Here is a 119,589-nt window from a genome sequence, read left to right on the forward strand (position 1 = left end):
TTTATCATGGTGTGGATGGAAAGAGAAATGGTGTAGGGGTGATTCTGAAGGAAGAGTACAGTAAGAGTGTAGTGGAGGTGAAGAGAGTTTCTGATAGGGTGATGATCGTGAAGGTGGAGGTTGAAGGGATGATGATAAATGTCATCAGTGCCTATGCTCCACAAGTTGGCTGTGAGATGGAGGAGAAGGAAAGATTCTGGAGTGAATTAGATGAAGTGGTAGATGGTGTACCTAGGAAAGAACGATTGGCGATTGGGGCAGACTTTAATGGGCATGTAGGTGAAGGGAACAGAGGTGATGAGGAGGTGATGGGTAGGTATGGTTTTAAGGAGAGGAATGTGGAAGGGCAGATGGTGGTAGATTTTGCAAAAAGGATGGAAATGGCAGTGGTGAACACGTATTTTAAGAAGAAGGAGGATCATAGGGTGACGTATAAGAGTGGAGGAAGGTGCACACAGGTGGATTATGTTCTGTGTAGGAGATGCAACCTGAAGGAGATTGGAGACTGTAAGGTGTTGGCGGGGGACAGTGTAGCTAGACAGCATCGGATGGTGGTCTGTAGGATGGTTTTGGAGGCGAAGAAGAAGAGGAGGAAAGTTAGGTTTGAAAGAAGAATAAGATGGTGGAAACTGAAGGAGGAAGAGTGTAGTGTGAGGTTCAGGGAAGAGGTCAGACAGGGGCTTGGTGGTGGTGAAGAGGTGCCGGATGATTGGGCAACTACTGCAGGAGTGATGAGGAAGGCAGCTAGAAAAGTACTTGGTGTGACATCTGGAAATAGAAAGCAAGACAAGGAGACGTGGTGGTGGAATGAGGAAGTGCAGGAGAGCATTAAGGGAAAGAGGTTGGCAAAACAGAAGTGGGATCGACAGAGTGATGAGAAAAGTAGGCAGGAGTACAAGGAGATGCGGCAGCAGGTGAAGAGGGATGTGGCGAAAGCCAAGGAAAAGGCATATGAGGAGCTGTATAAGAGGTTGGACACTAAGGAAGGAGAAAAGGATTTATACCGATTGGCCAGGCAGAGGGACCGAGCTGGGAAGGATGTACTGCAAGTTAGAGCAATAAAGGATGGAGAGGGAAATGTGTTGACTAGTGAGGAGAGTGTGTTGAGAAGATGGAGGGAGTATTTTGAGCAGCTGATGAATGAGGAAAATCAGAGAGAGAGAAGATTGGAGGATGTGGAGTTGGTGAAGCAGGATGTAGATAGGATTAGTAAGGAGGAAGTGAGAGCAGCGATTAAGAGGATGAAGAATGGAAAGTCGGTTGGACCAGATGACATACCGGTAGAAGCGTGGAGATGTTTAGGAGAGATGGCAGTGGAGTTTTTAACCAGATTGTTTAACAGAATTCTGGAAGGGGAGAGGATGCCTGAGGAATGGAGAAGGAGTGTGCTGGTACCGATCTTTAAGCATAAGGGAGATGTGCAGACCTGCAGTAACTACAGGGGAATTAAGTTGATCAGTCACACCATGAAGTTATGGGAAAGAGTAGTGGAAGCCAGGCTGAGAGAAGAGGTGACCATCTGTGAGCAACAGTATGGTTTCATGCCGAGGAAGAGCACCACAGATGCCTTATTTGCTTTGAGGATGTTGATGGAGAAGTATAGAGAAGGACAGAAGGAGCTGCATTGTGTATTTGTGGATTTAGAGAAAGCGTACGACAGGGTACAGAGAGAGGAGTTGTGGTATTGTATGAGGAAGTCAGGTGTGCCAGAGAAGTATGTGAGGGTGGTGCAGGACATGTATGAGGACAGTGTGACGGCAGTGAAGTGTGCAGTAGGTACGACAGACTGGTTCAGGGTGAAGGTTGGACTGCATCAAGGATCGGCCCTGAGCCCTTTCCTGTTTGCAGTGGTGATGGACAGGTTGACGGACGAGGTCAGACAGGAGTCTCCCTGGACTATGATGTTTGCAGATGATATTGTGATTTGTGGTGAGAGTAGAGAGCAGGTTGAGAAGAGCCTGGAGAGGTGGAGATATGCGCTTGAGAGAAGGGGAATGAAAGTCAGTAGGAGTAAGACAGAGTACATGTGTGTGAATGAGCGGGAGGGCAGTGGAGTGATGCGGTTGCAGGGAGAAGAGGTGGAGAAGGTGGAGGAGTTCAGGTACCTGGGGTCAACAGTGCAAAGTAATGGAGAGTGTGTTAGAGAAGTAAAGAAAAGAGTGCAGGCAGGGTGGAGTGGGTGGAGAAGAGTGACAGGAGTGATTTGTGATAGTAGGGTATCTGCAAGAATGAAAGGGAAAGTTTATAGGACTGTGGTGAGACCTGCGATGTTGTATGGATTAGAGACAGTGGCATTGAGTAAAAGACAGGAGGTGGAGCTGGAGGTAGCAGAGCTGAAAATGTTAAGGTTTTCGTTGGGAGTGACGAGGATGGACAAGATTAGAAATGAGTTTATTAGAGGGACAGCACATGTAGGATGTTTTGGTGACAAGGTGAGGGAGGCGAGATTGAGATGGTTTGGACATGTGCAGAGAAGGGACATGAATTATATTGGTAGAAAAATGCTGAAGATGGAGCCACCAGGTAGGAGGAAAAGAGGAAGGCCAAGGAGGAGGTTCATGGATGTGGTGAGGGAAGACATGCAGGTAGTTGGTGTGAAAGAGGCAGATGTAGAGGACAGGGTGGTATGGAGACGGATGATCCGCTGTGGCGACCCCTAATGGGAGCAGCCGAAAGAAGAAGAAGAAGAAGAAGAAAGGGAAATGCTCTCATATACTAAAGTATACTTTAGTATACTTTATCTATTTATTATATACATGATTAAACGTTTAATATTTTAACTTTATTTTATTTAACTTATATATATTTATCTTTTTTTCTTGATTTCCTGACTAATGATTGGTCTATTAAAAACTTTTGCTTTACTTTTATTTATTTAATTGATTTCAATTCATTTTTATTTGTATAGCGCTGTTAACAATAAACATTGTCTCAAAGCAGCTTTACACAGATAATGTGGTGATAAAAATGAATAAAACTTTATAAGTTTTATTTTTTATTTATTTTTACCAGGAGCAAACTGAACTGAACTACTAAACTGACAGGTTCAGGAGCACAAACATTATTTTATAATGCACTATTGTAAAACTTTTGTATGAGCAACTGTCATTTCTATATACAATGAATAAAAAATGTAACCAGACATTAAAATTGTCTATTTCCTGTGCCTGTTAGACGGCAAAGCAAAAAAAAAAAAGAAGACTAAAAATGAGAAAATCCCTCAGACTGTGCCATGTTGTGATATGACCAACGAAAGGAAAGTTGTGACTCATTACTAAAAAGCCCCACGCGACCTCCTATTTTCACGAGAAAAGTCTAAAATAGAGGTTTCTATAAATAATTTGATGTTTTGATCTGAAGGATACTGAGTAATATGGAAAATTCTCCTTAATTATCTCATTAATGTAGAATAACTTAAAAGAATAAAGTGTATATAGATGCTCATATTTAAAACAGAAATGTAAAAAAAAAAGTAAGAAAAAGTAAATAAATAAATAAATAAATAAATAAATAAATAAATAAATAAATAAATAAATAAATAAATAAATAAATAATGTCTTTGTTGGAGGGATTCTAATAAGTTAGATCTATCTATAATATGGTACAGTTGATATCTCCAAGTCATCTGTTTACTAGGTGCCTCTGATTTGCTTGTCCTCCCATGTGTAGTCAAGAACAGGAAAACGTTGTTGTCTAATCTTCTCTCACTTGTGAGAGGCAGCAGTTCAAAGATGTATGACAACTGGATCACATGCATTGTTGTGCTCCTCTTCTTTTTGGCAACATTGGCATGCTCGCACAACAAAACTGGAGGGATAAAAAACCTATACATCAAAGGTTTGTTTATTTTGTTCCGTATACATATGGACAGCTGTTTAGCTTGCGGAGGAAATAACAAAGTTACTAGCGTAAAGCCATTGTGAAGAAAAATTTATTTGCATGATAATGGGGTTTGTACGTTTTAAGTGAGACAACGGTGTTAAGAAAAAATTGCATCAAGAAGGAAGGAAGGAAGGAAGAAAGAAAGAAAGAAAGAAAGAAAGAAAGAAAGAAAGAAAGAAAGAAAGAAAGAAAGAAAGAAAGAAAGAAAGAAAGAAAGAAAGAAAATTAACAAAGAAACACAGTAAATGTAAATACGATACCTTGTAAATAATGTAGTACAAAACATATTTGGTGTATAATAAGTACATAATATCAGTACTAAGAGCCTTTCTAATACCCTTATCTCAATTGTTGTTGTTGTTGTTGTTGTTTTTTTATTATTATTATTAATTTAGATTTCCAAAGTAAAAAAGCGAAAGTAAAAACCATATATAAAAAAAAGAGAAAAGAGGAGGAGGGTTGTGAGAAAACCACATCCTTTACACCTCTCTTATTTTTCACCCTGAACTTTTTAAGCATACAACAACATGTGTTATTGTGTTTACAGATAGGAACCTGGTAATACACACAGTGATGTCAGATGCTGACAATGCTTCTATCAACTGCCCAGGTCTGGAGGTTAATAAGGAGAATGTTTATATTACTCTATACAAGGAGACAGTGCTGCACTTTACAGATCTCCAAAAGAGTCAAGTAGCAAACACCTCAATGGAAAAGCAAAAGTTTAGTGTCCATGTTAGGAATAACACTGTAGATTATGTGATAAACATGCTTCAAGTCAATGACACAGGCTTGTACAACTGCACAGTTGCACATGGAGATACTGCCAAAACAATCCGCACTTTTCTTCTTGTTACAGGTACTGCATTTTCAGTTACAAGCAAAATCCATTAGCAACATTAGCATATGTATAAATGCATTTAGCCTTTAAATTTTTATCTTGTTATTCTTTAGAGCCAGGGCTTCAATCCGGTCCTCATGAGGGACGGCCAGTGTTTTGGCTATTGTTTTTTGCAGGCTGTGGATTACTAGCTTTGTATAACTTTATCACCACAATTGTCAGCTGCTCCTTTGCAGTAAGTATCTATATGATCAAATTTATTATACAAAACAAATCCAAAGGTTTTCAGTTTATATGTTTCAGTTTAGATCTACAAGAGAGCACTGAGAAAAGCAAATAGCAAATGAAACATCTTGAACATAGGCAACTAATGTAATATTTCATATTATTAGATCTTATATTCAATTAGACAAATATTGTTTTTGCAGTAGAATCAAACAAATTCCAAATTTCCGATTTTTTTATTTTGCTGGAAGATCATTTTGCTTAAGAATTATATAAAAAAAAAATCTCCTAATATACAAAATAATGTTTCAAGCTTGATATTAGTTAAAAAAAAAGATTTAGATGGATTTAATAATTGTGGATTTGTTTTATTGTCACCCAATAATAAGAAAAACTGCATGCATGTAACTATTTTGTAACTATTTTTATTTGCTACATTATCATTTTTGCAGTGAGGTGGTCAATCTTGAACATCATATGGCAATGTTACAAAAAAAACTAATAACATGTCTGTTTCTTAACCAGTGGAAACTCAAGCATCAAGATACGTTCCAGAATGATTACGTCAACACAAGGTCAAGAGAATTCTCAAGAATCAAATAAGTTCAGCATCAGCTCCAGTTGCCACCTTTCCACTGACCATAACAATTCACCTACAACTGACCAAGTGACTACATTCAGTCACCATCATAAAGAATTGTCCTGATCATCTAAGTATAATGTCGAATCCATGCTTAAGTTATTAAAATACTTTGTGAATAGGAACAATAAAATAATGATTTCAATAAAATAAAAAAAATGTTCAATAAAGCAAAGGGTGTGAATTTGCATGATTGTGTTTATTAAATATTATTGAAACCATTATTTTCATTCTATCATAAGTAGAACTTTTATCCAATCAATACTACAATACTACAAATTATGCATGCTGTATAGGCATTTGTTTTCTGGCAGATGTTTCCAAGCAAAAACATATCTCTCTGCTAGTGTTGTGAGTTATATCCATTACTATGTCAAAGTCAGAAAAATATTTATTTTGGTGGCAAACAATATTGAGGGGACAATATAGTACATGATGACCCTTTTTCTGTTAAACACAGTTTCCCATCATTATTGCTATTGTTCACAAATCACACAAAAGAAAAGAGTTAAACATTATGACATCTGTCCAATTTATAGGTATAATTATTTGACTTTATTGTTGAACTGCATAAATATGAAGTTCATGGCTGTTTGACTAAAATGCAATTGATGTTCTGTAGATTTTTTAACCATTATTTTTTGCTAAATAGTAGATTTTTTTTTACAAATTACTCTAATTACATTGCTAATTTATTTAAATAAGCAAAACTGCACATAATAGGCTTTGTAATGCACTAATAATAATCATGACCCTTATCATTATCTTATTAAAATTAGTATTATTAGAATAGAAATATAGACATTTTCACTTGCTATGACTTCAGTACTTCTAATAATATAATACAAATACACGTCAGATGGATCGGATGTAAATTTATTCCATCAAAATAATGTTCTGAAAAACAGCGGGTAAACCTTTTTTGCAACTCAGCATAAGTTCTCATCAAATATGAACTGAATTTTTTTTGAGTGCCTATCACATGTGAATTTGAAATTTCATGATTTAGCACAACTATTTCACAGAAATACCACATTACCGTTTCCATTCTTGCCTATCAGAGTTTCATTTTGAGGTCAGCTCAAAATGGTTCGTTAAAACTCTGGTTCGGATTGTTCATTTTGCTGATTTGTTGCTTTTTTGCAATTGCACGTTCAACGATTTTCCGTCAGTTTCCCTGCAAGCTTGCATCATGCATATGTAAAAATTAGTACTAACAACGGGCAGTTACCGTCAGCTTGAGGTTTTCCTGCCATAGCTGTGATGTCACCAGGGTTTCCATAATAGTTTGAAGATTTCACATAAAAAGAGAACGAGAAATGCCCCCAGTGTTACACAATGTTTGTCTGCGTTATTATACTGATCGTGGGTTTCCCACTGGGACATGGTGAGTACCCTGCATTTTAACTCACTATGGTATTTTATTTGAAATATTAAACAGTTTACTAATACTTTTTTCTTCCTCTGTCCCACCAGCTTTTAGTGTGTCTCAGCCATACTATGCACTGGGAGAAGAGGGGCAAGTGTCTATATATTGCACAGTTAAAGCAAAATTACAGCCAGAAGAAATGCAAGTGACTGTATATAAGGGAATGCATGGAGAAAAAAGGATCTGCAGTGCCTATGTCAACACCTCAAACCCTCACATAGAAACAAATGGTAGAATCTACTGCAGAGGTATTGTAAACAAAGAAAGAGTGGACCTGACCATCTTTGGCTTGAGAGGGGAGGATACTGACCTCTATCGATGCCAAATAGATGTCATCTTCCCACCACCATACATCAGCAGGTATGGGAATGGCACGCTGATCTACATACCAGGTAAGAGATGTTCCAGAATTTAGAATTCGCGTTCTCTTAATTAATTCCACTGTATATTTATGTTTGCCCTCCCATTTACCTGCTTACATGCCTTAGATGTATGTAATTGCAAAATTTATTTATACCTGGACCTTTACCATATTTTATAAACATAATGTGTGAAGACCACCTGCAATTAGATTCTGAATTATATTGCATTTTTGGAGAAAAAAAAAATTATAGATATTACAGATATTTAAATCAGTGAAACATCATATGGACAGAAGAGTGGAGCTTGATTTACAATAGTCTTTAATACTGAATGTCAGTACACACTTACTGTATACTTACCTTATATTTACCCTCACTGTAAACCCACCTTTACTGCACAAGTGTTAGCACTGTCTAGCAGCTAGACATGAAAGTGACAATGTTTGAGTAGTAATTTACTACTGAACATTTTTAACTGACACAGATTATTCAAAATGTTCATAGATATATTTTTTACAATTATTTTTAAATATGTTTATTAAAAGCAAACACAACTGACCCACTGGTCAGAGTAAGTGTTCTACACAACACAACAACATCGGAGTAAATGTACTGTTAAGTCTTTAAAAAGAGAAAGAAAGACACCTTGTCAGAAAACTAGAGGGAGCCAGAGTTCTTAGACCATTCATAATGTCTCTACTTAATGTTGTGGTTTATTCAGTGGAAACGGGGCCTCCCCAACCCACATTTGGATTCAAAACACCACAAAAATAATGTTTCTCGTTGACGTCAGTAACTCCGTGGATGCTTTGATAGGAACTTTGATCTATGAATTGAAGTATTTTGCTTTGAAACTTTTTCCATTTGTAAAAGAACAATAAAACCATCTTCAAATGTCTTTACTGAATTCAAATGCATTTGTTATACTGAATAATGTTATATTTTTCCTCTTCAGACAGACCAGACTGCCCCCCTGAACACACTCAAGCTAGGATTATGGAAACCCCCGAGATCACATATAACCAAACCCTCGCATTTCCCAACATTCTGCTCTTTGCTATTCTCATAACCACCACCATCACCCTCATTCTACAGGTACAGACTATAAAGTACAGTCTACAATCTGTAGACTACTAAGATTACTACTACTACTACAACACTACTACTACTACTACTACTACTACTAATAATAATAATAATAATAATAATAATAATATATTAATACAAACTGCTGTAAGTGTTTGAGATTTTCTACATGAAAAGGAAAGAAATTTGGAAAGCATTACAGTTTGTTTAATTTAGGTTTCCAGTATAACTTTTGCATTTTAACAAATGCCAATCAAATGTTGTTTTTTTTCATGCCCAGGTGATGAAAATGATCCTGACACGACGGAAACCCAATCACATGACACAAACACTTTCACAGAAAGGCGATTACAGGAACTTTTGGTGATATGTACAAAACTTATCAGTGATATTCATCTGAGTTTGCATTACCAAAGATTTATAATATTATATTATTATAGTAATAAATGACAAATATATCTTGTTTTATCTGAAGGTAGATAAAAAAGTCAGCTTTTTGCAAAGCTTCCTGTGCAATTTCTTTCTAATTTTCACTGGAAAAGAAACATTACATGTTTCCTATGGAAGTGTACCCAATGTTGAATTACTGCCTCTCAGTGAATTAAACTCTGTACAAAAAATAAAAATGTCTCAGTTTCCTGTAAGAATTAACCACCATAAGTATTTATTACATCAGAAATGACTTTCGAATACAGGATGGGTGTATTTGAAGAAGAATTGACTCAGACTAGTAGCACCAATCTATTTTTCTATGTGGTTATTGCATTCAGTTGAGTGCAGTGTCTCTGTAACGGTAAGGAGAATTTCACCTTAGTAATGCGTGTCAGATCATGTCAGCAAAGGAAAATAGTAGTTACCTCAAACATTTATGTGACACATACCTAATCATTTTCATTATGTATGATTCACAATAAGCACTATGAATGTTTAATTTACATGTAGTAACAACACATTAGGGACACCTACAGCGTAAATCATCTAACAAAGCAACATAATGAATACTAATACGAGCAGTAGCAGCAGTATGGGTAATCAAGGATGTTTTAAATTTAAAGCAAGTTTCAGAGACCAGATACCTATTAATGAATTAATCTGATGTCTAATCATGATTTAAAAAAAAAAAAAAAAAACTAAGCTTAATTTAAAAAGAAACTGCAAATAATATACATTAAAACTGAACTATACACTGATAAAATATAGCATTACCCATTACAACAGGATTTTGGTCAAAAGTCTAACATCACTTTGTTACTAATTAACCTTCTTATTACTAGCGATTGTTTACCCCTTTACATTCCAGCTTTATAGATATTAATTAAGGGTTTTTTTTTTTTTTAGCTACTTGGACACATTTTGTAGTATATTTAACAGCATATAAAATGTATATTCACAGCAAATATTTAGTATGCTAAGTTGTGATTTAAATGTTTTTGTCAATCAAAAGCCTCAGAATGTATTTTATATATATATATATATATAAACAGCTTTTTATGTCAGCATAAGTCCTTATCCACAACTTTAAAATATCTCCTTTGAGTGACTGGTTTCTTTGTTATTTCACAGCTCACACAATCTGCCAGTGAGTTATCACACCTAGCGGTCAAAACTTGAAACTGCAACAAGCGTCCATTGGGGTGGAATCACATTACCTTGGGAAGGGGCAGTGGACACGAAAGGAAATGTCAGGATTGGCAGATTGGGCACATTTTAAAATACTTTTTACTCTGTAAAGTGGAGTATGGATCATGAGGATGTGAACAATTTTAATACATAAAAATTGATGTGCACCATGGTGACCTTGATCCCTTTTAAAGACTGAGAACAATAAGAAAATATTACTTTTCCAAGGCCTGTCATTTGTTGGCTAGTTTTTGGTTCTATTGTGCAATTTATAAAATGTATTTAAGCTTTATAGCCCAAATCCAGCAAACCTGGTTAATAGGGTTGAGTTTTCTGCCTATTATGGGAGTTAGTTTATTGAATGATATTTAATTAGATACAGGTGAAGTCAAAATTAAAGTCAATATTGATAAGCATTTCTTTTTTAGATTGTGAATGTCATAATTTCCCACAAAATCTATGATATGTGATGAACTGCTGCTCATATTGATGGAAAATCAAAATTATTTAGCAAGAAGGTGAACAGAACATGCAGCTGGTGAGACTGGTTTGGAACATGAGACTTCTTTGTTAAGCTATTGTTGCAATTTTTGCACTGACTATTTTTTCATCATCCCATAAAAGTTACACATGGGGTTCTGTATTATCCTTATCTACGAAATTAATTTCTGACTTTTTGCTTAATATCGGTTTGCTCAAAAGCTACCAAGACATATAAGGGGGAATTTTGTATTTGAAGCCCCCCCTAAAAGTCTTTCCAATTTTAAATAATTATTTCTGGATTGCTAACATTTCACAGTTAAAGGTCAGATTATTTTATATATTTTATATATAGAGATATAGATATAGCCCCCTTGTGGTGTGAAAGGCTGTCTTCCACTCGTCCCCCGCCTTTATTCGGGTTAGGTTGTATGCACTGTAGAGGTCGAACTTAGTATAATAGCATGCCTTCTGGAGTTGCTCAAGAGCAGAGGGTACCAGTGGGAGTGGGTATGAATACCATACTGTGACCATATTCAATCCACGGTAGTCTATACACAGTCTCAGTCTTTCATCCATTTTGGGGACGTGGAGGGGCGAATAAACCCTGCAGCTAATGCCTCCTCAATGTAATCCTCCATAGCTTTGGTTTCCGGTGCCGATAACGGGCCGATGCGGCATTGTGGAGGAATCATATTGGGTAGTAATTAAATTTACAGTCCCATGGCCTATGAGGGGGTAGAGACATGTTTTTGTTAAATAAATCCTTGAGGTCATGATATTCTTGTGAATTGGTGACAGTCCTGGAGGACTCAGGACTATCAATAGAGGTTGTGTGGCAATGGAGGTTTGGGTAACCCTCCAAGCATTGTTAATGCACCTTGGGGTCCATCGTAGCACTTTGAAACATTCCCATGAGATCATCGGGTAATGGGCTTGTATTTCAGCTGTAATTTTCAGTGGGCTTACACAGTGGACTGTGGGGAGATGGATATCTTTGCAACTTGGTGGTGGATGAGATTAACGGCTGATCCTTAGACTATGAGTGCCGAGAACATAAAATCCATTGTCACAATGCACTTGTATGGGTAATAAAACACTCTTAGCGCAAGGGGTCAGGTTTATCGTAGTGGGGGTGGGCTGGCGTTCCTCATGGGATAATTGTGTCTTTCCGAGAGCATGGGTACCAAAGCACCAGGAGGAAGAGGTTGATGATGGTTCTGGGTAGGTTGGAAGTGAGCAGTTGTTGATTCCGGATAAGATTATCCAGGTGAATCTTTAGCATGATATACTGCGACAATGGGACGTCTTGCTACTTAAAGGCCATTTCAGCTTGCAGCGTGGGGTTCAATCCCGCTCGAAAAACCGCTTGGAGGGTGGCCAAAAAGCTACTTGACGACTTTGCCCAGCATAAAAGTCCTAAGAACAGAAAGTGACCCCTGACTCCAGGAATGTTCAGAACTCCGATAAGGGCTCCCTCTGGCGAGGAGGAGGGGGAACTACAGAGGAAGTTACATTTACATTTACATTTGCGGCATTTAGCAGACGCCCTTATCCAGAGTGACGTACAAAAGTGCTTTGATTCTCTACTAATTAATAAATCTACACTGGTACGCAAGATTACAAACTTAATATAAATATAACCCTTGAATTCTACAAGCTTGGAAGTGCTAATTTAAGTATTTCAGGAAGAGGTAGGTCTTCAGTCGTCGCTTTAAGATAGTCAGGGACTCTGCTGTACTGACATCTAGGGGAAGTTCATTCCACCACCTCAGTGCCAGAACAGAAAAGAGCCTTGAAGTGTACCTACCTCTCATTCTGAGAGAAGGAGGTACCAGTCAAGCAGTGCTGGAGGATCTCAGACAGCGTGGTGCAGTGCGAGATGTGATGAGGTCACTGAGGTAAGATGGTGCTGGTCTATTTTTGGCCTTGTAGGCAAGCATCAGTGTTTTAAATCTGATACGTGCAGCTACTTGAAGCCAGTGAAGGAAGCGCAGCAGTGGGGTGGTGTGGGAGAACTTGGGCTGATTGAACACAAGTCGTGCAGCTGTGTTTTGGATCATTTGCAGTGGACGAATAGCTTTCAGGGGAAGATCTGCCAGCAGAGAGTTGCAGTAGTCAAGTCTTGAAATGACAAGAGACTGAACAAGCACCTGGGCAGCCTGTGTGGATAGAAATGGTCAAATCCTTCGGATGTTATAGAGAAGAAATCGACAAGAATGAGCAACATTAGCAACATGTGGGAAGAAGGACAGTTCATTGTCCATAGTTATCTCAAGGTTACGAGCAGTGGCTGAAGGGGAGAGCAGAGAGCTATCATGCTATCATGTCTCTCCTGCTCTAGATCTGTTTTTGAAAATTACCTGCTTGAGTGCATTGATGTCAGATGATGTGGGAGTAACACACAGAAATGTTCCTATTTAAAGAATGCAGCAGCAAACTTGGTGGTTTGGGGACAGTGTTTTTGCAACAAAAAAAAAGTGCCCAAAGACACATGGAGTGTAGAGATGCTAGCATTTATTATTTATTATGCAATAAATGAGATACAGTTTTCCTAACCATTTGCAAACATACTACATGTTCGCATATTAAAAACATCACCATTACTGCACTTTTGCAAAATTTGTCTTAATTTTTGTTAATAGAGGACTTCAAAAGGACTAAAAATGTTTCTTGTTCTTTTACTTCAGAAATGGCTCTTTTTGTATCTGGCCTTCCTTTGTACTTAAGTTCTGTTGCATGTTGGGACATTGTCAGGAATAAATCTTTGAGTCACCATGAGTTAAGTACGAGATGGTATCAAACATTTTTGAGACTAGTTTGTAACACATCAACAGATGGCAGCACAAGGCTGCATGCACAGTCACAAGTAGTACTGACCTTCATAAGTCAAGGTCGGCAAAAGATATCGTCCACATATGACCAAATGCGTTAAGACATCTGCGATTTCATCATGGACAGCGAGTGAGACAAAAAGCAAACATGAAATTCTGCATGAAACTGGGCAAATCTGGCACAGAGACGTTTGATATAATGCGTTTACGGCAATGCTTCAATGAGTTTTTCGAGTTGTTTAGAGTGGCACGCGAGCAGAAGAACCTCATTGGAAGACAAGCAAACAGGAAGACCTTCAATCAGCTCACCCCCAAAACCATTCAGCAACTTGTGCATGATGATCGTCGGAGAACAATCTTCAACATTGCTGGCATTATCGATGTGTCGTACGGTCCCCAGGCTGCTAACCCAGGAGCAGAAGGAACACCATGTCAAAGTCTGCCAAGAACTCTGTCAGCATGCTGTTGATTAGCCGTCCTTAATGTCGAGGATCATTACCAGTTAAGAAACTTAGATGTACAGGTATGGCCCTAAGATGAACAACAATATTTAAAGTGGAATAGCCCATCATCTCTACAACAAAAATGTGAGCCAGGTCCGCAGCTGGACCAAGTGCATGGTCATCATCTTTTTCAACATCTGCAGCACTGTGCATCAAACATTTATAGCTGAGGGCCAGTCCATCAATAGCAGTTCTACTGCCAGGTAAATCCTGTGTGGAGATAGTGTGTGAGGACAAGGTTTCAAAGGACAACAATCCTTTGTGGCAGAGTGGAGTTTCCTAACAGGCAGACACCTGAAGGACTTTCAGAATATGTGGACCAAAATTATCTGGTCTGATGAAACCAATATTGAACTGTTTGACCTCAATTCTAAAAGTTATGTCTGGAGGAAATCAGGCACCGAGGTACAGAGATATCCTCAACAAAAACCTGTTCCACAGTGCTCAGGACCTCAGTATGGGCTAAAGGTACACCTTCCTACATGACAACAACCCTAAGCACACAGCCAGGACAACACAGGAATGGCTTAGGGACAACCCTGTGTATGTCCAAGAGTGGCCAAGCCAGATGAATGACTTAAACCCTATTGAAAATCTCTGGAGAGACCTGACCCTGTTGTTCCACCAACAGTCCCCAACCAATTTGAGATTAATTGTTTAAGTGAATCTGGCATGAAGAATGGCAGAAAATTCCCCAATCCAGTTGTGCAAAGCTTGTTGCATTATACCCAAAAAGACTCGAGGCTGTATTTGTTGCTGTAAGTGTTTCAACTAAGTACTGATTAAAGGGTCTGTATGGTATGTGTTGATTTATATATAATATATATATATATATATATATATATATATATATATATATATATATATATATATATATATATGTATAATACGTATAATATATATATATATATATATATATATATATATATATATATATATATATATATATATATATATATATATATTATATTATATTTTATATAATGTCAGTTTTTGGATTTGTGAGAGAATCTGTGCCTCGGAGCAGAATCTCAGCAATCTGAGCACCATCTAAAAGTCAAGTAAGCAGAAGAAGCTTACTGTTGGAGGAGGAAATGAAAAGTAGATCAGGTTTTAGAAGATAAGATGATGTTTTTCCCCTAACAAATTATTCTCATAATCTTGGTAAAACTGTCATAATGGTGTAAATATGATGTTATAAACATGACAAAATCTTTTGAAACTATAGACATTTTACAGTCTGGAATGTCAAATTACAGTTTACATGGTTATAATATTTTATACATTTCGTCATCCCCTCCATTAATTTAACTGTGACTGCCCAATTTACTTGGTACTTAATACACGAACAAATAGATGCATCATTAAGAAACACTGAGTGTTAAAAAAAAGACTGCGGTCATCCTGGTGCAGATTTCACACAGCTGATCAAACATTGGCATGAATTTATATATATGTGAATTTATTGGCATGACCTATTAAGTTGCATTTTCAATACAATGCATACATTTATACAATATATGTGCCCCTATGAATGCTTTGCTTTTCAGCAAAATATGACTGATACAATACTATTTCTTTACACATAATCAAATTTTTTTTTTTGTCATTTTCTTAATTTCTCAATTTTATCTTAGCGTCTGTAGACTACACAAACAATGTCTCAGCTCATCACTGTTAAACATTATCTTTCAGTTCATACAGACATCACATTGATCAAAATCACACACATTTGTGCTTTTCTGTCTGCCTCATCTTTTTTTTTTACTTTTCATATGAAAAACAGGATGTACAAGCATGAACAGGGCCTCAGATTATGGCAAGCCTCTGCACTTTAAAACAAAATATGTTGTGGACATTTCAATGGTATTAACACTAGTTTGAATTGCATCATAAACATCCTGGCCACAATTGGGTCATCACAGAGAAAACTCAAATGTGAGTAACCAAGTATCACTTTTTAAAAAGGAAAAGTATTTGTTAACTGCAAACTACACAGTCACCGGTAAAATACGAACTAAACTAAGAGGACAAATTTGTATTTACTAAAAGAAAGAACAATTCATCCCATTTAGAATATTATGGAGCATTGTGAAATGAAACAATAAACAAGTACATGGGCACTGCACTGCTGTAATTGTTTATTGTTTTATTTCACAATGCTCTATAATTTAAATGGGATAAACGTATATAGGAGTGGAAACTGCATTTATTTTTTTGCAAACTCCCCTGCAGGTATTCCACGTGCTGAATGGTTACAGGAATGACCGCTGCTGGCTGGGAACCACCATGACCAAGATCGTCATAAACTGATAGTTGGCCATTTTTGAAACTTTTACATCACTCAAATGTCTTACGGCGTCTTAACACTGTACTGTGCTTGAAGTCTTCTGTAGACATTTGCAGGTACACGGCCATTCACAAAAATTCTTATCACCACACACTCTTTCATGCACACACTGTTGCCTGCCATCTTGATTTCCGGTCTCTGGACTGGCCCAACACAAGTGCACTTACTACTGCATGTAGTACCGCTATGCTAGCATCCATTTTTATACCTGTTAAATGATGTCCCTGTTTGACTAGAATGCCCCTTGTGTGTGTATAGGCAGGTAGTCCCAGAGTTGCGACAGTTTACATTACGATTTTTTTGTTACAATGATGATAGTAATACAAAATCTTTGTAAAACATGTTTACATTTTCGCATGGCATTTTCATTTTTGTACGATATGTTGAGACGCTGCCGGTATATGCGCATCTCCTGCCTGGTGAGATGGCATATTCTCGCCAGCGGTCGACAGAGTTTAGTTGTCTCGGTTTTAGAGCACTTGTCTTTTAAGTGTTTCAAAGCCTAGTTTTGGTTCTTGACTTGGCATGTCCAGCTTCGCCGTCCACTCACTAACTGGAGCTTGCGCAAGGTTTATACATTACGGTACTATAAATTGCATTGTTTTGCTAAATATTAACTGTAATTTGTTAAATTACTACTTACTACTTAAATTACTAAAAAATACTACCCCATACTGATCACTGTTCTTGAAGGCTCCTGGGTAGGTTAGGCCAAGTCTTGATTTATGGTATTTAAATGTTACAATGGGGTCATTAGAACACATCTCCGCCTGATGGTTAAAACCAAAAATTTAAGAACAGAAATTTGGACTTATCAGACCAAACTGTGATGAGCCTGTTTCATCACAGTGTTTGATGGTTTTGGAGACTGTACTTGGAGATACAGTTTAAGATAGAGAGATAAAGATTTTACTGATTGATTAACTTTCATTTTTTAAAGAAATATTGGACTGTTTATTCTCTTTATTTAAGTGATTGTTTCCAGCCATAAAATGGATTTGTACAGTATTTGTAATAGCACTAATATGGTTATTGATTCCCTTCTCATCAAGACAACTGATGGTTTAAAGCACATTAAAAAGTCACAAATAATCAATGTCACAAATGAACTCTTGACCAGACACACCTGTGAATTGAAAACTATTCTAGGTGACTACCTTATGAATCTCATAAGAGAATCCCATGAGTGTGACAAGCTGTCATTAAAGCTAAATATAGCTAAATAAGAAAATATAAAACATATTCTGGGTTGGCTTTTGTTTACTCCATAATTACATACTTGTTCATTCATAGCTTGTATGTCTTTAGTAATAATGTACAATGTTGAAAAGAATATAAAAATAAAGAAAGAACACTTAATTAGAAGGTCTTTCCAAACTTTTGTCTAATATTATATATATATATATATATATATATATATATATATATATATATATATATATATATATATATATATATATATATATATATATATATATATATATATATATATATAAAATACCACCTATAATATTATGGCATTATAACATTATTACCGTGGCATCTGTTAGTGGGTGGGGTATATTTGGCAGCAAGTGAACATTTTGTCCTCAAGTTTGATGTGTGGGAAGCAGAAAAAAGGGGCAAGTGTAAGAATTTGAAGGAGTTTGACATGGTTTGACATTGTGAAGGCTAGACAACTGGATCAGAGCATCTCCAAAACTGCAGCTCTTGTGGGCTGTTTTGTTCTGCAGTAATCAGTATCTATCAAAAGTGGTCCAAGGAAGGAACAGTGGTGAACCGGCAACAGGGTCATGGGTGGCCAAGGTGTATTGATGCATGTGGGGAGCGAAGGCTGGTCCATGTGGTCCGATCCAACAGACGGGCTGCTGTAGCTCAAACTGCTGAAGAAGTGCTGTAATGCAGTAATGCTGTTAATGCTCGACAGGTCAGGAAAAAGGGGACCAAAACAATATTAGGCAGATGATCATGATGTTGTGCCTTGTGTGTGTGTGTATATATATATATATATATATATATATATATATATATATATATATATATATATATATATATATATATATATATATATATATACAATGCAACATCGATACTCACAGGGGTTACGTTCTATGACCCTCTCTCCTTTTGATGGTTCTTTTTTTAAGGGGAATTGTACATGTACTGTACTGTAAACTAAACAAAAATTGTGAATTACTTGTCATAATTGTTTAATTTACTAGTATAAATGAATAATACAATAATAAAAAATTTTTTTTAAACATTTGTATTTAATTTATTAGTGAAAGTGCAATATAATAAATTCATTAAATACAATGGAACATGCCTGAAATTGTGAAAATGAATTGTTTGTTTTTTTCGAAAAAAAATCTGCTCCTACCACATACAGCTCATGATTTGCTGATTAACGTATTGTTGAACTGGAAGAGTTGTGTGAGAGGAGCTTGAAACTATGCAGGTCAGTTTTGTTTTACTAATCTCAATAACAAACTAAGAAACTCTTTCAGTAGGCTTTTAGTTGAAACCTATTTCAAGAAACACCTACACCTATCTGATAAGCTTCTGGTCAAAATCAAGAAAAAAAGGAAATGGAAAACTGATTTAAATGCCAGAAAATGCTATACTGTATGTGTTTTGGTAATAATAATCCATGTGGACTAACTTTTGCCATTTGTAAACTGTCTACCGGCATTACCCTACCTTGTTTCACGAATATGCGTGTCATTTCCTGTTTTTTTTCCACTTCATAAATATACACAGTGAGGGTTGAAAGCTGTAAAAGCGTACTCATCACGCTGTAGGTTGACATGTCTGACAGACTCTTTACTATTTTTCTTAGCCTTTTTTTGACACTTGAACATGGTAAGTGGCTGTAAAGCAAATCGTACATTCCTTTTATTCTCTAACATAAATCTATTTGGTTATGTTAATAGAAAACAAATAAACTGGGTTAAAAAATGTACCTGTAACTATTTAGTGTATCCTTTTCTAATGTAATTTTTCATTATGTCTTACAAATGTTTTCTTCAGAGTTGAGTGGAACATTAACCTTTTCTTTTATTATACAGTACATAAAATAATTGTAATGGCTTTATTGAATTTTTTTTTTTTTACATTATCTATATTTGTAGCCATTCGTCATGTTTAAAAGTTGTTTAAAAGAGAGTTTGTCATTCATTTAAAATATAGAATAGAGTTGTCCATAGTCCATAGGTATCCAAAACCTAATTACATTTTCATCCATATTTCCATTTCAACAAATAGTTTGTTAAATTTTTCTAGTACCACTGATTGAGACTCATGATAAACCTTATTTATCGTTATTTTTCTAATTTATATGTTGATTTTTTTTCAGTATGCAGTGAATTCCAGGTTTGGACATTGCTGCAGTACAACTCCAAAGATAACAACTCAGTAAATGTCATATGCCAACATGATGCACCATTAAACTGGACTATGGGTGCTTATGTGTACATTAATGACCAGAACATGTGCAACACAAACAAAAGCAATATAGAATGTCCCAGAAGAGCATCAGGAAACCAGTTTAATTTTACACTGAAAATTACTGATGAGCAAAAAAAACTTTTTTGTTTTGTATATAAAAGTTCTCCACTCCCCATCCTAGTGAGAACGGGAGAAGAAATTATGTTCCCAGGTGAGAAATATCAGCATGTTTGGAAAAGAAATGGTTGTATTACAGCACAGAAAATTTAAAGAAAGAAAGACATTCATAGACTTTTCTTATAGCCAAGCATCTTGTCATCTATTATTTCTCAAATATTATATTTATGAAGCAATTCATGTATAATTTTGACCGTAGAAGCACAAAATCTTCTTCGTATTATTTTGAAGGAAGTTTTACTTCAGCTCCAATACCTACAAACTCATGCAGCAGCTTGCCTGTGGCCAATAATTCCTTATACGGTTTACTCAAATGGATTCTGCTTGGAACGGTGCTTCTGCTGTGTCTCTACAGTTTGATTATTACATCTGTGTTTATTCATCTAAGGGTAAGATAATAATCTGGTTATCCCCATTGATTCATTAACAAAACAAACTGACCAACTGCAGAATTTTTTTCCTTTTCTGTAGAAAAAGATTTCCGAAGAGCTTTCAATAACCTATGTTCCAATGCAGGTAAGAAAATTGTGCATACTTCAGAGAAATTGCAAGAACTCTTCAAAATGCCTATGTTTTGTTAAACAAGAGAATGCATCCACCCCATACTCAGGCTTTGTGTCAGTTTGATGGTGTGTGCAGTGATTTATATCGCACTGATATGGACTGTTAAACTCTAGAATTCTGATTTCTCAAAAATGTTGATTCATTTTGTATGACAGGTTTAAATTCTAAAATATTTATATTTTGCATTTTCTATAGTAACAAGGATAATAATACATTTACAAAAGAAAAAAACTATACTTATTAATAGTATAGTAATAATGTGGCTCTCTAAAACATTATACATTTATTCACCATTCATAAAACAAGTTACCAGTCTCCTGAAAACTCCTTTCATGAATTTGCATCTTTAATGAAAGAAATATGCATCTTTAATATATGAGACCTCTATTTATGAGAAATCATATTGCAACTACCATAATCTATATTTTGTTCATCAGGCTATCCTTTTCAAATATACATACAAACACTTACTAAACAGTATATACACGACATAGACAAAGGTTTGTGGACATCTGACCATAAGATTTGTATGTGCTGTTTGAACATCCCATTCCACATTCAGTCTGCATTTGCTGTTATAATAACCTGATTTGTGCATATTCGGCCACACGGGCATTAATAAGGTGAGGGACTGATGTAGGGTGAGAAGGCCTGGGGTGCAGTCAACATTTCAATCCATCCCAAAGGTGTTCAGTAGAGTTGAGGTCAGAGCTCTATAGCAGGCCACTCCTGACCTTAACTCCGTGGAGCTTGTTTTGTGCACAGGGGCATAGTCATGCTGGAACAGGTTTGGGTCTTCTAATTGAAGTAAAGTGAAAAATTAATGCTATCCATTTTTGTGGTTACAGTTTGCAGAAGAACAGGTGTCCCAAAATCTTTTTTTGCCCATATAGCAGATTTTATAGAATTTTTACAGTATTCAAACTTTAGATATTTAATGACTTTACAGATATGTGTGATTTAATATATTTTTATTTAGCTCTGGAATTGCTAATATTACATTTGTGCTATTAAGCCATAATATCAAGCATTATCTTGATAGAAACAGGTTGTAAGAATTCCGGCACACTATAACGAAATACAAAAAGTATTTTTGTATTTACTTCTGTTTTGTGTCTTCATCTGCAGCAAAACCGGCTCAGACCAAAGGTAATAGACACACTTTCTTGCACTGATCATCTTTCTTTCTGACTACATTTCTAAGAAAAATAAACAGTCCTCTTCCTCAAGCACCTAAGAACAAACTTTAAATGTGAGAATTTACTGATCCAACACACTGGTGTAAACAAGTTAGCACTAAAATGTGTGTTACCTTTGTGTGTAATATCTGAAGTAAATGCAAATGCCTTAACATGTGCACAGATGTTGTTTACTACTCCTAACCTAGTAACCCATTTCAGAAGAAAGGAGCAGACAAGAATGCAGAATACATGGACATGCGAGAGGTGCAGCACCAAGTACAACCCTTCAGAGACATGAACCACAACTCTCACCTGAATCGTATGGATGCTAGTATTTGATCCTCCTGTAAAAAAAAACAACAACAACAGAGTGTAACCCATGTATTCAGGACTTTACTATACCATACCTTTAAATGCATAAGATAAATCCATTAAACAACAAGCAGCTCAAAAATTATATAAAAATGACTGTATTTCTTTATATCTACTCGTAAAAGCACATTTTATAAACATGTTGCTATACCTTATGACTGAATCTTTGTTATCTTACTCATAGGTTGATACTGTTTAATATGTATGTTTTTTATATATAAAATTATGTGTGTGTGTGTGTGTGTGTGTGTGTGTGTGTGTGTGTTTATATATATATATATATATATATATATATATATATATATATATATATATATATATATATATATATATATATATACAGTATATGTTAGAGCTATATGATTTAGATGGTTTTCAAAAATAAATAAAAACCATTGTTTGCATTGTATTGACAGCATTGCTCTTTAGTTCAATTCAATTATATTTTATAGCACGTTTAACAATAGACACTCTCACAAAGCAGCTTTATAGAAATCCAGAGGCAGATTTAAATCCCTAATGAGCTTGAGGCAGTAGTGGCAGACATGCCATGCTTAGAGTGGAAGAACATAAATGGTCTAAGCCGTGACCTTAAACTCAATGTTGGTATGGTGCAGATGGTGCACCCTAAGTCTCTTCACACATCATCAGTGTCTGAACTCATTAAAGCTCCAGGGGCAAAATAAGCATACATCATTGTTGAAACATTTTGGACTTTTGGAAGGTTTGCTTTAAAAGCAAACTGAGGATAAGTATGGAAGGTGACTACTTTAGGTGTCTTTCAAAATTGTAATCATAGTTATGTACACTATTGGTAATGTTAAAGATTTTATCACCCAAATTGTATAGAGAATCTATTGTTTAGCCAAATGTCTTTCTATATAGAAAAAGGGGTCTGGTACCCCTTCATTCAGAGATGCTCCTTAAATATCCTGTTGCCACTTTTATGCTTAAATTGATTAAATGTCATTCAGGTGGTATTTTACACATGTAACTGAACTGCCTCTATGGTAATTGAATTATTTTTTGAGTATGAGCTTGTTTAAACATATAACTTGGAGTGGAATGTGGCTCACTTCAGTCTGTATTTACTTACAGTGTATTATTTCCCATCTGTAATAGCATATGGGAAATGGGACAACATGGTATAAAAAATGAAATGCATTTCTGAAGCTGGCATTTTACTGTATTCAGTAATTGGCTCTATTGTAACAATCACTTGTGAGCAAACCTGATTCACTATATTCATAAAAATCCTCTTTCAATGCCTGTCTTCAACGATAGACGCCCCTCGGTTCAATGCGAACAATTGGGTTTAGTGGTCAGATAAATCACAGCATAAGTAGACTATAAATTACTAGTGTAGGGATATTTTTTCTGCACAATGCTTGCTTGGTAGCTCCTGATGTAAGCAGAAAATGGTGACTAATTGAGTGAGCATGTGTGTCAACCACATCCGCTCCTTTTCAGTAATCGTCGTTGTCTCCTCACATAAATCTGTATACATCAGCACCTTAGATAATGCTTGCTGTAATCATAATATGATAACAGTCCCAGCACTGTTTATTCCTTTAGCCAGCATTTTTATATTATGCAATGACGAAAAGGAGCTGCGCATAAAGAAAACTGTAACTCAGCTACAGTATATGTATATATATAAAAGTATTTATAAAACTCCGACACAGATATCTTCCTTGTCAAAGTGAGTATAACTGTACCCAGTTCAAACTTTTATATTCTTTGTAATATTTATTCCTACAGTGTTTATACATTAAATCAAGCATAGAAAAAAAAGAAAATGTTTTGCAATAGGGTGCTGGAATTTTAAGCAGCATACGTGGTAATGATAACCCAATAGATTAAACATAAAATAAAAATAGAGTTTATTACTGTATATACAAATGATCTTTCAGAATTTAATTGGTCCCAAACCATCTCCCAAACCATCTAAAGACAATTTAAAGAAGACAAGAAACATATTTACAGAGGATGTAGGGGAAAACCGATATATATTGTAGCTGCAGTTTTCTGAAAATTCTAATTAACCACAGAACAGATATTGTGATTACATGCATGCGAGGCATTACAATTCGATATAAAGGTTGTTGGAGATGCCCAAGCTGACACTATTTTGCAGCTGCATACATTTATCAGATGTGCTCAAGAGACACCTCACATCCAGAAAGACAATATGAATGAAATGACTGCTCTACAGCAACTTCTGCCTACAGTGCAAATATTGCACAATATATGTTCAGTAATATAAATATTTCAGTATATATTACAGATAGATTTATCAATGATCCTGTTGACTGCTGGATAATTTGACCTCTGCTTAGTTAATGTACTGAATAACTTCAATGATTATAGACACAGTAAAAAGTCAAGGACAATTACATTATTATTCAAATCACCAACAAAAATTTCTTTTCATTTCAGTAGTACTGACTGATACAAATTAGAATGTATCTATTTAACAGAAGCCAAGCAGTACAATACATTTACAATGTGTTTAGTGAGGGATTTAACGATTGTAAATGTCTTGCTGCCATCTGCTGGCTTTTATAGGTATGACTGCTCAAGAGCAACGTGGAAGCCGATAAATTAGATCAAAATCATCATTTAGACATTGTTGAAAATAATTTATTCTATATTTTATCAGACATTGTGATATGTAACTTTTGTAAGGTTGGAAGCAGGTAGATCCAAGATTACTAAAAAAAAATGAATAGAGGACTAAAACATTTAGGAATTTCTTACGGGATGGAATTACAATTATAAATCTTAAATGTATAAATCAGTCTGCATATTGTAATATTATACCCAATGAGCAAGGAAATGGAGAAAGAGCCAAGAGAAATGAACAAAACCCAACAAATTTGCTTAGACCTTCTCATATTGTACAGTAGCCAAAAACATCGAAGCGGAATCTTTATCCTGCCTGCACCCAACTTCCCCAACATCAAGAAAAAGGATGTGCAAATTGCTTACACTTTGATGGCAACCCTTGCTCTCCAAAACCATGCCAAGACTTTGCCATTGTTTCTACAATACAAACTGAAATAAATCTTAGTATTGGTGGCCTGGTGGTAGGATTCTTGCTTGCCAAGCAGGAGGCCAATATTTGAATCCCAATCAATTCACAGCTGCACAAATGCCTCTTTATTTATTCGGGGGGGGGGGGGGAGGAGGAGGAAATCACAAGTCATTGTCATAAGCAACTTACAGTAAGTGAGTGTAAAACTGTAAAGTTTTTTGTTGTTTTCCCGTCATTAGTTCATATATGATTCCTTGAATCCTTATTTAATGATTTGAAAATGGGTCCTGTTCTGGCAGGATGGTTCAAGTTGTTGATGCTCTGACCAAAGCACTAACTATTAGAATGGAAACTTTGGCGATGTTTTAAAGCTGCCGTTTCAAGATTATATATTCACCATTAGAACCGGATGCAGTTTTAATTGTTGAACAAACCCAGACACTGATTTATACAGACTGAATGAGTTCTAGATTAACCCATGTTTGAAGAGGGGACCTCTTGCTAATGCCAGTATTACACATACGGCCTGTAGATGGCAGTAAACGATTTTTGCGGTTAATATATTAATACTAGAGTAAGAAAATCAACGGAAGTCTACGTCTCGTATACTCGAGTTTCAATTGGTTTTATAGACCCTATATAGGGGCACTTAATAGGATATGAAATAGTGGCTTTTACGCGCGAGGCAGTGAACTGTATATTCAACACGGCTTGGTTTGGGATTCGGCCCTAGTTAGTTGTAAACCACTGTTTTGTTAAGATGTTAGACAACAATGGAGTGGGGCTTCAGGTAGCAGTTATAGTTGTGAAGTTTAGTAAAGTTAAATGTAAATGTAAATATATGTATAGTATGTGTTTTAATTAAATTAAACATTACATGGAAAGCTTAGAGGCGCTTTTTCCGCACCCCGGATAAACAGCAGCGAGCTAAGGTTGCTAACTATCCGTTACGGTGAGCTAACTCGCAGACAGCAGTTCTTCAACTGGATTGTTCGCCCCGGTTAGGCTCTAAGGATAAAGTAAAACCGAACATCAGCGGCTCCTAATCAGAACGTGTTCAGAATGGACGTGAATTTGACTATTTCTCTGATGAGAGGTCAGATGGGGGTGGTGATTGAAAAGGCCGTGAACGCGGCGGTGGAGACGGTGTTGGGGGAGATGATCCGGGTGATGAGCCTCAAATTTGAACAACTGCGAAGAGAATTAACGACCAAAGAGAAGGAGAACGAGGACATCAGGAAGATGTTAGAATCCACTCGGTGTCAGATGAAGGTCCTGCGGCAGAAATATGTTAATGCACTGAACACTAAGGATGATAGACATGCGCCACACAGACACACACTTGGTCAGATTAACGCAGCCAGACAGGCAGCCGGTCATCTGGACGCAAGCAGACAGGCAGCCGGTCATCTGGACGCAAGCAGACAGGCAGCCGGTCATCTGGACGCAAGCAGACAGGCAGCCGGTCATCTGGACGCAAGCAGACAGGCAGCCGGTCATCTGGACGCAAACAGACATGCAGCCGGTCATCTGGACGCAAACAGGCAAGCAGCCGGTCATCTGGACGCAAGCAGACAGGCAGCCGGTCATCTGGACGCAAACAGGCAAGCAGCCGGTCATCTGGACGCAAGCAGACAGGCAGCCGGTCATCTGGACGCAAACAGACAGGCAGCCGGTCAGTTGGATACAACCAGAGCTCACCAGGTCACGCCTGATCATGGACTACCACTGAGAAGACGTTCTTCAAACACAGGATCACCCAGTGCTGAACCTCTCACACTTTCTCTCAAACCCCGGAACCCTGATCCAGCTCATACAGCACTACCCGTCCCTAAAACTCATAAAGTGACCCATGAACCTGTCCCAACTGAGAGTTGCCAAAATGCTGAAATACACAATGAGGAGGTGCCAGAATTAAAACTACATCTGGGATTGAAAGGTATCAGTTATGAATACATGCTATTAATGATGTCATTAGGGATCCAGTAGTATTTTCTGACATCTGTTATTAATTACAGATTAAAAAAGCACCTAAATAACTTACTAAAGTTTGCTGTGTATTAGCTTATGCAAAAGTCTTAAAAGCATGATGATGGCATCAATGGCACATGGCAGTGAATGCAACTGGAAAATTCAGATCAGATATCATTATATTTCAGTCAGATTATAATTCAGTACGTGCGTTTCAGATCAATTGTATAGTAATCAATAGTGTTAAAATATATGAAAACGGAAGAATAGCTGAGCAGTGTGTATACATAACCTAATTACTAGGGTTTTATAAAACCTGATAACTTTTTTTTTTATTATTCCATAGTGGAGAACACGTGCAGCCTCGCACAAGAGAGCAGCGATCCTCTATGGGGTCAAACACCTCAAAAGACCACAGAAGCTGAACACACTGAGGTCACAGACCCAAACCTTCTCCCTGTTGCTCATACAAACGAGGCACTGAACCCGGCTATAACAGACACCAGCCAACCTGTTTTAAAGATCAAACAGGAGGAAGCCGAGGTCGAGATCGTCGAGGTGAAGGAGGAGCAAGCTGAGCCGTCCACTTCAGAGCTTTCTAAGATTGAACTTCACCAGCATTTGGCTGGAGCAGGAATAGCCATAGAGCTGCCAGTGCCTCAACAGTGTGCCCAGATACCTTCAGGGACTGAACCTGCTTTCATGGGTGTGGACCCAAGTGCATGTGAGTTGAAGCTGATCATTCTTTCATTTTTCATCTAATCAGTAGCTATAGTAATAATCTATTGTGGTTTGGTGCCATATGCTGCTCAGAGCCCATAACTCACTAAAAAAAAGTAAATGCAATTAGAGAAACAGATTTTATAAATAAATAATACGTGTGTAATTTATCTTAAATCACACTGAATGTTTTTTTTTCTTCTTCTATGTATTATTTATCACAGTTATGGATTTCTTTTTGTTATGTGATAAATGTCTACATTTAACCAAGGGATATAGCATTGAAATATTTTCTTTAATCTCACAGGTTTAGACAGACTGAACTTTTTCCTCTCTCTGAAATTTTTCCCCTCTCTCTCTCAAACTTTTCAAGTAAAATAAAACATTACTCAAACAGGCAGTGATTTATTAACACAGTGACCACAGTGTGTCAAGAAATCATTACTCCACCTCCACACCATTACACCAACTGCACAAGCCTGGAGTTTACACAGGGCAGATTAGATCCATGGATTCATGATGTTGGCACCACTGCAGCCTCGGCTGTCTGTTCCTGCCTGAAAGAAGTTGAACATGAAGTGGGCTCTTGCAGCATGTCAACCTCAAGGTTTGATGTGCATGTTGAGATTCTTCTGTGTTCGACACAATTGTACAGAGTGACTATCTGAGTTACTGATACTGGCCATTCTTTATTGATGTATTACATCATCATTGTTTTTTGCAGACCCTACACTCACACTAATTTTTTTTTAAAAACCATTCTGTTTAAACACTGTGATAATCCCAGGAGCTCAATACTTTCTGAAGTACTCAAATCAGCCCTTCTGGTACAGTCATCATATGTGTTCCCTATTCTGATGTTTGATGTGAACATTGCCCTGAAGCTAATAGCCTGTATCTGCATGATTTTCTGCATTGCAATGCTGCCACATGAGTGGCTGGTGATAGTTATTCACATGAATGAGCAGGTGTACAAGTTTCCCTAATAAAGAGTTTGGCAACAGGCTACAGGATGATTCCGTGACCCTATTTATTGACGAAGTCCTAGTCTTTAGCAAAAGTGTAAAGTTTGGCATGAGACCTTTTCTTCATAACCTATAAATGTAATGTAAATCCTTCATCTATAAATGGGTACTGACGTGAAGACTCTTGCTGGTTTGAGGTCTCCATGTAAACCAGACGTATATGGAGCTCAGGCTCGAAAGAACAGGTGAGTGATTGCGAGCATATTTAATAAAATATAAATTTATTTAGCAATATTTAAAAAGCAAACACAAAAGATTTTTAAGGCTTTTTTTAATAAACACTATTTAAAATCTTCACGCATACATAGTAAGAGTTGTTAATAATTTCTTTACCTGCTTATTTGTAGAAAAACCAAGACGCAAGGAGAGCTCCAGGAAATACAGAAAGCAAATAAATGCTGATCCTGTCAAAAAGATGGCCATGCTGGAGGCGAGACGTCAAAGGTTCGCTATTCCTTCAGTGTTTTTTTTTTTTTTTTTTTAAGAGCATGTTGTGGATTACCTTTTTTCACCAATTTTTTTAATTTTAAAATAAACATTTTTCCCCACCAGGTATCAGGAAAGAAAAGCCAAAGGAGAGATCATGTCCAGCATACAACTCCCTATAGAAAAGAGAATAAAGCTGCAGCAGAGATGGGTGGCATCAAAGCAGCGACAAAGAAGAAAAGCAAAAATCCAAAACTGCCCAATGTTTAGCCTTTAAAACGCTTTTTAAGTTAGCGATTAGTTAATGGTAATGATTTGTATATTGTCATCACGCATATTTTACATGATCGGTCAGTAATTACATTTTCTGTCATGTACACTGTTTACTTAAAATAAAATAAAGTTATAAAATAACTTTTGGTCCTGGTGAAAATAAATGTATCATCTCTGTACATTTAGTGCATCTATCCTGTTTTTTCCTCCAATTATATAGAAATGTATAAAAAGGTTTTCTAAGTGTTACCTCCTATAGCATTCAAACAAAATATAGTTGAAATAGGGTGAAAACTTTGAGTCTGTAATGTTTAAAAAAAAAAACCCATGCTTACACACTCATCCGTGTCTTTTAGATACTGAGTCTCAGCTGACTGTGGCAGATACACAGAGGCAGATGCATCCTTTCTGCAAAGACCTGATGCTGTATGAGGATTACAAGCGAAAACGTATAGAAGTGCGTAAACGCAGCGAGACCCGACGGCGCGAGCTGGAGCGGACGCTGCCACAGGCTCTACTGGCCGACCTGGTGAAGGAACGCAGGGAAAAGACCCGTCTCAGAGTGGCCCGCTGGAGAGCCAAACGCAAGTTGCAGGCCTGCCTGATGGCACAGGCAGCACAGTTTAACAGCACACAGGCTTTCTACACTCAGCGCAACGGCAGGGGGAGGGGAGGTGCCGGCCCACAACAGGGGAGCATCGGTCTCGGTACAGCTCAGTCTGAGTCTGGTGTGTACAACATGCCACTGCAGATGGGCACCAATCCCTTACTGGCAGCACAAAGACTCGGCATGGCCGAAGGTCAAATGCAGCCTGGAGCCTCTGTGTTTGTACAGCAGAGAACTTCAGCAGCCGGAACTGAGAACTACCAGTAAAATTTGAAAAAACAAGTATTGTAATAGGACTTTCTTTACTTTGAAATAGTAACAAGTTGAATCCAATACTGGCTTTAGATTAAGTTGCAAACAAAACACATGCATTGGATGAAAATCTGACTGAATTGTTGACTGAATTCTGACTGGAAGGACAAATATGTGAGGAAAAAAATTCTGAGATCCTGAGGATTTAAAAAATACATTTATTAACCAGTAGCAATGAACAGGACCTTAATTGTAATTCTTACTCTTGAAGTCCATATGTGTGGTTTTATGTACCTATTCATATCTCATATTGTAAATTATCTCACCTTTTTTTATCTCTCCAGCCTTCCTTTATCACTTACAATTAAACAGTTTTTTGTTTTTTTTTATCAGTGCGTCTTTAGGACTAATATTTTCAAATCTTGTCTGTCCTGATTGGTTAACCACATATCCTAAATTATAATACACTGTGATGAATAATAGTCTAATGAATGTATCCTTGAAGATTCACATTATGTAGGACAGGTTTTTTTACAGCTGAATTCCTCTTCACCATCCACATGTTGCAAGAAAATGCTTGAAAATCCAATTTATATGTCCGTAAAGTGCCAATAATAAAATGATTGTAATACAATAAATATTTATCATTATGGAAAGATTGCATGTGGGTATAACATTAAGAAGTGACATTAAAACTACCCCCTTGCACATTATCCTGCTGAAAACGGCCACTATCATTAAGGTAAACCGTAGCTGTGATGGAGTGTTGGTCTCAACACTGTTTAGGAATGTAGAATGTAGCATCCACATGAATGCTAGGACCCAAGGCTCCCCAGCAGAATGTTGCCCAGAACATACACTGTGTGTTCATTACAATTTGTACTACAGTAGCTTTACTGTGGGATCTAGCCATTGCTCCCCATGTGATCATAATTTGGCCCTAGTCAAAATTGCTTAATACACTGCCTGGCCAAAAAAAGTTACACACAAACATGTTGCTGCACAACGTTTCATGGCACATATTTGTCATAGAATAGTTTCAGTTTTGACTAAGATCTTGCATTCAGCAGAGGTGAGGTGGAAAATAAATGACATTACTCACATTAATGTAATTGTGTACATTTAAGTACATTTATTGTTTGAAGTATTATATTTTACTAAATTTCACAAATCTAATCCATTACTGAATAAAACTGTAAATAAAATAAAAAAAACTGCAAGGAAAAAAATCACATCTCAGATATGACTACTAAAATACCAAGAGAAATAAAGACAGGCCAATCAGACAGCAGTGGTGCAAAAACCTCTTCAAAGCCAAACCCTATTCATTTCTGGTGACATTGAGGTGAATCCCTGACAATATTATATACTTCAGTTTTAAGTGTGCAGTTAATTATGCAGTGTAACCTGTGTTTGCACAGAGATCGGACTAGCAGCTTATATAAACGTGCGCAAGCATGTAGTGGTCAATTATATAATACCAGTACTATTGCATCGGTAGGCTTTGCTTTAAATAGTCCAAAATAAATTACCACCAATCTGAAAATAAATAGGGATATAACTACATATATATATATATATATTTGCATCAAGATGAAAAACTGAGTGAATGTAAAATTGATCAAACAGTTCAGCTGTTTTGTTGTGGGGTTGTATGAGGTACTTATGACTAGTTAGTGTATTACCTGTAGAAAACAGAAGACAGAACCAGAGAGATACACTTGTGAGCACAGGAGCAGCTCAGGAACAACGCAGCAACAAATAAGAAATACTTTTCAGAGAATAATTATTTTACTTTTTTGTATAACCGTTGTTGGTGTTGGTTGATAAAAAAAAGTAGGATCATTAAAGCTTTTACTAATATTGGACAATTCTTAACCTAATTCCAATGATTTACTTAGTTGTTTTCTCTGAATGACCAGACCATTAATCTTCAGCATGGCTACTAGATACATCTTTAAAAACTATTGTGTAGGAAATGCGAAGCTACCCAATGCAATATGTAGGATTAAAAGAATTGTTGGCAGCTGAACATTTTAATCAATACAATTATGCTCTCTCTCTCTCTCTCTCTCTCTCTCTCTCTCTCTCTCTCTCTCTCTCTCTCTCTCTCTCTCTCTCTCTCTTTTCGCCCTTTGCTTCGCGTTTAAGGCTTTACTGAAACGCTGCTATCGATCGCCGCTGCTTTCATCTGAACCACGTTAAAGATGGATTGATCGTTCTGAACGCTTCTTGTGCACAGTGAAACCCCCTGTCCTGAGTCCACAGCCACCTCATAAGTGCGGTGTTCATTTAGCACCAACGCAGGCTGCAACGAAGCAATCTAAACCTGAGCCGTGATTTACAGTGGAACATGAGCGGCATATCTCTGCTTTATATTTTACAAAGTACAACCTTTTTTTCTGGAATTCATAGTTTTACATAAAATGCAAATGCCCTTTACTGAGTAAACACTTGCAGTCTCACCTCTCAGAGTTTTGCATCAAGATAGTGTTTGCGGTTTAGTTTAATCTGAGATTACTGAGTTAATTACTTATATGCAAAAAGTTTAATTTAGTTACCACTTCCAAAAAATGTCGATTGTTTTTTAAACGTGTTTGATTCCTTTTTTCCTTTTCTTTTTGTGTCTCTGAGTTCTCCTATAGGCCACATAGGCTATACCGATTTTATTCAAAAATAAGCACTTTATATATAAACATAATTGATGCACATTAGTGTTTGATCTAACACATATAAAAGAAGGTTGTCTACACCAAAAGTTGAGTGTAATATAGCTGAAACAGGCGATTAAACAACACATTCACTATTATCATACATACCCTATTTGCTTAAACGCTTTCATATTGGCTATTAATGTGTTTATTATTGAAATTTTATGTAGTATATCAGTGTAGATTGGTCACAGGCAGGAAGGTAACAAGTGTTATTATCATTAAAGCTTTTACTAATATTGGACAATTCTTAACCTAATTCCAATGATTTACTTAGTTGTTTTCTCTGAATGACCAGACCATTAATCTTCAGCATGGCTACTAGATACATCTTTAAAAACTATTGTGTAGGAAATGCGAAGCTACCCAATGCAATATGTAGGATTAAAAGAATTGTTGGCAGCTGAACATTTTAATCAATACAATAATGCTCTCTCTCTCTCTCTCTCTCTCTCTCTCTCTCTCTCTCTCTCTCTCTCTCTCTCTCTCTCTATATATATATATATATATATATATATATATATATATATATATATATATATATATATATATATATATATATATATATAATATATAAATTTTAATCCAAACAGAAACCTTATATTTTGGGTGTCACTGTAATGATATATTCAATGTTATTCACTTTACCTGTCTGTGGTTTTACATGTGTATACATGTATATGAGAGTAAGGATGGAGACTTGATTTGTTATTATAGTTGTTAATGTGTTTCTGATAGAAAGCATCACCATAGTGTCATTTTTACCAAATGTTTTATTGTGTTAGTTCTTACATATTGTTATGAAAAAATGGATGTAAAATTACTTGATAAACAAAAACATTTCTTGGACATTTTTCTAGTGAAAACACGTATGGAGCCATATAAAAAAACAATTGTGTTGCAAAAACTGTGAGCTTATATACTATCATTAGCAAATTCGTAAAGCACAATTATACAAGCAGAAATGTAATAACAATCTTATACTGTATCTCAACATTTTGAGTTACCTTTTATAAATTAATTTGTTTTTACATCAACCCCCAAAATTAGATTCCGGCATTTGACTGACCTAATAAATATCTCTAAAAATGACACAGTTAATGGCAATTGTCATTTGCTATCATCTCATTATAGTCACCGCTCGATAATAGTTTAGATTTCTTTCTAGGTTTGTAAATAGGAGAGACTATCGATATAAATGCTAATATTAAACAGTGCAATAATCAAATGAGCCCAACGACTCGTTACCAAGAGAGATCGATCATCCACTGACAATCCTGTTGCTGATCGCCCCTGGCAGCGTGTAAAAAAGCAAGGCAAGAAACAGTGCCAGGATTAGCAGCACCAGAGCAGCTATGATGTACTTCTTATAGTTCTTCCAGATGAGATGAAAGAAACACTTAAAGGGGTTCACAAACCAAGAGAAGGTTGTATCTGGTCGACTAGAAAGAAAACAACAAACAGTTCGATATAATGCTCGACTTTAAAAAATTTGCAGACACGCACATCAGATATATGAAAAGGGGAAACAGTTCTGATAGAGGTTTTACAATTTCTCTTTTCTCTCTGGTTAAGTAAATAGGCTTTACATTCATCTTACTTGGGTTTTTCCAGTGGTTCTGGCTCCTTGCGTGCACGACCTACAGGGTTCTTCTCTGCTTCTTCAACTGTCACCAAGTGGAATTCAGCTTCCACTTTTCCCTACATTAAACCAGTTATATTTATATGAATTTCAGTAATGTACAGAATAAGCTGCATGTTATTTATGTACTGTAGATTGTTGAGACTTTAGGGTTTTTGCTAATTATGAATTAATCTGAACAAAATAAAAGATGATTTACATACTGTAAGATCTTCAGCCTTCACAAGCGGCCACCAGCCCTTGGCACGTTTCTGCTGGAAGATGGATATATTGTCACTAGGGTTAATTAACATCTCCATCTTACAGTCTTTTGCTGTTTTGGCACCACGAGGAAACCCATGCAGGTCTAATTCTACTGAGCCTGAAAATGTAAAACAAAGACATATCATAAACTTTGGAATAAAAAAATAAATAAAAAAATCTATGGTTGTAAATTTTGTTACAGAAAGTAGCAAAATCTTAAATGCAGACGACTTTGTCAGATTAAAGTGTAGTATACTGTCTTACCGAGGAAGTCATCTGAAGACAATCTTTCAAAGTCCCACACCTGTAGCACTAAGACTGCAGGCAGCTTCTGCTCTGTCTTGTCCAGAGAAAAGATGTTCTCACGCTTGCTTACCACCACCACTTTCTCAGCTGGCAGGTAGTTGAAGGGGAACACAAAGCGCCAGTTGAAGTTGCCCTCACCAGTAAGAGAGTTGTAATGGACATCTGTTTCCTGGGCATCGTCCTCAAGCCCCTTCATCCATCTGAGGATGTGTGGATGGAAAATAACTGGTAAGAAACCACATTCTTGGCAGATGTACAGTAATTCCTTTATCAGTCTTTTCACTGTGTAAGCACACCGCACAGATTTACCCTTTAATGTAGATATCACTGGACTGTTGACCTGTTATAAAATTGGTGTCTTCCAAAATGACATCTTCTGTGTTCCAGATTATGATTCTCAATTCATATCTTTGAAATAAAGAATATAGTTCATCAGAAACTGCAATGAATAAAGATGGTAATGTTTAAATAGCTATATTGTGTTACCCTTTGGGTTTGCGTGGTGAAATGTCCACAGGCGGTCCAGGATGAGGCAGGTCCATTGGAAAGATATCTACCCACATCTGAAGCTGGCCCTAAAGAATACACAGATATATTTCTGTAAAGTTTCGGGCAATGTCAAAAAAGCATGTTAAAAGAACCACAGAATTAAGACCCACAAATTATCACACAAACATGATTAATTTTAATTGCTTAAACCAGCCATCATATGGCAATTTACCTCAGTGAGAGTAATGTATTTTTTAATCACTGACAAATTCAGACCTTCTTTTACCATTCTCCTAACTCAGGTTTCATGTTTTGTTGAGGGTTTAATGTTCAGGGTTAAAAATCTAACCAAATTGTATGTACTTTGCATGCTCTTATTTACATTCTCTACTCTGTGCAGACCGCCTGGCTGTGTTATAATGGACTAAATGAAATAAATTAAATGGAATAAATGAACTTGCAGGTATTACTGTTGAGCCTTACAAAATAAAATACTACGGATAATGGCACAATGCAATGCAGTTAAGCTGTAAAAGGTTTAATGCAACCGAGAATTACCTGGTCCATGCCTGGCTTGTCCTTTATGTAGAGTGTGCGAGTCTCAATATGCTCTGGTACCAGTTTGCAGCCCACACCTGACATTTCTTCCCATCTGTGCAGTACCTTTAGTGCCAAATGTTCATGGGACTCAATTACCTGATCTAAAATGTAAAAGCATGGCACTCAACATTGAGAACATTTATTTTCAGAAATGTATTCAGTGTATTATGTATTATTGTAATCACCCTCATCAACAAAGACTGTTTTTCCGGTGTAAACCTTTTCTCCAATGGTGATTCTACCATGAGTGAAGCGAGGGCAGTCAAGTTTGTTTTCATTGCACAGCTTAATCAGCAACTCAGTCGGTTTAATGGCATCTCTCCAGGCGTTGTAGCCCTCACTAGCAGTTAAATAAAAAAAACAATTATATTATATAAGGTGTAAGGGTAAAGCATAAAAAACAGTAAAATTGATCTATATACTTACATGGCATATTCATTTGGGAGCCCACAGGTTGCTCTGTGCCTGCTATAAAATCGGTTTTCCAGATCAATATGTGTCTCTCCAATCAGATCATCTCCACCAACAACATCAAAATCATAGATGAGAATTTTTAGCAAGGATTCCTTGGGGAATGTTGCTTGAAATTCAAACGATCTAAGGAAGAAACATGACTTTCTGAGTCAAAACAGACAACCAGCCACTATACAGTATTCTCACATTTTGATTAAATGTCTATAATTCTTACCTTCCAAACACTGGATTGAGTTGTTTTGGGATGTAATTGTCTCTGTCTTTGATTTCAGTTTTTCCTAGTTTCAGCACAATATAAGGATCTGCCTTTCCATCAGGGTCGGCTGGATGGAGGTTTGAGGCCTAATAAAAATGTACACACCGTTTGTACAGTTGTTGCATGGAAATCATTAAAATTGTAATTATATACTCTATATCCTGTTTTAGGTATATGTGAGGAACATCAGATCTGTTAGAATGTTTATAGAACAAATTAGTCTAGAACAGCAATGCTTAGGTTACATGCAATGATTATTAAGTAATGCTGATTGTGCTCAGTTATTGAATGTTATTGAAATGAATGTTAATTTTATGTGAAAGAAAAAGTACAAATGATTTCTTATGCAGGAAACTGGATACAATGAAATACATAAGCTTGAATTGTGGATGCAGAGAGTATAGTGGATTAGTGTTTCTAAAAACAATTTGAAAACTTACTGCAACAATGTAGACACGGATCAGGACTTTTACAGCTGAGTTAGGGGGAATACCCTGGCTTATTTTATACTCTCCTGAGTCCAAACCCTCTTCCTGATCACCACCAGGCACTTTATACAGACAAAACCCAGCCTGGGAGAATGACATTTAACAGACTTTTTTTTTTTCGTATATCAATTAGAAATATCTTTTTTATATATATATTCAATTCAAAGAAGAAGAAAAAACTCTTATGCAGTAATACCTCACCTTGAAATTCCCAACAAACCTCTCCGCACCAGAGCCCTCTTCTTCATTTGCCTTACCACGAAGCAGTTTAAATGTTTTGACCCAGTCATCAAAAGGGCCAAACTCTGATTCCAGCTCTTTGTCATATATCTACATGAAAAACCAAATAAAGAAAAGTAGAACACTTTATATAAGGTCGTCTACAAAACAAACACAATAGGACTAATTGCAGACATCAAATTAAACACTAATATAACAATGGAGTTACCGTTAAGGTTGCAATTCTGGTATTCTCAAGCACACTCTTCAACTTATTTTCCATTTTCTTCTCTTTCAATGTCTTAGCTTTAAGTTAAAATACAACATTTATTATGTGGTTTTGCATTTTGGTTAGAAATTACATGAGTTTAGCAAAAAAAAAAAAATACTGTACATAAAATAGTCATCATTCATACATTATATAATGCTCTATGTTTTTAAGCCCCATTTAAGATAGTTATAGACAATGTCTCTGATTTGATAAAGTTGTTTTCTTTTTAGTTTTTGACTGATAAGTAGCTTTGGCCATTAACAGAACATCTGCATGCAATGGACTGGATTTTCTCCAGCTAATCTTACCCATATTGGATATTCCATCTGTGAGCAAGTTCTGAAGAGGAGGTACTGCAATACATCACAACATGTGTGTGTATCTCTGAACGGGGCTGAGATTGGCATGATATGTTTCACTTCTGCTAAACTGATGTCTAGTGTAATGGGCAAATACAATCAAATTCTGTTACTTACCAGCATCATAGATGTTTAACAATGGGTTGCCATCTTTTTGTTTTAACTATGGATGAAAATATTAGGTGATTATCAAAATTACCAAGGAAAATCAAAATAGACAAGAATTAGGGTTGGGTTGCACTTGTGAAAAGAGTATAATCTGACCATTTGAATTTTCTCTATTGAAGTGTAATATTTAGACCACCAGTCAATGACGTTGTCAGCAGACTCATCAGCAGCAGTGCGTTTCTTTCGTTTGGTAGATCGTGCCTTGCTCTTCCTAGAGACTTTGTCCTGTGTAAAAGGATAATAACAGGGAGGATTCAGCAGCACTAATATTTTATTGTGTATTTATATCTGAGTGTTTGACTCACCTTCTTGTCTTGAGGCACTGGCTCAGTTATAGTAGCAGGTTTGCTGACCTCCTCCTGCTCTATAGTTATGTGTATGTCCTCACTGGTTTGTGCTTCAGTGCCCTTTTGTCTAGGAAGTGAAGCAGCTAGAAATGAATAGACATTTAGATTAGCAGACATCAGGATTTTTGGTAGGTGTGAAGGCTATATACAGTACTATAAGAACAATGTAATAAAAAAAAAAAAGTTGGCCAACATAAAAAGCTCATTACGCTCTATAATGGCTGACTCAGGTGGATGAGGTCTGGGAGGGGGTAAAGATGGAGGCTTGTATTTGAACAAGCTCAGGTTGTTTATGACATGGCTGCCCACAAGAGTGCTCCTGCCAAAAGCTCTCCAGTCCACAACAGTAATTGTGAGAGGAGGGTGGAGGTACTCATTCTCAGGCAGCTCCTGCATAGAGGAACAGGAAACTATATTTAGACGGGCAATTTAGATCCATTTCTAGATTTCACAAAATGCAAATCAATTTGCACAAAAAATTGCACACACCTGTTAATTTCCACACGATTTCCATACATCAACCTGCACATGCAGCTATTTAAATTTTTTTGTAGGGTTTTGTTTTAGACTTTGCAACTATTTATTTACAACTTGTTTAAAAGATTGATAAATACGGGCCAAATAGCTTATATAAAACATACTTTTTGACCTCAAGATACAGTTAATATACTGAGATCATTATCGGTTTAAGCAGAATGGCAATGTACTACAAAATACTTTAGTAATAATCAACATCACACAAAACAATGCAATACTTTTTGTGAAATTAGGACATTACAATTACAAATTAGAACAATGTCAGCATTACCACATCAAAGGAGTCAACAAGAACAGTGAAGTTTGGGTTGTTCTTGTAGCTCTGTATCACAGAGGAGTTAACGCCTTTTCCTGCACACTCAATGAAAACCTGGGGTCGATCCACAGGAAGAAGCTGCACCTTTTTCAATTCTCGCAACCCCCAGAACAGAACCTAAAGCACAAGACATTAATACACTGCACAACATTAAGAGATATCTGGACAGTAAAAAGTACAGTACTATTAAACTGACTTCAATTGTATACTTGCAGAGCACAGGTCGGATGTATGAGGGCACAGGGTAGATCTGGCCCTCTGGTTTCTCTATCTCAGGTAAAGGATTCTCTCCTGTCTTTGCATTTAAATGAGCAAATTAGTGGTGATTTTATTACATTTGAGCATAATGTCATTTATGTAATACAAAATGAAATAAAACAAGATAACGCAGAGAAATCAGGGTTTTCAAAGATAAATGTGATAAATTACCCCCAAAATATTTATATGTTTCATGCGTTTCATAATGTTGCTCTGTACCTGGATAAGTTCAAAAGCTCCAAGTATGTCGCCACCAGATATGCTACCATAAAAAATTGGACTGTACTGCAGTTGAGGTGGTGTGTATGGTTCATTATTGAGCTTGACCACTGGTACAGCTGAGGTCGAGCCCAGGTACTCTGGTTTACCCTATAAATTGACAAATTAATTTGAACACAAAAATCCACCATGAATAAATAATTTATAACTAGCGTGTCATCTAACAACAGTGGCATCATATATTCACATTCTAATACATTTCTAAGTTGGCTTGACTGTAAACTTCATCATGTTTTATCATTTTTTTGTTCTTCTATTGACACCAGAGATGCAGACAATGTTTACACAGGAACTATGGAAATGTAGCACCATTAGCAAAGTATTCCATATTAACACATTTAATGTATTAATTGTGTTCATTGAGTTGTGTCTTCCTTTAATGATTAATTTTTAAATAAGCAAAGGTATATAAAACATGATTTTCTTCTCCATTAATTGTTAACTACTTATCAGGTTAGCTAAAAAAATACTAAAATGTAAGAAATGTAAATGCTCTGAAAATTAAAATGATTGAAACTCTTACTACTGCATCTTCATCATAGACCTCAATAACAACAAGTGGTGGCTCTTTTACTATATCACTGATATCTCCGTACAGAGACATCTTATGTACCAACAACATCTGGTTCCAAGTTGGAGTAAGAGTCTGGTTAATTATCTGAGGGAAGAAGAAGATAAAGATAAGATTTCAGGGTTAAAAAGTTTTAAATACACCAAGAAAAAAATATGCATAGTGTCCTCATTCTTATGAAACATATTGCCCCGTGTTTCCTCCAAAGTTTGTTACAAAAAGCATAAAAAAAATGTGGCCAGATGTCCTTCAATTTGCAGATACAGTATCAGCATATCAAAAGCTACAAACTATAGCTCCTTGACAGAAGGAGTGTTTCTGAAAACTGTGTGTATCTCAAAGAATGTTCAACAGATTTTGATATTATCATCACATCTCTATTTAGATGGGCTTACTGCAGTGCACTGAGTGTTGGAGAGGAAGGATACTCTGGCAAAGGGGTCTGACAGGCCTGTGTTGTCTGCTGCAATGAGCCCACGAGCCTGGTACATATGAGCTCTCATCTGAAACTTATGATGTTCTGAAAGAAAGACAGAATTGTATCATTTACAATATGTCTCACTGCCTCATAACTCTGCACTGATCAAGTCCCAAGTATTAGCACTTACTTAAGCAATGTAAGTGCAAGAGTATATTAACATTTAGTTGCATTATTCTTTAGTTTTACAGTTTACATGTTTCTGGTAAGCATAAAATCAAGCACTTCTACTGCACTGTGAAAATACTGTATGTCTTGAAAAAAAATGCTCTTTTGTGTAATTCCACTGTTCTTAGACACTGATAAATCAACTGTTCAAGAGCATTGTGATAAAACAAAAAACATACCATATAAAACCTCATTTAAAACCTGTTACCTTTATAGAATAAACTCTCTGGAACAGATTCCCTCCCCTCCTCTGATGACAACCCATGTGGCTCAAATCCCGCTGGGAGATTCTCCAGCATATGAGACATCTCTCTGCTGTTGCCCAGCCACAAGTACACATCCAATTTAGCTTGCACTATCCAGCCAATTGCACCACGTTTGGATGGGGGCTTAGAAAAAAAGTGTCAGACATTTGGCAAAATATTGAATAAAAGCTTTTTCTTTTCTGAGAACAATCTTTCAGATTAATAGGGAAATAGGGATCTAATATTATATACTGCATAAGAATGTTATTTAGCAGTGTAGTACCTTAAGGAACAGGGTTTTGATCACGCCACAGTCTCTTCCTCTTTCCTCAAAGTTATCAGAGTAAAGCAGGTGGCGTGCAGGGATGCGGGCATATGCTATGCGTTTATTATTGCTAAGCATCCACACAAATATATCTGGCAGTGTGTGCTGTGGCTGAGTACGAAATGAAATGGAGCAGTATTAATAAAAATGGTAAAGGCATTAAACACACACACACACACACACACACACACACACACACACACACACACACACACACACACACACAGGAAAACAAGAATATAGACCTCTTCCACCAAAAATCTGATTCTACGAGCGAGCTTCTCTGCCTCTCGCAACATCTCCTTGACAGTTAGAGGTTTTCTCTTAGGTTCAGTGATGGTTCCAGTTACACCTATTATGCTCACCTAATAAAGAGATAGTAACAGAACCAAAATAGTCAACAGATTTGGAGATTTCACAAAGAGAAATGGACACAATAAGGCTGCCTGCTGTGTTGCTTGTTATCCCTCACCAGTTCCTGTTTGCACAGCATGAGCCTCTTCTTATCCAACATTGTTAAATTAGCTCCTTTTGCCTTCTTTTCAGCAAAACTGATAAACTCTCTAGAGAAGCAAAAGAATAAATAATCATCAAAAATTGAGTATTTGTTAAATATGAGGAGATATATAATAATATATAATCAAATAAATATAGTCAAGGCTATTATATATATATATATATATATATATATATATATATATATATATATATATATATATATATATATATATATATATATATATATATATATATATATATATATTTATTATACATTTATATAAAATTTAAATGTAAAATATATTTTTATGACGGCTGATTAGGGATAATATGGGATTTAAAAACAGAATTGAAAGGGGAGGGGCAGGGAATTTTCGAAAATTTGTTAAGTTGTAAGTAGAAAAATATCAAATATAAAACTAACAAATTGATAAGAAATAAACTTGAAAGTAAATTTTTTTTTATCTAAAATTTGTGTGGGTTTTATCTATTAAGAAAGAAAACCACATATACACTTTGCATGGTTGGGCAGACATCACTTATCTTGCATTATGCCTGGAGCAGAAGATCTAATCAAACTTTACTTTTCCCTTGGATTTAGCAACAAGGAAATACTTTTTATTTTAGCCCAGAGTCACCAGATCATCATACTAGAAATTTCTGAGTTTCTTCTCGCAAATTTGTGAATTTTCGTAATCTTTTATCTTGACCTTGAGTTTAAACTCGGAAACTCCCTGCCTCTCCCCTTCCAATTTTTTTTTATCCTATATTGTCCCTAATACACCGTTGTATATATATTCTACCTTAAGTACATAATAAAAAGTGCATTGTGGACAGATAATGACCTAGTGCAAATATATTTTCTGGGTCATATCATGCATGAATTTTTTTATACCTGGCATCCTTACAAAAGTCTTGTAAAACAGCACGCATAAAGGGCTCTGCACATGGATCCACCACCTTGTCCAGTTCTGCCACCTTGGCTACTCCCTCTTCCTGGTTTAGACATGGCATGGTCATAAGCAGAAACTTATCAGCAGGTCACCTGGTGTAATTCTTAACAACTGTATGTTGACTTACAAACATAATTGCTATCCTGTCCAGCATGTTTGAATGGTGAAGGCGGTATGCCCAGTCTTCCCATGAGCTCCACACATGGGCACATGGTTTTTTGTTTGAAATGGGTAAGTAGAAGTAGTTCCTTTATAGAGGAATCACACAGATTATAACATGTGTAGTGAAATGCTTCAAAACGATTAACCTAAAATTGAAGAACGGTGAATTTACCTGAATCCATCTCCAATAAGTGGCTTTTCTGCAGGTGTGGTGGATTTGCAGTGCTTTGATGGTTGAACTTCTAGGAGAGGAGTAGTCATGGCAGGTTCTTGATTTAAATCTACTTTTTTCTTGGTGGTTGGTAAAGCAGCACCATCAATAGAATTACCAAAGTTTCCTGGAAAATACAAGTATACATAACAATTTGAATATTATAATGACCAAGGTGAAATGTAAGTCAACATTACCAGTATTATTAGCATTAGTATTTATTTTACCAATAGTGAATTCAAAGCAGATATGTTTGTCACCAATCCTCCTGTCAATCATAGACGCCTCAAACACAGCACCAAACAGCAGGAAGTGCCCCTTATCCTCTTCACTGATCTACACAATGAAACAAAAAAAAACAAAAAACACAAATTCCTGCTTCTACTGTTGACATAAGAGAGGTGAGATGTGACAATAATTACTAGAAAATGGTACAATAAGCTCTTTACCATTTCAGGTGGATCCACAGGCAGTACCATGGCTCCCATAGCCTTGCTTTTGTCTTCATCTCCTCCACCTGCCCCTCCTGCGGCAGCTTTGGTGTCTTTAGTGGCTGCTTTTCCACCCTTGGAATCTTTAAAAGGCAGCTTCAAAGAAAGAGATTTAGTCTCTGCCCCTCCTGACAGGATTTCTACAGTAAGCTGGATGTAAATTCTTCCTCGAAAGGACACCCCTTCCCCTATTCCCTCATTCATCTCCTGACTGTCGTCAACAAGTGTGGAATTGCGGGCTGAACCGTAGATGTTGACCCAGGCTGGACCAAATGTAGGAAGGAAACCTAAATAAACAAAGAAAAATACCAGTGAAAGACCAATGCAAAGCATCACACAAACAAACACACACACACACAAATTAATGGAAATCTAATATATACCATTATCTCCATCCTGGTCATTAGAGATTCTGCGCAGATCAATGTAATGAGTCCCGATAGCTACATCATTCATGCTACCCTCATCCAGTACCTGGATTTTTAGCCTCTGACACAAAGGTGGAAACATCTCTTTAAATACCACCTGCTCATTCCATACAGGGTCTGCTGTGCTCTTCTGTGTGGAGGTCCGGCCCTGTTAGAAGGATTTTGAGAATAGGTGAGCCAAAAATAAACTGAATATTTCAGGCACATTAATTGTTTGTGCTACATTAATGACACTGTTGCTTCTCTTGTAATTACAAAAGTGTAAGAAGATTATTTTGTTTGTCCATCATTGTTTATTTATGCTTGTCAAATAGACTTACCATCTGTCCAAAGAATGATACTACCACATATGGGTCTATAAGTGCTGTGTTGTCGCTAACAAATGCCTTGGTCACATTAGCCATGATGCTAGAATTCATTCTGGGAAGACCTTCTGCTCTGTAAACTTTCACATAATAGCGAGCCCATGGACGCATAGATGGGAAACCTTCAGGTAGCAGTGGGTTTCTAGATCAAAACAGGATGGGTTTTTTTTATTGTAGAGGGTTATCTCCTCAAAACCGATTGCATTAAAGTTAATACTGTGCATGTGGTTAATCGTAAACAGTCTCAATTTTGAAAGGGAAATATTGACAGAGTTGTAAGCTAACTGAACATTACAGTTTATGAAGTGATACAGATAATTACTGTATAGAGATAATCTATTCCACTTTTTACTCTTTCTTTGAACAAATAATATGACAAGATATTACTTTTCTATTTGTTCTTCAGCATCACTAAACTTCTGAGAGCGGGGCAACACATCTCCTTTCCCGGTCACACAGATGTCACACTTTAAGTGACCTTTGACCCCCGTGTTGACGTCTGCAGGATCTATAAGAGCTGCCCATTTATTGGTAAACTGATGACCTGCAACAGACAATACAGGGCTTATGATCTGGAGAACAAAGTGGATCGCAACAAATGTGTCATTTAAATACTTGAGCACCTACCAGGTTGATTATAGACAGTTCCAACATCAATCTTAAACAACCCCACACAAAAGCTTTTCATGATCTTTGAATGCATTACCTTATGGGGGGAAAAAACATATAAAAGGTATATATATCATATCGGATTTTTATCATTTCTTTTATACTAATATACTTACTGATAGTTTAATGACTTTGTCAAAAAAGATCTCTTGATGTGCAAAAAAGTCAAACACAAAATACTGTTGGGAGAAAAAAAGAGTATGTTTTATATGATAGAAAAAACACAAATTCCGACTTAAAAACATTTAATGATAATGTAAGGTGAAGTCACCTCATTGTAAAAAGGTGCATTTGTGCCTTCTTTTACTGATGTTTGCTTCTTTTCATCTCCAATTTCAATTACCACACTGGGGTCAATGTTCTCACCCACCAGCTGTCTAGCCTCTGTGATGGTGATGGATATCTAAGGGGATTGTTAATTGTTCATTCAATGTCTAAATTTAGATAATTAGATAAGTAATATATAAACAGATAAGTCATTTCTACCTGAAATGTTTGTGGCTTGCTTTCACTTTCCAAAATCTTGGTCACAAGTTTGGATCTAATAAGACACAAAATAGCATAAAAATATGCACACACTTTGTGAACCACATATTAGCTTAGGCAAATGTGTTGAATAAAATTATTTTTTAAAAAGCACCTCTTTTTATTAGTAACTTTTCGAAAAGACGTGTAGGCAGGGAGGACAGGCTCACTGCTGGGTTCAGAAATTTTAATTTCTGCACCTGATGGTTCTTCAACAGCACTTTTAATCTCTGAATCGTCTAAAAAAATAAGATACAGTTAATTTCTGTTAATCCCCATAATTAGTCCTGCATCACTTCATAATACTTTATTTCTTAGGAGGCCATACCCAGAGCACCTCTGTTTGCAAAAACCAAAGCTTTGCCGGCTTTCTTCTTTTTCTTCTTCACTTTTAATCCAAAGACATTTTTGCTGAAACCAATAAATGATATATTATAAAAAAGATATTTATTTAAATGTATAATATCAAAATCATTATTGCCATTTCTTCTCCCTTTTTCAAATATGCCATCAAAAATATAAAGCAGACACCTTTTTCTCTTTCTTTATCTGTATCTCTATACATATATAAACAGAAATTGTTACAATATTCAAGATTAATGTCCGTTTCATTTAAATAATGAGTAAAAATCATACAAATCCTTACCTTTGGGGTTCAGGGATGTCTTTGTCTTTATCCATATTTCCTTTTTTTTCCTAAATGAACGCTGGTCAAGACAGTTGTATACTTGATGATGTACAGAGTACTTTCCTGAAGTTATTGCTTACACAATGCAGAGGAATCAACATTCCCTCCCTCTCAAGTCTATTTGACTTTCTGTGGCAAAAGTATAAACAGGGCTGGACTTGAGTGCCAAACTATATTTTTGTACTCCTGAAACATGATGCAGCAATTAACATAACTGTTAAAGAAAAAACTAAAACAATATCACCAATTTATTTCTATTGCATTTACATAAGGAATTATTTAAAAGGTGGCAAAACTATAATGTTAAAGATTAAAAAAAAAACAACAGCTGCCATTTATAATCAAATGCATCACAGTGCACCATAGTAATAGTATTATTGACCACTTTTTGTTTAAATCCCACATGGTATATATTTTCATGCAGCGATTAAAAAAAATTGTCATTGCGTGTAAGAAGCAAAAAACCTTTTTAATTTTCAATATCTTTATTACATAATAAAACATGGATGCTGACACCATAAATGTATTTGACATATGGCACTTGAGTCATAATGTTTACACTAGAATAATAGCATCAAATATCTACAGAACATTCCAGTATTAAAATTTTATATATAAAAAAAAAAGTTAGGCCATTATAACACATCAATCACCAATCAATCAAAAAAGTTCTGTCATAGATTGAAAAAGTAGTCAAGTCCTTATCTGTTAAATTACAGTTTTATCGATAGTTAGTAACTAATCGACAGCGTAAAGAAAACATGACAGTAGAATATACTGTTTAGCTGAGGACATTGTTTGCTGAATAAGTCCAGGATGTAAGAAACTGGTACGTGAGCAAATACACCCCTGGTAAATATGAAGATCAGAGCACCTGATGCACTGAACTTTGTATCTGGGGTTTAATTCTGGGTGACTACAAACCACACAGACTCACGAGATCATTATGGTATTGTTAGTATTAATGATTATTATTAGCCACATACAAACCCATTTTATGCCATAACAAAAATCCATATATGGTAAATTTACTAAACATCAAGTAAGAAACTGAATTCCAAACTCCAAATTTTATTCACAGTAAGAAAAATATACAAATGCTCTCTTTACCATAATAATAATAAAAAGAAAAAAGATTGCTTGGGGTTTTTATTGCTACGTCCCCTTCGGCAGCTGTCAAAACCTCCGCTTTCCCTGAAGCCCCCGGCTTCAACAATGCACACCTTGGGCTCATTATTCACTCATCCCCAGCTCCTATATAAACCCCTCATTCACCCATACTCGGTTACCGATAAGCGGGTTACCACTGTCTGTGTGTGTGTGTGTGTGTGTGTGTGTGTGCGTGCGTGCATGTGTGTGTATAAAAAGAAAGGCAAAATTGTTATAGGAAATTTGGTTTATTCATTAAAATTTTGTTTACTGTAGTGGCTTAAAAAGATTAACATAAACATGATTGGTCATAAATTAAATACAAAACACTTAGTCTTATTAAGTAAAAAAGCAAATGGAGTCATCTAAGTTTGTAAATATGTAATTAGTCACAGTGCATTCAATCTGACACAGTATACATATGAAGAAAGCAAAATAATTATGCAAGTGGTGAGTTCATATCATTACACAAATTCATAACAGTATTATATATTTCTCTAAACTTTCCATAAAATACATTATTTTTCAAAACATTTCTCACAATAATACACACTCAAATTTGCGTTTCATTGTTTGATACATACACATACAACATGATGTAGACACACTCACACACACAAGTAATTTCAGTCTAAGAACAACAGAAAATAGCCCTGTCTTACTTGTGATTAGTTTTTGTTGCTATGTATGAACATAAACAATGCTTCTGTTGATGCCATGGCATTGCTTATATAAAAGCAAAATATATAATACAATATTGCAGTAAATTCTTGGAATCATCACTTAGGCAATGTACATTTGTACTTATCTCACTATCATTTGTGCTTATCGCAAAACTGCGTTTTTAGATTTATTGACTTTCTGGAATTTGAGCTCATTGTGTTCAGCGTGAATCAAAAGGGAAATCATTTTATCCTGGTCAGAGTTGCAGTGAAAAAACTCCTCTAAATATACATAAATATACACTGAATGGGATGCCAGTCCATCACACTGCTGCATTCCTATACACTCACACTCTTACTGTATTTATGCTTAGCAGTTGATTTTAGCCAATGGCTGGATGAACATTTAAATTAGATTTCAAAGACATTTTATTCACTGTCCTCTTCTAAGACCTGCTTGTACAGAATATGACAAAAATGAATATGACAAATCATAGATACATATTCAGAAACTGTGTTTGTGAGTGATCAGGTTCCTTAATCACAACATTTCCCTGGTTTACAAAAAATAGAATATCTTGGAGGAGCACTTATACTCTGACATACTTTATTGGCACAGAGCAGCCTTGCACAGCAAAGTGGTCTCTGATACATCCTACAATCTGCAGAACCTGCAGAATAATCAAACAGCTACAATCTGCCTTACGTTTCCTAGAGCAATATTTACAAGAACAGCAGACAAGAAGCACCAGAGTTCACAGAATAATACAGGGAGAAGTGCAAGGTCCTACATAAGGCATAAAGCAAATGTATTAGAGAGAAAATCCTCTACAGTTGCTAAGAGAAAAGAGCATTAATACCTGCAGGTGTTAAGACCAACGCCTGCAGCAGATCAGATAGTGAGATGATTCCCCTCACTGTATCTTGTTCATCCACCAGAACTAGACGATGAACCTAGAGGACAGTAGATATTTCATCATGAGATCAAATTAGTAAAATGGACACCTGCGTAGAAGTTTACAATTTTGTAAAAGTAGGTAGGAACCAACAGCGGTGCTGCTTTCAGTTTTGCTTTCTAGAGTCATATTAATGATCAAACACAAGTTAAATATAATTCTAAACCCAACCAGAATGTTCACTGTGATGAACACAGACATTTTACATTTCTACAGCTGTGTTTTAGATGTGTGCAGGAAATCCTATATTATTGTATTTATGTATGATGATTATTGCATTTATTTTGCTTACCTCTGCTCCAGCTATGCGATCAATGATAGTCTCCAGAGTTTCATATGGGTAACACTTAAGCACTCCCTCAACGCAGCATGAGCGCCTCTTAATCGCTTCTCTCATTGTCATGTTCAGATTATTGTAACTTTTCTGTGCAGCCAGGTTCTATAACCAACAAAACACAGTATATATACATTTGCTTTGACGTCATGTGATGTCATTTGTTATGATATGTGACTTTATGAACATAATGTAACTTTCCTGTAGATTTGATTTAATTTAAAATACTAGGGTGTTGCACCCTATGAGGTGCATAATTACTTTCCATCATTGTCCATTTTATAGCTGTAAAGTTCAAGAACAGGAAAGATTGCTTTTTTTTTTTTTTTTTTTTTTTACTTACAATGACATCAAAACGAGAGTAAAGAGCCACCACCTTCCCTAAACACAAAACAGACCCATTTCAATATACAATTTACAACAATATATATCCATCTGATTTTATAAGGTAAAATAATATACAGTCACTTATTGCTCATAACAGTCATATTGCTTATACAGTCATATTGCTTCATTGCTAGAGACTCAAAGCACTTTTGTACGTCGCTCTGGATAAGGGCGTCTGCTTAATGCCGCAAATGTAAATGTAAATGTAAATAAAAAATAAAAAATAAAAAAACCTTGTTCATTCACAACAGGCAGGGCTGATACTCTGCGTTCAACAAATACTGAGAGTGCCTCATAAACCGTAGCAGTCTCCTGCACTGTGGCGATCCTCTTAAAGGTTCCAATTTTAACATCCTGAATACGATTCTGTAAGAATCGAGGCTTTGGGATCATGGAACCCTAAGAAACCAAAATAAAAGTGTTACAAATATTCTTAAGAATTTGGTCTATTTAACCACAGTTAACTCTATTAAACAACTAATAGCAATTTTCTTCAATGTGTTTGAAAAAACTCTTACAAAGATGTGCAGAAATTTCAGGATGCGTTTGTGAGTCAGTATGTGCAGAACATTTCCTGATTCTGGATCGATAACAGGGAGCCTGTGAATCTTGTTCTTTAGTAAGGAGTATATAGCATCAAAGAGGCTGATGATGAAGAAACACAACTCTGTCACTTTTGGGATACTGGAAAAGGAAAAAAGGACAGTCGTGGAGCTCATAGCTGTACCTGGATTCAGGGGTGATGCTGATCAGAGAGTTGACAGAGTACTGAAGGTAGACCTCTAAAACAAGATAAAAGGTACAGGAGCTGAAAAAAAATGGTGGCATTGAAAATAAGCGAGCAAATATAAGCTATACAAACAGTACTGTACACAATCACCTCGCCAAGTTTCAATCTTGTGCTCCTCTAACTCATAGATCTGAACCTGGAACAGCAAGGGAAATAAGTAAAGGAAGGGAAAGCGTTAGTCAATTCATTACTGTATTGTACTGTACTGTAGATTTTTAGAGAAGCAACTATCTTACCATGGGTGATTTGTAATATCGGTGAAGAATGTTAATGAAATCTGTTATGGTGAGCATCCCTGTAAGAAGTAATAAGAAATTAAAAATGAAATGAGCTTGGTTTAATGTGGACGGTAGATCATAAAGTGTGATGCACTTCCATTTTCATTTAGAGGTAAACAAAAGGAAAATTATTAAGAATAAGAATACCAGCTATGACTAATATGAACATACAAATAGAATCATATTAATGTTAGAATAAGTAATAGCTTTTGGCAGCCAAGTTATCCTTGGAAGTAATTACATTATGTAGTGGTGTGTCTATTAATATCATGGTAAAGGGTGTTAGGGATTAGAGCACTGTCTTGCCATTTCCCACAAGTCATTGGGCCCCAGGTGTCTGACTAAAGTTAGACCACTGGTAACAGAGAGGCTGATTTACTACAAATGAAGCCACGAGTTGGGACTTCTGATGGTTCAATAGCATTGAGTAATATTCCGCATTTCTTAAATAATAAATATATAACAATGAAATAACAATAAAAAATGATTTTACAGAATAATTGATAAGAAACTCAGCTGGATTTCCTATAGAGTAGATTTATGGGCTATGAGATATTACTCAATGTCAGTAATCTGATTCAGGTTCACAAATGGCTTAACCTTAGAAGGTCAAAAGGGCACAGCACTCAGTGCTCAGGTTCACATACCTACAAAACACTGCTGTTTGTTGTCCCATAAAGGTGCAGCTCTAACTCCGTTAGAGACTAATGCAAAGAACGCCTTCTTTACCTGCATTACAAACCAAGGTGTAACACGCATACAACAACGAATTCCTAAACAACCTGAATACATTTAAAGTATATATTATTAGAGACCTGTTCATAGACAAATGTTCATAGGCAGAGTAAGTGGAAGGAAGAGAGTAGGGAAAAAATAATCCTTGACGTCTTGTACTCAGGCTGTTTAAGTCAGTGTGAAACATTGGAAAAGCTTCTTTTCAAATGCAATCAAATTTATAATTACTTAATTCTTTAGTATATAATTTTATAAATAGTAAATGTGTGTTATATTACCAATGCTGTTAGTGACCATTACATCTTATTCTAATGTCTATACAGTATCACTCAGAGATCAACATCTGATTTTAGCATTTTTGATTTTTGATGTTTGGAATTTAGGTTAAGTCTAGATTTTGTATACTTAAACACTTTAGTTCACCTGCAGTGTTGTATCAAAGATGACCAGTTTAGAGCTGGTTGGTATGGCATCATAACAGCAGTGGTTCATGAAGAATTTGGTGTAGATGTATGCGTCAGGATCTCGAGCAGGTTCTGTAGGAAAAGGCAGTGGAAAAGCCTGCTGCAAGTTTGTCAGTCTGACTCAGCATCCAGAATAAGAATACTTATGACTAATAATGTTTGTGTTGAAAATATGCACACGAGCAGAGTTCGAAGACAATAAACACAAACGGCACACTATTAGATACCTGTGCTTTTAATTGTAAGACCATCATCTGTAAAAGGATCCTAGGAAAGAGTAAAGAAAAAAGCAAATCTTTGTATTAAGCGGAAAAGAATCAAGAGAATAAAATAAACTTTACTGCAGATTCCAGTGCGCATAACATATGCTTCAATGTCTACATGTATATTTCAAATGAAGCATTTTAGCAAATTTAGAAATTCGCCAAACTGATGTGTATTAGACAGTACAGGCTCCAGGTGCACTCTCTCCCCTGGATAGGTAGTGAAGTAAAACATCAATAATAATCAAATAATACTAATTATTATTATTATAATAAACATCAAAACTGAAGCCAATGGACAATGTCAACCAACCACTACATAACACATTTTAAAGAGTATTTTTGTACGTCGCTCTGGATAAGGGCATCTGCTAAATGCGGCAAATGTAAATGTCAATTTTGAGCAACAGGCTGATTCAACTACAATGCAGCAAGGAATGCTAGCAAGTGATTCCTGTCAACCGCTCAGTCTGTACAAATCACAGGAAGTGAACCTGGATTTTGACAATTGCAGCAAAATAAATGGATGACAGTACAATTGCTGCAGTGTTTATCCTACCATATATTGAGTCCTGTATTTCAACCTATTTTCTATTTATTCATGTTGTCTTTTTCTCTCTAGGGTTTAAAATTACTCCTGTAACAGCTCTATGTCTTATTGGTTTTGTTTGCTGCACAAAACTTATTCCCTCTGACAACTAATACAGTATTTATTTATGTGCCAGAACTTTACCTAAATGGGATTGCCTTCAAGCATGGTGTTAATAATAACAGCAACAATAATAAACACCCAAACTAGTAACTTTAGTTACCAATTTCCTCAATAATCGTTGACTACAGTATATATAATACCTGTGCATGACTTGATTTTCAGCCACTCTGGCACCACACCTAACTCTATTCTTCACAGCAGTTTATTTACTGTACGCTGTGTTGACTGGCCAGCATCTGTTGATGAAATAGCTCTTACATCTCATGATCATACAATGTGGCTCAGCGTCTTACCTCAGGGAAAGGATCCATGTCTGTAGGTTTGGGCCTCGCAGATTCACTGAATACAACTCCTTGTACTAACCATACTCGAACTGCTCTGTAGTCACCCTAAACACAGAAAGGCCGTGCAGCACTGGCTAAATCAGGAGGCAATCCAGGCATGCAATGGACTGATCAGGCCAATGGGGGAAGGGATATCATGCATGTGTGGCTGTTAAGTTTGTGTACACACACAGCAAAGAGGGTGGGTTGCAAGGCTCGAATTCCTTGCTAGGAGCTTCTGCAATCATTTTGGCTAGGAAGATTGACATTTACTGTTGTGCTGACATGACCATGACTCATTTAAAAAAAAAAAAAAAAAAAAAAAAAAAAAAAGAGTATTCAGTACAAAAATGTAATTTCAATAGCTTAAATGTAATTGCATTCCTTTCCAAAAGTATTAGTATTACACTAAATACATTTTTTTTTAAAGCAACAAAAGAACGAGACAATATAATCAGAATTTCAGATTGATTCAAGGGATTTCATAACGTCTTTGTGTTTTATTATTATATGTTTGATTTCTTACAACTGTATCAAGGCAGTAAACTCCACTGACCGCACCAGTGTTTCCTTTTTGATTCTTTTCCATGTTCGTACCACGGTTTCATTCAGTTGTTTTTGGGGGTGACTCTTGAGGAGGCAACGTGCATGTTCAATATAATGACGAGCTTGGCCAGCCTAAAACCTCCCACCTTTTTTCCTGATGAGGTCCTCTGTTGTGTTGGCTGTGTGTTTTGGGTCATTTTATTTCTGCAGGACAAAGTTCCTCCACCTCTCAGGAAATTGGCGAACAGTATGTTTCTATAGACCTCCGAATTCATTCTTCTACAATGCTACTTCTTCACTGAAGATTTCCTTAGCCGACTTGCACAGTTTGATTGTTAGCAAAACAGAGCAACAAGAAGACCTGTCAGACAGACTAACAGACAGACAGATTTTTTTAACCAAATGGCAAAATGTGTTTAAATTTTATTCTATCCAACTATTGTATCGTTATCTAATACCCAAAGGTCACGTTTAAAACAAAAGAAGCGGCAATGAACTGTAAGACAATCACAAAAATATTTGACCAATATTTGATCTCTAAACTCACTGTTAGAATACTGTATTTACAATTGCTAAAGTAATTTACAACCCCAGGTATTTAAAACTTTTGGTAACTAAAAATCTACTTAACAGTACTAATTACTAAACTAAGTACTAAAGACAAATAAAAGGCTGCACTATTGTCTTGTTAGGCTGCACCATTTCACACTCAATCAAATAGCATTAGTTACTGTAAAGTGTGCTAGGATTTCAATTGACCCTTATGGACGTGTCTATTTTTAACTCCTGTGTGCCCTGTTGGGGGCTTTATGCATCTGGTGCTCAGCTCACTGCCTTGCAGCATGGCCCAATCCCAGCCTTTAACAGATTTCTCAGACTGAAAAGACATTAGGAAAGTGTTAGGAGTAGCCAACCATATCTGGGAAAATGCTCATATTTCAGCTATATACTTACACACAAACTATAAAGAACACATACAAGTTAACAAATAACGTATCTCTTATGTTTATTGTGCATTACCCTATACAGCCTAACCTTTCACAGGAGATTTGTGAGTATATTGGGCATCAAGCCAAAACACTAAGCACTAAGTTTCATACAAACTGGTTCTAGCAGTTGCTACATAAGCAAAGTAAGTACAAACATTGGGGTGTTTGTGTTGTCTATAAATTGAGTTTCAAACAGATAAAAAAATTAAATACAGACAATACCAGTTGGTTTATTTCAAATACTTTTATTGTGAAAATCCTACACCAAATATTTATTTGCTTAGGATAAAATGAAACACGTTATAAGTTAATGAATATTGTTATTATTTTTGTTACACTTAAATGTCTTTGAAAAATTCATTAACAATTGTAAGTAGTACAAAGGCTCAATGGCGGGCCTTTCCATAATGTAAACAAAGCAAGAGAGGAATCTGATTAGCTCATGCATGCAGACATGACTCCTTTCAACAGGACAGCTTGCATATGAACACAGCATATGTGTATGTATCTTTTTGATTCAAACTTGTCTCCTGCTCTGTCCTTTGATTATGATAACTTTCGTCTTAGAAGTGGTGAAATAGGTATATGATTAAAACAGTCATCAGTCTTCCCAGTCTACTATGAGCTCCACTTCCAGAGAGGGACTAAACCTTATTTAACAGAAATTGAGGGGAGAGAATTATGCTAAAATAAAAAGGTTGGTTCTAGCAACTATTCATAATAGCAGAACACCCAACAGCCTCTACCAAAATATGAAAAATGTGCAAGTTTAATTTCTTGTGTGTTGTTTTGGAAGTCCTGGATGTTCACTTGTGCATGACTTATCTCACAGGTAGTCCTGGTGAGGCAGTCTGCTGTTGGCCACATGTCAATTTGGGGTCAATGATCCCACCATACATGTCTGGAACACTGGCGGTCACTGCTTGCACATCATGGTCAGTCCACTCATCATCATCTTCTTCATCCAGCTGGGAGCTTACACAACGACTCAAACGTGCACTGAAAGAGACATGTAAAGTTAGAAAACGCAGAAATACATCATTATATATACAAAAAACTATCATACCATTTAAAAAATAAAAAATAAAATCATACCATGATTTTGTAAACACTGTCTTGGCAAGTGAGGTGCTCTGGCGGTCTGCACAGTGTCTATGTTTGGATTTTGATGACCACTGGGTATAAAAAAATAAAAAATAAAAAAAAGGTGTGGAAAGAATAGAAAAACAACAAAAGCTCAGATCACATTTCCACTCAAGAAATGAGTTTCATGTTAAAGTAAATAGTGAAAAGCTGATATTCTAGATAGTGAACATGAATTCTATACTATAGACATCTGCTGAACAATATTTACATTAAAAAACCTTCAGTGTTTTGTTGGTGGTTATGATGCACTCCATTATTACTGTTTCTGTCATGAAAGATTTCTCTTAGCAAAAAGTTTATTTTAAAAGGGTTAAAAATAGGGCTGTCAATCGATTCAGATATTTAATCGTGATTGTCGTTGCCAACTTAACTACACATTTTTATCTGCTCTAAAATATACCTTAAATTGAAAATGTTCAGGTTTTTAATACTTTAATCAACATACATTAAATGTATGTTTATTTTTAGTAAAACCAGACTCAACATAGAGCATGAACACAAAATACTCTTGTGAATGTTTTAAAGTAATTATTGTGTTTTAAATTACGTAAATCATCAGGACACCAAAAGGAACTTTGTCTACGTTTCCACACGGACGGATTTAATTGCCGGATGTGTGCACCATGGCAGATTTTGGTGCTTGATTTGAGACTGGGCGAATCAGTAAATCAAATGTTCAGTGATACAAATCATTTTTGAGTGGTTTATTTTTTATAGCCGAGTAAAGAAAGGACGTTGTAAATAAATGTGTGTTGAAGGTTTTAATTTCGCCTTATATTTATTTCTATTTTTAATTTTAAAAAATCATCAAACAGAAATGCACGATGCATTAATTGCATTTCAATAAAATTGGTGCTTTTAAAATTAATTCACGTTAAGGCGTTCATTTTGACAGCCCTATTTAAAATGTATGAAATTTAAACAATAGTGAGCTATAAAAATAGCATCTTTCAATTACAGACACAGATCCATTTAAAATGACAATTATTGCCAACATCTATTGTAGTACTTATGGGCATTAGTTTTGGTCATAAATGTAAAGAGTACAAAAATAAAGTGATTGAATAAAGGCATTTATATCCAGTGTAAATTCCAGTTAAGATTATATACTGTTGTATATAATGTTAAATACTCACATTATGTGTAGAGTCAGCAAAATTCCCTAAGTGTACCTTTTTTTGACAGAGACTTTTCAGCAGTATGATACCTAAACACAGAGCATCATGCATCACTGACAATTGACCATAACCAAGTTAAACCAAACCACACATGCAACACACGACAAGCATGCACACACCTTTGCTCCGGTTTTGACTGTATTTCTGTTCCCATTGATTAAGAAGGAGGTTGAGGTAGCGAGGCTGCTCAAAGAAACGGAGGTAGCTGGAGGTAGTAGGAGAGGGGAAGATGCGTTCAAAGTCTCCAAGGCGACTCAGCTCATCCTCGCTCTCAGCCAGAATGTTCACATCATTAGGGGTTAACACTTCCAGAATGGTGGAGCAGAAATCCTGCAAATACCATGAAATAGTATATATATAATAATGCAAACATGATCAGTGGAAATCAGCTTAAAACAATACAGGGATTCAAACAAAAAATTTTTTTTTCAAATTTAAGAAGTGTGCATACCTGGTCACCGAAGTTCTGGGTGAGATAAAAAGCTCGTTTCATTTTCTCATCAGTAGACAAGTCAGATCTAGATTTCTCCCATGCGCCTTCGTTCAAACTAAACAGTGAAAAGAACCCCCTTTTTCACAATTACTTCACAGCAGTACACAAATATTACCAGATTATTCTGTTCTAGGACATCTTGGTTTGTTTGAAAAAGGGTGTGAATTGATTTTATGTCTATTATTATTCTAATATGTAATAAATCATTTGAGGTTGAGTCAGTCTAAAAATTACTACTAGTGCACCTTTAATTAATTTATAATATCAGTTCTGACCTGCTGGTGGAGCTGCAGCTACTACTGCTGGAGAGGATAATCTCTTCTTTCTTAGGTAGCACAAAACCAGCTAGGTTCAGCACATCTTGGATCATCTGGCCCTTAATGCTCAAGTCTAGTGCGCTGTTGGAGTGCAAGCTGTACAAAAAACAAAAAACAGATGGATAAATTCCCTTTGTTCCCTTTTTTCATTGTATGTCTTTTTCTAACAGCCCGTGTAGACAGACATTGAAAAACTGTGCGTCTGAAACACAAGGCATGAAGGTAAAAGAGGAATTATAATAAAAGCAATGCATCAGAAGTGTATACCAAAGCACCGCTCAGTACCTGGGAGAGATGTTGACTTCAAGAACCCATGGTTTCAGGCTCTCATCCAGCATGATATCAAATCCAAACAGCTCATGACAGCTGTACGCGGAGCGCAAATTCATCTTCAGCAAGGTGTTTACATATGAATCTGACCTATCGAATATAAAGAAGCAGTATGCTCGAATAACTGTAAAATATAGCATCATTAAACAATAAATAAAATCCACTGATTTCTTAGGGAAAATAACTTCCCTAAAGTAACCCTGCGATCTGACCAAATTGTACTAATTCCTTATTAAAAATACACCTGACAGCACAGATAATCTGCATAGTAAAATGGTAATTGGGCATCTGCTACTGAGCCTATACACAAGGGTTAGAAAAATAGAAGAGAACATGGCATGTAAACATTAAAAAAAAAAACATGGCTCAAAGCACTACTGAGACCTGGGCATGAGCGAGTGTGTGTTGGAGAGGGCTGACAACTGAGACAGAGGGTATGTGTGTAATTTAGTGAGTGACACCGGCAGCCATATTTGGGTCGTTATAGAAGGAGAGATGTAGACAGAATTTGATCTAACGTGCTTTAACCTGGCAGGTTGAGTAAGTGTGAGTGTGTGTGTGTGTGTGTGTGTGTGTGTGTGTGTGTGTGTGTGCTCATGTGCATAATCTGCACAGCTGCTACTCGAATACTGGATTCTTGTGATCACATCAGAAAGTTTGCAGAGAATCTAAAGCATTTGTACTTTAACATATGCACCACGCAGACGACGGCTGTGTTTCATTTGATCATTCTATTGACATTTATAGCCAAAGTGTACTTTTTTTCCTTTTCTTTTTTTTTTTTGTCTAGAAAGGCTGAAGGCTGGAAAATCAGTACGAGACTAAATCATAGGTTGAGTGAAAGATATACGAGGACTCGAGTGATGCCTAACACACTTACGCAATGATAGTTTTAATGACCATGTCCTTAATCGTCTCCCAGATAAGAGTAGTGTTTATTCCTTTTGACTCCAGATAATGCCATAGCGCCTTCAGTGCCCTGGAAATAACAAAGCTCAGTTAAACGGAACATCTTGGTTGTGAGCACCACTGATAATAGCTATAGTAAAAGCTAGTAGTCAAAGGTACTGGTAGCATGAATGCATATGATAAAATGCAGCCCGACTTGCATACTGACAAATTTTTTGTTTCCCCATTACCATTTATGGCCCTGGCAGGCCTTGTCATCACTGTTGGTCTGATATTCTGAGTTGTTCTTGTTCACACTGTAGTTTGTCAAGTGCATGAACTTGTTGCTAAGGCTTTTCATTGAAGAGGAATATCTGTATTAAAAACATAAAAGCATTAATAATCAAAGTAAACATTAACTATGCTACAAAACAGACTATTTAGTATAAAAAAAAGATTTCATCTGAAACTAATTTTTAATTGACTCACTTGCAGCTTGCAAAGCGGACGAGTCCATCGTTGAAGATGTAAACACGGAGTGGGTCATAAGAAGTCACATACACATAGATACGCAGATCAAATTTATTCCCACTAATGAGGTAGGGCTTGTGAAGGTATCTTCAAAGATCGGGGAGAAAATCAGTCAAAATAGTACTAATTATTTTTAAAATCAGGATTTATATGATTAATCCAAATCAAATCAAAAGCCCCCTAGACAAGGTCTAGAATTCAAAGGACAAAATTTTAATCTAAAATATGTTCTCATTTAAAAAAATAAATACATCAAAAAAAGGATTAAGAGCTCACTTCTGCACAAGGAGTGGTCTCTTGTGTGGCATTTGACTCCACTTGTGAATAACCTGAATACCAATTCCTCGGGCTGAAGCAGGCTGTAAAAGAGTAAACAAAAGCCATAATGCACTACTAAATTAGTAATGTCTTTAAAAACATCGTGGAAATAACCAGGAACCCAAGAAGTACCGGTTTGATGATCCATTTTTGCCGGCTTCCTCCATCCTCCCAGGCCTTCCTCAGCGGTTTCATGTCCTGCGGGAGCACAAAGGAACGTGGGAAGAAGCCAAACTCTTGCTTGCCAAACCGCTTCTGCATCTTGGACAGGTTCCGCCACAGACGGTCTTTCCGTCCGATCTGAAAGGTCCCTGGAAAATGATTCAGCTACAAAACAGAAACAAAATATTTGTAGAACATGAACAAAAGGAGTTGATGAACATGGCTACACAGTAATCTGTATGCAATTGCCATGAAACCTTTCTGTTTTAACTGTGTACCTGGTTTAATTATAAAAAATATAAAATGTAATTAAAAGGCAGCTAATTTAGAAAAAGCCAGGTGTTCTGGTCTTTTTATTTTATTTTTTTTTAAGTCAATCTAACCTTATTATGAGTACTGTAATATTGTCAAACTAATTATATCCGTTTTACTGTGCATCTTAACATAGCTTATACAAATCATTAACAATAAGCAATCAGTGACCTCTGACCTTCTGGTACTCTCGAATAGCCTTGAACCCAGGTGATTTCATATGATGGCCCCAGCAGCCCAGCCAGTCATGACTGTCTAAAACAATAACAAAACATTGTAAACATATCCTGCAGACCCAGAACAAAGAGTTAATTTCAGTGATTGGTATTCGATTTGCGATGACTTGGACATAAAGATCACATGTAGTATAAACAGTACAATCAATTTTTTTAATGGCTTTTCTAAAGCTGTGCCAATAAAGCAAAATAAAATTGTCCTGACTCACTCTTGGTGATTTTAAAATGAGATCTTGTGATTGTGTTCTTGACTACATTAGGGGTGACAGAACTTAGTTTCCATTTCAGAAGACTCCTCTGCTCCACAGGAAGCAGCTCCACTGCAAAGCAAACACAAGAATTTATTAATTTTTTTTTATATTTTAAGATATAGTCACTAATATAAATAAATGAGTACTGAACAGAAATGCATAACTGGTGACAATACTATGAATTAGTATTTTAACATTAATATCAGAATGAAACTAATGTATTTACTGACCTTGTTCATTGGCTGCACTAAAGTATAATGTAGGGGGCCTGAAGGGAAACAGGCTGGGCACTAGTGCTGGCTTTACCACCTGATCAACCTCCAACTCACAACTCATTGACTCCTCAACACTAGAATAGAGACAGAATTTTATGCTTATAAAGAAATAAAAACATGCCCAAATATTAAAGGCAACAATAGACAATATCATATATACACATTAATTAATTAATTAAATTAACATTAAAAAAATTCAACACATAAATAAAAAGTACATTATCTAAGTAGAACAGAAAGGCCAGATTCTAAATACATACATTTCGGCAAAAGTTGTCACAGAAATGTAACTCACATGACAGTCATGTATGCAGATTTATACTGCTTTGGTCCAGGTTTTGAAATAATGTTTAGCACTAACAGAAAGCTTCAAGTTACAGGTCCTTTACAAGATGGGCTGTTATGTTCATTAATATACTGCTAAATGGCTACCAATAAAAAAATGACCATCAGTCGAGATCTAACCGAATGAGAACAGCATACAACGTCCAGCATAGCTCACTGAGGGAGAGTTTGAAAACTAGCACTGATTCACAATTGGGAGATGTTTCTACTGCCCCATGTGCTTTCCAGCTTTTCATGTACAGCACCTACCAGAACACCAAGAAAAAAGAAATTCTCCTCTGTGTTTGCTAATATGTACTTGAAACAATTTTTTGAACGGCAAAATCAAATAGAATGTTGTGGAAGCCTTCTAGAAATCAACACTCCCTGAAAAGCATGATTAATCTGATCATAAACTTAATACTGGCATTTAGTGCAACAAAGCAGAAAAACTATGTGTGGCATCGTTCCAATCATAAAACCTTCTGTCTGCCATAGAATTTCATGTAGTAAACATGGATTTAAACTACTAAATTACTTGGATGACGACACAACAGAGGGTGCTGAAGAGGTATCAGATTCTGATCCATCTACAAGAAAAAAAATTATTTCTGTTAGATTACATAGCAAAAAAAAATGTAACATTCAACACACAAAGCCAAACGCAATCAATCCAGATTAAGTACAATAATATACGCTAAATATACATTACAGAGAGCAGTAAATAAGACTGAACCTGTACTATAGGGTCCAGTTTGGTGTGTGTAGGGGGAGTGGGGGTAGTATTTTTTTTTTTTAGCAAAAGGGTAGTTACCATCATTACTGCCACTGCAAACATTCTGTAACTCCTCTGGAAGCTCCTTCTCTTCACCATCTTGTAACACGTTGACCTGACTGAAAAACAATAGGACATGTTTGGTATCTTTTATATTTCCAACACATGGATATAAGAACGCAGAGCAACATCAAAAGCTCTTGATGCAGCAATTGGCCTGGAAAAACCCATTGTCTCATTAAACACTACAAGTCTCACCATCACTACCCACATATGCTTTTTGAATGTCCTATTCACGATTTCATCCTTTGCTGTTATGATAGCCTCTACTAAACTGGGAAGGCTCATTCCAGGACATCCCAAAGGTGTTCAATGGAATTGAGGTCAGGGTTCTGTGCAGGCAAAAGGTGTTCCTTTTCTCCAACCTGAGTAAAACAAGTACCGTATTTTTCGGACTATAAGCCGCTACTTTTTTTCCCACGCTTTGAACCCCGTGGTTTAAACAATGAAGCGGCTAATTTATGGATTTTTCCTGGGTTTTTCCCGGTTACACAAACTTCATGCCCCAAAAAACTGATCCTATAACATTAGACCAATGAAATTGCCGAACGGGTTCAGGTGTACCAATGAAATTCTTTATATTAAATCAGATGTGCTCCCACTGAATCGGGCCGCACCACATCATAAATATGGATGAGGTTCCTCTGACGTTCTGCCGCTCACTCGGACTGTCAACAGGAAATGCGAATCATTCGTCACGCTGAAAACAACCGGGCATGAAAAAAAAACGCACTTCACCTGTGTTCTGAGCTGCACGGCATCAGGAGAAAAGATTCACTGATGGTGATTTTTAAACGCACAACGATGACGAAAGATAAACTCTCGAGAGAAATAGTTGTGGAAGGAGGAAGACAGTGAACAATGACTTTCTTGGTAGGCTACTGTTTAGATACAAGTCGTGTAACAGGCAGTGTCTATCGTTAAAGCCTGTGTAAAGTTCATTAGTTTCAATGTAGACACCTGCGGCTTATAGACAAGTATTTATGTTAAAAATAAAAATCTGTGTCAAATTCAGTGGGTGCGGCTTATATTTGGGTGCGCTTTATAGTCCGGAAATTACGGTATTTATGGACCTTACTTGCTAAAACTTATCTTTTCTCCAGTAAAAAAATTATTCTAATGCTACAGCTTTCAAATATGTTGGATATAACTGTGGGCTTCTAACGTTGACATTTTGGAGCAAAACCACATATGGGGATGATGTTTAGGTGTTTACAGACTATAGGCTATATAGTGTCGCTAAATATATCTACCCTTTCCTGACCACAATTATGTGTACAGTTATCTTAAACAACAAAATTCAGATACACCAGTCAAGTTCGCAAGTGCATTTGAAGAACCGATATACTCACCCCCTGGTATCAGGGAGCCTCTCCTCATCCACGGTCATAGAACATTGGCTTGAGTCCTCTTCTGAGGTTTGCCAACAGCAATCTTTTGTTATTTGTATGGCAGAGATCTTGTTCATTACTGAGTAAACTGTAGGAGACTGATTAGAGTCCGTTCTGTGATCAATGTTATCTGGAATGGCACATATACTGTCCTGAGTCATCTGAACACAGGGAGAATTTTCATCTAGGCAACGGGTACTGGAGGGATGCGTGTCCATGTGAAACTCTTCACTCCCATTAATAAGGCAGACTGCTGAAGCTTGTATTGCGGAATTGGCACCTGCCTTTACTTCTCTGTTTTTGCACTGAGAATTGAAGTTGGCTGTTGCTGGCCCACTCAGACCATTTGGTGATCCACTGCCCATGTTTTTAGTGAGCTTTCGTACAGCTGCTGTGAACTCGACCTCAGAGCTGACTTTCCTCACTCTCTGAGGTGCTTCACTGTCTCCATGTGCCACGCAGCATTCCACTATATGCTCATTCTCTTTTGAATCCACAGCAACAATCTTGTCATACTCGGACAAGTCTAAAATATGGTTTGGAGGCACATCTGTGTATTTATCCTCTAAAGGCACTGTTGTTTGGCTGTGTTTCTTTATGTCTTTTTTGCTTTCGCTCTTGCCATAAATCAAATCGCAAGACTTCTTTAACTCTTTTGTCTCTATCCTGGCAACTGTAGACAGCTTGGCAGTGGAGGAGCGATAAACCCCAATGCTGTTGCTTCTGAGCTTGCTCCTTGACCATGGGTATGACTGATTCACAGGCATGCTTTTCTCAACTATCACAGATGCTTTGTGCAAAGATGTCTTGGGAGGGGAAGGACAATGAGAATAAATTGAGAGCGGGGGTGTAAAAGCTCTTTTTCCTAAAAGTCTTGACCGTAACCTGAGTGGGTTCAGGTGCCTGTGTGACTGATATCCGTGAATAACTGGCTCTAAATGGCAACTGCTCTGACACACAGCAGTGGGATCACTGATATGTACTGAGCTCCTCGAAATGGCACTGTGCACTCTTGTATCCCTACAGCTGCTGCTAGAAGGAAGGGCACCTGTGCTTTGGGTGTGTGCAATCCCTGCAGGCACTGACGGAGAGGCGCGCTGTGAGGAAATCCCTGAGAAGTGATGGGGCCGCTCATGTACCACTTTCACATTAGGACGAGGTACGGGATCAACCAAGGCTAAAGAATGATGCCGTTTCCTTTCAACGTAAGCGAAAGATGCATGATTGTTGAACGAACGCACAATGGCAGATCTTGCTTGGACAACAAGGGCTGGCTTTGATGCCCCCTTTCGCAAGTCCTCATCTCCAATGGAAGCCATGAACTGCCATTGTGCTCACTCCAAGAATTGATTTTGATATGGAGAATCGCCGTACCTAAAACTGAGGAAAAGAGGAGGTTAAATCTCAAAGCAATTAGTATATTAAACATTCGAAATCTCGTTTTAAACCATTTAAGCAAACTGCAGTTCGGAGCATTGCCTCACTGCCAAAAAACACTATTTTTTTTTTTATTATCAACACAACATCAGCCACTGTCTCTATATGCTAATTATGAAAAAGCCTAATTACACAAGATTATTAATGAAAAATTTTCAAAAATAATTTAGAGTAGTATAACCCCTAAAACTTTAATTCTGTTCACTGTCCATGCAAAATTATTGAAGGTACACACACAATATTTTACCCTCTATAAAATTTACTCATTTACAGATTTCAGACTGAAGGTTTGGAGAAAAAAAATCACGTGTATAAAACAGGGTACATCTAGGGCTCATTCTAAGCCATGACTGCGCATATTTACCATTTCTGAAGAGGTTTAAGCTCTACACGTTACCCATCCGGCTCGAGTCAGCAGTTTAAAGGCCACTGATTAGTTGAGCTGAAAGAAAGTGATTTCACCAGCGAGCACATGGACACAACTGTGATGGAGTGTCAATAGGGCCCGGCTCGCATCGCGCATGCGCATTACAACGCCGGGCAGTAGCTTTATCTCAATCGAGTTACTACTCCTTATGAATGTGCACTACATGTGGTATTGGAATAATAGGTCCTGTGCGCCAGGCAGTGCAATAAACGTCCTGCAGACTGACATTTTAGCAATCGCCATTTGTATGTGGACAAGCCGGCTTTTATTTCATCGCGCTGAGTCTGCGTCTCAAACCGCACACTACACACTAAATTGTAGGTCAAAAATAGCAATGACAACGTTACCAGTGTACTAATACGACTTGTTGTTTTGTTCGGTTTGGGACGCACCCTTGTGTCGATAAAAACCAGTTAGCAGGAAACTCATGGCGCTGGATGGCGGACAGACCACTAAAGAACGAAGAGCGTTAAAAACGCAAAAACGTGTTTACACAAAAAGCTACAAATCAAATATATCAATAAAAAATCTGCTTTCTGGTGTATACAGCTAAGCTAACTCCGCAGCTCCACGCTAACTTGCTATCAGCGCCAGGCCCTGTGCTGTTACAGAGAAGTTACTGTAACTAGCCAAGCCAGTCAAAAACATCTCACCCTAATGTTCACATCACAAATTTAGCTCCTTTCTTCACCGACCCTTGTAAGATATCTAAAGCCTTTTACACGCCGTTCTTACCTCAGTAGAATTTCTAGCGGCTTTCCTGTCTGGATTTCGAAGCCGCAGATTTAGCTGTGCGGTGCCCCGGCCTCCATAACAGAGTTCTCCTCCTTCATAGTGAGAGAGGGAAAAAAAAAAAAAAAAAAAAAAAAAAAAAAAACGCGTGTTTTTGTCTCGTAGCAACCATACAATTAGACGTAAGCGCGCGCGCACACGCTCACACCTATGTATATGTATGTATATATAAATATATATATATATATATATACATACGTAGAGCGTTACACACACATACATATATACGTGTGTGTGTGTGTGTGTGTGTGTGTGTATATATATATATATATATATATATATATATATATATATATATATATATATATATATATATATATATATATACACACACACACACACACACATATACGTGTACATATACATATACACATATATATATGTATGTGTGTATGTATGTATGTATGTGTGTGTGTGTGTGTGTGTGTGTGTGTGTGTGTGTGTGTGTGTGTATACACATACAGTTTGTCCTCAAAGCTGATGTGTTAGAAGCAGGAAAAATGGGCAAGCGTAAAGTTTTGTGCAGGTTTGCCAAATTGTGATGGCTAGACGTCTGGGTCAGAGCATCTCCAATATTTTTTTCATGTTTCAGCAAAGCCAGATGAGAGACATCAGTTTTCTCTTATAAAGCTACACCATTGGAACAGCCTTTAAATTAATGTTTGGGACTCAGAAACAGTCTCAATGTTTAAGTCTAAGTTGAAAACCTATTTGTTTAAATAAGCCTTTAATGAAGGTTTTTCTAAGGTAAAGTATCAAGAGGGATCATAAGTGTTGTGTTTTCACTCAAGTTTGTTAGTGGAGGTGTGGCGAGCCACTTTATATCTCAGAGCTCCCTCATGTCTGTGTTACCTTCTGGTTCTCCCTTTTAGTTACGTTCTCATATCTAGTCTTGCCTGAGTCTCTACTTGCACCCTGCTCACACTATATAATGTGTAACAATAAGAATACCTAATAATGCATCTCTCTCTCTCTCTCTCTCTCTCTCTCTCTCTCTCTCTCTCTCTCTCTCTCTCTCTCTCTCTCTCTCTCCACATAATGGTTCCAGATAAACATTCTAATAATCCCTTCAGACACTGGAGGGTTAAACTTAAGAACCTAAAAAATGGATTTGGACTGAAATTAATATAAACAGTCTGCTACAATGCCTTATAACTACAGTTGCCATGAAGAGTTTTTGCACTGAGGTGAACATCAGTTAACAGTAGAGAACCTCAATAATGATTAAACTATAATGAATGGAGCTGATATATGGGTGAAAGCATGGATAACAAAAAAGTGTTAATATATCATGATGCTTTCTATATGAACTTTAGTTAATGTTTATGGAAGAAGTGTCAGCATTTTTGTAGCAGCCACAGGAGAGTCATCAAAAAAAGAAAAACTATTTTTGAATAGCTGTCTTCCATCTATTTAACTTGGCCTAAGTAATAGAGAAAAAAGAGAGTTTTACAAAGCCTCACAGGCATTCCAAAAGATTTATTGTATAAAATTATTTAATTAAATTATTAAATTATTTAAATTATTATTGCTGATTATTAAATGGTTATTAGCAAATTGCTCTCATATAGTAGTTATAGAACATCTTAAAACATGCTGTTACAGGATAACAATCAATGTGAGGGTGGTAACAGCAAACTCTGCTTTGCATCTTCCTGCACTACACGACCCAGCTGTGGAATTACTTTCCAATACCATCAAGCTGGGTCATATTTCAATCGTTACACAATAAACTGTCTACATGTCTAGAATCATTTAAAACACAAACACACTTTATCACTCTCACATGCACTTACACTTAAATAGGCATGTTATATATAGGCACAACCTTGCACACCTGCAATTCAGGCAATGGCATCAGCAACATGTGAGTGTTTTTGGTGTAAATAAGGCAGTTTATTGAACAAAACAGACATAAACTAACATAAAAAAAAAAAAACACTTTTTACAGCTGACCTTTACAAAGTGACAATGCTGGAGACTGAATAAAAAATGTAATAATACCTAACAGAAAACTTATTCCAAAAGGTTCATTATAATGCACTTTAAATATGTATTGCTGTAGTATATCATATTTAAGCTGGTTTTTTTTATATACGTACAGGTACATCAAAATATATTGGAATGTCGTGGAAAAGTTCATTTATTTTAGTAATTCAGCTCAAATTGTGAAACTCAATTATGAAATATCTCTAAATATCTTTGTTAAATATGAGCCTAAATCATCACAATTAAAAGAACCAAAGATTTAAACTACTTCAGGCTGTGTGCATTGAATTAATTTAATACACCAGTTTCACAATTTAAGTTGAATTACATAAATAAATTAGCTTTTTCATGACATTTATTGAGATGCACCTGTAGATGGTTCATTTGTTGTGGTAGAGTGTGTGTGTGTGTGTGTGTGTGTGTGTGTGTGTGTGTGTGTGTGTGTGTGTGTATGTGTGTGTGTGTGTGTGGATATTACATGTTCTTCCTGTGCTTAGGGAATTTCCTACAGGTATTCCATTGTAGGTTGATTGGCATTTCCTAATTATCTGTACTGTGAATCAGTATGTATGAGTAATAAAACCCCATCCAGGATGTGCATTGCCTTGTGACCAGAGTTTTCTGGAATTGGCTTCAGGCTTCTCTGTGAGCCTGTATATGATGTGGACATACAAGTAGATGTTTACCTTGTGCAACACATGACACCCAGTGAGAAACTTCACTTGGTGTAAATGAAAGGTCTGAGTTTGATCTCAATCTCATTTTTGAAGTACTATTCTCACTATAAACGTGCAATTTTAACATGCTTCTAAGGCATATGTGCCAAACTCAAGGCTCTTTATATGCCTGAGAGATCATTGCCCGAGAGATCATTTTATATAAATCTATTATTATTGTTATTATATAATAATGCTGGCTACCTGGGAACATTCCCGCATCAATCAAGTCAAGCTTCTGTTAAGGCTGACTGTGAAGCACAAAAAAAGAATTTCGAGCTGCTTCGCAACCCGTTTGCCGTTGACGTGGAAAGTGCACCTGTACAGATTCAGATGGAGCTGATTGAGCTGCAGTGTAATGGGACACTAAAAGCAAAGTACGACACTGAAGGGCCCGCACAGTTTATTCGCTCCATTCCTAAAGCAATGCCCCAGCTCCGTCTACATGCGGCTCGAACATTGTGCATCTGCAGTCCATCCTGAGAATCTCCACAACACATGACCTCACGCCAAACCTAAACAAACTTGTTGCCAAAAAAAAGATGCCAAGCATCCAGCTCTGACAAAATGGCATAAGAGCAAAGAAAACTGAATGTTTTGATTTGTTGTTATTTAAACTTTAGCTGAAAAGCAAACATTTTATTTATATTTCCAGGTTTGTTTGTTTTTTTGCAGCATGTATATATTTTGAATTTGTATAATTTTGACAGGAGATATTTTTATGAAGAGCAAAATACTTTGTTAGTTAAAGTTACGTTTATTTTTTATAAAATGGCATAAGAGCAAAGAAATCTGATTTGTTGTTATTTTTAAGTTTACTAAAAAGCACAATATTTATTTATTTTTTCAGGGTTTTTTTGCAGCATGTTCATATTTCTAACTTGTATAATTTTGGCACTATATATTTTTTATGGAGAGCAAAATAGAAATAAAAATTAAAAAAACATTTAGTTCTAGTATGTTTAATAAATGTTTATCCTGTTCGGCCCGTGATCTAAAGTGTGTTTTGAGTTTTGGGCCCCTGTGCAATATTATTATTGCGCCTCCTTCTGGTTTCAGTTTGGCAAACAGGATCTCACAGTTCAAGTGTGGGCTTGTCACTATATTTGTCCATCTCTAAAAACAATGTATAGCTCCTATTTTCTGTTGGTAATATTTTTAAGACTTTGATCTGCCAGATTATTCATTGAAATAAATCAGATTTGTTTATGCACTGACACAAATGCAAGCCGTATACCGCTATATTCATAAACAGTCATTTATAAACTCCACAAAACGCTTGTCATGTGGATTACAAGGGTTCAGGGCACCTGAAAAAATCTGCCGCCCACTTGAGATGACAGGTAAGATAATCACCCTATGGTCTCATCTTCACCCCTCCTCCTCTTCCTCCTCCTGCTGTTAGACCGGGATGTCCTCGCCTATGGGATGGAGTTACTCTTGCATTTGCTTTCAGTCTGGATGCTGCTGCCGCTGCTGCTTCGATCCACTTGGATGTTTCTTCTCATAAAGGAGGGTCGTATCTTTCCCACTTGATCGCGTACTTATATATTTTATTCATTTTTGGACATCCGAAAGTAACTTTACAGAGTTCCCCTCATTTTAATCTAAACATCTGGAAGCTGAGAAGAGGTGATTGTTATCCTGACCGTTGTAAAGCATGAAGTTCGTGGAGGCTGCTCGGGTTTCGGTTCTGCTGTTGGTGCTGCTGGTGGGAGATACCCGCAGAGTGCAGGGGAAAGCGGCTCGGCTGGAGCGTTGGGTGAAAGCTGGAGTGCAGTACCTGAAGGTGCACCTGTGCCGCAGAGTAGCGTTACCGGAGAGCGAGTGCCGCAGACTCGCTCACCTCCAGTCCGGTGGAATAGCCGTGTATACCTCAGAGTCCGGCTCCGGTAAAGTGCTCGCCATCCTGCCCGACTCTCATCCCGCAGGGAAAGCGGAGCACGGTGCGGCCGAGAGCGGCCTGGAGCGGGAGCGCTTCACCGACGTGAGCGCGCATGACGCTGTGCTCGTGCTCGACCCGAGTCCTGGAGAGAGCTTTGGCCACCCTGTGCTGCTCTTCTACGTGGACTTTAACGTAGCCAAGAAAAGGTGTGCCCACATGGAAGGGATTTATTTGGGTAAGTTATTTAAGCTGTGAAGAGTTTACAATTTCGAGAAAGAGCAGAGCAGGTTCATAACACGTGTTCAGGTTAAATAAGTGAATATTAGTAGGTCTGTAATATAATAAGATAGGTGGTAATAATAATAATAATAATAATCATAATAATCATAATTATTATTATCAATAGTAATAGTAGTAGTAGCATTGCATATTCGATGCTATTACATTATTTCTTCAATCACCAATAATAATGTTTGATACACTATATTGGCAAAAGTTTGCGGACACTTGGTCATAAGTATGGTATGTGCTTTTTGAGCATTGCATTCCACATTTAGCTCTCAACATGTGCTTGTGGACATTTGTGCTCATTCAGACACAAGGGTGTTAGTAAAGTCAGGGACTGATGTAGGTGAGGTGGCCAAGGGTGCAGTCAGTGTTCCAATTCATCCCATGTTTAACAGGGTTGAAGTCAGAGCTCTGTAGCATGAGATCTTACACTCCAACCCATGCAAAGCATATCTTCATGAAGTTCGCTTTGTGCACAGAGAGATTGTCATGCTGGAACAGGTTTGGGTCTCCTAAGGTAAGGTTTGGGTCATCCAAAGACACCCCATACAGGTGTGTCCTCAGCTTTTTAATAACAGTTTGGATAAGAACCACATATGGCTGGGAAAGTCGGGTGTTCCAATACGTTTGTCCATACCCTACAAAAAAAACTGCATATCAGAACTCTGCAAAAAGTTTAGCACTCAAATTTTAAGATATAAATCTTAAAAAGAAATATTAATTTATTTAAAAACTTAAGTACATTATTCATTTAGTACAGCATTACTGAAAATGGTTTGTTAGTAAAGCAGGGAACATACACCACTTTTCAGACAAAATTAATCAAATTAAAGCTATCTCTGATTACCTGAAGTAAAGAAATCTTTCTCATGTTCTCAGAGGAAAAATTCCTCAGAATTCTTAGTCAATGAGTAGTCATGTCAAATATTGACTCGTTTGCGTCATTACTGTTTATTGTTCTTTTTCAGTTTGTTTGTAGAACACTTAATTTGAATTATTTCCTTAAACATCTTTGTTTACATACATTTTGTACATTTTCCCAAGACTTTTGCCCAGTCCTCTTGACCTTTTTGTGTACAAAGATACTCTGTATTACCGCTGTAATATAGATAGGATTATAGTCGCTATTTAATATGTCCTGAGACTCAAGACACTCCAAAACATCATCACTGTGTAAATCAAATTTGTCAGCTGAATTATCATATAACTGACCAAAGAATGCTTGGTGTAGTGTGTGTCAGCCATTTGTGAATATAAACAGTATGTCTGCATACATAACCCTAGTACTTTAGCTCTCAGTACCAGACTCAGGACCTATCTTTTTTCCTGTCTACCTTCTAGAGTGAAGCACTTAAGTTTTTGCACACTCTTTGGGTCTATGGCTGCTTAGTGATTATTTTAAGATGGTATATATTTTTTAAATAATAAATGGAACCAGATTTCTTTAAAGATCACCAAGAAAAAAAACCCAGTCTGGAGAATTCTGAATTAATAAGCATGTCAAAATGATCAAGGGGGAAAGAGGGTCGGGAATGTCTTCAACGTAAATCAGGCTTTTTGACTTCTCAGTCACTGTAGCTTAAATCTGGAAGCATTTCTTTAGGTTTGAATCTGTCTAATCTTGACCATGTAATCTGAAGCAGTGGGAAGAGGGGAGACGCCAGCTTTTTTTTTTTTTTTAGCACATTAAAAGTCCTCCCATGTCTCTTTGGCTGATTACAAAGGTAGTGGAAAAACTAAGTGACCACAGAAAAAAGAAACAGTAATGCTTTTGATGCTGTATCTGTAAGTGAACGAAACAGGGCAATTTTTCTAGTTATCTGAAATGACAGTAATTATTATATATTAGCTATTCTCATGCTATTGCTTGGCTCAGATGCAGTCTGAGTCTGATTTTCTAATTGTGAATACAATGTATGCATTCAAATATAAATCATATAAAAATAGAAAACAAAATATAGTTCCTTTTATAAGCCATTGCATGTGACATTATGTGACTTGTGAATTTCAAGGAAAAAATAATTACTAAAACACACCTGTAGCATGCATACATTCTATTTTACCTCTTTAATCTACTTAGGTGATGGTTACATTGAACATTCTTTCAACAAACTGAGGACTTTATTGAGTTTATAGCAATATACAATATATATTATATAAAACAATTAAAAAAAGATAGGTTTATCATCAAGGTTCACCAAATATGATAGGTTTCTCTCAGGGTTTTATATTGTCATCTCAGAATTTGAACATAAACTTACATTTTGATTTCGCTTACGCCACTTTGTCATAACATCTAGTCCTATGCAATTGAAACTAAATTTAAAAGAGTTGAATAAAATTATTGTAATGGTTTACAGAGGAGGAGTGTATGACGCTGGCCTTGAAGACTCGCTGTCAAAATCAGCTAAAGCGGCGAAGGAGCAGAAGTGACCGCACACAGATTCGGAAGAGTGTAGTGCCCAGTGCAAGCCATACAGAGCGTAGCAGTGGCCTCTGCGAGATCCACTTCCTGCCCCGAGTGGTGGGAGTGAGGGACAATAATCAAACTCAGCGCCTCCGCTGTGTGGGTGAGTTACTGAGCTGGACATGCTTGAGATTCCACACACAGTGTGGTGTCCTTCATGGGTGCACTTTCTTTAAAACCTTTATGTCTGGCCCCAGCTTGTGCCATCTTGACATAAACTACACAATCAGAGAGAAAGAAAAGAAAAGTTGCCCCTATGTTTTCTTGATGCACTATAATAGAAAAGTTTTTAAATAAAAAAAAAAAAAACGATAATTGATAAACGTAATTTACACTTAATTTGAACAATTACATACAGGATATTACAACTATTTCTTAAAAACAACAAAATTAAAAAACAGCATAGTGGCATTATATATTATATAACATTATATATTATGTAACAAGAAAAATACAAACTTATAGCATTATGTCTGACACTATATTTAAAATAAAAAAAAATACGTAAAACATTATATACAGTAAAAAAACCTATTATAAACAATCTAATTCTTAGTTTAGGCCCTCTGAAGCAAAACTGGATATGTCACTGGATATTACCTCACGTTAAGATGTCAGTATTTTTTAAAAATAATCAATCAATAAGTGTGTAGGAAAGAAATCAAAGAAAAGGCCAGATTATTCCAGAGTCTTATTTAGCACTTGTTTTGTGTGTCTCCTCTAACAGATCATCCAGAGTTTGCTAGATGTCCACAGCCTTTGCCCCTCACTAGTCCAAATGTGCCTATTTCAAGCTGTGAGCTCAATAAAAACACCCGCCGATGCCACCAGCAGCCTCTCGCCACACATCTGTCCTGTCGGCTCTACCAGACCTGTGACCATGCTGTGCTACTGTCAGGTTAATAAGAAAAATCTTGTGTTGTTTCATGACTAATTTGCTTTGTAAGGTTACTTGCTTAGGGTCATCAGTATCAGTGTTTCTTTTACAGGAGAATCTGATCTATACAGAACAGATCTATACAGAATCTGATCTTATACAGGAGAATCTGAGCTATACAGTACATGCTAGATCTATGCAGGTCAGACCTCTCTGTAAAGCTTTTTTTTTCTTTACCAGTCCTTTAATTACGCTGTATGTATTTCTGATCAGGTGGTTGGCAGGAACAGATCACATACCAGCATCATGAGCAGAATCTGTTGCTCTTTTACCAGATGCTAAGAAACAATGGTTTTCACAAGGATCACATTAAAACATTTTTTGCTGGAAGTGGACAGATAGAAGGTAAGAACGTACAGACGTTTTTTCTATGAGTTAACTAAGGGGTGATAGCTACATTATCACCTTTCAGAAATTAACAAATTTTAATGAGACTTAAAATACATTTATCCATGCTTTAGTAATCTAATTGACCACTGATATTCACTGCAGCTAAAGAGACAGAAGAAATGTACCCAGCCACAGAAAAGGAGGTAATCAGGAACCACATCTCCTACATCTGCCGCAAGCAGCACTGCGCAGACACATTTGTCCTGTACCTGAACAGCCCGACTCGCAACGACGGAACCATGCTGCTATGGGACCGCAACAACAACGGCATTGTGAGTTTGTGAGACTTTGAAAACATTACTAGCTTCTACAAACAAATACAGCATACTGTGACAAGCTTAACAGAAACAAGAAAAACCCTTTGCACTGGACTGAGCTGGAAGTGAATGTCAGGATTAACAGTGAGTCTGCCTTATCTAAGAGAGCACTGCTGGGAATAGACTATTCTGCTGCAGGAGATTAGCAAAATAGGCTGAGAGTAAACCATTAAGGGCTTTAAAGAGAAATAAAAAGGAATTTTGAGATTAGTCCAAGTCAACAATTAAAGATGAAAACCAAGGATGCCTGAACTTTCTTTAAATAGGCTCCAGAAAGTTCACATTGCAGCAGCTGAGAAAGTAAGATCATAATTTAGACAGCAAGAAACATATTACAGTAGTCTATTCTAAGGGTTATACAGGCCCTGAGTTTTATTTTTTCCAACTAAATGTAAGGTTACCATATGTTTTCACTTAGACAGTCCTCAAATTTGAATATCCTGGTGCACCAGCATCAGGATTTAAATCACGTTTTATTAACTGTAACTGCAACCTTTAGTATCACTGGTTGATAAAAATGTGACTTTTCTTCAGGCACATGTCCAAACATTACAGATCATTATTAAGTCTGTTTTAATAAAACATTATTTGTATATAAAATTTTCTATTCATTCAAGCCTATCAATTCTTCTATTTTACATAGCCGTATAACCGGTGTTATATAGCACAGAAGTCCACAAGCCAAAGATCAATAGACAGACTACTGGAATGCAAGAGTGATCTCTTATCTTCCTGTTAATAAATTAAATGCGCCCCTTAATAAAGCATAACGGCCCACCACTTCAAAGTGCCTGATGCCTAATCAAAGAGACAACAAGGAAGGCATTTAGTCACAGAAGTGGGATAAATACCTCTTTCTAGTCCCCTCTCATCTCTTTGTTGACTGAAAAAGGAAGGAACTGGAATGTATTCCTCTCTTTGGTGTTTGGGAGCTTATCTCCTTGCCCTCATATTTAGATCTGGTTCTATAGCTCTGGGTAATTAAACTGTGTGGAAAACTTCCGTAAGGAGCATCTGATGTGGGAAGCACTTCAGTTCTTTAATGCACATTACAGAGCCTTGGACCTCCTCACAGCTCATATAGCCTGGATAAAAAAAAGATAGTAAGCCTGAAACATTCAGCTATATTCTGATTTTGAAGCAATAGATATACTAATCCCTATTAATTTCTTCTCTTATTGACAATCTCTTTCATGAAGGCAAGGACACATTTAATTCCATATTTAAATTCCATATATTCTTAAAGTACTTTGGTTTGACCTCTGTAAAATCCTACGTTCTGTTACTAAAGGTGGCCAGTAATCCCAGCCATATGCTTGGAGCTGGGCAGACGGAAGGGTCCAGACTGTGTGGTAAAGGCCTTGCTTCTGTAACAATAGACACAGACTCTCCAGGGACAAAGGCAACAACCTGATCCCTAGACAGGGATGGGAATGACAAAGAGGGAGGCTTGAGAAACCAGGACCACACAGGCTCAGGACCACCAGACCGTCTGCCTCAAAGAAAAAAAACCAGCTTAAAAAGCCCTTCATATGGATAGGTGGATCTACAAACAAAGGGCATTTAAAAAAAACTATTCAAAGCTCCTTTATATTTCAGTCGAATAAACTGATAGCATATAAAATGTCATTAAGTGTAAAAGTAAAGTCAAAGTTTTTCTTCATTATGATTTTGCATCTTTTTTTTAGTAAAACACATTCTAAATCTTTACACACATTTACATATTCAGTTAAACAATTACAAACCTTTTTACACCATTAGCACCATCACATTCAGTGCATATGCAGATGAATATAAATAAGAATCTAGAGTATTTGGAGGTCAATGTTAGATCCCCTGCAATAAAAAGTGAACTATGCAGGAACATTTCATTCCAGTTATTCAGTTCAAGATCTATTAAAACTGTAAGTGGCAAGTGAATGAGATTTGTCTCCATTTGTCTGCAGTAATTCTCTGTGAATATTGTTGTTTATTTTTAATGGCAGTCAAAAGGATTTCCTATGAAAGTCAGTGGGTCTTGGCAATGTTTTTTTGACAAAATGCAAGGTCTGAGTGATAAGAATATTCTTCATATGACTGAAGTTTAATTAGTTTCATCTAATGTGGTTCTTATTTGGTTGTAACAAAACATAGCTGGAGTTACACTCTTTTTGACTCAAGATTGTCCAAGCAAATAAAAATATTTTTTTCCCTTATCTGTCTAGGCAGATTTAAAGGAGCGCTATTCAGTAGGTGAGTTGCTGGCTGACCTTGCAGGCTGCAGAGCAAGTCGAGTGCTGCTCTTTGTTGAGCAGAGCTACACCGGAGTCCTCACTAAGAGACTAAAAGGCTCTCTTAAACACCTCAATGTGGTTCTGCTCAACGGCCTGCCCTGGGTGAACACAGCACAGATCTGGGCCTTTCTGCACCCATCCCACTGCCTCATCGACCACCTCAGTAAGGTACATGAAGAAAGAAGAAATGAAATGATTCGGTGTTCAACTCATTCATGCAATGTATGAAATATACTAATTTTTATGTTTTCCCATTCTGATTTTCAGAATTCTGTAATGCCTCATATGGGTGAAGGGATAAGCCTGCTGAATGTGACACTGTCTGGAGCTCCCTGTAACTCCACTCCACCTCTTTCAGAGGCTGAGATGAGAAAGGAGTACATGGGCTGTCAGAACTTGCCAACAGCACTGTGGCACCAGGGTCGTCGGAAGTCTCACAACATTGAGAAAAACTGAGAGACAATGCTTTTTCTACTGGTGCAGCTGGTCCAACATCACTATCAGCATTTAATCTCATCTAGAGAATGCTAGAGATGCCAAATGTTTTGGTCATCGTAGTGCTTTAATACGGCTTTTATTCTTTGGTTGTAACGCTAGATTCAGGCAGCCGCTTTAGGATGCTGCTAATCAGGAATAAAAATATCTGTATAAATTGTTGTTGCTCAACTACAGCTCGAACTGTCATTAGCTGGACTCAGTCTATCCAAAACTTATGGACCCTGGTATGATGGATGAACAGAAACAGGCTATTGTGGCAACATATATTGTTTAAAAGAAAGTGTTATGTCCTCCATCTGTAGCAGGAGACAGCATTCTGGTGTTTGGTTCCTCCAGTATTTTTGTCTACCTACTGTGGAGCTTCTCCTGGCGGGCAGCAGCACTCGTACATTACTCCACATTCAGAGCGTCCTGTCGCGGGTCAGTGCTCACGTCACATCAAGGAAATAGAACAACGACGACTATCCCAGTCTGCCATTTGAGGACAAATCTATGTTTCCCTTGCAGACACCATGAAGGAAACTATGCATTGCCGTTATTTAGTCATGTGAACTGTTCCTGCAACAAGCTTTGCCTTCACTCTTTCTTTTTGACTTTTACTCTTACTTTCGAAAGAGTTGTGACCATTTTTCCATTTTTATCTGATGTGTATCAGAGATGGCCCTTAGGAGACAGACCTCAAACTAGAGGAAGACATGCAGTTGTACAAATTTTAAAGATAATCAAGGTCAATATAAGTTAAGAATGAAAAGAACATTGACTTTTTTTTTACAAAGGTCACTGACATGGTTAGACATTATAGATCTGATCAAGCTTATTTGTGTACAAAGTATATAATGTAAAGGTGTTGTGAGTCCAAGTCAGTTATCATATACGTTCAAACCTCTTTTCTCCGTACAATATCCCCTTAAACCATGTTCAGTGCATGTTGATTAAACATAGTTTATTAGACTCTACCCATATGTAAAAAATTTGTATAGACCAGAAATGCATTTATTTTGTAAATGTCATGCTGTATTACATAAATGAATTTTAATGTCACTTAAGATGACAATGTCCACATCTCATGTCAAACTTTTTTTTTATTAATATTTTTATTCAAGCAAGGTACATTGAAAGTGTTCAGTGACAGAGGCACTGTCCAACTTACCCCACAAACAAACAAATTATATATATATATATACATATATATATATATATATATATATATATATATATATATATATATATATATATATATATACATACATACATACATACATACATACATACATACATACATACACATAGACTGTATATAATACTATATAATGTAAATAAATAAATAAATAAATAAATAAATAAACAAACAAAAAATAGTGGGGGCTCAAGGAGGGAGAAGTACATTCTTCTCAAAATAGATTATAAAAAGATCCAATTTCTCATGAACCTTTCTGGTTGATCTTCTGAGGAAATATTTGATTTTTGAAACAGCATACATCACTAAGCCATAGTGACCATTTAGGTGGTATTGGTAATTTTCACTTAAGAAGAATTTTCCTTTAGGTATTAATGTTTTAAATGGCATGCATTTTCATTATCTTTAGTTATGTGAGTCTCGTCAACTGCGACACCAAACGAAACCATTATTGTTTTAGGGTGAATTTTTTATTTAAATGGCGAGTTTAGAATCTCAAATACTGAAGACCAAAACTGTCTCAGTTTAGGACATGACCAGAACATATGGGTCAAATCTGCCTTAAATGCATTGCAAAGGTCACATGTTTACTCTACATTTGGGTATAGTTAAGCCAATTTGGTTTTACTATAGTGAATATGATAGAGAATTTTCATCTGAATCAGATTGCGTTGTGCATAAGTCCTGTTTACTCGGTCAACAGCTTTATCCATAGTATCTTTAGATATGTCAATTCCCAATTCACCCTTCCCTTCTGTTTTGATCTTCTGATGAGGTCTTTAAGGTAAGAGGGTGCTGGTCCATTTTTGGCCTTGTAGGCAAGCATCAGTGTTTTGAATCTGATACGTGCAGCTACTGAAAGCCAGTGGAAGGAACGCGGCAGTGGGGTGGTGTGGGATAACTTGGGCAGGTTCAATACAAGTCATGCAGCTGCATTTTGGATCATTTGCAGTGGACAGATAGCTTTCAGAGGTTGACCTGCCAGTAGAGAATTGAAGAGCAGAGAGTTATGAAGAGTATTCTAAGATCCTGACCTGGAGATGAATTACCTGGGATGACCAGCAATTCGGTTATTGCTGGGGCTGAGTTTCAGTTGATGAGCACTCATTTTAGCCACCAAGCATGCCAAGATCTGAGCGGAAGCTGTGGTATCTGAGGAATAGCATAGCAGTGGTAACTGTTGACTACTGACTTTACCAAGAGAGTGGGTATAGAGGGAGTAAAGGAGGGGACCAAGTACTGAGACTTGTGGGACACCAGTGTAGTGTCTGCAAGCAAACCATTCCCAAGCTACTCTGGGAATATCAAAGTTTCTGAAGGTAGATAAGAGAGTCTTGTGGTTGATTTTGTCGAATGCTGCTGAAAGGTCTAGGACGATGAGTACAGATGGCAGCTTGGCTGATCGAGCAGCATGTAGTTTATCAGTGACACCCAAAAGAGCCGTCTCTGTGGAATGTGCTGCTTTGAAGCCAGACTTCGAAAGATTTAGAAAGAAAGGAGAGAAGTGATACCGGTATGTAGTTGTTGATGTCTGATGGATCCAGAGCAGGTTTCTTTAAGATGGGAATAACCCTTGCTTGCTTGAAGGTAGTTGGCACATTGCCAGATGCTAAGGACTTTTTGCTGATAATGGAGATAAACGGCAGGAGGTCTTGTAAGATGGTCTGAAGTGTAGTTGAAGGGATTGGATCCAAAGGGCAGGTGGTGCGATTGTAAGATTGGATGATTTGCAGTATCTTTTCTTTTGCACTCGCAGCATCGCCAGCAATGTCGATTTGCAAAATTTTGCTTCCACTTCACACCATTCTGTATGTGGGGAGTGAAACCAAGAAATAACTTTTTGTGAATTTGCTGCCCAAATTTAACAGTAATTTAACAGATTCGGGAAAGCCAGTCCTCCATCTTTTCCCAATAAAGGAAGACAGCAACTTATAGACATTGGTAAAAAATTCGGAAGATTCTAAAACAAAGGTGAGTCTGAATCAGTAGTCTAATCTGCAATATAATTCATAGGGAATCATATACTTCTAGAAAAGTTTAATTTCAAAACCTGTAAGCATTCAACGTATCCATACTCTTAATATTTTCACAACTTCAGGGACACGTGATAGTGGGTCAGTTATATATAACAACAAATAATCAGCATATAGAGAAACTTTATGCTTAACAGCCATTCTTTTAATAGTTTAATTAGAGTGTAATGATCTGAGTACTAATGATAATGGCTCTATAGTCAAAATAAATAACACATTTCCTCTGGACAAGAAAAATTTTGTGAGGTTACTTTATTTGTGGTTGATGATAAAGCAGGTGAATCCAGGAAAAAAATTTTTTTAGCCGAATCCAAATTCATCTAACACATCAAATAAATAAATCCATTCAACTCTATGAAATGCCACTTCTGGATTGCATGCACCGCATTTAGATGTTATCAAATATAATGAAAAAGCGGTGCCCTTTAATGAAGCCCGTCTGGTCTTGTGAAATAATATTGGATATTATATACTCCATTCTAGAGGCCAGTACTTTAGATAAATGTCTAACTTTAGATTAACATCTACATTTAATAAAGAAATAGGTCTATAAGAGCTACAGTCAAGGGCATGTTTATCTGGCTTCAGGAGAACGGTAACATGGGCCTGTATAAGACGTGAAGATAATTTGGATTGTTTAAGAGACTGACTGAACACACTAAAAAGCAAAGGTATGCTAACTCATCAGTAAGAACGATGAGTCAGCATACAGAGATGAGGTGCAACAGTTAACAGCCTGGTGTAGAGCCAACAACCTGTCTCTGAATGTTGACTAAAGAGATGATTGTTGACTTCAGGAGAACAAAGAGCAACCATTCTCCACTTATCATCGATGGATCCTCTGTGGAGCTCGTCAAGAGCACCAAATTCCTTGGTGTTAATCTGGCGGAGAACTTCACTTGTTCGCTCAACACCAGCTCCATCACTAAGAAAGCCCTGCAGCGTCTCTACTTTCTAAAAAGGCTGAGGAAAGCCCATCTCCATCCCCGCATCCTGACCACATTCTACAGAGGGACTATTGAGAGCATCCTAAGCAGCTGCATCATTGCCTGGTTTGGAAACTGCACCATCTTGGAGCGCATGACCCTACAGAGGATAGTGAGGACAGCTGAGATCATCAGAGTCTCTCTCCCCACTATCACAGACATTTACACCACACACTACATCTGCAAAGCCAACAGCATTGTGGATGACCCGACACACCCTTCACACACACTCTTCACCCTCGTGCCATCAGGGAAGAGGTTCCGAAGCATTTGAGCCGCCACATCTAGACTGTGCAACAGTTTCTTCCCTCAAGCCATCAGTTGAGTGACTGATTTGTACAACCTGGACTCAACACACACTCGTACTCACTTCACACATCCCTGTCTTCAGCAATACCAATATTATTTTACCTCAGTATTACAAACTGTTTTACATGCTGTTTACATGCTGTTTTTGCACATCCTTTTTGACTGCTGCTATTGCTGTTTTGCACAAACCCTTTTGTTTAGATTTTGTTTAATTACAAGTACACTGCTGTACACAGTTCTCTCCGCACACTGCACTGTGTAATATACAGTAGGTTTACTGGCTTTGCTACTTTGTATTTTGTGTATTTGTCCTTCACTGTCTTGTGTTGTCTCTGTCTTTGCACTGTTTGCATCATTTGCACACGATGCGCTTTATGTGGCAAGGACACTTACTAGTCCTTAGCTCTGTCTTTCTGTTTTATAGCTTTATGTTGTTTTATGTAGCACCAGGGTTCTAGAGGAACGTTCACTTATTTTGCTGTGTACTGCGTCAGCTATATATGGATGGAATGACAATAAAAGCTTCTTAACTTGACTTGACTCTTCAACTGGAAAACCGTCTGCTCCCGGGGTTTTACCACTATACATGGCTTTGATTGAATCCTCTATCTTTTTAAGTTGTAGGGGTTTATTCGGATTATTCTTTTGGCCTTTTTTTTTCACTATAGTTAACATCAGGCAAGAATGTTGACATTGAAATTCTAAACTGTACAAATCTGAATTCCACTTTCTTTTTTTAAATAGAATGAATTTCCTAGAGATCTACTGTAATTTCTTGCGATGTTTTCCTAATCTTTGTAATTCTAAGATAAGATGCTGAACTGTTGGGCAAGAAGATGACCTGCCAATTTTGGAAATCCTTTCATGAGCAAAAGCTAAATCACATTTTTTTGTAAATCATATCTTGTCCTAAGACTCAATTTTTCTTAATATAGTTCTGCTGTTGGGGCCAAAGCATACTGATGGTCTAAATTCTGTATAGATTTGATAAGTTTCTGTCTAAATCTACAATAACAGAGTGTAATAACAATAATAAAATATACAAATATTTTTTTGTGATGGGATGAGCCTTTTATCAGTAGAGAAAATAGGCTATCCTGAGTGTGATGGACGTGAAAAGCAAGAAAATTCTCTTTTACAATAGAAACCTCCATGGATTCACACAGCCAGTTTGAGTCATACATCCTGCAAAAAATGACATTTTAAAAAGGGGTATGGTCTTAGGATTAGAGCGATCCATAGCTGTATACATCATACAATTCAAATCTCCACCAAATATAAGATTTTAAGTGTTTAAATATCTGTTGTTAAAATGGTCTGTTTAAGCCTCTAACAGTCCAGCTTACAAAACGTACTGCTGACCTTTTGGTACTTCATCACTTTATTGTCTGTGTCTGCCACTGTTTATCATTAGTTGTCTGTCCAAAAACTGTAAAGATGCATTCTCTGTCCTTGCCTTGTTCTGTCTTGCCTATTTTAGTGATTTTTCCATCTCCTGGAATCTGTGAAAACATATAACCAGTAGCTGGGGATGTATGCATCTGGTGTTTATGGACTTAGCAATTGGTGGACTCGTTAGAGTTCGAGAGGCCTTTCTTGGCCTATGACTTCCATTAGCATCTCGAACTTAAAAGTAGGATGACCTTTCTATTCTCTGGAGCATATAAAATCCTGAGATTTGTTCTCTGCCGCCGGTTTTTCAAGTCATCAACTTGATCCATAATCATCGCATTTTGCTCTTTTAGAGTTTTGATAGTTATTTCGGCTGCAATCAGCGCAGAGAAGGGATCATTGTATTTTATCATCATATTATATATTATAAAAATTAGCAGGAGCTCTGCGATCCTGCGTCTTCACCTCATGTTACCAAAAAACCTTTGTGCATAACCCTGTATTTATTTCAGTGAAGGGTCTAATAAACAACACAGTCAGACTTATTACATCATCAGCACTGGAAAAAGTCTTTTTTACCATTTATCACCTTATAGTACAGTGTTGCTAAAAAAAAATGTGGCAACCTTTCCACAATTTTCTGTTTTTCTAGAGAAATTTTAACTGAAATAAAGTCAGATATTCATAAAAATCCTATAAAAAACAAATTATGCAATAATAGTTTTTATATTTGTTTATTAAGCGAAATTACCCAAAAGTTCATCCTGTTGTTGGAAAAGGTACATGAAGATAGGAGTGCGAGTTCATTTAATGCGGTAAATGATGTCACTTTCAATCAAGGGGGTCGCAATTAGTTGTAAGTTTGGCAATATTCCCATGTTCATTAGGTCTTCACTATTAAAGCTTTATGGAAGTGTGCAATGCATACAAAATCATTTTTAAAAAGTTTGCCCTCCACCAATTCATAGTGAGGTGGATTATATACAAAATAATTCAGCAGCAATGGAAATGTGTTAAATATTGAATGTCAAAAATCACTGCAAGGGCAGTGAGCCCACCATCAAGCAAACAATAAACAAGAACTGTGTGCATGGCAAGATAGCAAAGCTACCTGGATGCTACATCACTACAATGCAATAAAAACACTGCTGCCTGTCTAAAAGTTGCTCAATACCATGTTAGCATGCCAGAAGCCTAATCGATGATTGTTCTGCAGACAGATAAATCCTGACTAGAATTTAAAAGAATTGAATTAAAAGCATTATTTTTTTTTTTAGGTGTTGAATTCCAACATAACCCAATCGTAACCTTAAAGCATGGGGACAGTGTCATGGTTTAGGCCTGCTTTGCTACTATTGATAGATAAATTTAAAATTGCACCAGCAACTTCTTCAAGAGAATGTCAGGAATGCTTTACATTAACTGAAGCTTAACTGTAAATGAGTCGTGTTGTAGATGGACCTAAAAACAACAGTTCTTGCAAAGAAAGTCATCACTAAGTTGAAGTAGTTTTGTAAGAAAAATATGCCAAAATTCTTTCAATCCATTGTGCAGAAATTATGTTGATTTTTCCTCAATGAATAAATAAACTAGTTTGTTTTCTATTATTTAATTAATTGTGTCCTCTTTGTCTACTTTTAGGGTTTAAATGAAAATCTAATGGATACTTCAACTACTTTTTACAAACATGCAACCAGATCCCCGTCAAGATTTTCATGCAACTCCCACAGTTCAATGCAGGGAGATCTTCATCATCACAAAATGGTAGAATGTGAGTGCACCATAATATTCAATTCATAGGTTCAACTCATAGGGTAAAAGCACAAGTTTGGTGAGATAATCAAATAGGTTCCCTGAGAAACACACAACTGAGCCAATTGAAAATAAAATTAATTAATTTTATTAAAATAATAAAACTTTTTCACAAGTACAGTCAGCATGTTGAAAGGATTTAAAATAGAAAGTAACAGCTTGGCACAAGTATTCTTAGTATTAGTATTCATAATATTCTTTTTTGAATATTTTCTTCTGCCTAAGGTCACCGAACATCCTTTCACTTTTTCCTGCACTTCAGTCATTCTCCATCTCGTTGCACTTTTGTTTCTGTATCTGAGGAGGCACTTGTTTCAAGATCCTGCTGCTGCTGTTTTTGCCACATGGCTGAATACATTCCTTGCATGGCCAGTAACTCCTCATGCCTGCAACACATAAAAACCAAGAACTAAGCTTTACACTGCAGATTTCACTGTCAAACTGAAGCCTTACTCTTGGTTTCCAAAAATTACTAAAGGAAATGGGGTTGATGGGCCTCTTGGGGCAGTTGGGCTGTTTTTGTAAAAAAAAAAAAAAAAGAAAAACGTTCCTCCTGAGAATCATTTTGAAGAATCGAAGGTTAAATCCAATGATACCGTAAGTACTCTGGAGGAAGATTGCAATGTGAAGCATTAGACTGAGTTAGACTTGGAGGTCAGAGAGATGAAGGTGGAACAGAACTGTCTCTTTCCAATTGCAAAGCACATAAGCATATTTATGGTTTGAATAATTAAAGGACAACTTTCCTTAGAAGTGACCTGTTCATGCAGATGACTTAGACTTTTAATGAACACTTCCTTCCTAAAAACATGACCCTTTCACCTTTTTCTTTATTTCCTGTATGTGTGAGAGAAGATGAATGAATGTGTAAGTGTATTCCGATATGCAGTCCTTGTGGCTTAAAAGCCTGTGTGTGTGTTTACATCGCAGTGTCAGTCAGAGTTGAATGTGCAAGGTATGAGGTTACATCCCTATAGGCTGTGCGAGTGTACATGAGAATGGCTGTGTTCTTGGGGGAGGCCGACGAATCATATATCAAAGGGCAGAATGCGACAAAACAGTGTGCAGCAGTTTCTGCATGGGCCTTGCTGGGTTAGAGCCAATGAAAAGCGCCATTAGCAAGGGAGTGTGTGTAGTGAGTTTAGTGTTATCCGTCGATCAGTAGCCTTTACCTCAGGGCTGTCCGAGTTTGTGCTCATCTTCTCAAACACAGGATATGGCCTCTGACTGTCCGAGCAGCCCACACCCTACATGATCTGGGCCTCAGAGCAGCCCCACCTGAGGGCTGTGCATTCGTGCATGCACACACACACACACACACAGCCCACTAAACCCTGGCCGTACTAACATGTCCTCCATGGTTTATTTTCTCTGCAGGTCAAAGGCATTTCACTCAAGCAAGAAAATGACAGTTCTACACTTATACAGTTCTACACTTACACAGTTCTCCTATACTGATAGGACCGTTATTAACTTGGAAAATAAAAATGTACCAACCTTCCATGTTCCACAATCTGCCCTTCATGCAGAACCAGTATGAGGTCTGATGCAATTATAGTAGATAACCTGCAAACAGAGTAGTCAAAATTGTGCCAGTTTAAAAACAAGTTAATATTGCTCACTGAATGTAATAAGAAATAAAATGCAGAAAAACTTTTTATTTAGTGCTAACTAAATAACTACATTTTTAGCAGTGCCTATGAAGAACTGTGTATACTTTATTTTTTATTCAGAACATAAATCACTTCTGCATTAACTGTAGTCCATCTATTCTCAAATACCATCGACTCCTCTGGCCTACATGACCACAAAGAAAACAAATAATCTGATGCATTGTTGGGATAAACTTGTAGCTAAACAGTGGTCGATAACACTTGTATGCGCACATACCACACACACACACACACACACACACACACACACACACACACACACACACACACACACACACACACACACACACACACACACCAACACACACACACACACACACACACACACACACACACACACACACACACACACACACACACACACACACACCAACACACACACACACACACACACACACACACACACACACACACACACACACACACCAACACACACACACCAACACACACACACCAACACACACACACCAACACACACACACACACACACACTGCAGTGCCTTTTAATTCACACCCCGCCCTTCTGCAGGTCATCTTCTCACACAGTCACCCTTCATCTTCAAACAACAGCGCTGAGACTTCTTTATTGATTGTCACCCCCCCACAACCACCACCCCAAAACAGATCAAAGTGGCACCACAGTCTCAGAGGCTGGACAGGATCAAAGCACGCAGACCCTGTTCACGATGTGTTTACAATTTTCTGAGGGAAGAAAAAAGTGAGAAAGAGGGGAAAGAATATTGTGAAGATGAAAAAGGAGAGAAGAGGCTGACTGACAGCAAGTAAATGGCAAAGAAAAAGAGAGAAGGGGGAGAGAGAGCAAAAGAAGAAGGAAAGACAGGCAAAACTGGAGAATGCTTAAGGATGTATGAGAATGGATTAAAAGAGATAGCAGAGGCAGAAATAGAGGATATGAGAATGAGCAAGTGCGAAAGGGTGGTGTGTTAATAAGTTTAAACAACGAATTAAATCGAAATATAAGCTAATTCTTCAGTAAATACATGCAGCCAGAAATGGACTGATATCTAAAGTCTGCTGAAGATGTCTGAATTCGAACATAAAGAATAGTAAGGAATCTTATTTTGCTAAAGCCATGATTTTAATATAAATCCCAACTTTACACCCCTGCTACGGATGGATACCAACTAACATTTGAGAGCTTTATGTTCTATACACCTCTATAAATCCACCAGACAGTGTTGTCATTTTGAGGCCACTGAGTTTTAGGAGAAACAGATCAATTTAATTAGTGTCTGATTTCTCTCAGATGGCCACATTGAAGTCCATATCAATACATGATGTTATGAAAGGGATAAAGCTGCAGATTTAGAGAAGCTGATGGAAGGATTATTTCTTACTTTTATGTCCTAGCCCCCAGAGGGCTTCGGGTGAGTGGGGTTACCAACTATCCTTGATCACATTCAAAATGCATCTAAACTGTAAGCACCTTGTTCTCTGAAGACACATGGCACGAATATCAATAATCTTCTTAAAGTCAATTGCCGTGACTAAATATAAGGAACAATACCTGTGTGCGACCACAATAGTCGTCCTGCTGGCACACACTCTGGTAAGTGAGGCCTGGATGTTGCGCTCTGTTTGCGTGTCCAAAGCAGAAGTAGCCTGGAAGCAGAAGGTATAATTAAGTGAAGCTATAATTTGCAGATCTTAATCATAATAATTAGGTGTCAGATATAAACACATATACCCGAAACCTGATTGAACTTTTCAACTTTTTTTTTTTTATTTATGTATGAATATGAAGAAAGGCATTTCTCTGAGCTGAAAAGACATTACACACCTCGTCCAGCAGGATGATCCGGGGGTCTTTGAGAATAGTGCGAGCAATGGCCACTCTCTGTTTCTCACCCCCACTTAGCTTGAGGCCCCTCTCCCCCACCTGAGTGTCATATCCTGAGACAAAATCGCAGTTCCTCATACACATATACAACTACTTTTATAATGAGATTGATTATTTTTCAGCTGTTATTTTAATGTGGACCTGCTGAACGACCAGTCAGCATTTAGGCGCATTATGTACATCATATATGGATGGATGTATATAACATACATAACATATTCAGTACTGTGCAAAAGGTTTTAGGCAGTTGTGAAAAAATACTGTAAAGAGAGAATGCATTCAAAAAGAAAATTGTTCATTTCGGGTTTTTTATTTTATTTTATCAGTTTACAAAATAGAAAGTAAACGGAAATGGAAAGAAGATAGATCAAAATCAAATCAATATTTGGTGTGACCACCCTTTCAGTTTTTAAGTGAACAATTTTTGTGAACAGTTTTTAAGTGAACAATTTTTATGCTTGAACAAAGTCAGGCATTTTGTAGGATCTGAGTCAGGTGTATGATTAACCAGTTATACCAGGCAGGTGCTAATAATCATCAATTCCATATGTAGTTTGAAACATAGTCATCAACAGAAACAGAAACAGCTGTGTATGAGGCTAAACTGAATAGAAACAGCTAAACTCTGCTAGTAAAATGAGTTTGTGAAAGAAAGTTTCAGTTCACAGGACATACACTATGGCAAATCTGAGTACAGCAACAAGACACAAGGTCTCTCTCATGCAAAAAGTTCAAAGCAGACTGGAGTTTCAAGGTATTTTGAAAAAGCAAAAAAGAAGCTGACCGGAAAAACAGCGGTCAGCCAAGGAAAATAGATTTTGTGGATGAAAGACACATCATGCTTACATCCCTTCAGCAAAGAACAGGCTGAAACCAGTGGGACCCAGGTACACCCAATTACTGTCTAGAGATGTCTGGCCAGAAGTGGTCTTTATGGAAGAATTGCAATCAAAAAGCCACACCTCTGGCTTGGGAACAAGGCTGAGCAACTCTGGCGTTAGCAGGAGCAATTCGAAGAGCAGTTATCATGTCAAGAATCATCATGTGACCCTTATTTTAGAGCATTTTATCACAAGTGTCTAAAACTTTGCACAGGACTGTATCTTGTATGTTCAAATGTATTTAAAAGGAGACTGTTCTGATTATCTCATGGTCTTGTGACTTACCGTCTGGAAGTGACAGGATTTTATGGTGAATGTCTGCAGCTAATGCAGCCTCTTCCACTGCCTGGTCAGTGGCACTGATCCGTCCATAGCGGATGTTCTCCCTGATGTTGTCATTAAATAGAACGGTATCCTGAGGGACCACCCCAATGTAAGATCGGAGAGAGCTCTGTTTCGCCTATGCACACAAACAAAAATAAAAGCAGTTTTCAAAACAATATTGACTTGGAAATGGGAAACTATGCACATTTGTTCTTATAAGTCTGACTGGAAAGCTTACAATCTAATATATCCCATCTTTTGCAAAATAACTGTACATTTGATTACTCATCAATAAGGCTATCTACAGTGAACTGTTAATAATTGGAGTAAGTTGGGCAGTGGTAGCTAAGTAAGTAACACTTTGGACTATTGATCAGAAGGTTGTGAGTTCAAGACACAGCACTGCCAAACTGCCACTGTTGAATCCTGGAGCTCCCAAAACGATTAACTCTTAAGACATGTGGTTGCTGACCTCCTATGAAAGTCGTTTATTGAAAATATAAATGTTACATAAATCATTTGTTAGATGTACATGAGTCAATCCAAATATCTTGGCTGTTCAGTGAGACTCAATTAAGACAAATAGTACTAAAAGAGAGAATAGAGGGAAAAACAGGGCTGTGTCACTTAAATGGCCTTATGACCTATACTACAACCTCAGTCACTAAGCCTCAAAAACAATAGTCATAATTCCTTTAATTTCAAAGTAATCCCTATTGTTTCTTAATCTCTATTGTCAGCTGCTTGCCTGCTCTTGGGTTCACAGAAGGCAAAAGGTAAACATACAATAGAACAAGGATGGCATTTTACTCAGTAGTGATCATATGAATCATATTAAGAATCCATTTGATTGAGCTAACAATCATCTCAGAATTTCGAAAGCCTAAAACTAAACAGATCATCATTTGTGAAGTGGATGAAATAACTGACAGCAGTCTAATCCTCTTTTTTATCACTGTTCACCCACTGTTTTGAGTAAAGCAAAGTATTTGAGCTTGAAACTCTTTTTTTCATTTTAGCAAAACAATAGAAAAAAACCTGAACCAGAGAATGGAAATTGAGTGACAGTGAAATGAGGTCTGCATCTTCTGTTGTTTATTAAAGCTATTCAAGTCATTAGCTGGATTTAAACTAATTTAATTTAAACATCAAGAACTCAAAACAAGTGGGCCTAAAAATAATGTTACATTGGAATTATTGTGTTTTTCATTGGTTAATTCATGAATAAAATCTTTCAATAGAGTTTATAAAGAACATATGAATAGTTGTTTTATATTCTTGAAACAAATGGTTCCCTGGTGGCTGAGGATCTCATGCTGGTCACAAGCCCAGTAAAAACGGGAGTGTTGCGGCAGGAAGAGCGTAAACCGGCGTAAAACCTGTTCCAAATCAAATATGGGGATCAATGATCTCCTGTGGCGATCTCTAATAGGGAAGCCGAGGGATGACAACAACAGCATCAGCAGCATATTAATGAAACAAATATGTATATTCTATTGCTCTTCTTTGAAGTCATTTCACAGTTTCACGCTGCAAAAAAGACAGTATATAAAATAGTACTTGAATTAAATAATGAGAGAAAAGTTATCCCAATTTTGTACTACTGCCAATATGAAATCAATATCTGTATAACAATAAGTAAGGGTAGTAGGAGTTTTCTGAAGAATAAAGAGAGACTAATTCCAGTCGCAGGCACAAAACTCAAAAGAAGCAATACTCAATTAGAAAAAATGTCCTGATATTCAGCCAGCCATGGCATCATGACAAACCAAATTTGTTATATTTCATATTTCAACTACTTTGCACAAAAAGCTGGATTTTTCTTCAGCCTTATCCTGGTGGATTTCATGGACAAGGGAACATATGGATAGATAGTTATATATACTTTATAATTTAGGGTGTGGTTCATGCTGCCATCAAAACAAATGGGAAATTATAAAACATTGTCTTATGAAACATTACTTTTATAAAATGTATATCTTATTCAGGACAACAAAATGGTGCACAAAAATTCATTCTGACCATCCATATCTGACTCTTTTACAAGCTGCTAATTAAAGTGAACAATAAATAAGCAGCTAAGAAATATATTATTATTATGATTATTATTATTATTATTATTATTATTATTATGAAGTATAGGACATTAGATGAAATTGGGGTTTAGCTCAACATAAGACAGTAAAGAGGCAGGAGGGGGCAGAGACCAGCAGTCCCTCCACCATTAATCCATGTGGCGTGTGGAACCAGACTCAGCTTTTTCACTTCAAACGCCAACTAAATTAGATCCTCCTTTGAAGTACTTTTTTGGCTTTTTCCTTTTGTTTATTTTTGCCTAGCATTTTTTTCCTTCCCTGAAAGTTCCTAATTCACCATCTTTTCATTCGTCGTTCCCATTCATTTGGCTTTCAAAAAAAAGTCAATGTCTTTAATTTATGAACTAATTAACATCAGACTGAGCAGGGTTAGAGGGGGTTTACCGCAGCCATGCGAAACACAAATGGCTTCCCAGGTTTTTACAAGAGAGAAGCATCTGTCCTCCAACAATGCCACTTTTATCCTCAAAAACATTAGTTTCACTGCAGCTTTCCGGTTCTCATTGCAACAATACCCATGCAGGGAGAGTTTGCGGGAAACTTTGCCATGTGCTCTTCAAATGCTAAATGATTGAATGTGTGAATATAATGCTAAACTAAGGAGATGAATCAGAAGTTTAACCGTGTGGTTTCGCCTGTCTGCAAGTAACTTTATGAGCATTTGGGCAGCAAGAAAACATGCTACTTTTTGGCTCCAACATTTGTTTTGTTTTTTTCCACCTTCGGGGAACACAACATGTTATTTGTTAACTGTTGTAGTTTATATTTATATTTTTCTTTAACTCTAATTACATTTTGATTGTGTTCGGGTATTTTTTCCCTTTTTGTCAGTCGTAATCGATACCATCTGCAGCAGATGGAAAAAACTCTGTCGCCACGAGCATTCTGAGACTAGTTTCTGGGCTCTTTCTCTGTCTTGTTCAAAGAGGTTATATGAGAGAGAGAGAGAGAGAGAGAGAGAGAGAGAGAGAGAGAGAGAGAGAGAGAGAGAGAGAGAGAGAGAGAGAGAGAGAGGGAGGATGTCTCCTGAGGGACAAAAACACCTCTCAGAGCTTCTACTATTACAAACACAAGCATCTTCAACATCTGTGGAAAATGGTGCAATTATGGCATGCACTGAATTTTATTTACAACTTTGACCATGTGTATGCACTAGATATATCCAATATGAACACAAATGTAAAATGTTTGCAAATAAAAGATCAAACAGAAAGAAAAAACAAGAAACATTTGACCAATTATACATAAAACATGAAATGTGAATCTAAGAAATGTACACCAAAAAGCTACAACAAATCTTTATGCACATAAATTCTGATTATCCATGTGTGCCAAACCTAGACCAAAAATACAGAAAGCACAATGTATATCAATCCTAAATACAAGACTCCACATCATATGATAAACTCCAGTCTGATTTGTTTCAGCTCCATCCAAATGTTAATGCACAAGTTTAAAAACATATTTATAATAGACCTCTAAAGTCATTTGTAATATTCAAGCAACATCTATGTTGTGCAAAATGAGTAACTACTATTTACAATTTTGACAAATCATAAATTATTCAACTAACCAATTTCACAAGTCAAATCTCCAGCTCGTTTGCCGAGTCTCAAAAAACATGCAACTAAAACCATTGATAGTTTTGACAAGCTATTTATGTTCACTAATATCACCTGTTGTAAATAAAACACAAATTCTGGATAATTTGAATAAAATAAAAAATAAACGACTTTTCAAATCACATGAGCCAATATTTGATTCACAATAGAACATTGAATAATTTCTAAATGTCTGGCTTTTTTATCCCTTTGTTGCCCCTCTGCCAACTTTTTTTTTAAACCTGTAGTACGCATCAAAATTGAAATGAGCTCATTTTGTGCATTAAAAGTGTAAATTTTCTCAGTTTACACATGTATGTTCTCTATGTTCTATTGTGAATAAAATATTGGCTCATGTGTTTTAAAAGTCTTTTAGTTTTCATTTTATTTAAATAAAATAAAAAAAAATGCCCCAAACTTTCGGGAATTCGGGTTGTAAGTAAATGCTTGAATCTCTGCAAAGACAGCATTATTTTGCCATATACTTTATCCTCTCCTGATAATGTCTCGGGTGATGAAGCATCGTGTATCCACCCTTGACGAAAAAAGGCAAAAAGTCTTCGGCTAGGCTTTATATAAGCTGTGGTGTATGCAAGGTAAAATTCAGAGCTTGTTTTAAATCTCACTAATGTCTTCATTTTGGTCAACTAAGTATTTAAATTTAAACAATTGCATATTGTTCTTTTTTTTATTTTTTTTATAGTATTTCTTCCACATCTAATTCTGAAAGATTGACTAGAATCTGATTAGGGTAAGAGTAAAAGACTGCTTACCAAAAACAATTAGATGTCAAATAGACCTATGTGATATGGTAAGAAGTACATTTCTTGACTTGAACAGCTCTGGAGTTTCTTTGAAAATGAGCAATTGGAAAACTCAAGTGAAATTCTTGTACTTACATATAAAGCAGGTTAACATTCCATTACCCTACATACTGAATATGTACATCTATTTATGTATATCTCCTCTGAATTTACTAAATTGCACTGTTCACAGTCCACTGCATTCCTGGTGGAAAAGCATGTGCTTCTAACAAGGTTGCTGGATTTCCACAAGTTGGGATGTTCTTAATTCCACTTGTCTGAAAAGGAATAACCTTGTACTGACATATTTAGTTCAGATGTAATTTTTCTACACGGACTTAAGCCATGACTGGACAAAAACAAAAGGTCTGTATGTGCTTTGTATTGATATTAGTTTTATTTCACATGAGATTACCCCAATATTCCCAAGGCAGAATGATCTGTAAATCTAAAAGATGGACAGATTTAAAATATAGGAATAATAGTAACAAATGAAAACATTAATCCAGAAGGTATGCACACGTGCGATACAGGTTTTACAGAGAAGACAACTATTATCAACTATTGTCAAAGCATATTCTCAAATTACCCATTAAAAACATGCCTGGTAAAAGAACATCACATGAATGACGTTTGTGTGTATGTGTGGCAGGTGTTCTCCAAATCCTTTATTTACAGGATTAATTGTGCACAACTTTGATTTTGTACCATCAAAAGTCCCTCGTAATTCCCTTGAAAATAAGCTTTAACAGGCCTCTAAAGTTATTTACGTGAAAATGTTTCGTACTCCTCTCGCCGCTGGGCCTTATTAAAGTGCCTCATCATTCACCATGCTGCAAAGCATGGTTTTGTGACTATTTGCTTGTTGTTGTGTGTTTTTTGCAGCAGGCATGCATGGCTAATAATTTCATATCCAGCTCTGAAGCTGTCTTTCCTAGCTCTTTCACACACATCATGGTATTGCATTACACACAGGGCTCTGTCAGCACAGACAGACACACAGCCATCAAAAGTGCCATCAAAAGTTTGAGTCACTGACCACAGCCTGGACAAAAACAGCCTGAAGGCGTCCATATCATCAAAGGCCCTGGACTCAAGTGTTGATTCAATATTTTCGTGAAGGCTCTTCCCTAAGAAATGAGCACAAAGAATCGGCAACAGATGTTTCCCTGCTTCGAGGGTGTGTTAGGGTGTGTAGGGGGGGGGGTGAGTGTGTAGCCTTGTGAGTAAAAAGATGTACAGTGTGATTATGATCAACTTCCTTTTAATGCCATTAAAGATGTGGGAACTATGCATAACTCACTCCTCTGGTAAGCATACAAGACAGATGGACAAGGGAACATATGGATAGATAGTTATATATAATTTATAATTTAGGGTGTGGTAAAAGTGAGAATGCTCATTTGCTCAAGTCGTCATTGCAGCTGTTTTGTATGCTGTCATAAAAAATAAAAAAAAAATTGCTTTTGCTCGGCTTTTTTTTTTCTTTCCACATACTGGATTGCACTTTGAGTGATATTTTGTTTGTGAAAGCAGTGACCTTAATAAATAGTTTATAAACATTGTAATAAAGCCCTCTGAGTTTCAGGTGAATACAGTCTAATGATCCAGCTTAATAGAGTGGCCACTGGCATGAATATGTGGCTAAACTAATGACAGCTGCACTATAAAAGCAATGTGCTCTCATGCCTGCTCTGTGAGAAATTGTGCACTCCCTGAGGCACGCCAAGCCCAACTCACGCTTCCTGCTAGTGTCCATGCATGTTAATGCAACAGGAATGTACAGCCGTGTTCGACAACAACTATGTGGACAAACAGAGTGGAGATTAGGTAGAAAAAGTGAGGATGTACATTTTCCAAGTCTCTTATTCTTTCATAGGGGAAAGTTATCATCACCTTCATGACCACTACAACAGTCTGCCAATAAAGCATAGGGCCTTAAATTGTACAAATACAACACCAAACAGATGATCACATAAACGACTGAATCCTTTGCATGACTCTGATGTTAATTAAACTGCTTTCCTTTGTCTTGATAACAACATAGTTTGTAATGCTGAGCTCATACTGATGGGTTTGTCCAACTGTAATGATTTTGCATTGTTTGCATAGAGCTTTACAGTACCTGGGGTTTGGCATTAAGCCATTATAATTATGTTGGGGCGGATGAGAGACGGATGTAACTTTAACCTAAGGCTCTGGAAGTGGGCGTGAGAGAAAGGGAGTAAGTGAGAGAGAAAGAGAGACAGAGAGAGACTTTCAAATACATTTCATTTGCAAAGAGCATATAATTAATACAACTCATGTAGAGGCACGTTTCCAACAACAGACAAGGAAATACAGCTTTGTCAGTGCCTCACCATTATTAAAACAAACAAACAAACAAAACATAATCTATGCTATTAAACTACAAAATATGCATTGGTCCACTATCACTCTTTTGGTTCTGCAACTCACTTAAACACGAACATTGTAAATGCTGTCATTTAGGACTCATTTTCATGTAGAACATTGAGAATTGACACAATTGCTACAGAGGATGAAAAGATGTCAACATGTACACTTAGTCACTGATAAGTAATTGCTGATTGTAATTCGCAGCTCAACCTTTCTCCTGTGTCATGGCTGAAGATCTCTTAACTCACTATCCCACAAACCTTGCACATGTTCCCTGGTGAAAATGAATGGGACTAAAAAATACAAGTCACAATTTCACCTGCAGTGGACATGTACTGCAAAGAGTATTATAAAAAGAATTTGCTCAAAGAGATCAGATAAAGATTAGCCACAAAGCAACCAATAAAAACCTCTGAATAAAATAAACCATAACTAACAAATGACAAACTCTACAGGAATAGCATAGAGGATGAAGTCTGAGCAGATGTCAGCTAACAGCAGACTTGCAAATGGGCCAACCTTCTTCATCTATTGTATAAAAAGCTCTATATTCATTATTTACTAACCTTATGTTATTATTTATTCACTAGTGTCAAGTTAAGTCAGATTTGAAATACTGAAATCATGTTTCTGAAGTCCCATCTGCATGAATGTGCATGTGTACCTTCTCAGTTGTGAGGTTTCTTTTGCATTGCTATTATTTCAAGGGTTTAACAGTAAGCTTTTTTTTCCTAGGGAAGTAAATGTGCTCATAATTCTTTCATTTTCTATTTTTAGGAAGTGTATTATTTATGTAGACGGCATAACTAACTTTTTTGCCAAGCACTTTCTCATTAACATCAAGGTGAATCCCAATTCTCAGCATTTTCAGTGAACAAGAAACGAGAATGCATTGGACAAAACCCTCATCGTGTCCTTAAGTCCACCAATGTACTTTTCCCGCATGCTTGTGTCTTTATTAATGTCCATGTATACTTTACTTCACAGATCACAAGGGCAACCCAAACACATCTCTCTTTTACGAAATGGCACTAAAAAGGTTGCGTAATTACAATATTACATGCATTACATTAGGCTTGTAGTAAAAAAGGAAACTGTTACTACTCTTGGAAGAAACGAAATGGTCCTTGGCTAAAACAGAAAGGTCTCACTCTGTACAGACCTCACATGGCCACAAGTTTGTGGAACCTCATCATCATAAATATATGTACCTATATAAATGTCCTATTCAATATTTAATCCTTACTTTAAAAAAAAAAAATGCTTTCCACTACAGTCTAATGCATTGCTTTGAGGATTTGGGCTTATTCAGCCACAAGAGCATTAGTGAGGTTGAACACTATTGACGAGTGAGGAGGCCTGGGGCGCAGACAGGGATTCAGTTCATCCTGAAGGTGTTCAGTGGGGTTGAGGTCAGGGCTTTGTGCAGACCACTCGAATTCCTCCGCTCCATGTCGGTAAACCTTTTTTTATTGACCTTGTCTTATGCTCAGGGGCATTGTAAGCTGGAAAAGGTTTAAGGTTTTTCAGTGAAAGGAAATGCTTTTTTTTAATGCTGCATATACTTTTGGGCATATAATGTATCTCTATGACAACACTTATAGTGGTATATGTTTATGGTTAAAACGACTAAAGCAACCCTAACTGATAAATGTACTAATGGAAGTCAACACTGGGTTTTGTTTGTTAATTAATTAGTAGTTGATTAACAACAATAATCATCAATTCATGACTAATCCTCAATGAACTCTTTCCTACTTCTTAAGCAAGAAAAATGTTTGAAAAAAGTCTGCTGGAATTGTGGCAGCAACAAGTAAAAAAGTGTCTGCTTACTTTGAGAAGCCATATTACAAAGGAGAAAAAAAAAGGGGGGGGGGGGGGTAGATATTTGATACCTGATCCCCCAAAGTTACTATTTCCGTTTTGTGTGTATAATATTTCATCCCCACTGGAGTAGCCTTAGGATATGTATTAAAAGTCACTAGTAATTCATGAGTTATATATGAGGCATGCTCATGCTTAATTAAACTTTCTTTCTTTCGGCTTCTCCCGTTAGGGGTCGATACAGCAGATCCTCCGCACGTTTGATTTGGCATATGTTTTACGCTGGATGCCCTTCCTAACGCAACCCTCCCCAATTTATCCGGGCTTGGGACCGGCACTGAGAGTGGCTGGGGATGGTTCCCTGACCAGGGGACCTCTGCTCATGCTTAATTACTACATCTAAACACGTTTGAACTTGACTGGAATCTCAAATGTCTATCTTCAATGAACTGTAATAGTTGCCACTTGATTAGCATTCTAGATACCACCATATAAATTTCAAACGCAATTAAACAGCATTTAATTCCTTCTATTTTCCCCTCAACACAAAGATAATCATTTATAATCATTGCACTTGAAACAACATACAAGTAAGGTGACATCAGAATGACATTTCCTGATATTTGCAACCAACTTTAAATTGTTTCCATCCATGTTCCTCTTGTATCTGATGCGCTTATCTTTCTATTAAAGTGGACTTTTGCAAAAACCCAATCATTGTATAAATATAAAGATTAAAAGACTGAGAAAGATTCTGGAAACTGAGGTCTCAGCAAAAAGAAGTCACAGTTCTACTGAGACTGATCACTTCTGCTTACCTTTGAGATGTCCTGCCCATCAACAAGGATGCAGCCTTCTTGTACATCGTAAAAACGGAAAAGCAGACGGATGATGGTGCTTTTGCCCGACCCAGACTGTCCGACCTGAAGGAAAGTAGAAGTCAGAAATAGAATTGCATAGTTTTATTTTATTTTTTTTATGAGTGCTACTTACTAGTGCTACTGTTTGACCAGGCATCACTGTGAAGGAAACATTTCTGAGAATTTCTTTCCTGTGGACATGTAAAGTACTGAGTGACAGTGCACAATAAACACTATATAATTAATATTTAATTTGTATATAATTTATAATAATATCTTTCCTATATAATTTATAAAACTTACCCTGCAGTGTAGCTGAAACACACATTTTGGAAATCAACTCTTCCTTCAGTACAAAGCAGATCTACTGCATTCAGATTATCTTTCACCTGCACGAGAGGGTGAATGTGCGGATGAACGATGAGTGAACTGAAGAGATTTACAAACACAGCTTACAAGAGACTAAGACTAAACACAGAGAGCTTCCACAGTGTAATTAATTTTTGTATTTGCTATAAGTATCATATTCACTGTGATACTCACTAATGCAAAAAACAAACAATTAAACATGACAGAAGGCTATGATAAAGGAAAGCTCAAAAAGGACGGTATCTCAAAAATGCTATGTCAAACTCTGACATGCGCGCATATATATATATATATATAAACTTGACAATACAAACAATACTTATCTTATCTTATGTCAATGACCTCTTAAGGGGCTTAGAATGCTGATCAGTTGGTTGTTTGATTCTGTGGAGAGGTTTCCTAGTGGGGAGGTCAACTATTGCTACGTTTGTGATCCCTTGTAATTGACAATATCCAAGTTATAATGTCATTTCCCACCTCTGAATATTCAGCATCGAATTGGCACATAAAGCTGAAATGCTACCTTAACTGCACTTTTACAGCGGCAGACCTGAGTGGCTAAAGATACTGTTCTTGGTGCAAACATTAATCATTCATGTAATATTCTGAGCTAAAGCAACAACAGCATACTATAGTGGAGGATTACTTTCTCAAAACAGTGTATTAAAACATTTGAATTGTCAATGTTACAGAAGTCATGTGTCTAAAAAACTGAAATATAAATACTGCTGTATATTAAAAGAGAAGAGAAGAGAAGAGAAGAGAAGAGAAGAGAAGAGAAGAGAAGAGAAGAGAAGAGAAGACACTTTGCACAGTGTGCATAGTTTGGTTGGTTTCATACCATTCTATATAAGAGAAAAGAACTGGTAGTAAAGTAACTACACCAAGTAGATGAGTTAAAATCTCGTTCAGATGTTTTTTCAGTGTTTTGCTTTACCAGCCACTATTTTTTCCTATTTGATCTCATTGTTTAATGGTGTTTTTGAGTGAACTAATACTAGTAGTCTCTCCAATAGAAACCATTTATTTCATCACAGATGTTTACTACAGACACTCAATGAACAGTGGAAAAACCTTTAGAATCTCAATTAATGTAAAAACTATAGAATATCAACAATCTGTTATTAAACAGACTTTTAAATAATTCCTAATACGTTAACAGTTTATTTTTGTTGATGTGCAGTAGGTGCACACAGTCTAGACAATCAGTGTGTTAATTGTAGCTTTAGTTTACTGTCCAGTTTGAAGAACTTGATGTTTAGTAAGACTACAGGCTCAAAACTTGTCTGTTCCCCTATCACAATATCACAATATGATCATATGACAGTAAAATAATGTTAGAACTGATTACACCAGATTATAACTGCTTCAACAAACAGACAACACTGAACATTTATTTCTTACCTCTTTCTCTTCAGTTAGAAGCTCAAGCATATTCTCCATATCAATAAAAGCAGCCTGGATCAGCCTAGAAAAAAGGATCTATACTTTTAAAATAATTCCACAATCAATCAGCCTAAATCAATTAATATAACAGCTCTTCCACCTGTAGTATGTGCCGAACCAGTTGAGAGGCATGTAAAGCTGGACAATGTAGGTCCCAAACAGAACATAGTCCCCAACCTAGAGTTTAGCCATTGGCAAGAGAAATAAGTAAGACATACACACATGCATTATATCAGGACTAAATCACCTAGTAATAAACTATCCCAAATATCTACAATCAGGCCCTGAATAAATACCTCGTGACAAAAACAATCTGATGATTGGCTAAACAAAAGAGAAGAAATAAATATATATATTTTAGATTAGCATGAAGAATGAGAGCAGTGTATGCAGCACCTGGAACTGGTCCACTGTGACAAAGTATGCACAGAGTAGAGATCCAGCAAGCAAGCCTGAGCCTATGATCAAGTTTTGGGTTTGGTTTAGCAAGGCAAGTGAGGCATTTGTCTTCCACTCTGAGGTCTAGAGAAACGGCAAAAGACTCAATTAAACACATTAAAGCCTCACCTCACTAACATCTATATGCAAATAATGTTTCTGACACAGAATTCACTAATTGTAACATCTTTCGCTTAAGAAATGTACAGAACTGCTGCTAGTTTATGTTTCTAAATACTGAACATGGTTGCCAAAAATATGACAAACTACACAAACTAAATTTCACTGTGAGGTCAACTGGGAAAACACTACAAGCTTCATAAACACTGTACAGCATCTTACAGCAAAAATTTCGCTACTTAATAAATGTTTGAAAATTGTAAGTTGATAAAATTTTATTTGTAATTTGTCTATGCTAAAGTTGCAATTACCTACAATAATATCAGAACACATGTCAGCATTGTGTAAATAAGGTTGTATACTGTAAAATACACAGTGCTTTAGTATATATTATCAATGATGGTTGGTTTCAGTCTTGAGTAGGTATAAAAATCTATATAAATTATGTTCTTTTGTCGAAAATTCTAATACAACAGTGGAAGTAAATAGCATTACCTGATATTTCAAGAGAGCATCCTCAAAACGCCTGACTTCGTAATTCTCCGAATTGTAATACTTCACCTACAATAAAAAAGACTTTATGCAGATTTGAAGATGTATAAATTCATGTAAATTTTGCTAATTTGCTCAATTTACAACTTACTCAACATCTACTCACAGTTTCAAAGTTGAGAAGCGAATCTACTGCCTTGGACTTGGCATTGTCGTCCTGTGTGTTCATTTCACGTCTGTACTTGGTTCTCCACTCTGTGATGATTATAGTCAGTACTGCAAACAGAGGAAAACCATTTACCCAATTCCAAAAGAAAAAGATGTGTCTGTGAATCTCTGTAGCTTCTAATAGACTGAACTTACTGAGGTAAAGTAACATGCAGATAAACACGATGAGGCCGAACCAGGCGTTAAAAGAAGAGACAAAGAAAATGATGGCAATAACAATGTCAGCTATAGTCGGCAGCATGGTGAATAAAATGTAGCTATTGAGACAGAGAGAATTTATCATTTAATGCATTGGAAGAAAGAAAAGATGCAGTTTATTAACAAATCAAGTATACATGTTGCATAGTAATAACTCAAAAACATGAGTGTACTCTAATAGGTGGCTGACAGAAGCTGTGCCACGATCAATGCTGCGCAGGACGTCACCCGTTTTTCTGCCCAGGTGCCAGCGCAGAGAGAGGGCATGCAGGTGGGCAAACAACTCCAGCTGCACTGTGCGACTGGTGTGCTGCTGAACACGTGTCCACAGGAAAGAACGCATGTTACTCACAAAGCCTGATGTTCCTGTCAGTGACAAGGAGGAAGACATTTTATACAGTGTTCAAGAGATTTCAGCGTATTTGATTAGTATTGTTTGGGGAATCACATAATTATGAGATTTTTATTTTATTCAAAACATTGAAATTGTATTTCATGAAAATGATCTGTAATAGACATCTACTGAGCACAGTAATTAGAGATGGTCCCTTTCATGCAAAACAAATCTTCTTCTTTCGGCTTCTTTCATTAGGGGTCGACACATCGGATCATCCGTATCCATACCCCCCTGTCCTCTACATCTGCCTCTTTCAAAACAACTACCTGCATGTCTTACCTCACCACATCCATAAACCTCCCTCTCATTCACACACATGTACTCTGTCTACTCCTACTGACTTGCCTTCCCTTTCTCTCCAGCACGTACCTCCATCTCTCCAGGCTCTTCTCAACCTGCTCCCTACTCTCCCCACAACTCACAATATCATCCGTAAACATTAAAGTCCAGGGAGACTCCTGTCTGACCTCGTCTGTCAACCTGTCCATCACTACTGCAAACAGGAAAGGGCTCAAAGCCAAACCTTGATGCAGTCCAACCTCCACCTTAAACCAGTCTGTTATTTTTACTGCACACGTCACTGCTGTCACACTGCTCTCATACATGTCCTGTACCACCCTCACATACTTCTCTGACACACTTGACTTCCTCATACAATACCACAACTCCTCTCTCAGCACCCTGTCGTACGCTTTATCTAAATCCAAAAACACACAATGCAACTCCTTCTGACCTTCTCTACACTTCTCCATCAACATTCTAAAAGCAAATATTGCATCTGTGGTGCTCTTCGTTGGCATGAAACCATACTGTTGCTCACATGGTCACCTCTTCTCTCAGCCTGGCTTCCACTACTCTTTCCCATAACGTCATGGTGTGACTGATCAACTTAATTCCCCTGTAGTTACTGCAGGTCTGCTCATCTCCTTTATTCTTAAAAATCGGTACCAGCACACTTCTTCATTCCTCAGACATCATCTCACCTTCCAAAATCTTGTTAAACAATCTTGTTAAACTCCACTGCAATCTCTCCTAAACATCTACATCTGGTCCAACTGACTTTCCACTCTTCATTCTCTTAATCGCCGCTCTCACTTCCTCCTTACTAATCCTATCCACTTCCTGCTTCACCATCTCCACACCATCCAAACTTTTTTTTCTCTCATTTTTCTCTTTATTAATCAGCTTTTCAAAATACTCCCTCCATCTTCTCAACACACTCTCCTCACTAGTCAACACATTTTCACCTCCATCCTTTATTGCTCTAACTTGCAGCACATCCTTCCCAGCTCAGTCCCTCTGCCTGGCCAATCGGTACAAATCCTTTTCTCCTTCTTTAGTGTCCATCTTCTCATACAGCTTCTACAGCTTTGTATTCCTGCCTACTTTTCTTATCTCTCTGTCGATCACAATTCTGTTTTGCCAACCTTTTTCTCTTTATGCTTTCCTGCACTTCTTTATTCCACAACCAGGTCTCTTTGTCTTCCTTTCTCTTTCCAGAAGTCACACCAAGTACCTTTCTAGCTGTCTCCTTTATCCCTTCTGCAGTAGTTGCCCAATCATCCAGCACCTTCACCACCACCGAGCCCCTGTCTGTCCTCTTCCCTGAATCTCATACTATAGTCTTCCTCCTTCATTTTCCACCATCTTATTCTTTTCTTATTTTTCACTCTCCTCCTCTTCTTCTTCAACTTCAAAACCATCCTACAAACCACCATCCAATGCTGTCTAGCTACACTGTCCCCTGCCAACACATTACAGTGTCCAATATCCTTCCGGTTGCATCTCCTACATAGAACATAGTCCACCTGTGTGCACCTTCTCCACTCTTATACGTATCATGTAAAACAAATAATATATCAAGTAATTATGACATGGGTCAACATTAAACAATTATTATTTTTTATTTCTATATCATACAAAAAACATTTTTTATAACTTTAGTTGGTTGCTTGAGGAAAGCTCGTGTAGGAAGTCGATAATGAGTGAACGAAGTGATGTCAAATTTGATGCATGTGTTCTGCAGCTCACCTGCTCCCCCACCCTGTAGGAACTTGAGAAGGACATAGATACACACAGTGGCTGCTAGGCTTCTCCAATTCTCCTTTTCTGATAACTGGTTTACTGGAAAATACACAATTATATCATGAAGAACAACAGTTAGTTTGGGTTGATTCGATCTTTACCAGCCAAATTTCTCCATCTGAGTTTGAGTTTTAAGAGTATTGGTTACAAATACTGTTTGGATATTTGGATACAAATGCTGACAAATATTTAATTTTATTTTGTTCACTTAAAATGAAAAGACATTTGTGTGTCTTGAAAAAGTTATTGCCCTTATTGAGAAATCTTCGGAAAACTCGGAAAAATATCCCTCATCAATATCTGCCTATCTCCACATCCATGGATGGAACCAAATTAAAGTACTATAAGTGATTGTCATATTAACCATCTTTAGATATCTCAGCTTTACTTTACAAATGACTCCATGTACACAAACTGAGACCCAGCTTTCACAAGAGCTATGCTGTGTACTCCTTCAAGCAAAATGTGTTTGTTAAAAAATAGAAAACATTTTTAAACCAAACTACACTGAGAACAAGCATGTTAAGGATTGAACTTGAACTCTGGTCGCTATGTAAAGAAATTGTCCGATCTGAGAGACGGAGTCCATGACCTTGGTTGAAGACTCCTCATCTCTTTGTCCTTGTCTTGCTGACTTATGCATGAGCTCCGAATAGAAAGCGGTGCAGAAGAGCCACAGTGCATCTACGCTCAGGATGATGTATTAAAGAAGAAGGACTTCGCTCTCAACTGTGAGAGAACTCCAAATGTTCCTTTCATTTACATTCATGGCCATTTAGATTTAGAAAAACGCTTGGGAGGGGGGCGTGGGGGTGGTGGTGTTTGGACCACGGTAGGTGTTAAAAACAAAACAAAAAAAAACCAGAAGAGAAATTTCCCCACAGTGAGGTGGAGAAAAAAAAAAAACATTTATTCTCTTGCTCTTTTTTGGTCAGGCTGGCGAGTGATTTTTAGCCTTGGCATGGGGTAGAGGGGGCTGTGGACAAAAAGCCCCTTGTACCAGCGTGTTAACTTTGCTAAAGGCCCCTAATGCCCCCTAATCGTGACTGGCAGGGTTGCTGACCTCCCCTCTCACCACCACCAACCTCACAAAAGCCCACTTCTCTCTCAGGCACCACTTTGATCTGGCTCCAAATCAAAAAGACTGTGGAGAGGACACAGACACGCATCACTTCTGGTCACCTGAGTCAGTCCAGAAGAGCTGAGGAAGAAGCTCACTGAAAAGATGCAAGGTCCTAATTAATAGTAATAATTTGCAATACTGGGAGATATACTGAAAGTGAGGAAGAATGAAATTCAGAGACTGAGGGTGATGTGAGTAAAGGAGGAGGGGGAGGATGATGGGGGAAATTCAAAGGCAAGAAAGAGAAAGGGTGAAATGAAGCCTTGAGCCATAGAAAGGTTTAGCATAGTTGGGTTTTGTCCCACGTTTCCTTTGTATGACTCAGATGCTTTTTTTTTGGCTTGTGAGAGTGAAGGGCTTTGACTTGCCTAGGGTTTTGGGTAGCCTGTCCAGTTGACCCAAAACAACAAGGAGCTAAAGACACATTGCAGGGAGTGACAAAAAAAAAAAGCACCCAATACTACAGCTTCTATATACATGTCGAAACACTTTTTTTGCCACTTTTACCTGTTCTAAGATAAATCCCTAATTGGGGGGAAACCTGCCTGGACTTCTCTCACTGTATTCCCCAAGAACAAATATTATGGAATTGCTTACAGGTTTTCCACAATATATCTGGCCAACTACTGAAACACCTCTTCATTTCAGTGCACTATTTTATTTCGTCCTCTTTGCTAAAAGGATGGAAATGGCAGTGGTGAACACTTATTTTAAGAAGAAGGAGGATCATAGGGTGACCTATAAGAGTGGAGGAAGGTGCACACAGGTGGACTATGTGCTATGCAGGAGATGCAACCTAAAGGAGATTTGAGACTTTAAGGTGTTGGCAGGGGACAGTGTAGCTAGACAGCATCGGATGGTGGTCTGTAGGATGGTTTTGGAGGCGAAGAAGAAGCGGAGGAGAGTGAGGACTGAAAGAAGAAGATGGTGGAAACTGAAGGAGGAAGAGTGTAGTGTGAGGTTCAGGGAAGAGGTCAGACAGAGGCTCAGTGGTGTTAAGGAGGTGTTGGATGATTGGGCAACTACTGCAGAAGTGATGAGGGAGGCAGCTAGAAAAGTACTTAGTGTAAAATCTGGAAATAGAAAGCAAGACAAGGAGACTTGGTGGTGGAATGAGGAAGTGCAGGAGAGCATAAGGAGAAAGAGGTTGGCAAAACAGAAGTGGAATCGACAGAGTGATGAGAAAAGTAGGCAGGAGTACAAGGAGATGCGGCAGCAGGTTAAGAGGGATGTGGCGAAAGCCAAGGAAAAGGCATATGAGGAGCTGTATAAGAGGTTGGACACTAAGGAAGGAGAAAAGGATTTGTACCGATTGGCCAGGCAGAGGGACCGAGCTGGGAAGGATGTTCTACAAGTTAGAGCAGTAAAGGATGGAGAGGGAAATGTGTTGACTAGTGAGGAGAGTGTGTTGAGAAGGTGAAGGGAGTATTTTGAGCAGCTGATGAATGAGGAAAATCAGAGAGAGAAGTTTGGATGATGTGGAGTTGGTGAAGCAGGAAGTGGATAGGATTAGTAAGGAGGAAGTGAGAGCAGCGATTAAGAGGATGAAGAGTGGAAAGTCGGTTGGACCAGATGACATACCGGTAGAAGCGTGGAGATGTTTAGGAGAGATGGCAGTGGAGTTTTTGGCCAGATTGTTTAACAGGATTTTGGAAGGTGAGAGGATGCCTGAGGAAGAAGTGTGCTGGTACCGATCTTTAAGCATAAGGTAGATGTGCAGACCTGCAGTAACTACAGGGGATTTAAGTTGATCAGTCACACCATGAAGTTATGGGAAAGAGTAGTGGAAGCCAGGCTGAGAGAAGAGGTGGCCATTTGTGAGCAACAGTATGGTTTCATGCCGAGGAAGAGCACCACAGATGCCTTATTTGCTTTTAGAATGTTGATGGAGAAGTATAGAGATGGACAGAAGGAATTGCATTGTGTATTTGTGGATTTAGAGAAGGCGTACGACAAGGTGCCAAGAGAGGAGTTGTGGTATTGTATTAGGAAGTCAGGTGTGTCAGAGAAGTATGTGAGGGTGGTGCAGGACATGTATGAGGACAGTGTGACGGCAGTGAAGTGTGCAGTAGGAACGACAGACTGGTTCAGGGTGAAGGTTGGACTGCATCAAGGATCGGCCCTGAGCCCTTTCCTGTTTGCAGTGGTGATGGACAGGTTGACAGACGAGGTGACAGGAGTCTCCCTGGACTATGATGTTTGCGGATGATATTGTGATTTGTTGTGAGAGTAGAGAGCAGGTTGAGAAGAGCCTGGAGAGGTGGAGATATGTGCTGGAGAGAAGGGGAATGAAACTCAGTAGGAGTAAGACAGAATACATGTGTGTGAATGAGAGGGAGGGCAGTGGAGTTGTGCGGTTGCAGGGAGAAGAGCTGGAGAAGGTGGAGGAATTCAGGGACCTGGGGTCAACAGTGCAAAGTAATGGAGAGTGTGTTAGAGAAGTGAAAAAAAGAGTGCAGGCAGGGTGGAGTGGGTGGAGAAGAGTGACAGGAGTGATTTGTGATAGTAGGGTATCTGCAAAAATGAAAGGGAAAGTTTATAGGTCTGTGGTGAGACCTGCGATGTTGTATGGTTTAGAGACAGTGGCATTGAGTAAAAGACAGGAGGTGGAGCTGGAGGTAGCAGAGCTGAAGATGTTGAGGTTTTCGTTGGGAGTGAAGAGGATGGATAAGATTAGAAATTAGTTTATTAGAGGGACAGCGCATGTAGGATGTTTTGGTGACAAGGTGAGGGAGGCGAGATTGAGATGGTTTGGACATGTGCAGAGGAGGGACATGAATTATATTGGTAGGAGAATGCTGAGGATGGAGCCACCAGGTAGGAGGAAAAGAGGAAGGCCAAGGAGGAGGTTCATGGATGTGGTGAGGGAAGACATGCAGGTAGTTGGTGTAAAAGAGGCAGATGTAGAGGACAGGGTGGTATGGAGACAGATGATCCGCTGTGGCGACCCCTAATGGGAGCAGTCGAAAGAAGAAGAAGAAGATTTTATTTCGTCCTCTCATAGACTACCGTTTCACTCAAAATTAATTTTTTTTTTTTTTTTTGTAATGTGCTTATTGGTTTGTTCCTCCAACAGGCACTTTTGTATGAGTTAGTGGTAAACTTTTCAGTAAAATGGCATTTATTATAAAAAAAAGCTTCCTTTTATTAATTCAAGATAATAATTAAAAACTGACAAACTCATATTAAGTTTATATTACACTATATGTACAAATGTTTGCAGACACCTGATCATAAGATTCATATGAGATTTTTAAAAATCCCATTTTATCTGCTATAATAACCTCAACTGTACTGGGAAGGTGTTCCACTAGATACTGGAGTGTGGTTGTGGAGGTTTGCACTAATTTATTCACAAAGGCATCAGACTGATGTAGATTCAAAAGGCCTGGGGTGCAGTCAGTGTTCATCCCGAAGGTGTTTAATAAACTCAGAGCTCTATAGTAGGTGCTCAAGATCTATCACTAAATCTGTTGTAAACTGTATCTACATGATAGAGAGTTTGGTCTGGGTGTGGATGTAATGCTACTGCATCCAAAGACATTCTATACAATTGACCACATATTGCTGGAAAAGTCAGGCGTCCCAATACTTTTGATTACTAGAATGAGACTTGTATGTTTGATTGCTCTGCCCTCTTGTGTGGGACTCAGAACACTACATTACATCCTGGGTATTTGTAAACTTTGGTCCAAAAGGTTAGGTAAAAAAAAAAAAAAAAAATCATTGTTAAGGTAATTAGCAAGAATTAAACAAATACACTCCTGAGACCATTTACTGTGGAAAAAATAGAAACAGAAATTCACATATAGAAATGTCTAATACTCGAAGGTAAAATCGTGATAATGAATGAAATGCTCCATGTAAAATGTACATTTATGGCATTTTGCATACACACTTATCCAAAGCAACTTAAAAATTACCTCCTAAAATGAATTACTTATAATTAACTGATCATCATTTTTACATGTAAAAAGCTGCCCACAAGACCACACACTAGGCTTAAACATTTGAAGAAATGAAAAGCTATCCCATACTAGGATACTTTATCTATTTATTTAATTCATGTTAAATTCCTGACCTTGTTACTAAGACCAATCAAATTAGAATATTTTGCCATTTTTCCCAGGAGTGCGTAGTTTACTTAATTTACATTTAAGCACAAACGTTTGCTAGCACTTACGACAAAATAAAAAAAAAAAAATGATGAAATGAATTGATACCTACGAGGCTTTTAGTGAGATTGTTTTCACAGATAGCCCTTCATAACCTCACATGTGATAAAAAAATTGACCAACCGGAAAGGATCCTATCAGGGAATCAATCAAACCTGAATCAAAACGAAAGGTTTAGAAATGCTCACGCCACCTTTTTTTAAATGTGAATATTCTTGAATAACTTGTTTGCCTGCAGTTTATCTTTGCATATTCTTCATATTCTTCTGCTTTTGAAATATTTACAGGTCATGACTAAACATTTTTAACTGTTGATTTTGTGAATTGTTTTAAATAGTTGTATTGGTACGCAGACATTTCGTTTACTCTTTTTCTGAACGGATATATTTAGGAATGTGGGCACCAAGTATACATGTGGCTTTGCATTACTTTTTTGGAAAACTTCTGCAGTATGACGGTGTTGACTCTTTGATTTCGCACCTATGTTCTTGCTGTATACGGGCACTAACACGTTGATGAGTCTCTCTAAACCCAGAAGGCAAACACACAGGAACACCAGAACCTGTAGTGGGCCACTCGACCTGGGCCACATGTATGGCACGAGCAGAGTTACTTTCCTTATCCAGCTTTGCCATTTCGACTCGGAAACTCTGACACCAGGAACCTGAGCTTGCTGCTTATCACTGTCGGGCTGGAAAAGAGCATAAAGTACACACAAATACACACAGGTTACAGCACAGGATACATGTTAGATTATGTTTGATGATTAGGTTTTAGATGAAGATTGTACAGATCCAATATACAGGGATACAAGCACAAAACCATGGAAGTGGAACACAGAAAAACATCTCAGATCAAAAAAATAAAAAATAAATAAAAAACATTAGAGTCAAACTTAAACATTGGAACCTGCAATGAAGATCATTATCCATACATACTTTATGTTTCTCTCAACCTGAACTTAGTATAACAACTTATAAAGACATTTTGCAGGTTCTTTTTTTTCTTTTGTTAGAATTATTCATCAAATTCACACTGTATAAATATTTACATTTAAATTACAAGTTATTTTTATGTGAAAGAGTTGAACTTCACTTATTAAAAAAGTGCTTCAGTCATACAAAAAGCACTCCAGTGACAAGCTTTGTACTGAGAAATGTACATTATCTTATCTTACCTCCACGCTTAATGATGTAAACGCTGCTGAATGAGCTTCGTTCTTCTTCTTGGAGTTTGCCATGTGTTGGCTGTTTGCAATGAACCTACAGTAGCTACAAACTGCTGAAACCACAAAACTCTTATTCAGCTCCACACTGGAGTCAAACACACAGCTTTCTGGGAATTTGCTTGAGTTTGTACATCAAAATCCCATTTTAACACTTTCTGTTGTATGAAAAAAACACCACCACTCGGCTCTAATGAGTTTGGTTTCGTTCTTGCCTCACAAAACGAGCTATAATCAACAATTACCATCGTCCCTTAAAGCCAGAATATCCTATTTACATTCAGCTCCTCTCTCACATGACCTTCTGCGTTTCGGTTTTTTGTCACGTGACCCATACCGGCTCACGCGCGCTTGCTCAAACTGCTTCCTATTGGACAGAGGATATGAACCAGGGTTGCCAGGTGGAGTATTTTAACACATTTGGGCTAGAAAAATACTGATAGAAATTTGACAAAACTACAGTTAGACAGTCAAACAGGCTAAACAGTAAAATAAAATAAAAAAAAAGCAAAACCATTGAATTGTTTCTCAATATTTGTTTATCTATATTAAAATTACGTTCTGAAAAAAAATATATATTTATTTAGTGTTTTATCAAGTCGTTTTAGTAATGTGATAAAATTCAGGATTAAACCAGGAATCAGGATCAAATACTTCTATTATATACATACATACAACACGTGTGTGTGTGTGTGTGTGTGTGTGTGTGTGTGTGTGTGTGTGTGTGTGTGTGTGTGTGTGTGTGTGTGTGTGTGTTTGTGTGTGTGTGTGTGTGTGTGCGTGTGTATGTGTATGTATACAATAGAAGTATTTAGATAGATAGATAGATAGATAGATAGATATAGATAGATAGATAGATAGATAGATAGATAGATAGATAGATAGATAGATAGATAGATAGATAGATAGATAGATAGATAGATATGTTAGATTTTTTGTCCAATCAGACAATGTATCAGACAAAGTGCAATTTAGCCTCTATGTGCTGATATGTCAATCTAATCTGCTGAGGGCCTGGAAAGTTAATACTGCTGTTTTTTTTTTTTTAACATAGAGAATATTATCAATGGGTCTGTTTCTTAAACCAATCAGATTTCATATTCGCCTCACAGGGCCAGCTAATGCTAATAGTGTCAGCATTTTTCTGCCCTCTGATTGGTTGGTCAGAGAAAACCTGTTACAGCCAAGTTCTGGCAAAACACGTGTGTAGTTCTGCACACATGAATACATCTGAGCTAGACTTCTTTTTACACCTTTGGAGGAAGAGAAATTGATTTGGTCGCGGACATACTTAAAAATCTATTTTTCAGAAAATCTAGAAGCTAGCTAGTGTGTCTCAGCCCGGGAAAGGGTTTGTTCTCCACTTCCAGACCAGTGAATACGAGCGGTACCACTGGATTACAGCCTCTGAGGAGCGGTGCAAATTATGAGTCTGCATCTCTGGTGAGTAGGTCGTATTTTATTTACATTTTAAATATTTTTGTCATATTATTAGACAAATATTGATTATAAACTGATGATGTAGGTGCACAGGTGCGGTTGTAGTGTAGAGGTTTGGAGTCTTAACTGGGCTTCTTGCTTTAGTAAAATATTTTTCACCCTCCATATGTGAAATGCCTCAATATGTAAACGAACTGTCCTACAGCGCCACAATGTGGAGACACACTGCCACTGGGGGTTGACTCGTTGCAAGATTCTGTTTCATTCAAAGCTCAAACACTTTTAACTTTATTCTGGTCAGGGGGTCGAAGTGTAGGTTGGGAACGCTTGGGATAAACTGAGAAAACGGATGGGTTACCAATCTATGACAGGACACTATGACGTACACACATATACATACATACATACATACATACATACATGCATCCATACATACAGTGTGTGCATATGTACAGTATGTATGTATGTATTTGTGTACTACTTTACATTTTTTCTACATGTTTTAAATCTTTCTCTACAAATTCGGGTTGGAGTAAAAATTACGTGTTCTGGTTGGATTTAAATAATCCAGCCAGTCATTGTTTCTGTCAGAGCTTCAGCTCACACTTGTTCACTATCAACCACATTGAACACATTGTTTAGTAGTAAGGGAGACACCAAACACAAATTCAGACAACACTTACAAGTGATTGCACCAGAAAAAACATCGTCATGAACTTCAACTATATAAACAATCCCAGTGTTTATACTCGCCTATCAAACCAAAACTACAAATATTTAAAGCCATACAAGTGATTAAATATTTAGCCAACTAATAATGTGTCGGTTTTAGTAATCATTAAACCACATCAGTAAAAAAAAAAAAAAAAAAAAAAAAAAAAAAAAAAGCAAGCCTCAATTTCACATTTCTTATGATCATCAGGTTTCTGTTATTTTCAATAAAATCTGAATGATAGGTTTATTTGTTTTCTTGAAAGAGTAAGGATTTTGCTAGCCCTGCTTGTTAAAATGAATGAACATTTATATAAAATAACTCGCACGAAATAATGCGTTGCTTTAATTTATATTAGGAAAGGGGGTTAGAAACTTTTGCTCTTAGCTTCAGGCTTACAGTATGTGTGTTCCTGTATGAGGCTACAAAATAGCACTCTGCAGGAGTGGCATTTCCCATTATAAGACATCCCTTTGTTTGTGTGTGTGTGTGTGTGTGTGTGTGTGTGTGTGTGTGTGTGTGTGTGTGTGTGTGTGTGTGTGTGTGTGTGTGAGTGTGCGTGCGCACGTGTGTGTGGGCGTGTGCGTGTGTTTTCAGGTCCAGACAGAACTGCACAGAGGGGTGTCTGACTGGAGCATTTGCAGTGTACAGCAGGGAGGCAGTGTGTGAATAGATGCAGCCTGAGCAAACTGTTGCCTATTCTCCCTTACTCTTTGTGCTTCAGCTACAGGAATCAGGACACGGAGACCAGCAGGATCCAATCTTTCCTCTATTTGACAGGAACAATGTACTTTCAGCATGAGCCACACACTCCCATGCATGCACATTTTATCTACAGCTTCTGATGCGTTCAAAAAAGACAGAAGGAGGAAGAGAGCTTGTTATCTGATATCTGATGGGAACGGTACATGCCCCTGACATGCAGCTCGTGGTGCTGGTAGAGTTTGCGGCCCACCAGTGCCATTGCCAGATAAAATCTCATCACACCAAGTCATTCACTGCAACCACAATGGGCCTCTTTCTTAGAGTTCATGAACTATCCTGTTCACTGCAGTGCAATGAGTGTGGATGCAGATAACATCAAAAACAACCATTATTATCACACAGCACAAGGTCAAGAGCAGAAAGAACGTTTATTTATACCGAACACAGACCATGACTCGGAGCCGATTTCAGCAAAGTGACCATTAAAGTGTGATTGCCATAGTATATCCATGCTGTTCTGCCACCTCACAGAAGAGGGAAGTTGTCCAATTTTAGATCACATTAGCTGATAAACGAAGAATCAAAAGCATTGCTTAGAGGATTGTTTCTTTGGCAAGATTATTTTCTTGGATTGATTGTATAACATGCATTGTGTTAGGGTTGGAGTGGGGCCATGGAGGGAAAAAAATCTCAATCACAAGTGTTCTCTGAAATGCAGGACTCCGTAGCACAGCACTGCTGTTAAAGTATTTACGGCATTACCAATCACTGCTGGTTGATGACATCAGGAGGCTGATTGCACATCCTGCCCCCATATTGGTGCTAATTCCATCTGCCAGAGAAGAAAGATTGAAGAAGCCAGAGATTTACAAGAAGCTCAGAACACTAGAGGGCAGTCTAATTCCATCATTATAAATAAGAAGGCTTTTGTTTCCTGTCTACTATGTGAGTGACCTCAATAATAATCTGTAAAAATCTGAACAAAGAAATCACAAAAGGCCAAACTCTGTCTGTTTAGTTTCTATGGACATGTACAACTAAAAAAACCCGATGCAATTAAACAGAACCGTCTATTACGATAAAAATGGAACCAATTACAAGCATGAAGGCTGTCATTGAATTTAAGACTTCTCTGATGAGCCATCAACAGAAATCTGTTTTTAATAATAAACATAAAGGCTCCAAATAAGTTTTTTTAAGAGATTGAAATGTTTAGCTCATTCCTGGTGAGCCATCTGACTCCGCTTTGGTCTACACACACGCAAAAGAAAGGAATTGAAAAAAGTGGCTGGTCATCTGAAGGAATGAGATGAAAAAGATGACTGATCACTTGTGCGCTTGTGAATTTTGGTTAAACTGACTATCTCTGTCAGTTTTAATGAGTCGAAAAAAAGGGAAAAAAATTGATAAATGGCTTTGAATGCTGTCACATTTTCTGTTCTGTTTGTCCTGAACCAGAGAAAATAAACTCAAGAAATACACAAGAAGAGGAAAAAGGATGAAAAAATGTGGACGGATATCACAGTGACTGAACAGTCCTATGCAGCTGAAATCATTATAAATTAGTGGTAATTTATTATTTTTTCCAACAGTGGCCATTATCATAGAGCATGAGGCGCAAAGAAAAGATATCCCTTCGCATCAGTGGGTGAAGAGAAGAAAGAGTTGTCAGCGTTCACAGATTAACTAGGCACATTATTTACAGCAGAGGTAACACGTCTCTACAGAATGCTGCTCAAAGCTTCATTTTCATAAGAACTGCCTGCAGATCCCTAGAGAATGGTCTTTTATAAACCCATCCATTCATTTGTGTCATTGCTCTGTCAGGTTTGGCTGGCACCACCATGGACTCCGAGGAGCCGCGTGGCACCATCCAAACTGCATCAGCCACCTCCAGCTGCTGCCACGGCAACCCGGCCTAGCTCCCTGTCCATCTACATGAGTGACAGCGCCTCCCCCTGTTGGCTGCTGATTGGTAGTGGCGGCGTGGGCGATGGCGATAAAGTGGGAAGGCTGCTTCTGCCATCAGAAGCACTCACCCTTGCACTGTATTGCTGTCATCCTGTCCAGTAAAAAACAGCGCCATTGAATTTCCACTCGCAAACGATAACAATGCAATACACAGAGGGCCCACTCACCGGTATGAACCCTCATTTCTTTGTTTATTTAACCAGTGACACTTTTGACACGTTAAACGGTTTTGAAAAGACCACAGTGACATTTGAGGTGCACATTTCAATATGTCAATACACAGGAGTTTTCTGTGACAAGCCAAGGATGGATTGGAGTTATGTCAATCTTCATAACTGTCTCTATGATGAACATGCTTACAGAGAGGCCAGGCTGGAAGCAAATGCAGGAAGCATTTATATTTATGCAGTTTGTGGTGTGCGTAAGATACGGAAAGCACCAGGATTTCCTGTGTGTAATGTCTGGATGTTATGGTGTATTATTTCGCTTTGTGACCGATGCATTGCAGCCCACAGCGCATAATGTTATGAATTTAAACATCAAAGATACTTAAAGCTCAACATTATGCCTGGTTCTTAACCATCCAAAATGTACACACTGTGCCTCTTTCACTCTACTCCACTGTTTACTTAGCTAGTTGTATATGTAGCCTATATGGCGTCAGAGCCTAAATTCTATATGCTCTGATTTTCTCACAAATATTTTTAGATATATCTTAATGTGCAGTTCTTCCAGAAACATCAACAACGCTCAGCTCTGTGTGTGTTCCTCTGTGTGTATGCATTGCATGCGTGTAGTCAGGGCTGACTTACTTATCACCACGCACTGTAAATCAACATGGCTCACCATTTATACTTTCATTGTTATTAGTATCAGACTAAATTCCAGAATATTTCCATATTTTTGTATTTTTTCAGTAGCAGTAATAATAGTAATGCACTTAGTATTAGGCAATCAGAGGCACCATAAAACAGTTTATGATGCATTTCTGGTTTAAACAGTGGCAATAAATGTTGACATACAGTATGTGTTTGGCTACTAAGACTGTTATTAAAACCATTTACTAATTGCATCCTTTGGAGCATGTAAGGTTTTTAGTGCAGAAGAGTCTGGACAAGTGTTTCTGTGCAGCTGTAATAAAGTGAGTTTTGACGTTTTAATTTTGTCTGAATCTTTCATTGTTAATAACCGATAGTGGCTGATCAGCAAGAAAAATATTCTTCAGAGTTGTTATTTTGTTATTTTCTCTCATGTTGTGTTAACCAGCATTCAATGCAGCTTTGGTTGGTGCTCTGTGCTTTCCGCAATGACACTACTTTTATATTTAAATTGCTTTTTCAGGTTATTTTTATTGTGGGAAATTGCTCTAGTTCTTCCTCTTGATGTTTTCACAGAACACAG

The 119,589-nt window shown here is 37.2% G+C and overlaps 8 protein-coding genes and 1 long non-coding RNA gene across 18 annotated transcripts; 5 read left to right on the forward strand and 4 right to left on the reverse strand.

Moving 5' to 3' along the window:
• The first annotated feature begins 6,257 nt into the window (after positions 1-6,257).
• Positions 6,258-9,091, forward strand: cd28 (CD28 molecule). Its single transcript, XM_083538083.1, has 4 exons — positions 6,258-6,975; positions 7,065-7,409; positions 8,335-8,474; positions 8,746-9,091. Exons 1-4 carry the CDS (start codon positions 6,927-6,929, stop codon positions 8,830-8,832), a joined length of 621 nt encoding a protein of 206 aa, XP_083394209.1. The 5' UTR covers positions 6,258-6,926; the 3' UTR covers positions 8,833-9,091.
• Positions 9,092-18,986: 9,895 nt separating this feature from the next.
• LOC310724324 (uncharacterized protein) lies at positions 18,987-22,086 on the forward strand. 2 transcript variants are annotated; one of them, XM_083538169.1, is made up of 6 exons: positions 18,987-19,114; positions 19,608-19,910; positions 20,108-20,265; positions 20,348-20,392; positions 21,569-21,589; positions 21,841-22,086. In XM_083538169.1, exons 1-6 carry the CDS (start codon positions 19,060-19,062, stop codon positions 21,958-21,960), a joined length of 702 nt encoding a protein of 233 aa, XP_083394295.1. In that variant the 5' UTR covers positions 18,987-19,059; the 3' UTR covers positions 21,961-22,086. The 2 variants fall into 2 exon arrangements, with proteins under 2 accessions (XP_083394295.1, XP_083394296.1); XM_083538170.1 differs by having other exon boundaries at positions 21,844-22,086.
• Positions 22,087-25,684: 3,598 nt separating this feature from the next.
• LOC310723491 (uncharacterized protein) lies at positions 25,685-30,942 on the forward strand. Of its 4 annotated transcripts, XM_083536646.1 has the most exons (6): positions 25,685-26,969; positions 27,348-27,725; positions 28,884-28,931; positions 29,094-29,190; positions 29,299-29,479; positions 29,802-30,942. In XM_083536646.1, exons 1-5 carry the CDS (start codon positions 26,093-26,095, stop codon positions 29,447-29,449), a joined length of 1,551 nt encoding a protein of 516 aa, XP_083392772.1. In that variant the 5' UTR covers positions 25,685-26,092; the 3' UTR covers positions 29,450-29,479; positions 29,802-30,942. The 4 variants fall into 4 exon arrangements, with proteins under 4 accessions (XP_083392772.1, XP_083392771.1, XP_083392770.1 ...); XM_083536645.1 differs by lacking the exons at positions 28,884-28,931; positions 29,094-29,190; positions 29,299-29,479 and having other exon boundaries at positions 25,690-26,525; positions 26,643-26,969; XM_083536644.1 differs by lacking the exons at positions 28,884-28,931; positions 29,094-29,190; positions 29,299-29,479 and having other exon boundaries at positions 25,690-26,518; positions 26,609-26,969.
• Positions 30,943-33,770: 2,828 nt separating this feature from the next.
• Positions 33,771-47,191, reverse strand: fer1l6 (fer-1 like family member 6). Of its 2 annotated transcripts, XM_083537972.1 has the most exons (42): positions 47,003-47,191; positions 46,685-46,767; positions 46,472-46,595; positions 46,318-46,372; positions 46,103-46,234; positions 45,948-46,010; positions 45,790-45,868; positions 45,550-45,706; positions 45,118-45,304; positions 44,753-44,945; positions 44,328-44,656; positions 44,106-44,214; positions 43,840-44,005; positions 43,633-43,753; positions 43,448-43,548; positions 42,527-42,617; positions 42,300-42,419; positions 42,013-42,165; positions 41,693-41,873; positions 41,234-41,358; positions 40,791-40,925; positions 40,208-40,357; positions 39,927-40,025; positions 39,686-39,847; positions 39,087-39,267; positions 38,836-38,960; positions 38,627-38,755; positions 38,480-38,525; positions 38,312-38,356; positions 37,962-38,038; positions 37,715-37,843; positions 37,466-37,597; positions 36,984-37,111; positions 36,722-36,892; positions 36,481-36,635; positions 36,254-36,396; positions 35,693-35,781; positions 35,516-35,614; positions 35,165-35,406; positions 34,861-35,018; positions 34,616-34,716; positions 33,771-34,457 (listed from the first exon to the last, which is right to left on the reverse strand). In XM_083537972.1, exons 1-42 carry the CDS (start codon positions 47,035-47,037, stop codon positions 34,277-34,279), a joined length of 5,481 nt encoding a protein of 1,826 aa, XP_083394098.1. In that variant the 5' UTR covers positions 47,038-47,191; the 3' UTR covers positions 33,771-34,276. The 2 variants fall into 2 exon arrangements, with proteins under 2 accessions (XP_083394098.1, XP_083394099.1); XM_083537973.1 differs by lacking the exon at positions 38,312-38,356 and having other exon boundaries at positions 47,003-47,186.
• A 1,231-nt stretch (positions 47,192-48,422) lies between these two features.
• prkag3b (protein kinase, AMP-activated, gamma 3b non-catalytic subunit) lies at positions 48,423-54,222 on the reverse strand. 3 transcript variants are annotated; one of them, XM_083538117.1, is made up of 12 exons: positions 54,068-54,222; positions 53,027-53,066; positions 52,759-52,896; positions 52,248-52,329; positions 51,559-51,617; positions 51,413-51,458; positions 51,260-51,314; positions 51,051-51,177; positions 50,766-50,931; positions 50,489-50,526; positions 50,104-50,250; positions 48,423-49,809 (listed from the first exon to the last, which is right to left on the reverse strand). In XM_083538117.1, exons 2-12 carry the CDS (start codon positions 53,051-53,053, stop codon positions 49,693-49,695), a joined length of 1,002 nt encoding a protein of 333 aa, XP_083394243.1. In that variant the 5' UTR covers positions 53,054-53,066; positions 54,068-54,222; the 3' UTR covers positions 48,423-49,692. The 3 variants fall into 3 exon arrangements, with proteins under 3 accessions (XP_083394243.1, XP_083394241.1, XP_083394242.1); XM_083538115.1 differs by having other exon boundaries at positions 52,759-52,871; positions 54,068-54,216; XM_083538116.1 differs by having other exon boundaries at positions 52,759-52,899; positions 54,068-54,202.
• Positions 54,223-55,861: 1,639 nt separating this feature from the next.
• ttll4 (tubulin tyrosine ligase-like family, member 4) lies at positions 55,862-67,358 on the reverse strand. Of its 2 annotated transcripts, none has more exons than XM_083537998.1 (19): positions 67,219-67,358; positions 64,581-65,999; positions 63,208-63,287; positions 62,932-62,983; positions 62,025-62,143; positions 61,753-61,863; positions 61,486-61,562; positions 60,966-61,160; positions 60,792-60,874; positions 60,474-60,602; positions 60,236-60,358; positions 59,977-60,075; positions 59,052-59,186; positions 58,725-58,862; positions 58,408-58,504; positions 58,076-58,286; positions 57,915-57,985; positions 56,728-56,807; positions 55,862-56,631 (listed from the first exon to the last, which is right to left on the reverse strand). In XM_083537998.1, exons 2-19 carry the CDS (start codon positions 65,936-65,938, stop codon positions 56,454-56,456), a joined length of 3,336 nt encoding a protein of 1,111 aa, XP_083394124.1. In that variant the 5' UTR covers positions 65,939-65,999; positions 67,219-67,358; the 3' UTR covers positions 55,862-56,453. The 2 variants fall into 2 exon arrangements, with proteins under 2 accessions (XP_083394124.1, XP_083394125.1); XM_083537999.1 differs by having other exon boundaries at positions 66,421-67,347.
• Positions 67,359-69,230: 1,872 nt separating this feature from the next.
• On the forward strand, positions 69,231-80,097 carry LOC310724251 (uncharacterized protein). Its single transcript, XM_083538040.1, has 7 exons — positions 69,231-72,100; positions 74,514-74,723; positions 75,348-75,518; positions 75,771-75,902; positions 76,050-76,219; positions 78,469-78,705; positions 78,805-80,097. The coding sequence occupies exons 1-7, from the start codon at positions 71,641-71,643 to the stop codon at positions 78,991-78,993; spliced, it is 1,569 nt and encodes a 522-aa protein (XP_083394166.1). The 5' UTR covers positions 69,231-71,640; the 3' UTR covers positions 78,994-80,097.
• A 6,732-nt stretch (positions 80,098-86,829) lies between these two features.
• Positions 86,830-113,698, reverse strand: abcb6b (ATP binding cassette subfamily B member 6 (LAN blood group) b). Its single transcript, XM_083538011.1, has 18 exons — positions 113,313-113,698; positions 112,616-112,826; positions 106,784-106,876; positions 104,529-104,721; positions 104,293-104,414; positions 104,096-104,205; positions 103,933-103,998; positions 103,276-103,401; positions 102,980-103,056; positions 102,838-102,901; positions 101,368-101,453; positions 101,198-101,255; positions 101,023-101,127; positions 91,445-91,619; positions 90,219-90,331; positions 89,946-90,040; positions 88,242-88,310; positions 86,830-87,130 (listed from the first exon to the last, which is right to left on the reverse strand). Exons 1-18 carry the CDS (start codon positions 113,373-113,375, stop codon positions 87,007-87,009), a joined length of 1,950 nt encoding a protein of 649 aa, XP_083394137.1. The 5' UTR covers positions 113,376-113,698; the 3' UTR covers positions 86,830-87,006.
• A 765-nt stretch (positions 113,699-114,463) lies between these two features.
• On the forward strand, positions 114,464-119,348 carry LOC310724319. Of its 2 annotated transcripts, XR_014533039.1 has the most exons (3): positions 114,464-114,814; positions 116,067-117,927; positions 118,045-119,348. It is a non-coding gene; the product is annotated as an uncharacterized lncRNA (long non-coding RNA). The 2 variants fall into 2 exon arrangements; XR_014533040.1 differs by having other exon boundaries at positions 114,567-117,927.
• The last annotated feature ends 241 nt before the right edge of the window (positions 119,349-119,589 follow it).

The sequence above is a fragment of the Silurus aristotelis genome, assembly GCF_946808225.1.
Source record: "Silurus aristotelis genome assembly, chromosome: 3".
In the NCBI taxonomy this organism is placed as follows: domain Eukaryota; kingdom Metazoa; phylum Chordata; class Actinopteri; order Siluriformes; family Siluridae; genus Silurus; species Silurus aristotelis.

Bases quoted from the DNA above. Each gene is read 5' to 3' on its own strand.
- prkag3b (XM_083538115.1), bottom strand. The intron at 51,618-52,247 runs GTATGTGAACCT...TACTTCTTACAG, and splicing joins CAAACAGCAGTGTTTTGTAG to GGATGCTCACCATAACAGAT. The intron at 50,932-51,050 runs GTAAGAGTTTTT...TTGGTTTCTTAG, and splicing joins TGAAATTTCTGCACATCTTT to GGTTCCATGATCCCAAAGCC.
- ttll4 (XM_083537998.1), bottom strand. From the start codon at position 65,938: ATGGCTTCCATTGGAGATGAGGACTTGCGAAAGGGGGCATCAAAGCCA. The intron at 59,187-59,976 runs GTAAGTGTGTTA...TATATTCGATAG, and splicing joins GTCATTAAAACTATCATTGC to GTCAGATTCATATGTAAACA. The intron at 58,863-59,051 runs GTACTGAGCGGT...TTTTTTGTACAG, and splicing joins GAAGTCAACATCTCTCCCAG to CTTGCACTCCAACAGCGCAC.
- fer1l6 (XM_083537972.1), bottom strand. From the start codon at position 47,037: ATGGATAAAGACAAAGACATCCCTGAACCCCAAAG. The intron at 44,946-45,117 runs GTAAGTCTATTT...TCCTTCTAACAG, and splicing joins TATCATTCTTTGGACAGATG to GGCCGGACCTCCACACAGAA. The intron at 38,357-38,479 runs GTAAGTAACAGA...GATGTATTGCAG, and splicing joins GTTAAACATCTATGATGCTG to TACCTCCTCTTCAGAACTTG.
- LOC310724251 (XM_083538040.1), top strand. From the start codon at position 71,641: ATGAAGTTCGTGGAGGCTGCTCGGGTTTCGGTTCTGCTGTTGGTGCTG. The intron at 75,519-75,770 runs GTTAATAAGAAA...ATTTCTGATCAG, and splicing joins CCATGCTGTGCTACTGTCAG to GTGGTTGGCAGGAACAGATC. The intron at 76,220-78,468 runs GTGAGTTTGTGA...TTATCTGTCTAG, and splicing joins ACCGCAACAACAACGGCATT to GCAGATTTAAAGGAGCGCTA.
- LOC310723491 (XM_083536643.1), top strand. From the start codon at position 26,093: ATGGACGTGAATTTGACTATTTCTCTGATGAGAGGTCAGATGGGGGTG. The intron at 26,970-27,347 runs GTATCAGTTATG...ATTATTCCATAG, and splicing joins ACTACATCTGGGATTGAAAG to TGGAGAACACGTGCAGCCTC. The intron at 27,726-29,801 runs GTGAGTTGAAGC...CGTGTCTTTTAG, and splicing joins GGGTGTGGACCCAAGTGCAT to ATACTGAGTCTCAGCTGACT.
- abcb6b (XM_083538011.1), bottom strand. From the start codon at position 113,375: ATGGCAAACTCCAAGAAGAAGAACGAAGCTCATTCAGCAGCGTTTACA. The intron at 90,041-90,218 runs GTGTGTAATGTC...TTCTGCTTCCAG, and splicing joins GGATCATCCTGCTGGACGAG to GCTACTTCTGCTTTGGACAC. The intron at 88,311-89,945 runs GTATTGTTCCTT...CTCTGTTTGCAG, and splicing joins ACTATTGTGGTCGCACACAG to GTTATCTACTATAATTGCAT.
- cd28 (XM_083538083.1), top strand. From the start codon at position 6,927: ATGTTTGTCTGCGTTATTATACTGATCGTGGGTTTCCCACTGGGACAT. The intron at 6,976-7,064 runs GTGAGTACCCTG...CTGTCCCACCAG, and splicing joins GGGTTTCCCACTGGGACATG to CTTTTAGTGTGTCTCAGCCA. The intron at 8,475-8,745 runs GTACAGACTATA...TTTCATGCCCAG, and splicing joins CCATCACCCTCATTCTACAG to GTGATGAAAATGATCCTGAC.
- LOC310724324 (XM_083538169.1), top strand. From the start codon at position 19,060: ATGTCTGACAGACTCTTTACTATTTTTCTTAGCCTTTTTTTGACACTT. The intron at 19,115-19,607 runs GTAAGTGGCTGT...ATTTTTTTTCAG, and splicing joins TTTTTTGACACTTGAACATG to TATGCAGTGAATTCCAGGTT. The intron at 21,590-21,840 runs GTAATAGACACA...AACCCATTTCAG, and splicing joins AAAACCGGCTCAGACCAAAG to AAGAAAGGAGCAGACAAGAA.